This window comes from Chlamydotis macqueenii, chromosome Z (genome assembly GCF_036417535.1).
Source record: "Chlamydotis macqueenii isolate bChlMac1 chromosome Z, bChlMac1.mat, whole genome shotgun sequence".
Lineage (NCBI taxonomy): Eukaryota > Metazoa > Chordata > Aves > Otidiformes > Otididae > Chlamydotis > Chlamydotis macqueenii.
The window spans coordinates 15,063,724-15,207,902 of record NC_141593.1 but is presented as its reverse complement, the minus strand read 5'-3'; the positions used below and the strand labels follow the sequence as shown (position 1 = coordinate 15,207,902).

The 144,179-nt window shown below is 38.7% G+C and overlaps 1 protein-coding gene across 1 annotated transcript; it reads left to right on the top strand.

Moving 5' to 3' along the window:
• The first annotated feature begins 50,304 nt into the window (after window positions 1-50,304).
• Window positions 50,305-121,898, top strand: FGF10 (fibroblast growth factor 10). The gene is made up of 5 exons (XM_086770423.1): window positions 50,305-50,555; window positions 50,679-50,753; window positions 50,883-51,435; window positions 114,882-114,985; window positions 118,780-121,898. Exons 3-5 carry the CDS (start codon window positions 51,096-51,098, stop codon window positions 118,975-118,977), a joined length of 642 nt encoding a protein of 213 aa, XP_086626549.1. The 5' UTR covers window positions 50,305-50,555; window positions 50,679-50,753; window positions 50,883-51,095; the 3' UTR covers window positions 118,978-121,898.
• Window positions 121,899-144,179: the final 22,281 nt, after the last annotated feature.

Below are 144,179 nucleotides of genomic sequence, written 5' to 3'. Positions count from 1 at the left end.
GAAGTGGGGAACATCAATGCCATCTCCTCAGCTTTCTGTCTGAGCTACAGGTCATTGCCAGTCATCAGCTTCAGTGGTCACCCTGATGAAGAGGAGTCCCTCCACCTCTTTCTTCCATGAGCAAGCATCAGGTGAGCACTTGCAGCCCTTCTTTTCTCATCTGTCTTGACAAATATGCGATCCACGTATTTGGTGTCATCAGTGCAGACAAAGCTGTCGGCCTGATCTCAAAGACGACTTCAAATAGATACAAGTGGCAGTATGGTGTTTTTCATAAGAAGGCTGCTCTTGTGTGCTGAATGCTGGGTGTGGCAGGCTCTGCCGCTATTAGGTTATCCATGAGAAGGTTCTGAGGAATTGAAAATTAATATATAATGGTGGAGGCAAATCTTTTGCATCTGATCTGTTGTCTGATGTATTTTGTGTAACTTCTGTATGTGTCTACAAGAACTGAACATTAACACAATGGGAAATGAATATATTTTAATGTCATGGTTCCGTAATGTTATTTTTAATAAGAGGATTTTTTAAAAGTACAGTCATGTTTATAAAAATCTTACTGATTTGTGTTATAAAATATAATGTTATATGCATTTTACAAAAATATATAAGTTTTTAAATTATCATTATGAAATTATATGTAATATTAAATTGTTTTTTTGGTAATTATTTATTTAGAAGGTGAACAAATGTGTGCTATTTCACAGGTAGATATTTACAGGATGTCTTTCCAACATCACTAGGAATTTCTACTTATAATATAACCCTTCCCGGACAGGTTTGTACTAGGTAGAACTTCATTTTTCATTCTTTGCTACATTCATTCAGTGTCTCTAAAAACACATATATTAAAATATGTGTTGTTTAATATATTAAAATAACATCTGTTAAAATACACATACCTTAAAATATGAATTAATTATATTAATTTTTATTTAGAGCAGAAGTGGTTTTCCACAATTTCTAACCAAAAATCTGTCTAACTTTTAAAAAAAACACTTATAATATTCTGTGAATTGTTTTTCACCACACAGTTGTTTGGCTGCTAAGGAGTGGATAGTAACTTAGTATCTAGATAAATATCATGGTAACATTTTAAACAATTGTAATTGTATTTATTACAATGAATGTGTTAATTATTGATATGATTTTAATTATGAAACTGCAGCTTTAAACCATTTATGTGGCCTTTAAATCTTTCAGACAGATATTGCCAGCGGTTAGGATTTCACAATCACTTTGTTAACTATCTAATAATTTATTTCGCAGATAGATAATGCTGATTCAGGTTGCAGCACTATTGCTTTTGAGCACTGTGTTTGGAGGCAGACTTTCATATATGTTACTCCAGCAATAAAATTGTAATTAACTCTTTCCTATGCTGAGACACCTGCTGAATATTCAGATCTGTTCCTTTTTCTGTGGATCTAGAAGTTTGTTTCAGATATTGCTCCTTGGATATTATTCAAATAAATAAAGTCTAATCATATCGTGATATTTAAGGTAAACGAGCTGAGCAACCTGAATTTTTACCAGCTGCAGGCAGTTGCCTTTGGCTCAGAGAGGGATGTTCCAGAAAGGGGAAACACTTTCAGTCGTTGTTGGAATTTAAACTTCAGCTGGTGCAATTTAAATAGTCCTTGTTTCCCAAGCTGTGGCCCAAAGTGATGGTTTTGAACTGCTTCCAAACATAACATAGGTTTAAGACTTCCAATAGAAGAGGGGCATTTCTGAAGGGCATTTCTATGAGAGCTGGTTTGGAATTTTTTTTTTTTTTTTAGGTAGAAATTTGTATTTTCATTTTTAAAAATCACAGTTCTTAAGATTAAAACAGCCAATTCAGAATTTGAAAATTGTTTTGGAGAGGATATGGAAAATGCCAGGTGTAATGGTTTAGCCCGAATTACCACACACTCTCCAAAATTGTTTTGGAGAGGATATGGAAAATGCCAGGTGTGATGGTTTAGCCCGAATTACCACACAGTTTCTTGCTCACCCTCCCCAGTAGGATTGGGGAGAGAATTGGGAAGAAAGGAGAACTCGTGGGTTGAGATGACGACAATTTACTAAAATAACAAGGGAAGACTACAATAATAACAATATAAGGATATTAAAATATACAAAGTGAACAATATATGTTTTCTTACCACCCGATGTCCCAATGACCGATACAGCCCATCCCGAGCAGCGATCACGGAAACAAAACCAAGCAGCAAGCAAAGGAGCAAAAGGGAGCCAGCAAGGTAGAGGGAACGATGCCAGCAAAACAGGAGCAAAGATGGATGCCAGGAAGGCAGATACCCACCCTCGCCTGCCCCCACTTATATACTGAGCATGACGTTTATGGCATGGAATACTCTCTTTGGCCAGTTTGGATCAATTATGCTGTCTGTCTTTCTCCCAGCTTCCTGCATCTGCAAATTAGCGAGACTTGGAAAGCGGGACAGTGTCCTTGGTCTCATTCACAACAACTCATATCATCAGGGTGTTTATCAACATTTTTCACACACGAAATCCAAAACATACCAGCTACTGAGAGGAAAAATTAACTCCATCCCTGCCAAAACCAGGACACCAGGAAATAAAGACTTCCAGCACTCTGGAGAGCCTTGGAGGCTGCCAGCCTCAGAGCAAGGCACTCGAAGTCTGACATTCAGCCCCTTTACAACAGAGCTTCCTGGCCTTCCCTGCAGCCACTGAGCTGACATTTCCAGGCTCCCTGATTCTGCTCTAGGGTACTAAAATGAAAAATACAGATCGGTATTTATATTTAATTTTGTCCAAAAAAAAAAAATTCTGTTTCAGAGATAAGAATTTTTGAGTTTTTTTATGACTTGGGACAAAAACTTGACTGTTTCTCAATCCACTTTTAATTTTAATTAGCACTAAAAGGAATAATCCTGTCTTATTTCAATAAAAATGTTGAGTAACACTTGAATTTTATTCCTACTGCAACCATTGTCACAGGCCTGACTATAGTCCTAGGACATTATTTGATTCTGTGTTATGCTTGCTGAGCAAAAAAAAATATAAGCTTATGCTCTGCTGATACCTAGAGAAAGAGACAAAGACCTTTTTTTGTTAAAAAGAAACTGGAAGCCAAGTCTATGTACAACAAATACGTGTGGGATACTTGCTCTCAGAAAATTTTAGTCATGATTCATAAAACAACTGAAACCTTTATTGTATGAACATAAGGAACCTGGGAGAAAAATGGATGAAGAGCTGCTCGTCCAGGGTATGAAACCAGAGACAGCAGAAGTAACAAACAGCTACTGTCACTGAAGCATAGGTGTAGGATTTAGAGGAACAGACAAACATCAGGATAAAGGTGCCAGACTGAACACTAGTGATGACAGACACTGTGAATAAGAACTAATATAAGTAAAAGACAATCTAGGTGAGTCAAAAAATCAGTCTCTGATGAAGAATGATGGTGCAAGTTTATTTGGATTAGTGTTGGAAATATCTGTGAATCCTTTAGATTAGATTCAGATATAAACAAAGATCTTGGTAATTTTATTTGAGACAAGTACTACTGCAAATTTATGTCATTATGGGACACTATAAGATTGGATATTGAATCTATGAGTAACATAGGGCTAGTTAGCCCTGGATGGGGTAGCTTGCACCTGACAATCAAGTGAGTCCATGAGAGGTAAGTGTCTTTTAGATTTGTTTGGGCAAATAGTAAAAGCCATCATAAAACAGTTGGCCATGAAAAAAGAACAAGTGACCAGGAGTTGCTTCACTTTAAATGGAAGGACAAACAAAAGCAGATCTGCAATGCAGGCTCTCAGTTTCAGATGGGTGAACTAAGAAATTCTGAGAGCTGGTTAATTAAGTCAAATGGACTAAAAAGATATGGAACTATATAGAAAACCTGAAATGTTTTTAAAACAAAAATGCCAACAACATTCATGGTTTGCATTACAAATAGTTAGAACTATAAACTTAAAGAAAGTAGTGTTCACATATAATCCAGTGAATAAAGAGCTGCAAAAGGTTATCTGCTTCTGAGGAAGAGTAGGGGGGAAAGCTGTATCACTGAAATAAGCTCAAAACTCAACAGTTATAGAGATACAGCAAGAAATATCAAAAGTTTACAAGCTACTTTATAGAAGATGAATACAAATCATAGGAAGTTCTCTAACCACGTAAATGCAAAAGAAATTAAAGCAGAGGGGTAGAACTGCTATGACATAAGAAATAAAATAAATAAAACAAAATAAAATTTAATAATATAAAAATAAAAGTATATGTAACAGCTCCAAAGTCAGATATTTTCCCTTTGTTTCCAGTAAAAGTTTTGATGTTGAATACCAGAAAAAATGCACAACCAAAATGGGGGAATGAGAATGAAAAGATCACAAACCAGGTAGACTCAAAGAATTCATTGAGTTTTTTATCTTGTGTAATGGGAACAGAGTTATCCACCTCACAGAATTCTAAAATGGAGATAAAACAAATGTTGATATTCAAAAAGTTGTTGAGGTAGGATAGATGCCTTGTCCTTCAGGCATAAAAGCTCCTTCCAAAATACTCAGTACTTTGACCTATGTCCCTTCTCTGTGTGAGCAAATTTGATGTTCCTCAGAAGGAGTTCCCCGATCACTGAATTAATAGGTATTTAGGATAGTCCCAGTCCCTCATTTGCTCCTTCAGACTCAGTAAGTGGCTTTGGAATGAATTTAGTTGCCCTTTTGGGATACTTAGTGGAAGTTGTTGAGTGGCAAATATTTTGAACAATAAGTGGTGGTAAGTGTTAAAAAAACCTAGTCCTGAGTGCTTTCCGCTGTAACTTGACAATGTCTATGCAGTTGTGACCATGTTTTGATGTTTACATTGTGCTTATAAAGTTGAGATTAATATTGAAAAATCTCTGTGAGTCCTTTAGGTTAGGTGAGATGTACCTACAAAGTACACTTGTCCATCTACAAATATGTAATCTTTACATGACAATGGGCATTTGAAGGCACAGTTTTGATTGCTGTTGAGTGATACCGTGAAATGCAATTTGCGGGCTTCTAGTTCTAGATCAAAGATCCTGCAGCCATGAGTCACAAAGTGTTGTTACATTATAAAATCACGCAGTACTTCAGGTGCATTCAAAAAATATTGCTTAATTAACTTGTTAAGTATAGGTTTTACACCAAATGCTCTATTTTTCCAGAACTCACATAAAAACACAAGGCCAGCGTACATTTTGGCTCTGTGCTTTGGCTGATTTCACAGCAAGATTCTGTGCCTTTGTCTGATCTAGAACCTATCTATATTTCTAGGAACTGGACTGCAAAGGCCTAGTATGCCAAAAAGACAAATACACAATGATCAGAAGAAGTTATGATTTAAGCCAATATTAAAAAAAAAAAAAAAAAAACAACCCAAAAAACAAAAGCTAAATTCTGGGGAAAAAAAATCTTGATATATATGACTGTCAACTCTAAGATAGTACAGCCAAGCCTCACTTTTAAATTTTATCTAATTCAGAAACCTTGATGTCTTTTCAGGATACAGAGGTACCCCAATAGGTGTTTTTATTCTCTCTAGCTCTTTGCAGCCCGCCACAGCCAAGGAACATTTGAAGGGATCAAAAGTGCAGGTTATTGAATATCCAGACAAATTCATGACATTGGATAACAAAGTTGCCACAGTTATTAATTTCCAGTATTGCATTTACAGTTGAATTGGAAAAGCAGTTCAGTGTTATTCAACAGTGACTGGCAATTAAAACAGAAAATTTTATAGGTCTGTAATTTTTGGAAAATGAGTGAAATCAAAACTGAAATAATTAAAACCTTGTTGGAATTTTAATTTAAACTCAAAGTTTATTTTTGTCATATTTAAAATAACATCTGGTTCCTCAGGTAGTTCAGGGAATACTCATTGCAGAAAACAAAATGCTTTGCTACCTCAACTTAAAAAAAAATGATATGTTTAGTTTTCTACTTTCTAATATTTCAGTTTGTGTTATGTCTGGAACACAATGAGATGAATCAATGGAGAGAACATACTGTACCAGATGTTATTATGAACCAGCAGCAGAAGCAGAGCCAATGCCTAGTTTGTCAAAATTCACTAGAGCAGGAGGTTTCAGCAGTTCATTTAATCTAGTAGGGCGTATCAAGACACGCTTCAGCAAGAGCTACTTAAGAGTAGCAAAAGTTGTCCATTCTACTATTCTTCAGCCAAGTTAGTATTAACATCTGAAGATTTAATGTGAAGAAGTACTGCTGTCACCAGACAAGATGGCTTCACAAGTATCTCAGTGGCAATCGTACAGATATATATGGTTTTAGCCTCTAAGCTCATCATCAGTCTGGCCATTGATTACAGTAAAATGGTTTTAAGCCTCCAGCTTTTTCTTCCAGTTGGACTTGAGTCTCCCTGAAGTAGGTAAGAGCTTCTGCTTTATGCCAAAGAATAAGCCAGGTTCTGAACTCTCTTCTCATACCTGAAATCAAGTAGTTAGACTACAGTAAAGGAGATGTCAAGGACAGCAGGGAAAAATAGCTGCTGCAACAAGTCTGTAAAAACATGCCACTTCCACCACTTCCACATGTTTCTTCAGCCGATGCCAACAAATCCCTATCTCTCGTCTCCCACTCAAATGCTGTGGTACCTGTTATGAGAAACTCTGTTAGGAAGACAATTCAGAAGTGAGATTAGATTTGTTGCTGCTTCTTAAGGTATTTAAAATGGTAACTGGAAAATCTGAACTGTAAAAAGTTGAACTAGCTGCTGATTAGAGACTGACTGTTCTGTTCTGCTTATTATCCATGATCACAGCAAACAAATTCCTCTCTACGTTAATTCTGATGATGAGTTCTCCTGTGATTATGAAATCCAAGGAATGTTTTCACCACACAATTGTTAGACTTAATTTAGTGTAGCTCTTTTTTTTAAAAAAAAGGGCTCTCTTTTTCTTCAGCTAGCTGGGCACTAGTTGTTTCAAACGTACTTACACCCCTGCAAATCATCTTCTGCCATTTGTTGTTGTTGTTAGGAGCATCATGACCTCATAAATCAGTGGACTTTTCACATTTTCAGGATTATCTCTAGAAAATCTTTATAACCCTTAAGCTGACTCTCACAAGTGTTTACCACCCTTAAATGTTTTATGGGATAGTCTGCCTCCACACATTGAGATCTCCTGGCCAACCACTTCAAATGTACATTGGAGAAATCCCTGGTGCATTTGTTCTTAGTAGGACTTCAGTGTCTGTTACCTCCTGCCACCAGAGAATTTCCATGGTCTTTGAATCAACTTAAGGAGAAGTGAGAGTTTCTTAATGTGGCTGTGTGACAACACACTGGAGATGTCACAACGTTGTCTTGCAGGACTTAAGTTTTGTTCTCAGTTTGATGCCTTCTCTCTTCACAGTCTCACCCAGAGTCTTCTCAAAGTCTTAAAGCCTTTGATAATCTGCGGTTTATTTCATCATGTGGGCGTGCATCCTATAAATGGTGCTTCTTAATGAATGGCTTCATCCAGCGCAGACAGCAAATGCCTGATGGTGATGTTAGCTAGCATTAACAGAAGCTGGTTGATAAAGGATTTTTATCTTTTTTAAGTGAAGAGTAGAAACAAAGGTATCACAGCTCTTATGGACCTTACAGCTACTATTAACACTTTTTTTTTTTTTCCAAGAGAGTGTTAGGATCACCTGGATTATTGTTACGTGGAACTAATGGATCAGAAAAGAAGGACCCTAACACTGAGCTCATGAGAGAGAGTTTTTAGTAAAACAAGAAAGGTCTTCAGAGAGACAGAGGATTTCATTAAAGATCCTGGGCTGAGAAATCTTGCCGGGAATGGAGACTAGGTGAAGACAAATGTGCAATTATTTCCCGATTTTGGGGAAGAGTGTGGATAAATGAAAGGCAATTCGTAACATAGGAAGAAAGGTAAGACAAAGGAAGATAGTTAAATCAAGATGAAAAATTGCCCTCCTTAAATATTTATTACTTAGATTGATGAGATCCTTATTCCTGATGGACAACTTGCAGACTAACGAGCTTTTAATTGTCTTTGATGCAATTAAGGGTGATGGTCTTTTGCTAAATCCTGAGTTTCGGCCATAGTTTATGTAAGTTGTTCACATTACTCAACCTATAATGATGTACTTGGCTTCATTGTTTGTGGTCTGGTTCTCATTTGTCTGGCATTACATTCTAAGATTGCAATGACTCAGATTTCCTTTAGTTTTACAACAAAAAGCATCAGCAGGCATTGCATGAGGCATCCCAAATTTATTCAGTTGTTTGTGGTCTTCTTGTGCAGGCTTCTCAAGCAGGTGTATCCAGACACATACTTTTGCCTTCAGAGGATAAATAGGAACTCCCCGATGTAGTATCACTATAGTGACTCCTTTGCTACATAAAGACTGACTTATATTTGAAGTTCTTAATGCAATTTGAAAATTTTCAGTCCAGCATGTTCCTAAGAAATAATTTAATTGTAGTATTTTATTTTTAATAGAGATTGAGATCTATGCCTCTTTTCTTAGAACTTTTTTTTGTTTTTAAAGGCATGGAGGAGAAAGCTATACTCAAACTATACTATATATGAGAAAATAAAAATTGTACATAATCTACTTGGCAGTGCATCCAGCAAACCTTGCTTAACTTTTGTTCAGACAAAGCAGGGCTGAAGTTGGTAAGTCTTTTACCTAGAGCAGGAAGGCAGGAGTTGGCCACTGTGGTGTTACAGTATGTTTTTGCTTATTAAAAAAGAACTGGTATAAGTTTTAATTGGCTTTAAGTCAATTAGTATTTTTGCTGTAAGCAGTAAAAAGAGCTATCCAAATGTTCGTGCTGATAAAGTGAAATGGTTTCAAAAATTTTAATAGACTTTGGGATATGGCTTTTATGTGTATTCAGATAGCAGAAACAACACTGTAAACTTCAGCATGTGCTAACCAAAGCATGTACTCAGATTCCCTTGACAGTGTATACTTTAACTGTTTCTGCGTGCTCACAGCTTCATTGTCACTAGGTTCAGCTAGGATTATTAAAAATAAAATTATTACAATTAAACCACAGTCAAGTGTATACTATTGTCTTACTTCCACTTTGTCATCTATGTACACAACTAGAATACACTATGTCCAGGAACAAAAAGCCTAAAGAAAGAAAGGATGAACTGCAAGTGGGTACAGAGATTTTGGAAAAATAGAATTATCGTTTTTTTCTGATGGGCCAGAAAATAAGATAGGTTTCAGAGGGACCTTGCATTTAATTACTAGGCTCTAGATTTCTATGCATATTCCTTTGGGCCTATCACTCCAAAACAGTAGGTGGCAGGGAAGAGGGTGGAAGAGGACATTGAAAAAGTGTAGCAGAGACAGATGATTTTTGAGAGAAGAATGCATGTTCTTCTATTTCGATGGAGAATATTCTTCACAAGCTTTCAATAACCAGTAGGACCTAGCTAGATGGCTGAGCTCAAAGGCACCATATAATGTTTACAGAGGACTCATGAAGTTCAACAAGGCCAAGGGCAAGGTTCTGCACATGGGTCAGGGCAATCCCAAGCACAAATACAGGCTGGGTGGAGAATGGCTTGAGAGCAGCCCTGAGGAGAAGGACTTGGGAGTGATGGTGGACAAGAAGCTCAACATGAGGTGGCAATGTGCACTTGCAGCCCAGAAAGCCAACAACATCCTGGGCTGCATCAAAAGAAGCATGGCCAGCAAGTGGAGGGAGGTGATTCTGGCCCTCTGCTCTGCTCTGGTGAGACCCCACCTGGAGTATTGTGTCCAGCTCTGGAGCCCCCAACATAAGAGGGATGTGGACCTGTTGGAGGGAGTCCAGAGGAGCGCCACAGAGGTGATCAGAGGACTGGAGCACCTCTCCTATGAGGACAGGCTGAGAGAGTTAGGGTTGTTCAAACTACAGAAGAGAAGCCTCTGCAGAGACCTTATAGTGGCCTTCCAGTACCTAAAGTGGGCTTGTAAGAAAGACGGGGAGAAACTTTTTAGCAAGGCCTGTTGTGATAGTACAACAGGTACTGATTTTAAACTACAAGTAGGTACATTCAGACTGGATATAATGAAAAAATTTCTTACAATGAGGGTGTTGGAACACTGGCACAGGTTGCCCAGAGAGGTGGTAGATGTCCCGGCCCTGGAAACATTCAAGGCCAGGTTGGACGGGACTCTGAGCAACCTGATCTGGTTGGAGATGTCCCTGCTTCTTGCAGGGTGGTTGGACTAGATGACCTTTAAAGGTCCCTTCCAACCCAAACCATTCTATGACTCTGGATTTGATTGACACTGTGAGAAGCAACCCAGTGAAGCCTGAGAAGTTGCATTTTGGTGACAAACAGATTTTCTTTGCACTGGCAAAGGCTCAGTCATACAACACTTTTAGTTCTACACACAATTAAACTGGAGTATTTAATCATTCTCTGTTATGTTGAGCTGTAGTCTCTGAATTTAAAAAAAGAAAAAAAAAAAAAGCAAAAAAAAAAAGCATCCAAAAAAAAAAACCTAAAGAGAAGACCTTGAGATCCTGAGCTGCAGACTGCAGCATCTGGATGCGGAGCACCAAAATTTTGTGGTCAGGGTCTGCAACAGCTCATCCTCTGTGTATAAATGAAGGGACAAACTTATACAAAATACTCACCAGGAAGTTTTGAATAAATTCTATGTTGAAATAGCTCTATCTTTGTTATACATAGACAGATTTATCATTGACAACAGGAATTCCAAAACATCTGTAAGATGACCTAATGATCATTTTGTCAACAAAAAAAAAGAGACAGTCTTAGACATTTTCATGTTCTCTGATTATTGTAATGGTTTTAATAGAAGTTGTGTATTTCTTCAAGTATGAAAACATGTTCTATCTTCCTGCAATGGTCAACAAATTAATTAGGAAATTATAAGTCCTCCCAACCATGGAGAAAGCTTGTGTGTATGCCTGCAAGCTGTTGTTGGCTTGTCCTGTTCCTTTTTATTTTCTTTTCCCATGGTACCCTCAGCACTGACCCTTGAAAACCAGGCACAAAAAAACAATTCATCTTTCTTTTCTATGAAGAAATGGCCAAAAACAAAGATAGAAGACTGGACGGCGATTGCCCTAATTCATTTTGGCAGTTTACAATAGTGTCATGTAAAATTCAACTTGTTCCTGGAGTTTGACTGTATGTCATTATTGATGCATTTCCTGGGGTCCTAGCTCAAATTCACTGTATCAACACCCTAAGCAGCTCCAAGGATTCTAGATCTTTTTCTCCAGGGCACGCTGTTCCAAAACCAGTATTTCTTTTCTCAGAAATTACTTCACTGGCATACCAGAAGAAACGTTACATCCCTACAGATGAATTTATAAGATAGATGATCCTGAGATTTCAATAAAATGATGCTGATGATAGCCATCACCTTTCAAGCTGTTCAAGTATAGAAGACAATGGATCTGTAGGCAGTGGAAAGGCTTCCTCTTCCCTTTCCAAGGTCACTTCAGTCGGCTTCAGATTAGGCATCATGATTATTATTTTCCCATGAGGAAAATGAGGAAGGTCTGCATTCCTCATCCCATTATGCAATTCACCTTGACATGCTTTTTACATTTGAAACTGTCCCAAAAATGTAAAATATGATAGTATTGTTTCATAGATGTTTTATTTTCAGAACAGCATTAACAGGAACATTAGAATTTCAGGAAGAGCAATAAAAGTAAAAACACACATTACATAATGTAGTTTAAAGAACCTGCAAATAATTAGTTGGAACTGTAAATACACTCAGATGGACTGTAATCATTTTGAATCAGAAAGAGATCACTAGACTCAAATTTCATATGGGCAAAACTTTACTTTCCTAACTCAAATGAGTAGCCCCACAGGAGTCAGTGAACCAAGAGAGGAGTAATTTTGTTTATGCAGGGCTTACAGAGAAGAGAAATATCTCCTATTTGCGTATTGCATGCTCTTTCTTCTTAGGACAGACATGAAAGCTATCCTTCCAAAAGCAATTATTTAGAATCCCTTCTTAACCCATCTCATTCTTGAGCTGACTAATTTGCAGTAGCAGGGGCTAAGAATGGTGAAAATTGATCTTACACCATGGAATTTGAAAAAAAAAAACAGATTTAGTAATTAAGGATACTTTATGTCCCATTCCAACAACTTCAAGGGGATTTCCTATTATACAGAATTTTAACTAGTAGCAGCTTCTGGATATTTTTTAAAAATTATATATTTTTGCAAGTTTTCCCTTCCTCTGTAACACCAGATAAATACATGCAATTTTAAATACATCCTATAACTCTATGTCTTTACCAGCTAGTACCACAAAGAATCATTTGTAAGGTTAAAAGTTAGTAGAAAATCTGAGTCTAGTAAGGTCATTTAAAATAAATGGTCATCTTTACTTTATCCTTTATCAAATAATCAAAGTAATTATTGAAATTAAATCCTTATGAAAACTTATCTTATTAACTATACAAGACACAAGTGCCAATAAACACCAAAAATATAGAATGCCTCCAAAACAAAATAACATTCTCCATGTTGAAACTCCTTTACAGAATAATAAAAACTAGAAGGGATATAAAAATAATCTGCTGTCCTCTCTTCATGTTACATTCACTAATACAACTTGACCTGCTCTTCAAAGAGAAGGCAGTGCTGAGGCACTTGGTGAGGGGTGGCGCGGGGCGTGGTGCAAGTGGTTATTCTCATGAACAGATATCAGACTGCATCTCAGTCCTACAGCTTTTGAAGTGTTAGTGGAAGAGTCGAGGCCATCCTTACAGCACTTGCTCCTTGGCTGCAGGACTTTGACCACCCATTGCAGCACATTCATGCTTGAAAGACCCTCTTTAACAAGAGCATCTATTGTAGCACAGAGGAGATAGGGGACTGTATTATCCCTTAGCCCAGTCCAGCATGCTGACAAAAATGGCATACCCTGTTCACTTTGAGTGAAGCTTCAGGCACACAGAGAAGCCTCAGTGATGGTCTAAGCAGAAAAAAATAGAAATAAGAAAAAGAACACTGATGTGAATAAAATGTCTCCCTCTATCATGTGTCCTCCACACACAAAACCATCATAATCTAGAGACAAAGCAAAGAATAAAAATATTATCTTTGAAGATAACATACACGCATCAGAAAGAGAATGCAGAAGTAGCAAACACATAATTTTCCCAAATAAACGCACATCAAAAGTAGTCTTTTTCTGACAATATAGAGTTTGCAGTAGAAATACTAATACCCAAATATTCTGATACCTATAAGTTTTCAGGTCTTCTCTTTCCTCTGTATTTTTCTCAAGAGACAGAGATTCTTAATGATAAGAAGCAATGCATTATGAAAAATAAAACTAACTGAAGAGGTCTGCCTAAAATAAAGTGGTAGCACACAAAGCTGAGCAATCATAGGCATGAATGCTCATAAGGTAGTTCAACATTTAACATTTCCAAGGCTAAGATTGAATGCCTTAAAAAAAAAAAAGAAAAAGAAAACACACCAAAAGCTAATGTAGCATCAAAACCAGACTTGATTAAATTTGTTCACAAAGCTCTTGGAATGATTCTAGCAGGAATCCAAATCTCCAAGCTTTTGGCCCAGAAGAGAGAAAACCACTAAATCCATGCTCACTTTTGCAGCATTTTGCTTCTACAGTCTGATCAGGATTTAGCTTGTAGGATCCACACACAGTTGAGCAACATTTGATTATGATTATTTTATTTGATTTTCTGAAGTATTTGCACAATATTCTTGTTGCTTTGAAGATACCGCACTTCAAGCTGTTCAGCTTTTATGCAACAAAGCCAAACACAGTTTCTTTTTATGAAACACTGTAAATATAGAAAGCTGTAAATTAAGTTGCTTTGGAACAGAGAAAGCAATTTTAAGAAATGTCAAGTGATATATCTAGCTTTGAAATCACTCTCCACGGGAAGGAACAGGACTTTCCCTATGTTCCTGCCACAATAGGAAGCAAAAAGTCTAATTCAATTTCAGGCCAGAAAAAAAAGAAAATAACTATGTGTTTATACCATAACACATACTAGTAGGTAGAAGAGATATTTAGGAAAAGAAGTATTGCCCTTATGACCACAAAACTTAGGTCTTAGTATAAGTATTAGCAGTACACTACAAATTTTTAAAGCTGTGAATTAATAACTTTAATACTTCTTAGAATATATGCTTTAACTACTCCTTTACCTAAAATAATCACATACGAGTTTGTACTACTAGTTATACACTACAGTGTTTTTGGAACTATCTTAATAGCAATTAAATAATTATTCAGAAAAGCACATCTATTACAGTACTGATACAAATGGGTCTGTTAATGATGTGAGCTATTCTTGCTTTTAATATGCCTTTCATATACTTAACTATGCAGCCATTTCACTCTGAATAGACTTGAAAGATGTTTTTCTCTATGGGCTGGTGACTACTAAAACCTTACCATGAGCAAAGATTTTGGAGCAGAGGTTTCCAAACTGGTTTGCTAAGCAGAGCTTGAAGAGTTCCCCAAACCATAGTGATGGGCTGCCTGAATTGAACGCACTTCTACAGGAGCAGTTTCAGCTGATCCCTACTATGTCACTGCGGTGTGCTGCAGAGGTCATCTCTTGGCAGCCTGTGTGATTTGCAGGTTTTGCTGCAAGTATACAGCAACTGGAACCTGCTCTTCAGGTTCAGCACATGAGAGCAAGGCCAAGGAAAGGCAGCTTGCTTGGAGGAGGGAGTCGAGATGCTCTAAGTAGGCTTAACGGTAGAATAGCTTTGGCAAGGCAGCTGAGTCTGAATGGGGATGCACAATGAGAAGGCAGGAGCTTTGCAAGGGGGTCCTCACTTTAGAGGTTTGCAGGAGAAAGATGGCAAGAAGGGGAGAGAGATGTTAGACTTCCATTTCACACCTGTGTAAAATAGGAACAACCAGATTTTTCAAAAGCTATGTAGTAAAATAAAAAAATAGAAGGTCAATTTGGGGATATATGTCAAATGTTATTTGTTCAAAACAAGTTATAAGTTGGTCCTACAGCATTCTGGTCACGTGGGCAAACTGCTGAAAGGTATCAGCCCTAGAAAACCTGTAATCTTATTATTGCAACATATGCAAAGACATTTTTATTCTAAGTTTGGCATTACAGGTTATGTAAGTGTAGGTATTTGTATAGTGAATTAAGTATCTAAAAAATTCAATAGGAAATTTTGCACAGAAGTTGAAAGTGATTTCTGATAATGCAACTGTATAGGCCCTAATGTGTGCAATTCCACCATCTGCGTAGTGGAAAAGTTCCTATGGGTTTATACTCCCTTCCAGTTCTCACTGGTACTGTTCATTGTGCTTTTGATCCTTCTTAGATGCATTTTTGAGGCAATATGAAACAGCCAGTCATGCTTTGTAGATTAATAACATATATAAAATGTATACATAGGCCTCCATTAACACAGTGCTCAAAACAGTATTGGTGTTTTGAGAGCAAATCAGTGATAATAAAGCTGGAGCATTATACTGCTCTATCAGTATGTATAACCTCAGAAGCTATCTCCTAGTATGTGTATGAGTCCTGATGATAAATAGATCTACATAATCACACCGGAAACCTCTAACTGCTCTACTGTTACAACTCCATACCATAGCACATGCTTATTGAAATTGAATTATTGATTAGGACAAGTAAGCATCTTGCTAGCACAAGTGGATTTTAATCTCTTTCTATCCAATCTGAATAGAAAAAAAAGAAGACATACTATGAAAGATAACTGTAAAAAAAAAATGGTAGATTTTGATACCCAGACTTCTCATTACAGCCCATTTGCTACCACCCTTCCCTTTCATTTAAAGAAAAGTATCTCCAGAATTTTTTTTTTTTGGTCCAAACTCCTGAAATTCAAATAGCATGTCTCCTGACTCGGTTTTGTTAGTTTTCTGCTAAATATCTGCAAGAGTGCATTGCTTGTCCTTTGAGATTATGAGCAACTTTTAGCCAGATCTATCAGCTGCAGGGAGATCTGTCAAGTCCTGAGCAATTTCTCCTCCACAAGCCATCTCCTATTAGGCATAAAACTTGCTGGGATAGTTCCAAATTCCCTCTTCATCCCCCTGGGATGTTTCTTAAATCTCTGCACCAGGTTCTCAACAAAGGAACGAGCTCTTGTTTTTGGAATCAACAAGAATAAACTGTTTAGTTTCTTAATTACTGGGCTAGGCTCTCTCCAAAAGGGACTAAGTTTGGAATTCTTTTCGTAGCTACTTTTTCTAATCAAGAGCCAACCATTTTCTGCTCCCTGGATGGGCACATAATTCTTTTCATTTCTTTTGGGCTTCTACTGTCTTTACTTGCAGCTCAGAACTGCCTTATGTTCAGGAATACTGTGCTGAAGGCACAGATACAACAACACTGCGATGACAGCTACCTAGAGAGGACTCTGATAATTATCAGTGCTTTTTTGCTAAGGAACAGGAAATCAAAAGTGCAAAAATAAGCTCTGGAAAAGTAATGGATAATAGAACACTAGCAAAGACAATAAATGTTGTTTTTATATTCTAGCATTTATAGTCTTCACCAAGACTTTAAGTGTTTAATTTGCAGCCTCCAAACTCCACACCAATCAAGCTCAATTTATTCAAGTGCAAATCCCACAGCAACATTTAGCATTGCATAAAAGTAATTTCCCGTACAGAAGTTGCAAGTGACTATGATCAATTTGGAAATTTAAATACAATTTACTTCATAAAAATCCTTTCTTCACCAATTCAAATCCTTTTTGCTGGTCTTCTGTCAAAAGTCACTCAATTATTTGGTACTACAATGGCATTGCCCACTCATCCAAACTCTATACAAGTCTTCTGTACTTTCAAACTGGTGAATTACTTCCAGTCTTGAAGAAATTTACTAGCCCTTTCTAATGGTCAGTTTGGTAATTGGAGATGCAGGAGCATGGATGACTTTACTTTAAAGCTGCTTTCTGTTCTTATGTGTTAAAGTATGAACTGTAAATTGGCAACATGCACTCAGATAGCTTTAGGATCCTTCCAGTTCCTACCAAATAGCTCTCCTTTGTTCCATATAAACAATTGAAATAATCCAAGCACTTGAGAACATCTGCCATTCCAGAAAACTTGGGTTAGAACACTTACTGCTCACCTGCGAATACAAAGAGCGTTCCACAGTTAGTTTTTCCTCACTTTCATTATAGCCAGAAACAAAATCTATGACATATTCAGCTGCCAAAGTTTTATGCCGTCTACTGCAGGAAAAAGCTGTTAACTGTCTTGAACTACCTGTGCATTAGAGATCAGGGTCAGCATATGTCCTGCAGTATCTCTCATGCTTTTAAAATTATACCGTAAAGGATGTCTAATCAGCTTGTTATTTAGTTTGTTTTGTCTTTAGGTCATATACCATAAAATCCTACAGAGTGACTTTCTATCAATAACATGCTCTGTTTTAAGCTTGTTCTAGTAATGCACGAGATCAAATCTCCCATGTTTTCTGTTATTTTGGAAAATATGATAGCGTATGTTAAGAACTGTTACAATTGCTGCTTCCTGCTTTTTGGTTCTTTTCCAAGGCATCCTCTAGATCACTGATTCACAGCTCTTGTTCTTCTGCGATTAACTTTGCAGCATAAGCTGCAATGAACCCAGTATCCTTGGTCAGCTTCAGGATTCTCAACCATATGTCCCTGAGGAGTGCAGCTCTCCACTAAGGAGCTAAGATTTTCATTTCAAATGCCAGTGCATTCACTGACACAATCCAATGCTAGTTTTATGCTCTGGCATTTCTGCTTCATTTACTTTAGTTTGAGAAACCTTCACATGTAGAGCCGACCTTCTCCATATGTTGTCCCACCAACATTAAAGGATCCTTTTGCACGATGAAGCAGTATTCTGTATGTGTAATTGCTGCAGAAGTCACTCCTGACATGTTCACCACATCCTTCCTCCTCCACTCCATTTTTACTTTTATTCCTCATACATCCTACAAGCTACTCAGCTGCCAGCCAGGGGAGAAAAAAGAGTCAGTACATGTATTTTGCATGAACTTAGAGCTTCAAAAAGGCTACAACATCATGAAACAGTATCCCAAATGATAAGATTTATGGAAACCATTGATTAATTTAAAAGTAGACAGGACAGACAAATTGCCATTACATGAAAGCAACCACCAGATAAATCTAAAACTAAGTGCCTTAACTAGGTAATTTCACATCATTGCTTTTATTTGGTTAATCACATCTGAAACAATACCAGCCAAGAGTGGGAGGACAATAAAAAATCTAGGTTTCTTTCTTAAAACTTAAATTTTTGCTAATTTCTCTTCTAGAAAGATTTCATGCTTAGAGAAATCAGATTCCTAGAAAATGAAAGAAAAATCTTGTTCCAAGACTCCATTGGCGTACTGTTTTCAAAAAGATTTTGTCAAAAGAAAAAAAAGTGTCAAGCACTTGGTTTAGGTAGGCTAGAGGCAGTGAGAGTGTTTTCTGTCAAAAGACAGCATTTTGACCATCAGAAATTAAAACATTTCCAAAGCCCTAAGTGAGTTGCAGGAAGTCAAGGTTTTCTTCTTAGAAAATGAAATACTTTTGCAAAAACATCCTGGTTTTGAAAACTTAATTTTCTATGAAAAACAAATATGAACAAAACGACTTGATCACTTTTGGCTGGACACATGGTGACATGTAGTGAATCTATTTCTGAAGGTTTCTGACTTACTGTGTAGCTCACTTGATCATCAAAACTTCACAGATATCCATGAACTAATAAATCTAGGCAAAATTTTAAAATACATTCCTTTTAACAAAAATTTAAAAATATGTAGAAATAGAACCACAACAGTATTAAATTCTCAAACATGAAGAAAGCAAAACTTATTTCTGGACATTGCCCTGCAAGAGGAAAAACCTCAAATATTCTCTGAAGCAATTAGAAGGATCATACTTAAGAAAACTATACACGCATTCCGTTTAATGTATGAAGTCATCACTTACTCAGAAACAGAAGAAAAGTAATCTCATGTCAGAAAGTTTAATCTCTTCATTATTTGCTATTGTTCTGTTCTCTTCATTGAGGCACTAGCAAGATATTTTATCATACTTAATAGCTGCATTTTAAGTGCACCCAACACCACAACTGCAATTTAAGTTCTAGTGTGCTTGGTGCTGCACAAACTTTAACAAAAATACAGTTCCTTTCACAGTCCTACAGTTTCATTATTTGGATAAGATCCTAAGAATACAATTCCCATTTAATTCAATGGTAAGCACATAACTAAAACCCTGTGCAAGGCATTGAACATTTAGCACAGTATTCACTAAGTAGATCCAGATGATGGGCCAAATCCAGCTCTGATGTAGGTGGGCAAAATGCCATTGAAATCGTTTGTGTTGCAACACCAGAGCTGAATTTGACCTTATATTTTTTGAACATGATGCCAAATGACTGCAAAAACAATGTAGTTTTTACTCAAGTGCAAATGAATGCGGTGGTTTCATCCTAGCCCCTGGAGGACATGTATTCAGAGCACAAAAGCATCACACAGTTTGGCACAGCTTGTAACTGCTTTTCTGCAAAGATCCAGGACTAGAGTGTTCAGGGCGTTGCAGGTCATGAGTGAAGGAGGCGAAGCAGGATAGCTGCATGGACATGGCTGCACACTGCCTCTTGCTAACCTCTTGCCAGCACTCGTTTCCTCATTTTCATCATTCACTTTAATGTTTCAAGAACAAAACCAGCAATTTGAATTATTTTGAAGTCTCAATGGATGTGCATTGGTCCTCCCCAGGGTCTACTGAAAGGCAACTCTATAACTTTGTATTTATGCTGATAGAAGTACCAGCCAAATTTGTCTTAGTGTGGCTATTAACACTTGGCCTGTGTAATGTTTTACCTTCAAAGATGCCAAGGGTCCTTCTGAAGGCAATTTTATAGAAGGCAGTGATAAACAGGACCAGGATTTATAATACATGTACTTGTTATCCATTTGTATTTTCATATTTAGACTTTGGCTTCCAGAATTAGTAAACATAAGGAAATTTTATTAGCTTCTTTGAGAACTGTATTCACACTGTTCCTCTAGGAACCTTATTCAGGATATACATACAAGCCTTTAAGTTCTCCTTTGAGTCAGTGGCAACATCTTTAATTAGCAAAAATAAGCGCAAGACAGGTAACAATTGGGAAAAAAAAAACCCTGAAATCCAGATAGTTTGTACAAAAGCTGCCTGGATCATGAGATTCAGCAACTAGATAATGGGAATGCTGTCAAATAAGGCTCAAAGTTCTGACTTAAACTTGTGCCTTCTCACCACTTTATAGTGATGTTGAGTAAACTTAGCACCAACATCCCCTGACTGCTGCTTTTGCTATTTACCTTTTCTTTCTTGAGGGAAATATGAAAAAGCAGGAAGCTTTCCACAGAAAAAGAAAATAAAGGCCCAAATTATCATATCTGGGGAAAATTTCCTCATTTTGAATATAGGGGGGAGACTGGTGTCTAACAAGTACAATATTCAGTAGAGGAAGAAGACACAAGCTCTCTGGTTTTGCTGGTATTTCATAAGAACAACTTTTGTTCTGCTCTTTGTTCATCTCATTTGTACTCTTCCAAACTGCACTGTCACCAAAGAAACTTCCCTGAAAGAAATCACAAGGACAACACCCCAGGGCCACAAAATAGCTGAAGAAATACTCTGCAGCAGTACTTGTTCTGCTCTTACATAGAAAATGTGAAAGATAATTTATTCCTCACAACCTTCTCCTCCACTCTCTTAGTAGTTTTTATCATCAGTTTAATTCTTTCTTCCAGCATTCTCGATCTGCCCAAATGAGATATTCCAGAAGTGTTTGTTTTGCAGCTATGTTGATCCCACACTACCCCAACCTGCAGACCAAATCTGTAAAGCAAGCTAAAATACCGAAGTAAAGCCAAAGCAGGCGATACTAATGTGAAGTGAGCAGAAGAAACTCTTTGGTCATCTAGCTAGACTGTTAAGGACCAGTTATGAAAAACACAAATAGAAACTGAGGATTAATTAGCAACTTTCCCCAAAGTAGCGGAAATTAAAAGTCTAAATTCATTAACCCAGTTTTGACCATCTTGGCTTACTGCCCTTCAGGATTCTGATTTAGGATTTTTAATTTTCATTAGGAGTATATGCCATTCAATGTTTTCCAAGATATTCTAGAAGACAAGGGTTCATATCTCACAATTAATTTACACATCTTTCAAAGAACCTACTCAACCAACAGCACATAGTGTTATTATAGTTACATAAACTTACTTCATCTGGTTGCAATGACATCAGAATTAGATTCCTCAGAAGAACTTTAAAACTGCTGCTAAATAAACATTTTAGATTTATCTTCTGATAGGTGGTAGATATACTTTTTCTTGCCCTTTTCACTCCAACAGGTATCAGGAAATAGATATAGAAAACATCATGGAAAACAAGCAATATATTTCTCTGTGAGCCAAAAGCTAGACTTTTAAAATAAAGAGATATGCAACATAGTTCTTTTGAAAATGTACTTTACTACCTTCTTTTCCCCCCTAACTCACTTTTTTTTTACAGCTGGGATGTCTGGAAAACTGTAGTAAACTGGTTTCCAATTCCAGTAAGCCCCCCTAGGAAAGCAGCTTTCATTTCCAGGAGAAAATTTTTACTTAGTGGCTAAAAGACTTCCAAGTTCATGATCCAGAAGAGGCCAAGAGCACTTAAAAGTCAACAACATCATAAATTAGCTAAGTAAAACTAAATTACTGAAGTATCTGAGGTTGATTTTGCGGATATCAAATCAAAACTTAACTCAGACTTCCAAACCCTATTTAATTTTCTTATAGAAATTCTGTCTCAAAATCCAGTCTGTACCAAAATACTACATCCCACAAAATGCACCACTGAAACCTTGAAGAGGCTTTTGCATTACAAAGGCCAAACTTTTTTTTTTCCCCTTGACCATCTTTTTGCTAAATTAGACTTCAAATAGAGAGCTCTTCTGTGAGGAATTAAAAAACATGCACAAACTACCCCCACTTTAGATTGACTTTGACATTTCTTAAGGATGATAGAGCTAAGTCTAGCCAACTCTTAGGTGGAATACTTCCAAACCAGGATTCTGTGGCATGTAGGGCTGGTGGATAGGTCACATTCTTTCCTCCAGCCATACAAATCGATGTCCTAATATGGTGTTAGGTGGCACTATTCTGTGAACAGACTCTTTTTCAAATAAAATATTACTCTTCATCACTAAATACCACTGCACTGTTTGACAAAAGTGTAGTGTTAACCCATTCTTTGGCAAATCAGGGCATAAGCTACCTTAGTCCCACAGTCACTTCAACCAACCCGTTTTGGTTCAGTTCATGCATCAAACTTCATGTACTGCTACTGTTGGAGAGGATATAAGTTTTCATGTATAGTTTAAGGACATTTTTTCTTTCTAATTAGGGTCCCATTAAAGTTAAGGAAATCTTTGAAAACATTCAATGGAGTATTCATTTGTAAAAGCTCTGTGACATCCTAGGGTTTCTTATTACCTGTTCCATATTTCACAGATAAACAGAGTGTATACAGGCAAGCAGATGTGCTTTCCAAAAAATGTAAAGCAGCAATGAGGAGAAAAATAATCCCACCTCCTTATCATATGATCTTCCGAAATGACCTTTGTATCTTGGTGTTGCAGTCACTTAATGTAGTACCACTTCCAGATGCTGCTTCCGTCTGTAGTCACTTGTAATTCCTATGTCTCCCCAGAATGCAATTCCTATGTCTCCCGAGGGGTTACCAATCTCTTGTACTTAGCTCAACTTCTTACTATAGTCCAAGATTTTTAAAAATAGCAACACTGGGGACCTCTAATAAAAAAGAAACTATTTTACATTTATTTCTTGCCATCCATTCTTACTGGCAATTTGATGACATTCTGAAAATATTTGGCATTAGGCAAGCAATGTGATCTGGCTAATTAACAATGATGTTCTTAAATACTGCACATTATTGGAAAAATCCTCTAATAACAGACAACTAGTTTTCATGAGAGGAAAGCGATAGAACTTTGTGGACATTAAAGCTATATTTTCCCAAAGATTCCAGGTTCAGCTTGTTATAATAGGTTATCTGTTGAAGCTGCATTCCCAGGTTCAGACTGTCTCTATAAATAATATAACACACTACAAAGAAAGGTATCAGATTTATCATGAACATATTTCATGGAAAGGAGCTCCCTCTTTATTAACCATCAAATGAAACAAAGAAATAATTCAAAATTCGATAGGGTAGAGTGAGTTTTGCTTTGTTCTTCCCTGCCTGCTCCCCCTCCCTTCTTTCTAGCTTGGCTGTTTTCTTGTATATTCTATCCTATGGGAGAAAATTTTGCATTCCTCTTCCCTGGTTTCCAATTTGTCCATCTCACATGAAAGATAACAACAGGCCAGGTAGTAAAGGCAGAGTTTGCTATGTTTAAAACAGCAGAAGAGTTAGCAGTTGGTGTGGGAACAGAGCCATGCTACCCCTCCATAGCACGGCAACCTGCACGACTTCGCCTCCCTTTTAGAGGGGCAGGTTATGGCTGGGAGGAGGGGCAGCCCTCACGAGATAGACTTTCTCACTCCAGCCAATTTGCAGACATCAAACAGCTCCATGGGGTGGTTGTACTAACAGTATCCCATTTGTTGTCGTCTTAGGCTCTGGAGAAAACTTTTGCCTAACGCTGAGTTTACTTAGCTGCAGAAAGTTTGGTGAACTTCAGTTCATTCTGAGGCCTGTTAACAGCAGGAAAAGTCCAGCCTACAGCTACAGAGGATTCACTGCTTGATGACATTAATAAGATCCAGATCCAAGAGGTAGAGACAGCTGTAATCTTCCCTATCCTCTGCCCTGCAGGGTGAGTACGCGAAAGCTTTTCCTGCAATTTACAGTCTTCCCTCTCCCCACTCAAGTGCTCAGGGTGAGGAGAAAAAGGAAGAAATTAGTGGCCTAATTTTGCATTAGTAAGAATTTATAAACCTGTGCCAAGCGGATAAAGCTTAGAGAGACTGCTGTAAAGGTACTCCAGCCCCACGAATTTTTCAAACAAATACACTCATTAAGACCAGAGAAACAGAAGCTTTTTACAAATAGCAAAACCAGGAGAAGATAAACACACGCATAAGGAGGCTGACACAGGGGTTTCTTTGATAACGTCAAGATTCTGGAAATGCAAACCACAGCAAAGAAGGTGAGGATGTATTAAGCTCCGAACATACTTCATAAAAGTTATTTCTATTTCTACATTATGTATTACACTAAAAATGTGGTTTTCATGAACAGACACAGATATTACCACAATATTTAATGAAATGCCTTTGTATTTTTACATAATATCAGCATCACAGGTGAAAAATATAACAAAAGTGTCTGAAGGAGAAAAAGTAATGTGCCTCTTCCGCTTTTTTAGCTTTCTCTTTTAAAAAAATTCTCTCATTTCTAATGTGAGCAATTACAATAAGGGCAACAGTTTACTTAGTGTCAAGTATCATTTACATATGAGTTATATATGGAGCGACTGCATGCCACAAGTTATCCAGACTAAACAATTTACATTCTCTATTCAGCAAACAGAGAGGACCCTATTCTGAAAATCTGATCACTGGTGGTATTTCTTTGAGCGGAGGTTAGCAGGATTAAGTCCTAATCTGTGCACCTGACAACAAACCATCAAGGAAAATCCACACAGACAATAGAAGTTTATCCTAAAGTTTAACAGCGACACACACACATATCACATCCAAGAAAATACAAGAGCCCTTTTAAACTGTATTTGTTGTTGTCAGGAAATATATAGCTTTCATCTCGTTTAATGGAATATTTTGGTTTATTAAATCTAACTTGAACAGGTGAAACAGTAAGAAATAGTTCTATTAATAGCTTATCTTTTAAATTCAGATGACACTTCTATAATTAAAGGGAATATCAAGAAAAGGCGCGAAAGATAAAATGAACAAAGAGACTGAAAGATGTATTTGTTACTGTTTAGACCAGTAGCTTCCTGCAAAATGTTCCTTTGGTTATTGACAGACGAAAAACTATTTTCACTAGAGCCTTTCTAGTCATGGGTTGTTTTACCATCCTTCTAAACATGATTAATTATCTAGTTTCAAAATAACTTTCCTAGAATAAATAGATTTTACTGTTTAAAACTTAAGTTCAGAAGGAACCATTACGTCTACATCAGTATATTTTCTGCATGATTTTTGTCTCACTTCTGCAGTACTTGTATTTCCAAAATGTACATAACCTACAAGGAATTTTAGTAGCTATCTAATTCAAAGTTGCTATCCGTGTTCGGCCTTGACTTTAATCATCTGAATTGTGTGTCTGTGTCATGCCACAGAGTTGAGATCTCATTTAGGTGCTGTGTTGTTAACCTTGGTAAAAAAAAACCAACATTGCTTTCAGAATGAAAACAAAAAAAAAAAACGAAACGAATTTGAACATATAGAAAGTTCAAATGTTGCAGATGGTTCCTCTCAAAAGACTGATATCTGGATATAGCTTTATTGGAAATCTAAATATTTGTAAAATAATTTGGGCTTGTATTTAAAGGTCATCTAATTAAATAAATAAATAACATTAAATTAGTCACAAATGTTCTTAAAATATTGCTTTGTGCCATTTACTATTAGCCAGTAGAAAGTTGACTCATACTTCTCACATCTGACAAAGTGTTACTTTTCATTTTTAAGGCAATAAAAGGTTTTAAGCTATATCAGGCTACTAATATTTAAATGGGAATTGAGAATTGGCTTTGAGTCATATTTGGCACGATCTCCTACTTTTCCTCCCAACAATAAAAATTACTGCTGAATTTCCCATTAACTTTTATAGCAATGTTCTTTGGACACAACTGGACAAATTCTACACAGATTTACACTCTGGAATCCCAAGCAGAGCCAGTAGGGTTGCAAACTACAGCCCAGCAGCTATCTGCCAAAAGGTGACATGCTGTGATGTGTCTGTTTGCCATCAGGATACTGCTGTGGTAAAAACTAATATTACAGTTATCCCAAACACCTTTTCAAAGCCATTGCTCTTACTTTGAACATTTAGGCAGTGTTTACTTCAGAAAAACACTCATCTGAATGTATGGAGAGTTAATTTGATCCCTGCAATTTAGCACCTTTGTAATACGGCATTTGTAAAGGAACAGGTAACTAAGTGGTTTCAGAGGAAGGATTTTAATGAGACAGGAAGATGCCTTTAAAAAGAAAAAAAGAAAAAAAAAACGGTGGCATCTAATCTTTGTAGTGCTCACTATTCTTCTGTTGATTATGACAGAGGCTATTTCAGCTTTATTTAATATCTTCTTGATTTTTGCTACAGAAAGTGTGCTTACATACAATCCTGCACTGAAATGTTTCCCCATTTGTGAAATTAATTAACAAATATATACCAACAAAAGTGTTCCCCTAACTATAACAAGCCAACAAGCTATAGGAAGTTCTTAGCTGGATTCACCAACATTTTACAAAGCCCTAGCAGCTTATATCCTGACAGGATTATATACATCCTGATATCCTGACAGGATTATATGCATCAGTTTCAATTGCTGTAGAATTATTTTCACTTCAAAATGGTTTATGCCCAGTGTATGTGCAGTTTTAATTCACAATGCTAAAATCTACAGTCTACAACAGGTTTTGTTTTGATTTAAACTGGCTTCAGTCTGGAGGTCATTTTGTTAGTACAAAGCAGAATCAATGAATTCTCAATTGTACTTGATCTTGCTTTTTAATTCTGGGCATACCTCTGCTCCTGACAAAAATGAAATGACAAGGAAATACACCATACGCAGAAATAATTTTCTGTAGCATACACCAAATAGTACTATGTGGGTTCCAGTACTTGCTTGTGACGGGCTGCAGCAAAATTCCCATTGGTGCAAAACCACATTGTGTCGTATCCTCTTGACACAAGATGTAACAATATCCAGCAAGCTTAATGCTCTACATAATATATTTCAACATCAAAGCCACAATTATTTTTAGACATCTAATTCTCTAAGCCTTTCTGTATCATTGTAAGGAACTTTGGCCGTCACATTGGTACCCATCCCCCCCAAGTAAGCTGGAATAGTATTTGTCAAGAGCACTACAGAGCAGACTGAGAGATTATCATCAACCCCAACAGTCTACAGAATTCCTCCCACTTGTGACGTGCAGAAAGAGGCTGAGATTTTCAGTCTGATACAAACTTAACAGCCTTAAAATATTTGTAAAGTTGAATTTGAAAGCCATTGCAATGCACCTATTCAACACAAATTTAAATCCATGTAAGATAGCAAAATATGCCTGCCTATTAAGGTCACGTCCTTCTTTCAAGGACTTCCGTCCTTCCCTAATTAAAGGAAATTGCAAAACTCCTGCCCGTTTCACTGGGAGAAGAATCAGATCCTGTCAAATCTTTACCAGGGACTACACCCTGCTATGCATGTTTTTACATTAGAATCATCCATATTCAGAAGTAATTTTGCGATGGGAATTGACACGAAAAATGAGGCCCATAACACAGGATCCAGAGTAGACAGTCAGTACTGTTTTTTCAACTCCTAGCACTTGGCCATCATATTTAGTCCCAACAGGCTAGTTACAATCCATTTCATAGGCTTCAGGATGTAGGAAAGATCCAACAGTCAACAATATTTAGCTGAAAAAATAACAAACATGCAAGTGGAGCAGGGTGTCCTGCTTGCTTCATTAACAAGCCCTAAGCATACACATGCTCAGCTGAGTGTCACGCTCAGTCACACCATAGGACATCATAGTAACCAAAGCAGCTCTCACTGCAGTTGCTTGCTGTCGTTTTCAGACTGCACTGCTCCTTCTTCCAGTAAAAACAGTCAAATTGTGCGCTTGGGCACACCTTACAAAACACTAAAGTCTTAGTACACAACCAGTTCTAACACTTCCATAATTAGCTTGAGCTCTGGCTTGGAGGGGGTTGGGGAAGGAGCAGGAGGAGAGAAAAAGCTGTGTGTTAAATATTGTAAGACTTCCGCTGTTTTATAGGTAACATCAGAAAGAGAGAACTTCTGCATAAGGTTGTTCTCATGGTTTTCATTACCACATATAGTTAATCAAAAACACTTCAACCTCAGGCAACCAACACACTGCAAAGAGAATATTAAGAGGGTATAAAAGCATTCTACTCACTTGGAAACTAATTAACTTGGTTAAAAATGAAAAAGTTTTTGCAAGTACTGTAGTGTCAGGAAGGGCTTGTTGATACCTCAGATTTACTATGTGTGCACACAAATGAAAGCCAATTTTGCTTCTGTTGAAGGTAATGGCAAAAGTCCATCTCCAGGGCAGGCAGATCAGGCCTTTAGTATTAGACTTAGATCTTGAAATAAATAGAGTAGCTATATGGTGGCTCAAATTTTGAAATAAATAGGCTTTAGGTGCCTGATGCTAGTTTAAGGCAATTTAGGCACTTAATTACAAAATAATAGCCCTAAAAATCCTTCAACAACTTCCTCAACTTTGCAATATCCGTATTATTGTGAATATCTATTTCCAGTTTGGCACAGACTACACAGCTTCCTTCTTAAGTATTACACTGCTCCCTACTTAACTTACCACTTACCCATGGCTGAATATAGACCCAATGCTCTTGGGCCAAGACCCTTCCATTGAACTCCAATGGGGTCAACAATGGTAGTGCCCTATTCTGACGTTGTCACGTAGAATCTATCCATGGTCAAGGGATATCAAGTTACTGTAGTTAATGGAGTTTGGGACACAACTCACCTTCTCCTAGGATTTGCTCAGAATAATTATGGTATAGATTCCAGTCACTTTACCACCAACAGGACAAGTACCTCAGATGTTGATACTTAGAGACAGGTAAGAAGCACTCTGCATTTGGGGTCACTCTTCTTATTTCTCTTATCAAGTACTCATTCTCTGAGCACTTCTGCTGAACACCAGATGAAGGTGGATTTGCATAAAATACAGTAGCAATTCTTTTCATTTAGAAGATGCCTGGAAGAACTGCCTTCCCTTTTACACCAAGAGATGAGAGCACACATGCAGATTATGAAAGAACAGTTTTCTATCTGAGGACATTTGAATTCATGTCCCCAGATGTGCCAAAGCCCTCTGGGTATTGGCTAGTCTGATGACTATGTCAGATAAGGAATTGATGGTTTCAGACCCTCTTGATGAAGCTGTTCCACTAAACAAACAAAATCATGAAGGTAGAAGAAGACAGCAAGAAGGACCAAGACTTTTTGCAGCATGGTGTGCAAAACTCAACTCCTCAATAGACTCAAGAAGCAAGCAAATGCATCTTTTCTCTTCTGCAGGAAACCTACCTCTCAGCACAAGTCCACATTCCTACCTCTCATGAAAGATGGCAGTGCTTGAGTGTCCCACAAAGTTTCCAAATTGTGATTTCTCTCTGAAATCCTGAATAAAATACATAAATAATCCAAAAGCAGAGTAAAACCCACTTTTCTTCATTGTATTTCACCCAGACTAGGTAGGGTGACTCTAATCAGCTGGTTTGGATTCCATCTTGAGGTTTTTCTCTGTATAGAATTGATATTAATTCTAGGTTATTTTCCAGTCACCAGTTTCATAAGAAGAATGCAGCTTCCTTAAGATATGCTCAGCCTCTGCCAATTTAAATCCTGACCTTGCACTGAAAGCCTCCTGGCCAGACCCTGTATCTATTTGGGAAGCCAAAGAAATTCTCAGCAAGTGTCTTAATACGTTACAGGATTTTCTGAAGAAAGGAGGTCCTCATTTGAAATCGTCTTTTGCTGACATAGATTAAAGTTAGAATACGCAAAATGAATAAATATTTCTATTTAAAAAAAAAATCACATCAAATCCTACATTGGAGTATTTTTAGACATAGCCTCACAATGATTTAAATAGGATCTCAAAAATTTAGTACAGAATAGATCATGAGTCTTTAAAATTGTTACTGATGCCTATTCCATACTGGGATATTTTAAGAGTTATTCTGTTGCACTGATTAATAATAGATAGAGCACATTAGAGTGGTTTTATTTACTCAGCTTTCTCTCACATGAAACTAATCCACACATACATTATTGATAAATAATGCACACCTCTCCAGTTCACAGCATCTAAATTATGCAGAATTAGGAACAGCTGATGAACTAAAACACATAAGAGTTTATCCTAGTAAATATCACTGTATTTATTGCCAGCATACTTGGTGAACTGCAGTTCTACATAAAACCTGCAGTTTTCTAGATAGATGGAGTTTTTCTGTAGATGCCACAATGTTTAGCATTCAGATCAATACCACTACCATTACTCTTTTGCTCAGATAAAATGTATTAGAATTAACTTAAATATATACAGAAACATCACTTGAAAGCAATAATGTAGCCTTATAAAAACAAAAATAAAAAAATTGCAGCATTTTAGAGTATATTAACTTGCAAATGTTTCATTACTGTATTGCACTATAGTTCTTCCATCAATAATAAATAACCTTCTGCCAATGCTTACTCTTGCCTTGTTTTTACAAAGCAGTGCTTATTTTCATTTAGGAACTAAACACAACATTGTCAAGCAATGTCTCTCAACAGTCATGAAGTATTTAGCACAATATTCACCTGAGAGCATAATCTAGCACAGATTTTCAAAGCAATACTCTTAGGTTACATTTGCATTGGGTTTCTGAGAGGAAGTATGAGTTTTCCTATGCAGATACACAAGGCCAAATTCACCTCATCACTTCACTTAATTCGTGTCTGGAATGAATTTGAGCTATTCTCTATTCAACTGTGTTGAATTAGACTTTGCATCTTCAGTTTTATTTAGATGGAAGTAATTACCTGAGAAAAGCCCACAGAATATTCGTTGTTTAATATTGCAGTATTACAGAGAAATGTGCACAATTTTGCATAAAGTTCATTATACACTGTATATTCTGCCAGTTATGACTGGAGACCTTAGGTGAACAATGCAAAGGGCGAACAACATATATTGTGGTGTTTGGGGCTTTTTTGATCACTGGGGCAATACAAGCACAAGACGAAATCTTAAAACCCTAAAAGCGAGCCATTCTTCAAATACTGAAATCTAAATCCCATTTTATTATGCTGTCAATGAACTGCCGAGATTCTCCTTTGCTTGTTAACATGATAGCAGACAGATGAGAAGAAATAAAAAGTACTGGCCTGTGAAAGGCAAATCAAAAGGGGAGATTGAAGGGATTTCTCGTGTTACTCAGGTGAGTCTTTACGCCCCAGCCACTGACCCAGCCAGTGGTCAGAACGGTGCAGGTTCCGTTTGGTTGCTCCGAACGCTTAGACACGGTATCCAACTGTCTGCCCAAAAGGCTGAGAATTTGCAGTTTCTTTGTAAGCTTACTGCACAATAAACAAAAGAAGGGAATTTGATACTAACTAAACAGAGAATGAATAGTCAATAACATCGTATAAAGTTTTTCAAGTCACAAATCTTTATGTAGCAGGAACGACTTTGCATGTTACTGGAGTCTTTTAACGCAAAGATTGCCTTTTTTGTACCTCTTCTCATTTTTGAGGTGTAAAATGTATTTTTCTAAAATTAAACCCTCACCTGTTGACAGATAATGGTGAATGAGGAAAACAGAGAGCACTCTGGTTACAGAGATACTTAACTGTTCCACAGAACTGCAGAATAATTATTTTATTACTTTCAACAAGGGTAGCAGAATGTTTATTAAATAAATTACTCCAGTTTTTAAAATGTATATTTTTTCCATTGTTGGATCTCTATTTCTTAAATTTCAAAAAGCATTTAAAGTCATGAACAACATTTTAAACAAAAAAAAAATAAAATATGTAACAAGTTCCATGCTATCATAACTCAACAACTATTAAATGAGGTGGCATGTGAAGAAGAAACACAGAGGACAAAATGCAAACACAAGGACATTTGTACAACAATTTTAAGTGCAGTTAACTAAAGGTTATAGACCTAAACCTGCATACTTTTACACTGGAAACATTATTGTATGCATCATGGTGTATATTTCTCAGAATGCATTAGCTGTCAAGTTTAAGTAATACCTTACATGCCCTTTTCGTAACTTGCAGAATTAGCTTTATGAAACCCAGCTGTTCAAAATAAAGCCTGGACTAGCAGTGCCATCTAGCATCTTAAAAAAAAAAACCCAAAAACATCAAAATCCCTGTGCACTTACAGAATGGGTAGATTCACATTTATTAAGACTATCAATCTTTGTAATAGATCTATGCATCAAGACGTAACCCTCAAGTGAGCAACAGGATATGTTTTGATAATCAGTGTATTACCAAATATAACATCTGTACACATCACAAACCATCTGGACAATAAAAGTGTCAGATGAAACTCTTAAGCCTTTGAAAGAGCTGAACTGAGACCGGGAAGAAGAGGGCTGTATTTACTCATGCAATGTTGGGTTAAAATACACGGATGGCATAAAGCTGTGATAAAGATGGGAAGAAGGAACAGCAAGAGATTTTCTTCCTTAAGCAATATGGAATACGTAGAATGATTTAGAGGACCAAAGAAAATATTTTCTTATACCAGTAAAGAGAAACATCTGCTTTGCACAGCTTAATAAAGGAATTTGCTATTCTGAAATCTACTAGACTTCTGCTTTGCACAGGTATATATTGACATGTAACAATGCATATGAAATATATTCATTTGCTCCTCTCTATATGGAGTTAAAAGGCTTAAAATTTGCAAAAGTATAACAGCGAGCAAAATTTCACCCACTTTTATTGTTTGTTGAACAGAATGAATTGCTTGGCATTGCATAAGACAAAACATGAAAACAAATACTGCCTCTCAGAGCCTACAGTATAGAAGACAGGCTCTGAAATGACAGGATGTACTGGGAAGCCTTGAAACACAGTCATTAATTATTGTCATTGTTAGGAGTAAGCCTTTAGAAAGAACTTGAGTGCAAACAAGGATGGGAAGACACTGTAGCAGGAGTTCAGAGAAAGAGAAGCGAGATGAGTTGTTATTACAAGCTCAGCCACAGCAGCCCCTTGGCACAACAGTGTATAGAGACACTGTACCTTTGCCCCATAGCTGAGAATCATTTCTATATTGCATAAAAAGGAGGAATTAATTATAGCACAGGCATGATAATTAGATTATGAGTCTTTCAGTTTAAAGCCCCAGAAGAACTGTTACATTGTGAAAAGTTATTAATGCCTTGGCAACTTTCAAACAGATTTAATCTGCCACCATTTTCCCCTGTTCCTGTGTGTTTTTGTGTGGATGTTCCCTGAGAAAAGCTTCACTGATACAGAACTTAAAATTTAAGTAAATTTAAGATAGAGCTTGCAATATGCTAGATTATGCTGTTCATGAAGCAAAATTTTTCCCCTACTCCAGACAAGTTTTCTTGGGATAGAAACAAAAATAGAGTGCAAAGATTTAAAAAAAAACCTCTGAAGCAAAACTAACCTCACTGGGTCCAGATGCCCAATCACCCAGCTCAGATAATCAATGGGTCGCATCTATGAAACACTAATAGCAAGCTTTGTTTCCACAGAAACATGTACAAAACAAACCAATTAAGAGACAGTTCAATATAATGTTCTGCATCTGGCTTACATGTTAGAAATAAACTAAGTTATGTCAATGTAACTGTTTGGCAGCCACTGTAAAGTCACCTGTAGCTATCTCAAAATCATTGTTCTGTTAGCAGCTCCAGTAGAAAAGTGCTGTATGTAGTTATTTATTTCGACTATTTTCAGTTAGGAATAAGTGCCTTTTATTAGTCAAAAGTGTCACTTCGTTATTATCTACTTTTTACAACTGGTATTACATAAGGTTTTGTGAGCTTCAACTATGGCACAGCATTCAGCTGAGTTAGTTACAAACACTAAATATGTATTCATGATATGCTTGTTTTCCATGTCGAGACTTGGACTGTTCGATTGTTAATTTGTCAAAAGTACTTTTTTTACTAGAAAGAAATGCTACTCTGTAAGAACAGTTGTTTTTAAAATATAGCAGGTCTGCAGTACTTTCAAAAAGACCAGCAGGTTTTACATAGAGAAGTGGAAAAGCAAACTGTCAACACTACAGTCTGATAAAATGTTTTTACCTTTGTAAAATAATATACAAATGGTGGCAGCATGCCACGTGTTTTCCAGTACAATCACCCTAACTTTAGACCTACCAACAGAAAGGAACAACATGCACTTTGAAAGAGTCTAATGGAAATGTGGGAATGGAGACATGGCAGATGTTTTGCAGAGCTCCTTTCTCCCCTCAGTTGCTTGTTTCAAGCTTGCTAGAAAGGAAATGCTATGAGGTGGTAACCCAGAGAATGTTTTCTTTCCACACTCTTTTCAAGTTATGTAAGTTAGTATCTTCCATTTTTGGTGTGTTCTAATTAAGAAACTTTTCTTTTCCCTTCTCATTTTTTTTTCTGCTACGGTGGGCTGACATGATTGGGAATTCATCCCCACTGAGTAAGTCTCTGCTTATAGACCTAGGGAGACAAGGTACCTTATATACATTAGTATAGCTATTTACACAGATCGCATCAGTTTATTCAGAAGACTCATCACAGCCCTGCAGAGCTCAGGGCTTGATATGAGAGTGCTCCCATTTGTTAAACATCATTCCTTTAATGTTTAAATAGGAACATTTCCAAAGGAAATCAGCAGCAGAGAATAAAATATAGGTAGGGAAAACACATTCAAACTAGACACCCACTGGCACAAAACTGATTAGCCGCCTAAGGCCACTGAGACCATAGGCACAGGATGTTTTCCTAAATGGGGGAGGGGCTAGCTTGACCTTTTAATTTATAAAGGGAAACCACACACCCAGGTGTTGCAGCTCTGCTCACTAGGAGCAATTAGGACATAATCTGGGTTGTTTATTTTGTTGGATTCAGAGGTCCATGCTGAAAGATAAAAAAAGACTTACAGTCACTCAGTAAGCTCCATGCATGTGATGTTTTTCAACTGGCTTTTGTGTGCGTACTGTCTAGTTATTTGTTTGTTTGGAAAGAAAAAACAGTCTAAGTAATCCCACTTGGGCTACAAGAAGGCAAATTGCCTCTGCATGTTAAAGCTGAATTTTAAAGGAAAAGAAACCTGAAAGAAAATCTGTGCCTGTACAGTCAGGAGTGGCCATTCAGTTAAAGGTGTACTCTTAAAACTGATACAGCCAATCCTTTCTAGATGAATCCACTTTTACTGAATACTTTGTGACTTAAGGTATATTGTTATAAACAAATTTAGTAAAGAGATTGATTTAGTATATTTTAAACCAGTCACAGATTTCAGAGGCTAGAACAATTCTGATTGTTATCTATAGAGACGTAAAAAGGAAAACATATAGCCATGTATTACAACAGGTGCTTTAAGGGACTCTTCTGGGCAATAGTGACACCAATGTCACAGATAAAGTGACACAATTACCTCTGCCACTTTCCTAGAATGAAGGAGTCAAGCTTGCATGGCTCTTCTGGTACAAACTGTGCCACCATGGCAAAGAAGGTTGGGCAGTATTTTAAACAAGCAATAAAAAATGTTTCTCAGGCTGTCAGCACAGAACCAATAGTGAGAGAAATAGAATATGCTGCAGTGTTCCCAGCCTCTGGTATTATGAATCTCTCCAAAGATTCATAGGTGCTGTCCTAAAAGTGTTGCCCATTAGTGTGGTCTCAGATTTCTTTAAAACAGTCCCACATAGAAGATGTGCACAGTGGACCCTTTGGCTATGATACTGGTTCAAGAATAAATCTGACTGCAGCCGCTTAAGTAAATTGTTTGGTTTTTTTTTTTAATGGATATGGAATATAGTGCTTAAAGAATAATTGCTTATGTCACCCACCCAGGGAATGTAGGTCCCTCTGTGGGATAAGACCTATTGTTTATTATATGGATGTGCAACTTTTAGCATATTGTAATGTCCTGGACAATCTTCAAGCAAGAAAGAGATTATTCTCCTCTACTAAAGTGCTTGGTAGTTGATCTGTCATCAACTACCCACAAGAGAGACGGAGGGTAAAAATAGCCATTTTTCACAACAAATTCCTTTCCAAATCTTGTAGATTCCCTGTCAATGCCTTTTCTGTGGCTACTGTTCTTGCAGCTACAGGGGACCTTGGCCAACACGATGGCAGGCCAGCCATACAGTGGAAACTCTCTGAAATCTTGAGGTTGGCACAGACAGATGTCAAGACTTGCCAACAGAGTTACATTACTGCAACGACTAGCAACAGGCTGGGATATCGCAGTCTGGTTGCTACTTTTGCAAAGACTTTACACGACCTCAAATTAACATACTGTTAGCCTGATTCAGAGAACACTGACATTAACAGAAACCTTTTTCCAGCTAATGCGATAGACCTTTGGCTTAGGAATTATGAACAACCTTGTTTGTGTGAGTAGGTTTTCTTTCAGTATGTGAACTTAAATCATGAAGGTTACAACAGCGGCACCTTCCTGGGACACGTTGGGATATAGCAGCCAAAAGCATTAGAAAGGAATTAATACAAGGTGCTTTTTTTTTCTTGAAATATCGTGTTTATTTCTAATGTTTGCTGACATACAATCTTACATCAACAAGAAACTTAAAATAAAGACAGACTGGCTGTTTGCTCTTGTCTTCACTACTTAGAAATTTCCTCTCTAGTTTTCATGGGAAGAAAATAAATACAAGTCTAACATCTCAAACTTCCAGAACAACCTATAAGCCTAGACATGTCCATTTCTTTTCTTTCTTTTTTTTCCACAAAAATCAATCAAGTATGGTTTTCTTCCAAAGGAAATGGCGTATGAAAAAACTGGCACTGTAAGATCTGATTCATTGCAGTATCTTCTTCTTCCATTCCATTCTGACTAACACAAAGACCAATGTCAGCCTTCATTTTATATGACATTAGTATTTTCCACAGCTTTGATACTTTAAGACAAAATTTACAACAGAATGAGTTCTGCTATCTTTAGCTCCAATGAAGAAAAAAAAAACTACAGCATTCTATAAGACTCACAAAATTCATTTTTCTTTCATCAGAGCTAAAAGGTAATTTGCCATGGCACAAACATTAAAGAGAGAGAAAATCTATTTCTGAATGCATCTGTTGGTTATGAACACAAATTAAGCTGAGTTTTCGTTCATCTTAACTGATGGAAAAGTTTAAAATCTCAAAAATACAGTAAGAGCAGAAAATAAAATACAGAATTTTCAACACTTCATCCAGAAATAAATGTCCTAACACCAGTTGCTTCACTTTTATACAACTGGAACATGTTTTTGTTGTTTCAATTTTGATTTTTTGGGGGTAAGGCTATTGTACAGATTTGTGAATTTCTAGTCCAGAAGACAGTGGATGTCATACACAGAGCTTGTTCCTCCTTACAGTGTTGATTAGAATGCAGTGTTAGAGGCCTCTAGAAAGTTACTTTTAACCACAAGTTATTGCACTAGCTGCAGGAATTGTGTGGAAGATAAATATGAGAAAGAGAAGCTTTCTGTAGCATGTGTTAGAGTGCAAGATGGATCTGATAGCCATAATAACCCCTCCTGGCTCTAGTGTTTATGAAAAAAAAATACAATCTTTATCAATAACGGATGTAAATTGGATTCCATATTTTAAAGAAAGCCTATCATGTACAAAGCTACAAAGCTACAGAGCTGGTAGTAATTTAAAAAGAAAGACAAGATTTAATTGAGAAATAGAGAAGCAAATTCAATGGTTTATTTCTTAAAATTTTAAAATACATCAGATGAGCAAAATACCAAATGAACAAAGAAGCAAATGAACAAAGTCTTTTTTTTTGTCAGCTAGTTTACAATCCAAAGTAAGTGGATACTACATAGGAAGAAAGAATTTGTTATATAGATGGAGTAGCAGACTCGGATTCTGGAGATTTGACTCTTTCTTACCTCTGTTACTGGCCTCCTGAGTTGAGGTTTGTACCTCAGTTTCATAGTATGTAATGTGGATTTCCTTTGAAAAGCATTTTGAGATGTCTTGGTAGTGCTGTCATACTTAAATTGTACTGTTTTCACATCTTACTGTGATCTTACCCTTTTTGAAGGCAAAACATAGCCTGGGTATGTGGGATATAATTTATCCCACAGCACTAACCTTGGGCGCATAAAGTTAACTAAGGGCTATTTGCAGTAGTATGCAAAATGGGATTTAAGGCATCTAATCAACTGAACTTTTGAAAACCTTTGCTCAGAGATTGTTTAAAGTTAGTAGGGGCCTCAAGCTTCAACAAAGTTGCATTGGTACCTACAAATCAACTTCTAGTGTGTAAAAAAAGCACCTAAGCACCTAAAACTGGACAGGAGCAAGCAATTCTGCACACTAGTGCATAGCTTGTATCACAGTGTAAGCACATGTCTTGCTGGAATCCTGAAACTGAATCTACTTATTTCCATGAGGAATTCAATCCAGTGGGTGTTAACAATCATATCTGTGAGAAGCGAGACTTGAATTTCAGTGCCTGCTTGAACTACTGCTTTTTTATTTTGCATTAGGCAGTCATAAAATGCATAAAAATACTATGGAGCAGTGACTGGAACCTAGATCTTTATTTTAAGGGGAAAGATTTAACCACAGGTGGTGTTTTTCAAGACACAAGTGCATGGCATGCAAAGTGGAATAGCAACATTAGAATTGAGTAAGAAGAAGAAGAGAGATTATTTCATCTAACATGGCTCAAGCACTTTGTTGGACTGGAAACATGGCCCTACATCCTCTTCAGGCAGGAGGATTTGAACTGAAGAGTCCAATCACATTAGTAAAAACCCGTGGATGAAAAGCAATCACCACTTGTGCTTTCACCTCGGTTTCACAGTACTGATGCCTACTTCATTTGAACAAAGAAGATGTACCTGAAGTATCTATAAATTCAAAGAAGAAGGCAGCGTCTTCCTCTAGTACAGAAACAGCTCCTAGGCCTCCAACAGAGTGGTAACCAGGTCGGAATATGTTCTCCTGGTTATACAGACAACAAATGTAGATGCAATACGCTGTAGCTTCTTTTAGAGAAGCCAAGCATTTGATACTTAGGGACTGTGGTGATGAATGTGACAGTGCTGAAATCCTTTACTATGAAGAGATTCTCGTGGCAGTTATATGGCACAGAAACAGGAGGTTATTTGATGATGTGTCCAGACACCCAGCAAATTCTGGCGGTTCTTACAGTGTTTCAGTTCAGATTCCAACTTTGTTGTAACTCATACATTTTCTCATAAAAATATGTAGGAAGAATGTTTTAGATATCTTGCACTTGGCAGTAAGAAAGATGACATTTTGATAGTCATGTAAAGGCATAATGAGTAACCAGTCTGACATGAGTCAAACACTGTCCATGTCTAGTTCAGATCCTTAGTACCTTAGCCCACTTTCATACTTGCTACAGCTAATTTCAATAATGTTGTGAAAAGCTGTCGGTGGAAGGGGTGGGGAGCGAGGGTGTGTGTATGCACGCACAAGTCTGAAAGAGGTTGATTCAGTCAGGATTTGTGGCAGTATAAATTGCAACTTCCTGAGTTTTTATTATTGAATTATTAGTTCGAATGCTGACTATCCAAGGATATGATTCTTGGTATAGTTCCCCGTTTTTCACATCTTTTATCTATACAGGAAATACCACAAAATCTGTCTCAATAAAAGACACAAGCAAGTCTGCTTCAAATTGATGGAGTGTTTGCACAGAAAAATGTTTGACACCCTTTAAAACTGGCAGGAGCTCTATGAGTAAACAGGCTGCAGAATTTGGTCTCAGACCGTTTACACAACCTGGATTGTTAATGTAGCCATAAGTAAGAGTGACAAATAAACAGCATCATGACAGAAGAAGCCCTTCGACATCAGATGATAGTCTTTCACAACTTTTTTTCTCCCTTTCCATGAAGGCTGATAACACCACCAGCAAAAGATTCATTCCTCTAACTCAGCATAAGAGGAGTAAAAGGAACTTAGTCTACCTATTCTCTGCTACCAACATCCCCAGCTAAATACCTGAGTGCACCAAGCACATGCAGACATAGCTCCTATTTACCGTTGCTGTAGCAGACCAATGTCCAAGACTGTGGGACAAGGGTAGCTGAAGAGGTCCTCTTTTTCTCAGCTGTAAGGATGCATTCTTCAGACTAATTGGTTACAAATGTTCACTTAACAAGCAAAGTTATTCATATGTTACTGTAATGCAATAGTGAGTCTTGAAGACTTTAAATGTTGTTCACTTGTCTTTCTAAATCAAAATCACCCAGCAATTATTATGGAAAAAAAAAATGAAGTACTTTACTTAAAGCAAATGTCATTTTTAATCTAGGGGAAATTTGTGTCCCATAATTTAATGGATTGTTAGCATTCTTTTCTTTTTTTTTTTCTTTCCGTTTTTGTTTTTTTTTTTTTAGCAGAGAGCAAACCCTCTATGTGAATGCATAGCATAGCTAAAAAAGCCTAAGGATTAGAAAAAAAAAAAAAGTAGAAGTCTTTTGCTGCTGTGCTATTTATTTTTTCACTCAGATGTGATCAAATAGTCGTACTGTGTGACAGATGTCCAGTGCACTATGTAAAACAAACTGCTAAATCACTCCTCGTGGATGTGCACACATGACACAAATATACTACACTGGAAAAATATAGGAACAATGAAAAAAATCAGCATACACTGAATGAGCATTAATTACTGTCTTCCTTAGCGTACACTGGGAATTTCCAGGGAATTTCTAGAATTGCCGTGCGTTGATGTATTTTCTGCAATTTGGTCAGTGCAGGAAAACCTCATAGAATCTGTTGAAGTCAGCTGCCCACAATCAACTGAAATTTGAGTCCTGTTTATTCTCTAAGTTTTGCAGAATTAGTCGTAGATAGAGAGGATCCTCATAAAAAGAAATGGAAAATAAATTATTGTGAAAGGGTGAGAGAGTTTGCTCTGTTATTTCTTATGCTGTAGTTTCCTGGAGATGTCACTTAGTAATACAAGCATTTTGTTAAGCATCTAATCAAGACTTATCTGGTTTCTTTAAAATCATGAAAACTACAAGAAAAGAATCCATCAATCATCTAAATTGATCCCTGCATCAAGTCAGGTCTATCTAGAACAACTCAACAAATTTATTCCTAACTTACTTTTGAAACTCGCCATGAAAAAGACCATACAACATACGGGTTCCTTGTAATGCTCATCAAAAGCACCAAACATTGTGTCTGTAATAGTGACGTTCTCCTAAGAGGGTACATAACAGCTACTTTGCTACCATTCTTCCCTTTATGAAAATGTTAGTGTCTTTCAGACTTGAAAAACTACCACACAAAATAGTTTGTCTTCTCACAATCTTGATAACCTCACTCCTGATACTCAGATTTCTACAAGGATACCACACTTGAGGAACTTTTTATAAGCCAGCTGAAAGTCTGAATAGGAAAAACTTAATAAAGTTGCCCTAAAAGTACTTAAACACACACATAGCTTTGAACATATTGCTGTCATACTGAAACTTTTTGGAATATGCACGTCTTAAGCACACGCATAAGAAATTGTCTAGATGGGCAAAGAGCTCAAAGCTCTGTAGGGCCAAGCCCAGTTTTGTTTGAACATGTCCAATAGATTAGGGGGTCTTATTTATGGATTGTGTTTTCTGATTTTCTGTTTTCATGATGTCATGATTTGGTGAGTTGACTTGCAGTTATCTTCCTGACATTACCCTCAGTCATTATCTCTTCATAGTTACATCTTGCACATTTGCACCTTTTGTAGAGGACAATACTTCTTACACATTAGCTGGTGTTAATTGTTTTACTTTTGTCAGAAATCCAGGCTGGATATAGTCAGTGCTGCCAGGTTACTCCCTACCCCTAATTCTATTCAGTGCTCAGAAAGAAGATCTACATGTGTCACACATCAATCAAAAAACTGAGGAGACAGCATCCCACCCATCACTTCTCTGCAGATGCTCGATACCTGAAATAGGATAGGATGTCTTCAGGGTCCACAATACTGTGCATTTCTGAGTAAGTTTCCATTTTGGAGGATGTGTGGCTTCTCCCTATCTCCCATTTGAAGATACCAAGCAATTGCAAGAGAATGAAAGCATATTTCTTCTGAGGGCCACCAGGGAGCAACTTGTCCTGTGGAGCTGTGCATTAGCTCGCAGCCTTAGACTTTTGGAGAAGCACCTTTTACTGTGGAGAAAGAAAAAAAAAAAAAAAAAGAACTTTATTTCCTTCACCGTCCTCTCCTCAGAGAGATGACTTGTGGTGGCTTATCTGATCATGTGATTTGTTGACAAATTTGAATGCATGCCCGTAGGGAACCAGGATCAGTAAGACTGTTTGGTAATTAAATTGTATGGTCTGAGTTAATACATTACTTGTAAATGCTTTTCAAAATTTTTCTGACCAATCATCATTCAGTAGCCGTGAATTTAGCTAGCTGTCTCTCATGCCTAGATTTTTTTGTAGGGAGCATTTACCTGCCAGTTTACTAGCTAACTAACTAACCAAATAAATAATAGAATTGTTAATTAATTGAAGAGTTTTCTACCTTTTGGAGTATGCATGAAACAAGCACCAACAAGTGAAGCTGACCTGGAAAAGGCTGAAGCAAAGGTCACCACTGTTTTGTAAAATCACTTGTACAACAGACTCACAGAAGTTCAGAAGACATTAAAAGCACTAATGTTGAATGCCTCAGAAACTAAGCAAATATTTTTACTCCTGCATCATCTCTGGATGTTGTAGGTTGGCCTATCTATTCAGCCCTTACATATGATCTCCTCTGCTTAGACAGTATTAAGTAGTGCTTTTCCACAGACAACAGTCAACATTTGCCACAACTAAGTAACTTGTTCTTTGTTGTTTAGATTTCTATTGCTCAGATACAGAAAAAGGGTTCCAAGACAATATCCACTTCCCAATAATCATGTAAATAGGATAACTTGGTCATTCAGGGCTGGAAGAAATACCAGAGGCAAGGCAGCATCACAAGCAGAGTAGAAGACACAGAAATGGAGATGTTCTTACTTGTTTAGCTTTCTCCCTCTGTTCTTTGGGTGCAAGAGGCTCTTGTATGCTTTTGAAAACTGCTCAGAATGAGCTTACACCATATACACAGGCTTCTACTGCTTGTTACTATCAGTAATGTCTCTTGGTTTGGCAAATTCCAGTCTAGTTTAGGGAGTACATATCCAGGAGCTGCACTGAAAAACAAACAAACAAACAAACCTGCAGCAGATTTTTAATATTTAGAAATATACAAGGAAGGTATTTTACCATTATTGGCATGCAAAAAAAAACCTCAGTGTGTGTCATTTTCAAAGTTCCTTGCTTTCAACTGCATGTAGAATACATGAAATGTGACATTATGTTTACTGAATCTGGCATGTAGGAGCTAATCACTATCATCAGTAACTGGCAACATGGTTAAAATCTGCAACAATTTGGATCTGTGTGGCCAGTTGTTACTCATATGCTGTAAAGAAAAATAATCTCTTTAAGCCTCACAGAATGGATGACTGCTCTTCAGAGAGCTGCTTAAATCCTTAACATGCTGTAAACATTTTAAATAATGCTAAAAAGAAGGTACCATATTGTTATCCTTTGTCTCTGTGTTTTGATCTTAATAAAAAGCTAAAGAATCTGCTAATAAATATAGAAGTAATTAAGCTGCATTTTCAAAACCATAATCAGCAGGTGGAGAGTACCCTATAACAGATGAAAATTCTCTTTAAAAAGATCACAATTCAGCCAACTTCCAGCTCAAATCTGACTTTGAGGAACTCCTTCTTTGATACAGAGCCTGGCACAGCAGCAAAGCCTGGCTGTTCCTTCTGAAATCCAGGACTAAATAATAACAAGGGTGTATCTAGCCAGGCAATTATATCTGAGTTACGGTGTTCTTACTAATTACATTGAGGGTACGAGTATGCCCTAAGCTATGAAGTGCTTGGGAAAAAATCACATATACTTGAGCTGACTCCATGTTTTGTTTTCGTCTTCACGCTATCTTTGATGAGACATCTTTGTCACATATGTGTGGAAAGGTAAAGGTGATGTGCAACCCTGCACACCACTTCCGTGGAAACACAGGTGGAATGTACTGTATAAGAGGTACGGTGCTACATAGCTCCCGGATGATGCCAGGCATAGGAAGGCGGACAGGTGCCTAGCCTGGCTTGCAGCAGATCCACACAGCCCGCTCAGCAGGACACACGGGGAGCTGGCCCTTGCTTCCCAGCCCCGTCCTTCACTCCTCTGCTAGCACAAGGCTTGCTTCCATCACCCTTCCCCACGCTGAGAGGTGCTTGCTCACAGAAGTAATTCCAGTGACTGCTACAAATTAACTGACAAAGAAGAGGCAATGTGTGAGCTCCCCCTGCAATGTGTGAGCTATTAACTAGCTCAGAGGGAGCCCAGCTGGCTACCCTGGTTGCCTGTGGTGAGGCAAGCATGTTCAGCTGTTGGGCTGATGTTCCTAGCTGTCAGCTCTGTTTCAAATAGCTCCACAAGCAATGCCTAGAAGTGCCTTCTTCTCTCCCTTCCAGTAGCACTCAAGAAGGACAAAGCATAGCAGAGCTGTGGAGTTTTTGTTTGGCTGCGTTGCCTTTCTAAAAGGGATCTTGGTTGGATCCAGGAAGAGAACTGGACAGTTAGCACCTTGCAGCTACAAGCTCCTGTTTACAGAAAAGCTTGTATAAAGTTTTGGTTTTGTCTCAGTTAAATGCCACACAAAGACCTTTTCCAGTAAATTAATAGATACAATTCAAAGATCCAAATTATCTCCATTTCTGGAAAGTTTCCTCCAGGGAAAGGGAGCTTCAGTGTCACAAATAGGCAAACACCTTGTTTCAGCTGAAGATTTGGATCCTGGGAATGATTAGTGAAAATGTTTATAGTGTATCTTCAGAAGTAGTTGTTATAAACAGCTAGCATAACCAGTATGGGGAAAAAAAAAAAGAAAAAAAATTACCATCAGCATTATCCTTTACAAGGAAAACTCACAGGTGTATAGGTTTAAGTGGAAGGAGGGTATATCAGAGCACACAAAGTACTTTCTCAGACTCATGGTAGGTTTCCCCATGGAAAATGCAGGCTTGGATGAGATTGAGTGGGGAAAAAAAAGAAAGAATCTGCAAAGACCTGACTGACATTTGCCTCTTCCTGGCAGTTTCTGAGAGTTTTGTTCTCAATCGCTCGTATTTATAGGAGTATTTAAGTGGCCTGCATTCATGGTAGTTCTGTATGAAATAAGAAAGAAAAACAAATCCTCTGCGATTAAAGTAACTCCTCGAAAATATTGCCTTTTTAATTATGTTTGTGCCGGAGAGTATGCAGAACTGGCTGCCAGCAGACCGTTACTAAACACGGTCACTATCCAACCCACGCACATAGCTATTTATGGCACTGCAGCTCAGTGTCTGGGGGTCTGTAGTCTCCTCTAGCTGACCTCCATAGAATGCATTTTTTTTTTTACTTATTTCTTCTTCTTTTTTTAATAGCTGTATTTATCAAACAAAAATCATACAGATATTTTCAAATGTCATACATCTTTTTGTAAGTTCGTTGTCAGACATAGCGAAACTATAAACATATTCTAAGAGAATAGCCATAATTAGCATTTGAAGAAGAATAAACATTTTTCTTAATTGTTTGCTTGAACCACAGTACTCAAACAGTTTCGCCATCTATGAGAGAGAAAGACATACTACTAATGTAAGTAACGAGGTAAATCCTGCCTGGTCCCACTATTTATATGCCTGTTCACAAGAAGATGACCTGTGCCGTCCTAAGAGATGCCATATTTTGATTCTGTTTCTTAAAAAAAAAAAAAAAAAAGGCATAAAACAGGGTATATTCCAGCTAATCATTATTTATCACTAGCAGCAGTGCTAGCCCAGCCAACTCTTCATTCTTCTACCACATTTCACAGAGCAAGTACCATCTTACTTCTCCTGAGGACTAGCCTCAGCCTGGGCAGGGCCCTTGGCCATTCCCACTCACGTCTCTGTAGGCTGGGTGGAACCAGATCTGGCTGAACGACATTTCGGTTATCTCAGACTCATTTTGCACACGTCGATGTTACATTTAACCTAGAAATGTAAGTCATTTTGAAATTAAAAAGAAATGCTGAAACCAGCATTTTATTAACCTCTGCTAAACGCTGCTTGAGTTCTCCAGTTTTGGATACTTAGTCAGAAGGGAGTGTGCACAGAGGAGCCAAGGAGTATGCTCCACACACCACCAAATTCCACTACAGGCAGCTAGAACAGTATTCTGATTTCATATGTCTTATTCCAGCTTCATACACACAGATGAGTTACACCACCTTCAGTCTTGATCCTTGACAACTTAAGCACTTATTTTATACCTCATACATAAAATTAGAATAATATTCATATTTTGACACCTTTTAAATCACATTGAGGAACACAAAATGGTGAAAAATAGAGACAAATACAATGATGGTGATTTTGCAGATTTCTCAAAAGAAAACAACTGTATGATGACTTTTTTTCTCAAGCTTTAAGACATGCTTTGTTCAGATAAAAGCAATGGCCTTCAGTCTCTGTTATTGGTTGACATGAACTCCACAGTGTAAAAATTTCAGCAAGCAGGACTGCATCACAATTCAAACAGCTTGTCTCATTGCTGGTTGGTGATTGTGGACACTGTGGACACCACCTTTTCTTTATAACAAGATTGGTGTTTTACAACACTGCCAAGCTCTGCCATTCAGAAATGACACACAGACGGAGGCACCTGAGCAGTCACTGGGATTTGGCATTCCTCGTCTCATTTCTGGCAGAGCTGTCTCTTTGGCAGCGACATTCCTGGCCCGAATCTCTCTCAATGAAATCACTGGCAAATTTCCCAACACCTTCAATAAGAACAGAATTGGGTCCCAAGACCAGAAGATGCATGTGCATCTCTCATCATACTGAAAGCAGCAAATGGTCATGATTGCTATCTAGCAATCCAAACTGAGGAGATGGTGACATCTGAGAGTGAGTTGATTATATTAACACTCAAAGGCATAGACAGAACTTATTTACAATACCAGGAAAGATAACGCCTTGCCTAAGGGAAATCATACAATGCAAAATCTACTCCAACTACCTTAAAATATTCCTTCTCTGATTCGAGTCATCTACTTAACAAAGAAAAAAAAAACACAAACAAAAAAACCTCAAAACATCCCTCCTTGCTGATCAAAATACAAAAACATGACATAAGGTATTGCTACAAGTATCAAAAGATATTTTGTTTAGACTATTTTTCATTAAAATTTACCTGTGAAATTCATTTCCCTGAACATTCTTTGGAAAGAAAACAACCAGAAAAGAAAATTCTTTAAATATACTTTCTAATTTTTTCACATTTTTTACAAAGGGTTTTCTTTATTTCATTCTGGATGGGTCAACGTAATTCAACATTTATAAAACTGCAGAGCAGGAAACTTTTCACAGAATCTTACAGCAGTAAAAGGCAAAACAGAAACACTGTTTCAGAAGCAGCAGGTACCATTTCTGTCTAAGACCTGTACTGAAGGTAGCTGCTTTTCAAGCTTAGCAATGGAACAATTAATAAAGGAACCCATTAAGGTCTGATTGTTGCTGCTAAAAAGGAAGGTTGAATTTCAGTCCTTTGAAGTAACTGAGAATGATTCAGGCCTCATTACAGAGATATAATCTACATTCATACATTTATGTTAGTGATTCAAATCTATTGGGACAGATTGAATTCCGTTAAATAGTGCATCTTTCCTGTGGAACTTTTCTCAGGCTTTCTCAGGCTAACCCAAGAGGTGACCTGACAATACAAAGTAGTGGGGTATTTAGGGATTCAACTGTGCTATAAAAGAAAGGCTATACAGAACGTAGAAAAAAGACCGAGATATAATCTAAAAAGCTATGTCAGCTTTTCATTTGGACTCTGTTTTGTAAATGCCCTCCCTGTCATCACACAGGATAGAAAAGAACTCTATGTGTTGTAGTAGTTTTAAGTACTGCACTGAATATTGCACCTGCCAGAAGCAGATATAATATGAAATTCTGGATATGTGGGTTTTGTCCTTAACCATAAGATCTTACAACCAACATGCAGCCAGTCACAAGCTAGAAATAGGTCTAAGCAGAACTCTTATTGAATAAATTCAAGACAGTACCTATTTTTTTAATGAGTAGGGGTTGAATAGATCTGTTTGGCCCCCAAACTACTATTTTCTCCTGCCACGAGGGATCCTAAAAGGCTGATTCATTATATTTTCAAGCGTTTGACAGGAAAAAGAGGAAAAATGAAAGGTTGCTTCAAATGTATAATTTTAAGATATTATAATAATTATTTATGATTTCAGCTGCTGGAATCAAAAGAATGTCAGTTTTAGAAACAACATTTTGTACCTTTCATGACCTAGACTGCAAGCAAACATTGACATCAGCTTTGTAGACATGCATGTAAGCTGTCAGGCACTCATGAAAAGTAGGCTTTTGCTTTTCATTTTGGTTTTATTTCTTTTTTTTCATTAGTTGACACAAAAGGAATGCCTAAATCAGATTCACCAAAGATTTCTGAAATGCTTTGCACTTAGTGCAAATACAAGCAGAATAAATACTTTGAAGTACCATAAACAACATCATAAACCATATTGATTCTAACATTAAATGGTTTCATTTTTAAGGCTGTTTAAATGTCACCCCCAGAAGCTGAACACATAAATTTAGGAGGCGACTCTCTCCAGAATAAATACCATAATTGGAGAAAATAATTTCTAATTTCTGTTGCAAAGTTAACAATATATTTAACATCCTAATCTAATGAATCAGTCTAATTTTAGAACTATTTGTTCTTTTTTGCATTTTCTGTTGTTTAAATTAAGATTTACTCCAAATGCCAAATGTAATTGCATACGCGGTTTTCCATTGCATTCCTCTGATCTGTGTTATTAAACTGCCTCTATTTCAAAAAGTTTTGGGTCTGCGCTACTTACTGTGTTTCTGTACCGCTTCTCTTCTCTGGTACTCCATTCTCTTGGTGAATGTTCCACCTACTTGCATTCAAAAACAGTTATTTTACTATACTAAACATTGAACCAAAACTTAATGTCTTCCATGCTGCCCATATCATGTCAGTTCCTGATTCCTTATTCTGGTGTTAAAAGATAGTACATCCTATGGAACATGCCTGTTAATTACTGGGAAACTTGACAGTTCAGTGACCGACTAGAAATAAGAATCTGTCACAACATTCAGTATGTGAAATGACAAATCCGTTAGGAGGATGGAATCAAAGGAAAAACCAACAACACATGCCCCTCCAGGAAAAGAATAGCTTGAAAAATCACTTTAAAACAGCCTTAAAAATGGAAAAATTGTTTCTGAAAAAGGGAACTGCGTTAGTTTGGGTTTGTTTTTTGGTTTTGTTTTTTGGATTTGTTTTTTTAAGACAGCAAAACATTGAGACAAATTTTATGGGGAAACCTTTGCAATCCTAATAAAACCCCTTTTGCTTTGAAGTCAGATTCGTGATTCAGTAAATGACTCATGTTAGCAATTAGAAAATGGTCATTTAGGGCCCTGATTTCTTTTGAGACAAGGAGGGTGAGGGTGGGGAAAGAGACACAATAAATCTTGAGAGGCTTAAAAGGAAGAGCAGGCTAAAGTGTGAACTTTTTATTTCAGCAACGGAAGCGAGAAATCAGTGGTTCATTAAAGGAGGGAGAAGGACCTCCATGGAAGCTGGCAAAGAAGAAGGAAAAGGAGCTAATTATGTCTCTTCCCTTTTTACTCTCTCTGACCAGCACATAATCTGCTGGATTTGCCTGCAGTATATACTTCTTTCCAACCTCTCCACCCAACCCCTCCTCCATCGGGGGGGCGGGGGGGGAGATCGAGCAGGCAACAAGCTCCAGGTGGCTTTCTCAAGCACTTCACTGCCAAAAAAATAAAATAAAATCCTCCGCTAGAAAACAAGTTTCTTTTTCCTTTTTTTTTTGGGGGGGGTGGGGTGAAGGGGGAGGGAAGCCTCCCTAGAGGGGATTGGTTCAGCCTGGAAGACAGGGAAATTAGCACAGCACGAGTCTCCATGCCGTGCTGGTGGCCGGGGAGAAGAAGGCTTTAGGAGCAATTAGCAGCGAGCCGAAGGCGGCGGCGGCTGCCGCTGCAGCCCGGGAGGAAGCGAGGGCAGCTCCCGGGGCTCCCTCCGCAGCAGGCACCGCTCGCTGCCGCCGCAGAAGGGTTTCAGATGTCCCACCGCTGCTTGACCCTCGGCAAATGAGGGTTGACCACCAGAGGCACATCCCACCTCTGACTTGTAATCGCTGACATTTAGGCTGCAGCTTCCAACCTGTTTACAACCAAAGGGGGAGGGAAAGGAAGGGAAGGGGCAGAGAAGTTAGGATTTTTCCCTCCCTCTCTTTCTTTCTGGATTTTTTTTTTTAATACTGTTCTGGAGAATTCAAAGCAAAACAAAGAAACTGCCTCCTCTGGGGTTGTCAGTGAGAAAGGACGAGTTGTGCAACTGGTTTGGGATTTGCAAAAAGGCAAGGGGGTGGGGATCAGAAGAAGGTGCAAAGCCACAAAGTGTGAGTGCATGTGTGTGTGTGTGTGTGTAAAGGGGTATGTGTGAAAAATCCCTTCCAGCACCCCTTTCTGCTGGTTACTATTTATTTTTGTTGTTGTTCACTTTGCTGTCATCTATTTTTCAGACCTTTCTGCATCTAAGATGGTGAAGAAAGGAGTGAGGAAGAGAACAAAATAACTACTGGGAAGTCTCAAACCAGGTTGGGGAGTGTGTGTGTATGTGGAGGGGTGGGGTGGGGAAGAGAAAAAGGAAAGAGGATTAACCACAGCAACACCCCCCCCCAAAAAAAAAAAAAACAAACAACCCAACAGCTCTTTTTTTTTCTGAGGGAGGACTCGAAGGATTAAAAGGCAGCAACTTCTGAGGCGATTTGTCCCCTGAGTTATGGATGTTGGTGCACTTACTTCAGGCCAGATCAGAGCTCAGAGGGATCTAACCAGAAGCAGCAACCACCGGCTCTCCGCTTGCCTTTTACCAGGTTTTACCCTTCCAGTATGTTTCATTCGATAAGACATTTTCCAGCGCCCAGAGTTTCAGTACAATGTGCAAATGGATACTGACAAATGGTGCCTCAGCCTTTTCCCACCTGCCTTGTTGCTGCTTGCTGCTGCTCTTCTTGGTGTCTTCCGTGCCTGTCACCTGCCATGACCTCGGCCAGGACGTGCTGTCCCCGGAGGCCACCAACTCTTCTTCTTCATCATCCTCCTCCTCCTTCCCCTCGTCCTTCTCCTCTCCTTCCAGTGCGGGGAGACACGTGCGGAGCTACAATCACCTCCAAGGAGACGTGCGCAAGAGGAAGCTCTACTCGTACAACAAGTACTTTCTCAAGATCGAGAAGAACGGCAAGGTCAGCGGCACCAAGAAGGAGAACTGCCCCTTCAGTGAGTACCGTTCTGCCGCCGGGCAGCGGCCGCCGCAGCCCCCCGAGCCCCTGGGCCCGGGGCGCCCGAGCCCCCTCACCGGGGAGGGAAGGGGAAGGTGACGCCGCGGCGGGGAGGGGGCGCGGGGCTGGGCTGAGGTGGGATGGGGTGGGCTTCTCCGGGACGCCGCTCCCCGCCGGCCCGTCCCTGCACATCTCTCTCCGGTTACGTTCGTTTTGCAAATGGCTTCGCTGCGCACGGGCTGTTTCTCTGCTGGGCAGAGAGGGAATTAGAAAGATTTGTAAGGATGTGGCGCGGAGTTGCGGGGCGGGGGGGGGCATTGCGTCCCGAATCTGAAAATCATTATCCCCTGTCAGTACAGTGCCTCGACGAGAGCGCTGTATTGAAACAATGCATCGATTTCCCCCGTGCACACACAAGCTCCTCTCCCCCAGCCGCACCAGAGCTGAGCTGTCCGCTCCCCGCTCGCTCCTCCCCGGCCCTGGAACAGGCTTGGGGTTTTTGTGTGGTTTTGTTGTTGTTTTGTTTTGGGTTGTTTTTTTTTTTTCCCCCGGGGTCGCCCTTTTGCCGCGGGGGTGCCCAGCGAAGCGGCCGCGCTCCTTGCCGTGGCGCTGCACCGCTGCTCGCCCCGCCGCCAACATCTGGGGCTGGGATCGCGCGGACCTCACACGCACTTCATTCTCTCTCTTCTCTTTTTTTTTTTTTTTTTTTTTTTTTTTTTTAAATATTTCAAAGTAAAAGTCATAGGGCTGTTTCCATGGCTGTAGTTTCAAGCTTTGCTGTAGTACTAATTAGGCTTTTAGTAACAGCATGCTTCTGGTAATGTATTTCTGGCTGTCAGTGCTAGAAATGTAACCTTTATTCGGTTTTCCTGCCTGTGCAATCTCAAACTGAAGTAACTGTAGTAAATCACAATATATTGCGTTGTAACTCTTAAGTGACTGCATCCCACTCTAGTAGCATGCTGAGAAATTAAGCCCTGTTATGCAAGTGTTGGAGGAAATTCTCTGACTTGCTTCACTGCTGGAGAACCGCATTTTGGTTCTTGGGTTGTTTTACATAAATCCAGATAAAACTGGGGATAAATCTTCTGTTAAATTAAAACAACTCAAACGGACTCAAGTAGATCCCTTGTTAGCTAACGTGTAAAGTGCAGAGTACTCCAGCAGGTTGCCACGCCATATGATAGGCATTACTGTTAATTCAGCTGTATTTCTATTAAATACCCATAACATAGGCTTACAAACAGGGAGGAGAGGGCTGCTGTATCATATGTCACTGTTTCACTTGCTCCACCTTGCAACCTAATACTTTATCATGCGTTTAATGTTTGTGAAAGCTTTAGATGTCAAAGCAGCTGAATCTTGCCACCTCCCTTTCTACATTTCATAGAAAGGCAAACTCTTGAAAAACAGAGCTATGATGAAGGCTTTGCTTCGATTAATTTCCATGGAATCAAGTCCCAGCTCAGTATTAGATTAGTCTTGTTCCTGGAGGAGGACAGCATCATTCCTCTAAAATGGGGTTCTGAAAGCTTTGTGTGCATCTCTTGAGAACACCAGAAGTTCTGTGTAGAACATTGCTGCCAAAAAGGTTATAAACAGCCCAGTCTGACAACAGTGTGCTCAGAGAAGTAACTACTCATCTGAGCAGTCCCACTAGAACTGTTCAGTGACTGAAGTTGCACACACGCATAAGCATCTGCGAGAATTTTCCAAGAACAGGTAGAATACACTGAAATGTACATATACATCCATCTACTCCTTCAGTCTACATGCAAGAACAACCCCCAACAACTACAGGGTGTGATTCTTTTTTTCCTAATTTTCCAGTCAATGTGTCAGAAAGAGAATTGGCATTCTTGGTGATGTCATGGTTATTGTCACATCTGCAGAGTAGCTACTGAAGAAAGGAGAAACGTTATTTGTTTCATAAAAAAAGCAAAACAACGTCTTTATTTTACATACTTGTATCCTGTTCCTCAATTTTATGTGCAGTAAAGAAAGGACTCCCATTATCTTAAAACTTGCAACTTGCTAACCGCACTTCCATCACAAAGTCAGATCTAATGTACATCTTCAAATACAAAATTAGGATCTTGTAAGCAAAAGTCAAACAGTTGTGTATTCTTCTTTAACAGTCATTATAATTTGCAGTGTTAAATGGTGTTTTCTGTAAAAGTACATAATCTGAGACCATTTAAGAATTTATTTACTCTGCCTTTATTTCAAGGGTGTCTGGATAGCAAAATGTTGCAAATGGTTCATAAAATTTATGCTTTTCATAACCTCAGGTGTAGCTGTGCCATCATAATGCTGCTGTAATCCCCAGCTGGACTGATTCCATGCAAATATATGGTATCTTTAAGATAGTCTAAAATACTTAATCCCATGTGAATAGATTTCTGCCAACAAAGGGCTAGCCAGCCAGCCCACTAAATTGTAGCCTGTTCAACATTAAAGGCTATTTAATCTCTAATATAAGTTCCTCTCACAACACCATGCTTTCTTAAACAAGTGACTGTTGACACACAAGACTTGGAAATATTCTAATTTGGAGGCTTAATTTTTTTTTTCTCATATGCTCATGTTTAAACTCCGTTTGTGCTGCAGTAAAGCCTTATCTGTAGGGCTGTAAGACTGTGATACGTTGTGTAATTAGACAACAGTTTTCATGGCTGGCTGCAAATTAAGCCCTGTCAAGTAAGAGGAACAGTTGGAGAAAGTCAGAATAAACATTCAGAAAACAGAATTTGGTCTCCAGCCTTTAAATGGCTCAAGCAGAATTCATAGATTTGCTTTATAAATATTGTGTGGAGTGTGCTAAATCAAAGTTTACTCTGGCAGATGTTTTCCAACTTGATTGCTTGGAACTATTCCATCAGCTTTTCTGTACCTACAGGGTAATGGGAACTGAGGTGGCTTCTGACTGCTCTGTCAGGAGGCTGGGGAAACTAGCAGCATTTGGCACAGCTCGAAAGTGTCTGTCACTAGGTGGAAGTAGGACCCTTTTAAGGTTTTGTTTAATTATTCCATATGTCTGGAAGTTTGTCCTCGAAATGCAACTATAGCTCATCTCGCAGCACCACAGCTGTGAAGTCGCTTGCCCCTGTTTTTGATAGAGCCATTTGCATGCATGAATAAGGAGAGCTGTACTGCTTTCTGGTGACTTAAATACAAGTTGGGGGAAAAACGAAACAAAAAAAAAAAAGCCTCCAAACAGCAATAACAAAAGCCTTCACTATAACATGAAATCTGGGATGACCAAGAGAAGCTTAAGCCCTATATAAAAATTGAGAGAGAACTGTTTGTGTGCAGATTCTGACTTTACTTGCACCCAGAAACCTTTCTTGAAGACAGTGAAACTCTTTGTGTCTAATGGATGGCATGCACTGGGCTACATGATGTATGATAAGCTGGTTCACGAGAACTTGAACATACTTTCGAGTGTTACACTATTTACAATTGACTTTGAACGCAACTGTTAATAGTAGTATGAAGCACTCAGACTTCAAATTTACTGAACAGATCTTGATATCTGAAGAACAGTTGCACTATATGATGCTTAATTAGCAGCAGCTAACCTACAGCCTGTGGAGGGAGTTCTGCCTGAGCAAGGACTGCGGAATCAGGCCATTATGTAGGTACGTGTTTAGGGATGGGAGTCCGTGTCACTGAGCCCGGGCATCGGTGGGAATAGCTGCGGGAGCGATTCCTGCGGGCTTTGGACCAAGCAGTGCTATGCGAAACCTACGGTAGATGGCGGCACAGCCACTGCCTGCTGTCACCTCTGGGCGGGGAGGGGGGACAAGGAGGGGCTGGATCCCCGCTCTGTCAGCTCCTTCAGCTCCAGCAGGGCTGCGAGGGCTCACACCAGCCGAGAGGCTATTAATTGGCCTTCTGAGCATCCAGAGTGGACTAACCCGAACAGTGCAAAGGCACTGCAATTGCGGAGTAAGAGTGTTCACTGGAGGAGCCAGCGTGAAATAACTAGCTACTCACAAGCTACCCTGTTCCAGGCTTTTCCCCTGCACATGCAATTATTTTTTATACACAGCTTTAGGTTCTGCTGAAGTCCCTGATAGTCTTTAGTTTTGCTTTAGTTAGTACGGATCAGATTAGCAACATAGTGACTAACAGCAAGAAAGTTTTGAGCCTCATTTCTGAGGCCCGAAAGATCGTAAACAACCACTCTAATTGCTAGAAATGCTGCATGTTACCACTGAGGGTTTTAAGTGCGTGGATGTATACATACAGATTTGTAGTATATATTGGGTTATATACACCTATATAATGCTATATAAAAATTGCATTAAATGTGTTTTGATTAAGTATACTCAGTTTGATACTCAGTTTTTTAATTATACCTTAGGTGTAATAAAATCATAAAGCTTGATACGTACCTTAACCTCAGCTGTAAAGCTTAAACTAGATTAGAAGAGTTGGTATACGTTCTTTTGCTACTGAACCTTTTTTAAGGTAGGTGTTTTGGTTTATTGACTCCTCGTGAGCTGGTGTTTGCAAACTAATATAAGAACTTTTCTCTGTTTTTCGGAAGACTGATTTGCAGGTGTATGTGTTTTGTTGTTTTACTCTCCATAAAGATCTGATTTATTTTTTTACCAGTCAAAAAGACTTAAAATACAAAATAATACTGGTTTGGTGAAGTAATTTTAAACTTAGGTGGTTTGATGTGAAATGTACAAGTTCTTATGAAGATAATTTCTCACTTTAAGTCTTTTTTTTCCCCCTCCTATGCAGAACTCAGTTACATAATTTATAACCAGCAGTATACAACCTTAGGCACTTAGGATTTATGAATGTGGAAAGAATTGTACTAGTTAATGTCTACATGACACTCTCCTGTTACCCTTACTGCATTCCTGCCTTGTGGACCCTCCATGCAGATACTGTAGCCCTGTCATAAATCTGTTCAAAATATACAGTTGTAAGAAGTCATTTTGTCTTCATAAATCTAAGTTATAGCCACTTGGGGGGCGGGGGGGGGGGGAAGGAAAAAAAAAAAGATTTAGGGGCAATTGGAAGTTTGTTCTTCTTAAAACCTCAGAAGAAAGAAACGAAGGGGCATGCAGGCTCATAGATGCCGTGCTGCTGTTTTAATGGAAGGGCTCTCAGGTAGGAGCTTAGTCAAAGCTTCACTTGAAGATGGCGTTAGCTGAGTGAGCACTACAGAATGTGCTTACACTTCTGAAACATCTTGGATGCATTCACTTGTAGGATAAGATCCTCTGTTTTGAAATAAGGCATTTTAAACTGGCATTTTAAGATGACTTTCAGATGTCTTTGAGCTGTGTGTGTGAATAGGGGCCTTTTCACTTCAAATGGGAGTCAGATCAGATCCTGCAATAGGGGAGTTTTCATTTATTTGCAGAGCCTTTCATTTTGGAAAAGGAAAAACCCATCTGTGAGCAAATCTTGTTAACCTGTGTGTCTTAAGTTAAAAATAGCAGGCACATGTATGAACATAGGGCAACATCTCCTGTCACGGTGGATTCCTGACTTTTCCTCTGAGTACATGATATAATTGCACAAGGAAGGTTCTAAATAGGAAAAAAAAAATCTTTCTAAACAATACTGTATTTCTATTCTTAAACTTAATATTTGGGATGATAGAAATAGTGTCAGCAAAGCAGAGAAATTATTCCATCAGTTTGTGTTTTGTTATAACGCTCCCTTCCTGACCTGTTTTTGCTTGTTTGTTTGCTCAATTTTCTAAACAGCTTTCCGAATCAAGCTCTTACACTCCCGTCTTCCCCAAAATAGCACTAAGTTGAATTTTCAATTCGCACATTTTGAACAGTTGCTGCTATTGCTTGCAGTCACCGTAAGACACTGAACTACCTACCTTATCCTAATATTTTGGGGTTTATCATCTAATAATCTCTTTGCCACTTTGAACAGCACAAAGAGTTTGAATGATTACCAGCATTAACAACCAATGTCAGCTTAATGAGCCTGCATGGAAAAGTAACCTTTGCTTGCTTTGGGCTATGAAAACCAAATTATCAGATCAGAAATGGAGGATGCGTTCTGTTAATGTTAGCATACTTGCGTTTCTCGGGTGGTAGGCATACTAGTACCACTACGCTAACTGTATGTACTTATCAAACAGGTTCTCCTTCTTTTACTTCAACTACTTATTTTGATGCAGTATTTTTATATCTTGCAGCTTTTCATTGCTCAGATGCTTTGAAGGCAGAAATGGTATTTGCAACCATTAGTTCTGTTAACTAGAAAAATTCTTCCCTAGCTGTATTAATTGCTTCTGTTTAAGTGCTAATGTGTTGTAAAACATCTCTGCTAGTTACAACATAGTAGAAAGGAGACAGGAAACACTGTTATATGAAGTTTTGAAAAATCAGCCATGAAGAAAATTAAAGTCTTCAAGGGTAGAAGTGAGGAGGAAGTGGCTTGATCTTTAATCACTGAATAGATGTTAAAACTGAATTCATTAGCTGACTGGATTATTAAAACTGACTATGTTACTTCATGAGTACAGTGCATCAAATGAAAGGGAAACAAAATGGGTACAAGTGAGCTAGGTCACACGCTAAATAATGGCTTTAAAGGCACTCTTTGCTTTTAAATTAGGTCACTTGTGTTCTTTCTTTGAACATTCAGTTCTAATTGCAACAGTAAATCAGAGAATACACTCAAAGTAGATTCCCATGTAAGGTGGACAACTGGACAGTGCCTTTTTACTGCTACTAACACGTGCATCCAATTACTGGGTTGATATACTCACAATGTCAGCTGTAAAGCATTCCCCTATTTTATAGTTAGCCTAAAGAATTATTAGCCTGTCCCCTTTCACATCTACCTCTAAATAATCTGTCAGTAGTGTATATCTTCTACAGTTAAAGAGGAATTTTCACACGCATCAAAGCTGACTTTCAAGAAAAAGGAAATGTTGAAACCACACAAAAAAAGTTTCATTCCTTTTCTCCCTCCCCTCTTCCATAATTTCTTGTGTTGTGCAAGAGAGAAAAAGGCTACGGATAATAGAAACATGAATGCTCATGAATTTTATATTAAAAAAAAAGATGAGATCTTTCATAAACCTTGATTTAGTAAAACAATATGATGTCTACTCCTTTCATGGTGGAAAACATATGTGAAGGACAATAAACTTAGTTGGTTTTTTGCAGTTCCTGACTCCTCTTCCTACATGGGGATCAGAAGTGAAAATGTGGGGCCTGGTTTGCCCTTCCTTCTTCTGCCTCTGATATTAGAGGTTCAAACATTGCATAGAAATAAAGGAAATGTGAGTTTTCTTTCAGGTTCCTGATGCACATCTGTGCAGCTGTAGTCAGTGTGGTGGGGAGTTGGGGAGGGAACACTGAAGCATTTTGGAAACATTCAGGATGTTGTTTAATTGGAATTAAGGCATGGTGCTAAGTGGACGCTGAGTATAAATCAATGATATTGTGCCCGCAATAGAGGAAAGGGATGGGAAGTGTGACGAGTGCCAGAGCAACCCTAGAAAGGATGACAAGAAAGAAATAGGGGCAGCATATGTCATGAGTGGGAGAGAAGTGGGGAGAGTGGCTTACCCTTTTTGGCAGCTGTGAACCATCAGTGAAGTCGAATTGTCCTGTCTCATCTCACTGCATCATCAGTTTGCTCACAGCCTGAAACTATAAAGCCATTAAGGTACCTGCTGAATTTCTCTCAAAACATGTAATCAGCATGGGGATATATATACTCTTCCCACTCCCAATTTCTTAGAGTCTTCTCTGACTCTATTCTATAGATACTAGGTACTATTTGGTACATACTCTGGGATTCTTTTCTTCACATTAGCCTCTTCAAGAGGATTAATAAACTGCTTAATTCCTAATGTCAAAGTCTGGACTACTTGCAAGCAGAAAGGTGGGCAAACTTGCCCTTGGAAGTAATAAGATATTTACAGGAGCCACAAGCAAACCTGTGTTAAAGAAAAAAAAAAAGCTGAGTTTTTGCTTGGTTAGTTTTTCTTCAGTTTTTCACTATGCTAGTACTATCCACTATATTTGTTATGAGAAACACACATGAAGGACATCAAGATATCCTAAACTTCTAAGTGTTTTAATCTTTTGAGGTTGGAATAGGGTACTTTTATGACTGATATGTTTAGTGTTATCAAGTATGTCATATTTTGTAAGCTTATCTTTAAGATTTGAAGTAGTTGCATACTTACAAGTTCCTATATTCAGTAGCTGTTTGTTACTACAGTGAGCTCTAGAATAGGATAAGAGATGACTGTATTTAATACAAAGTGGCTTTTATAAGACTGCAGTCTTAGTGCCTTCTTTTCATACATTTTTCTGACATTTTAGGACATGCTAGAGCTCCTGGTGTTCACTGGAACAGTCTTTTCACTTTATCAGAACGAAGTTTGATCTCTGTGTATTTTCCAGATATTAATTTTTTCCCTATGGTTTCCCTGGAGGTAAACACAAAAATTGTAAACCATGTCAATCTGGAAGTACCTACCTTATCCACATGAAGTATCTCGGTACCTGTGGCACCTGTCCCTTGGAGGCAAGCAAGCTAATGAAAAACTCCCCCTGAACTGTAACCTTAGCTGACTTCACTGTGTCCTCCTTCCTTGTCTCAGGGGAAGGAAAGCAGTGCCCATGGTCTGATAACAGGACACCTCTCCTTTGTCAAACCAGTAGTGCTAGTGGCTGAAATACAGAAATTGTGTGCTCACCGAGGATTTGTAACTGCAAAACTAATGATAACATGAAAAGAAGCAGCAGAAAGAGTCTAGAGCTACCCATATGATCTGACCTGTGGCCACATTTTTGTTATCCCACCTCATGGTCTACGCCTGGTTTCTCAGCTGGCTCTTCAGATGCTGAAAAGATAACCTCTTCCTGTAAAAGATACCTGTGCTTTTTGTGATACCCTTACTGAGTAGCTGGGTCAGCAGTAGGTAATTTGGCCAAAGGACTGGGCTAAGGCACCACTGTATCTAAATACCTTGCTACAGGGCTTTGGACCAGGAAATCCATTTCTGCTGATGGCATACCTCACAGAACAGCTTCTCTGTCAAGGTTGCAACTAAATTGGTTGAAGAAAGAAAAGGTCCAACACCAGCTTTCTTAGTAGAAGAGTTCCTGGGGTTTTTTTTATTGACCATGTCTTAATGACCATGATTTTTTTTTAATAAAACAAGACTGAAATGCATAAAGGCTGGAATAATGATGTAGGATTGTGGAAAACTAAAGGCTCACATCCTTCATCGTGTGCTGTGAAGATACCCTGGGCATAAAGGGAGCTGCAGGACTCTTCTGAGTTTCTCCTGCTCCTCCTGCTGAAGGTCAAGCAACACAGATGAAGAAAACTGAACAATTTGACACAAGGATAGTCTGCGGGAGCTAAACTTTAAGTATAGGGAGTGCTATAAAGCATTAGGTGTAATGAAATATCAGGTACTATGCGTATTTGTTATCCATTGTATCCCAAAATTTATAAATGTATTTGACTCTAATTGCTCTTTGGCTCTTTGCTGCTTATAAAATGAGGACAGTAGTACTTCCTACATGAGCGAGGGTGTTATGAAAACAAATTATTTGTGAAACACACTGATAACACTGTGATGAGTGCCAGGGAAAAAAAAAAGCCCACCCAGAGAGTAATCATTCTGTTCTTACAGAAAGGTTTGGGTATAAGGAATAGCAAGGGTGGTTTTGTCCTCTTATAGAACAGGAAAGAATAGGCTACTTCTTAACTCTAGCAGACTTAGGTGTTTGTCTTTTAACCAGAAAAAACTTAAGATTCCCCAGAAAAAAAAAAAATAGCTTCTAACCAAAGTGTAGGCACAAATTTCATCTGTTCTTCTGTCAAGCTGGAGGTCTTAGATCTGGTTGTGCTGCATGAACATTACAGTCATGAGCAGTGTAAAAATTTATTTTGCTTTGAAGGTATGAACATTAGGGTGCCTCAGCTCAAGGATCTGTATAATTTCCATTATTAAACAGTTAAAATATAATTGTGATTTCACTCTCTTTACTGTCAGGCCTATCAGTCAAAGAAATTTGAGCATGATCTCCACATCATATTTATTGTATTTGACCCTATCGTATATTTTTGAGACTGCCTTAATTTCCCTGAAATGCTATCTATGCATTGGAGTTAAGTGACTGGAATTATTTGTTTGGTTTTTATTTCTTTTCCTACCTTTTTTCAATTATTGATACTTCCCCTTTAGTGTCACAGACATTATTGTTTCAGTTTAATTTATTACAGTTACTTTTACATGTCACAACTTCTGTTTGAAATGACAGCCATCCAAGTTAAACTCTTTTCAACTTCAGTGAAAACACATATAATAAGGCTGACACTTGGCTCATGTGGTATTAATCTGGTCTCTTGGTCATTTCTTCTGTGTCTCCTGCTGCAGTCTGCTCTCAAAAAGACGTATCTGCAGATGGGGAGTACATAAGATTAACTTCCGCCTCTCTGTGGCTTCTTGTCTCAGACCACACACCAAATAATTCCTCAAAGCATTATCCAGATTTGCTCAAAATTCACCATGCTTGCTTTATTCCTTCAGTTGTGCCACACATGCATTTGTGGACTGTGCTTGCAGCTGATCCTGCTTATGAAACAGGAAGCATTTTACAAAGATGAGGATTAGGAGGCAAACACTATTGTAAAATATCTTTAATAATTTTCCTGCGGAACTCTTCCCTTTTTGGTTTTGCTGATTTTGTAAATATACACAGTAGACCATAAAGGTCAGCAAGACGTAACCTTTTTGCTTTCAACTGTACTCAGGGCATAACAAAGACCAATGTTGCTTTTCAGTACAGACTGAATTACAGTAACTCCTGTGTCCAAAATGAAATTTTAAAGAAAGCAAACCACAGTGCTTATATTCAGGAAGACCTTTAGTGCTATCTGAACTATTAAATTCAGTAATGCTAAAAAAAAAAAAATTGCCAGGAGGTGTTAGCTGTCTTATCCAGGGACCTCCAAACCTTAATCACAGTTTAAAATCCTTAAACAGGAAGCTACAGATGTAGGGGGTATGAATACCTGTGATGACACACCAGTGAAGACTCCAGAAATATTTGTAATGATGAGCAGGAAAACCAGTACATAAAACCATCTAACCACTTTCTGTTACCTTGTCTTAATACAAGAATTCATAGCTGAGCTTACCAGACAAATATCATTAAGTCCATAATGGGGATGGGAACATAATTTTGCTGTTTGAGTAAACTTCAGTCTGACATTTTCTAATAGTCATATTGTTGTTTTGTCAACTCAATATTTTTAATGATAGTTCCAGAATCTTTCTGGTTTTCACAGTAGCCAGTGTTAAATATGTACATAAGTTTATCATTTATAGATGTGTTTTCTGTGTCAAGCTATGGAAGTTCTACATGTAAAACTCCTGCTGCACGCAGAGGCATGCAGATAATCATAGAATCATAGAATCGTAGAATGGTTAGGGTTGGAAGGGGCCTTCAAAGGTCATCTAGTCCAAACCCCCTGCAAGGAGCAGGGACATCCCCAACTAGATCAGGTCGCTCAGAGCCTCATCCAGCCTGGCCTTGAACGCTTCCAGAGATGGGGCCTCCACCACCTTTCTGGGCAACCTCTGCCAGTGTTCTATAACCCGCATAATAAAAAATTTTTTCCTAATTTCCAATCTAAATCTACCCCCCTCTATTTTAAAACCATTACCTCTCGTCCTATCGCAACAGGCCCTACTAAACAGCCTATCCCCATTTTTCTTGTAGGCCCCCTTGAGGTACTGGAAGACCGCTATCAGGTCTCCCCGGAGCCTCCTCTTCTCCAGGCTGAACAGCCCCAACTCTCTCAGCCTGTCCTCATAAGAGAGGTGCTCCAGCCCTTTTATCATCTTCATGGCCCTCCTCTGGACCTTCTCCAACTGGTCCATGTCCTTCTTGTGCTGGGGGCTCCAGAACTGGACACAGTACTCCAGGTGGGGTCTCACCAGGGCAGAGTAGAGGGGCAGAATCACCTCCCTTGACCTGCTGGCCACACTCCTCTTGATGCAGCCCAGGATGCGGTTGGCCTTCTGGGCTGCAAGGGCGCATTGCCTGCTCATGTTAAGCTTCTCATCCACCAGCACTCCCAAGTCCTTCTCCTCAGGGCTGCTCTCAATCCATTCCCCGCCCAGCCTGTATTTGTGCCTGGGATTTCCCTGACCCACATGCAGGACCTTGCACTTGGCCTGGTTGAACTTCATGAGGTTGGCACGGGCCCACCTCTCCAGCCTGTCAAGGTCCCTCTGGATGGCATCCCTCCCTTCCAGCATGTTGACGGCACCACACAGCTTGGTGTCATCGGCGAACTTGCTGAGGGTGCACTCTATCCCGCTGTCCATGTCGCCGACAAAGATGTTGAACAGGGCCGGGCCCAGCACGGACCACTGAGGGACACCACTTGTGACCGGTCTCCACATGGACATTGAGCCGTTGACCACCACTCTCTGAGTGCAGCCATCTAGCCAACTGTGGCCATCCAGCCAACTATGCAAGAGTAGGTTGCATGATGATGCAACTGCATAAGACGAAATTTCCAAAGAATCTCTAAGGACCCTTACTGAGGAGCATACTTAGATTTTTCAGGTTTAACCCTTGTGCAGCTATTGCTCTAAGAACCTCTGAGAGCTCACTGTATCGTGTTTATGATGTAAAATCTCTCATGATGCGAAATATCTTGAGAATAAGTAGAAATCTGTGTTATTATTGCAGTATTTGGACACACTAGATTAATGTCTTCAGGAGGACCATAGCATATACTTTACCTAGCAAAGGATGCCAGATGTTAGAGACTTCTAGATACCTAATAATAATTTCAGAGTTTGGTCAGTTAAAGAACTTATCTCATTCTTCTGTTCCAATAAATACCTTGCTAATGAATCCTGGTTAACACAACCTTGTAGCGGAGGTTTTTGCTATTGCTCTTTTTTTTTTTTTTTCCATTCCTTATCCAAATGGTAGATTTTTTTTTCTGAATTAGAAGGAGAGCTGATACTCACAAGTCATATGTCACAAGCCACTAAAAGTGTCAAAATCTTACAGCAGGCCCTTGGTGGCTTGTTAATCTCTCCTTTTTTACCCCTCTGTCCTTTTTTAAAGGAAGCAGACTAATTCACTTAAATATAATGAGAGCCATGCTTGCCATAGCCTACTTTTTGAACAGTGTCAGTCCAAGTAAGATCTGTCTTATTTCTTCACCTCGTTTTCTTGGCTCCAACAATTGAACACAAAATTGAAAATACAGGGTTTTATGGCAGAGCTATTTAATATGTCAAATGAGAAATGGAGGCTGCAATTTTCATAACAGAAAAATATACAAGTATTAATTTTTCTTTTCCGTTGTGCCCCCACTTCTAAATTATCGTTACCAACATGCAAAAATAAACCTCTGTGTTAAACAGGGAGACCAGATGTGTGTTTAACCTCTTGCCCTCATTTTTCTAATTGGCTTCCATTGGGAACAAAAAGTTAAAATATCTCTAAACAAAAATTACTGATACGGTAAGGTAAACTTTTCAACTGGATAAGAGCTCTTTAGAAAAAGACAGTATTACAGAGTCTTGTATTAGGCCAACAGAACATTTTACTGTAGTGATGCATCTATATTTGGAACAATAACTCCATATTTACTTTTGATAAGTAGTGGCAGAAAGATTGTTGAGTTGCAACAAAAACTAAAGTAACAAGTAGTTAAAATTCTAATGTGTTAAGGACAATCTAGAAGTAACTTGCTACAGATCTTAGGCTTGCTATTCACTGTTAGGCTTTTTCATCTCTACAGACATTAGCTAACCAAATCTTGAAATATGACTGCATTACTTTCCACTTCTTTAGAGACAGGGACTAAGGCAGAGACTTTAAGGACCAGGATTTTCTCCCTTTTATCTTTATTCAAGCTTATTCCACCATAAATCCCTGGACTGATGATTCTACTCTGTTCCACATTTTGTGTTCACAACACAAAGGATGATATTTGTGTTCTTAATAGAAATGGTAATTGAAAGGTAAAGCGTAATACTGTTTATTTTGTATAGCAGAGTATGTCTGCAACATGGATGTACATGCATGACTGATTAAATGACAACTTTAATGCTAATTAAAGATACAGAAAGCAGAAGAAAAGTCTACAGAAGTGATTGAAAAGAGACAATAGGCAATTCTGTCTAGAGACAGAGGTATTGGAAAGTGTCTTCTCTTGGTAAAAATACCTGTCAGCCAGTGGAGTCAGGAAAATTGGCAATGTAAAAAAAATGAGTTTTCCTTAATGAGAAAAGCTAGGAACTGCAGGTAACCCCTAAGCTATCCTTCAGAACAGTTGGGGAACTGAGTTGTTTTATCATGAAATACAAATGTTTTAAGTGCTGTTAACATATTCACCACAGATATCGGCTGGAGAGAGTCTGTCCTTTTGGAACTGCACAGTCTGAAAACAGGCAGATTTTGCATATGGATTCTAAATTAATAATTTTAATTGCTTTAATTGTTAAGCTTTTATAGACAAGTTAGTGTTCAAGACAGATTTAACTGAAGAAAAGCTATTCACCTAGGAACAAAAGAAAATTGCCTACAGAAAGGCAGGAGAAACAGATCTGACAGTAAAAAAATGAAGACACTATTGCAATCAGGGAATCACTACCAGAAGTGAGTGAGTAGAGAAGCCCTCCAGTAACTCTTTCTAATTCTTCTGCTGTTACTAAATCTCACCAACTCATGTTAGCATTCCATAACTTCCCCCCAGCAAAATCACACATCTTAGCTTTACCAGCTTAAATATGAGATTTCAGCTGACCTGGCTGATATTATCTAAAGTACATGTATACTGGCATGTTTGGAGAACAGCTAAGATCCATCTGGGGAAATCACATATGGCTGGTAATAGAGTTTTTTTTTTCCCCTTAGTCATGATTCATAACAGGGATGTAGGATATTTTAGAAGGAAAAGAAGTAAAGGGAGTGTTAAAAGGAGTCACATTTCGTATCAGCTCACCAAAATAATTTAGACTTTGAACAGAGAGGATGGAGTTTTGACCCTATACCTAAGTGTAGCAGTCCAGAATCTCAGTTATGCATTTGTCATATTTCTCTGAAATCGGCAACGTAAAGTAGCCAATTTATTCACACTGTGATTTCAATTTCTATCAAAAGTATAATTTCAACACGTTATAAAAGTAATAATGCCACCTTAAAACCTAGTCCAGGAGAAAATACCAGTTGATTTTGTGGGTTGTGCCAATCCTGGAAAAAGTTGCAGATGTTAGTGCTACAGAAGGCTGAAACAGCCAAAGGAAAAGGTCTGTTGTGAGATAAAGAGGAAAAGGAAATTTAAAAAGAATTCTTTGTGTTGCAAGCTGTAGTGGAGAGGCAGGAGCACTCTGAATTCACACAATAAGCTCCCTTAGAAACTCTGTCTTCTCCTTATCTGCATAAATTTCAAAGGGAAAACACTAATATTGGAACAATTCCTACCAGAGAGCTTCAGCAGCCGCTTTCTGTGTAACAGCAGTCTATGCATGATACCAACATCTTTAGTACACTTACAGAACACTTTCTCATCCACAAGATGGGCACTTCCAGAGGGCCTCTCCCATCTACAAACATTCTGTCTGTGGCCATTTGAGAGCCGTAGGTAGATGGGGAGCATTTTATGGCTCTTGGCCCAGAACAGGGAAGTTCTGCAAAGCCATGGAATATGTAACCAGTGAACTTATGATATCAGAAAGAAAAAAAAAAACCTCTACTCATCTTTCTCTGGATTCTTTTTTTTTTTTTGTATCAGTTTTTGGTGGACATAAGGCAGGCCTTATGTCCCAGGATCACGACTAGCATTGCTCTGTGGTTTACGATGACTGGGAAGCTCTGCTGCATGCACAGCCTCACTATGGGCATTTGTTACACTTGGTGGTGTGTGTCTGTTAATTAAAAATGTGTCAAGTCACAGGAAAGCAGGACCAAGGAAAGCCTCCTGGGAACCCTAATATAGCCCCTGTTCTCACCAATGCTTAGAATCATAGAATCATAGAATGGCTAGGGTTGGAAGGGACCTTCAAAGGTCATCTAGTCCAACCCCCCTGCAAGAAACAGGGACATCCCTGACTAGATCAGGTTGCTCAGAGACTCATCCAGCCTGGCCTTGAACGTTTCCAGGGATGGGGCCTCCACCACCTTTCTGGGCAACCTGTTCCAGTGTTCTATAACTCTCATCGTAAAAAATTTTTTCACTAGTTTGTTCATGAGTTTATCAAGTTCAATTAACACCAGGTAGGTTTGCTCACCATACTCCTTAGCTGAAGGCTGTTCCACAATCTCACTCCTCTAAGGGCTGCAAATAAGTCTTATTTTCAATCAAAACACCTTCATAATCTGTGCTACTATTGCTGCTCTTTTGCCCCAGTAATGTCCTTCACTGCCCCACAGCTTTTCTTCTTTAGAGTTCACCACCACAACGTATATGTAGGAGACAGTTATAGTCTCTCCTTTGTTTTGTTTTGTTTTGGTTTGTTTTGGTTTTTTTTCCTCTGCTAAGCTTAATAGGCCACGCTCATTGCTAAACAGAGAACAGTGTGCTGAGCACAGTCCACCATCTTCCTGCTGGTTCTGGACGTGAAGCAATATAGCTACATCCACATAGGCTGATAAGCGATGTGTCTTGGTGGAGCATACTAATTCCTGCGTGGCACTCTGGAAACAGCTATCTTGCTTTCCAACCCCAAGTTTAGTTGCTTTTCTGGGGCAGTTTAATTTGAAGTATGTCTTTTGGATCATCTGATTGGTTCTATGTAGAGTGGCCCTTTTTAAGATAATGCTTTCATGTGCTTGCCTTTGTAGAACTGCTTCTAGGTGCCTGGTCTTAAACCGGAACTGCGCACCGTGTCCCAAGCCTAAAACATAAAATCCATACAGGTCTCTGGCTTCTGCATTGAGGATGGGTGAAACAAAAAATTGTTGACAATTTTTTTTTTTCTGTATTGTGACAGATCTTTTCAATATAGTATTTCCTTAAACCTTTAGGTATGCCTTCACTTGTTCCTGCCATTCTAAGATAGATATATCAACCAAAGCTATTCTTAGCGCTCCCCTGATGCATCAAGATGTCACAGAAGTGTGGACTGTTGCAGTTGATATATGGGAATAATGGGCACCACATGACAATTTTTTTTTTCTGTTTTCCTTTTCTTTTACTGTCTGTACCTCTGGCTTTAATCAGTGATTTCTCTGTGAAATGTTGCAATTGGGCCTGAACAAACTCTTTCCTCTTCTCTGATATGGATCTGCGGATTATAGGTGAAACTATATTAAGAGGGTACAGAGGTTAATTATGCCTGAATGTTTCCAGTACTGTCCCCATCAGTTGACACTCTCAGCAGACTACACAAACAATCCGGGAGAAGCTATCATTAGCAAAGCAGGAGAGATGCACTTGCCCAGCCCCTGCACTATCTGCATTTTGAAGCCTTCACACATGGTTGTACATGCTGCATGAGTCATTTATGCATTCAAATAAGGTTTTTGGTCAGCTGTGTGTGATATTTCTTTCATGTATACAAGGAAAAAGCTTCCTATCTATCCTCTAAAAATGTAACACCTAAATAGTCCTTTCTAAAAGATTTTTTAAATTTAAAGTACTTAATTTTTCTTTTCTTAATAAAAGCTTGAAGTAATTTTGGTAGAACACCTGCATGTATTGTACTTGTCAAGAACTTCTGAAGTTCTGTTATCACATTTTGCTAGTTTAAAAATTTTTTTTTCTCTGGGGTCCTGTGAAAATTCCATATTGAGCCAGAAGCTAACTTTCACTGAGAAAATAGTAAAACTGATTAAACAGAAGTGTTATCAAGAGTGCGGTGTAAACATACTGGTAAATCATTCCTCTCTCCTTAATAGAATCCTTGTATGTGTTAGGTTAAAAAACAGAAAGCATAAGGTTTTCAAATAAATTAAGTCCTCGGGACAATCATGTATCTTTTAAGATTATTTTATTTCAAACCAAACTCCAGTGAAATCGGTTATCTCTTATACAAAACAAAGATTTGAAAGTGCAAGTACCTGCTTCCCTCTATCTCTTGTTATAACGTTTTCTTACATTCCAACACCATTTTCTTTACTCTTTTTGAAGAGAAGAGGCAGCTTTATGCTTTGGAGTGTGCAGGAACAAGTTGAGGAAGGGTTGGAAGGTCAGCCAGTGAGCTCAAAGCGTGGCAATTCACTTCTGTCTCACCTCATTCCTGCTTCTTCAGAGCAGCAGCACAATAATCTTTTAAATCTGTTTGATATGGCTCGTATGCTTGAAGCAACTTGGACACTGCTTGCATGGGAGCTGTCTTGAATTTGCCTATATGAGATCACAGTAAAAAAAATCATAGGACACTCAAGGAATTCTCCAGGTTGCTAGATTTAATTACCAGAATTTCTAAGGAATTCTTTTGTACCAAAAATAATTGAATCATCATTTTTTTTAAGTGGATTAGATACAAAAATATAATGTAAAACAGCCATTACATTGAGATACGATGTGGGACATTTTTAGCTGTCAAAATGTGCTTAGAAATGTATAACAAATGCCAGCGTGATACTGTGAATTGTGAAAAGGAAAAGAGCAAGTTCTGCTGTTTGCTGTTGCCAGTAAATGTCTACATTTGTTTAGACATTATTACTACAAAAGCCAAGATAAGATTGTGATTTGCCAAATGCTGCATTGTGCTGTCCAACTCGAGTTTTGAATTAAAATATACATATGCCAAATAATATGTTTATATAATTTAGTATGTTGTGTAATAAAAGAGTATTAGGTAGTCTAGTTAATTAAATTATTAAATTTTGGCAGAGTGGTGTTAAATTGAGTTTATATTTAATATTGGTTTTGGGGAGAGTGGGTGGAAGGAGAGTTGAAATCTACTTTATATGAATTGAAACAGGCTAATCTGTTGATATAAAAATGCCTGTAAATAGCAATTGCCTGCTACATGATGGTCGGTTTTTCTAAGATGACAACTTGGAAATAGTTTGCTTTAAAACAGAATAGTCTAAAGTGTAGCTTTCATTCCCTGTAAGCAAGGGTCTGTGTAGCCAACTTCCCTTTTGGACAGGTGAGATGTTGCTGGTCCCAGGAGAACCATGTACTGTGGAAAAGTTATTTTAACTCATAGTGCAAGTCAAAAAATAAGACTTAACTACTCAGGACTAGAAGCTAGCCAGGGGAATTAGCACACTTTATTATCTTCTGTCGAATGAAATCTTGGTTTTCAAAATGAGTATGACCTTTTCCATTTTCTGTAAATTAAAGTATGTGTACAATTTAAAGGACTTCATTCTTTATAACAAAACACTATTGTAGCCACTTGGATAATTTTCTTGAGGTTAAATATCACTTGGATGGAGGAGTTTGCAGGATCAACTTTGGTTTCTTTGCAAGTTGCCCAGGCACTTGAAGTTGGACAAAATCTGCGCACCCCAGCTTTTATGAGTTATGTTTTTTACTTTTCCATTATCAAGATGACCAGTAATATGTTTCATAAGTAGTTTTTTGATTAAGAGTGTGGCAAACAAGCTCTATTCGTGCCTTGTTTGGTTTGACATCCTTCCTGAACACTGACACTTAATTAGTCATTGTCCAATCTGAGGAATTTGAGTAGCTTGTTCGTTTTGTTTGTTTATTCCATCCGATCAGTAAGTAGAGTAGTGTAAGACATATCTTGAAACAAAACATGATGTGAAATGTCCATGTTGAAAAATTGCTCTTTATGGGTAACAGAAGTTAAACCATTGCACAATTCTTAAATTCATGTTGGTTGTGCAATGAGAGATCACACTCTTCAAAAGTACATGTCAGAAAAAGAGAGGGACAGATTGAAGGAATTTCTCTGAAGTTTGAAGGTGAAATGAAATGCTTTTCTAGGGAAAAAAAAAAAAGTCAAAATTTGAAATACATCTGTCTCAAAATCCACAACAGCAATTGTAAAAGTCTTGTGCTATCAACCTAGACCTACACTAAAGTTTCTTCCAAGCATTAGCTTTCTAGTTTGGGTTTCGCAGAATAAAAATTTAAAAAGAAAATTCAAATTCTAGAAAGATTTCACATAGACAAAAATACTAGCCTTGTTCCTTTTTGAGTGTTTTGTATAAACACTTGCCACAACTCCATCCTAAAATGTTCATTAAAGTCAACATCTGCTAAGCTTCACAATTTTTGGCTTTAGTGTGAATATTTCCAGTTGTTGCAAACTAGGTAATTGGGTTTTTCTCCCTTTCACTTAGCATATTTTGCTGTAGCAATAAGCAAAAAGGCAGGTAAAGATGTTTTAAAGTATTATTTTGTTTGGATCAATGCAAGCCAAATCTTGACAGCTTGTATTTGTATGAAATCTTTCCCCTCATATTTATTTTAAATCAAAAGAACTTTAAAACCTTTGATGCTGGAAGCTAAGCCTTTAGGTTTCCACTGATAGTGTCCAAATGTGCATACTTTTTTGCACATTTAAGCATTTATAGCTGCTTGAATAGTCCAGAAAGATATGCCAAATAATTTCACTCTGCTCACACACATTGCAACAAAATAGTTAGGAGTACATAAAAAGGTGAGACAAGTTCCAGAACAATAAGATAAAAGATGAGAGATCTGGTTATTTAAAATTATAAACAAAAATGTCATCACTGGCAAACATCTCATGAGCATTTTCTTAGTAGAAATATTTATATAGGACGACCAGGTCTGACTGCCCAGCTGTAGGAGAGTGTTAGGTGTCTTGTAGTGTTATGAGTATAGAGAAACCATAAGAATTCAAAGGAGTATGTGTATATGTGAGCGTGTATGTATGTACAAATAACATTAAATAACAGATGTTATCTTACTGCAAAATATTGGGTTTGTTGGTTCTTTTATATTAATTAATCATGTGGCTGCCTGGTTTTGTTCTCATGGCTGCAGTTGTTTTGCCTAGATACACACATGCATGAACATATATTGCAGGGGATTTGGAGGAAGGATTTACAGTAATTTGCAGAAGTTAGCCACATTAAATGAAAGCAAGGGCATTCCTTTTAGAAACCTGGCTTCAGCTAGTGTCTGCCTAACCACTGTCGAGTCTAATGAATAGCAATGGAGTCTGGTATTACGAAGTGCAGGGAATCATCAAAGGTAATAAAATTGAGATCAGACCAAAGCAGCATCTGGGAGTGAAGTTTTAAGTAGCAGACAGGAATGTGTACTAATTATTGCATTGTTAATATGTTGCATGTGTTGGTTGAGTAGAGATGGTGTGACTAAGGGCAGGCAGTAGCACAGCCAGTAGCCCTGGACTTTATCCATCACAGATTCTGTATTAAATCTCCAGCTGCTTTATAACTTTCCTAATACAACATATTCCCATGCAAAACCTGTCTGTCCAACTGAGCACACCACTTCTTTCAGATGTCACCAAATTTATGTAACAGCCTAGGACCATTTGGCTTCCTGCTAAACTGGATTGAAAGCTTAGAAGACACAGCTGGACAATGTTTCACTGCTACTAAAATATTTGCATTGTATACATCAGACACTCAAGTTCACTGATGTGCTTTGATGCCTTCTTTCCTATATATACAGGAGGAACATTTAGTTGAGATGATATTGCAGCATTGCCTTCAAACACAGCATTCCAAGGTGTTTTATATCCTTAGAGAAGACTGATCTCCAGTCTGTTCTTCCTTTTCATAGATCAGGACGCTTTGGAGTAATTATTGTTTTATTTTCTGTACAAAATGTGCCAAAGAAATATAGAGCGAGTACAATTCACCCGTCAAAAAACCCCTCTTTATCCTGAATTTTGCATGTTTATTATTTGAAGTATCAAAACTGTGAAATTAAATGTAATACTAATCAACCTGTTGAGCAGAATAATATTTAGCATTTGTACTTCAAATTTTCAAAGCTATAGCAACCTAAGCTAATTAATGCTCTGGGTGCACAGGAAGCAATAAAAGTCCTGTAGTGCTTTGAATGTGATGTAGCAAGTTAACATAATCAGCTTAACATGTCTGCATGAGAAACAGTCTTGAATATTAGCTGGAGTAACAGTGTGGTAAATTAAGCCATCATTTTCCTCTGTGAAGTCTTCCAAATTTTGGGCTTTTGCTATCAATGTATGTTTAAATGCAGAAAATTCACCTGTTATCACTACTGCCATTTGCATCATTCTCAATTTAAGTCCTGTTCTGCTCCCAGACTTTCTTGGGCTATCTGATATCAATGAAAAATCATAGGATTATGATAGATGTCAAGGGAATTTGCCTTTCATATCTCATAGCCTTGTGAAGCTCCTACGGAAAATTTTTATTTCTGATGTCAGTCTGAGTGTTGTCTTCATGTTGGGGAAATATTTTAATTGTTTATAAGTAATACGAAACTGGAATAGGAAATGGAATTTGTCTGTTAAGGGCATTTATAGGATGTGGTATTGAATACTTCATGGACAGTCTGCTAATGTAGTTGTCAATCCATGATGAAAAATTTTGGTTAGAGTTAGTGAAAAGTACAGAGGCACTGAAGGACCTCACACCACCAACTTTTGGACCTGGGAATGGAATCACGTTTTGTGATTGAATCAAGAGCACACATTAGGAATAGTCACATTTTATTGTGACCCCTGTCACAGGGCTATCAAGAAAGAAGGCAGCAGGGCACAAGCCACCATTATGGTGCTATGGATCTGCCCTATGATATTCAGGATTTTCTCACCCCAGTCTTAAACTATCCAACGACCAGATGTTATTACACTAAAGAATTCACATTTAAGAAGCGAAAAGGGAAGTATGTTGTAGCTCTTCTAGGCTTTGTCTATTCTCCTGTACATTATTTTTGCTAGGTTACCAGGACTTCAGTTAGGTTTTTCCTGTCCTCATTTTGTTCTCAGACTCTAGCAGTGAGAAACTATAATACTTATTTTTTTTTCCAGCTCTGTAGATTTTGAAATCTTGTCACTATCTGTTTTGCTTTGTAACATATTTTACTGTGGACACAAATACCCACCTCTCTGATTCCACTGGTAGCAGTGGCTTGGGCAGCCTCCTTAGTGCAGAATGGGAACACTTCTGAAATCTTGAAATGTTTCCTGGGTTAGAGAGATGGTTTCCCACCCAGCTCTCGCTAGCAGTCACATATTTATCCATGGAACCCCATATGGCTTTGTGGGTGGTAATGTGTAAAGGGCAGCTTTCCCACCACAGCAGTTTTCCTCAGTACAGATTTATTTCTTTTTCTCTACAGAGTTTTCAGTCTTAGTCACTGCTAAACTTAGACCTGGTGTTTGTAGGCCAGTATTAACTGTATGAGGAAACAGCCTATATTGAACCCTACAGCTCCTTGGATGCTTATTTGTTACTTTTTGTCTTTAAAATTGGATAATTATTTTGAAAGTTTCCTCATCCTGACTGGAGGCAGAATAGAATGTACAAAATTCTGGCACCAAGACTTTCATTACAGACTCCAGCCTGGAGGCAAATTGGTGACTCTCTGAGGGTTGAAAACCTCATCCATGCAGAAAGCAAAGAACCAACAAAAGCAGAGTCCTCTGGCTGACTCCCATGGATGAGAGCACTGCAGTGCTCTGTATACATAGCAGGGTGCAGACGGCAGTCAACTTTTGGTATATTTGTCAGCTCTGAAGTTAGCACTCCTTAGAAATTCATGGCACAAAGGTAGGAGAACAACAGGGTCACCTTGAAATTGATAACACCAGTTTGAAAATGTCTTCCATTGCATAAAAATTGACCAGAATCGGACTGAGTGTCACATATCTTGCTCTATTAACTTGTGAGCTGAATCCAGGAATTTGAGTTGTGTACCTGTCTTTTGTTATTAATATGCTCTAAGGGGCTGAGAAGTCTTTTGGTTCCAGTCCAGTAGATGAAGATCTTAGCTCAGTTAGAAGATACCTTTCTGGCAAATATCGCTTATTGTCTTACTTTGAGGAAATATTGTTATTATATTGTGGAGGAAAAGGGATGAATGAGGCATGGTTCATATATCCTTCCTTACTTGAGACCTAGAGTCCAAGAGGCATTTAAAGCACACTGTGGGCTTCCACTGCAGCCTGGTCAAAAGGCAAACATTGTGGCTGGAGACAGCAGGCAACCAGATCTCCTTTTCTTCCAAGGTGCATGGAGTACCATTATCCCACTCCCATCATACTCATGAGTCCTAAGCAAACTGTAGGCATCACTGTGTTAAGCAGTCGTCTTCATTTCATGGAACTCATTGGAGGTTTCATATCCACAGCCCAAAATTATTTTTAAAACAGTAGTTTCTAAGAATATTATGTTATGATCTCATAAAAAAAAAAAATTGTAAAAGCTATTAGCGGTGTAGGTGGGCATGCAGAAATCTCACAATGGCACGCCAATGTGTATCATCTGGATCAAGTCTGAATTTTTGTTTTTAATTTTAAGACTGCTTTCAAAGTATTCTTTTCCTTTAACTACTTAAAGTTACATTATCATCATCTCACCATGTTTTATTTCATAAGTGCTACTGCGTAGCATAATAAAAGTACAAACAAAACAGGAGGAAAGATTGGTTCAGTCTAAACTATGTATGGAAGTGCTAAACACTGCCATTCAGATGTTGCCATGCAGCTGTCTCTAATAGATACTGTTTAAGCAAAAAAAAAAAGGAAGTAAATAAGACCAGTAAATAAAGCAAATCAGTTAGTTGCAATTCATAATTCATTTAATTTTGGTTCACATCAGTAAGTTATCCTAGTATTTCTGACCATCAGAAAACCAAAGAATTAAAACTAAGTGCAAGTGTGTATGTAAGTAAGCACCTAGTGAACTCAACTTACTTTTTCCTAATAAAACAGCTAGTAAACTCATTTTATTTTCTGCTGCTACAATTGAAGCAAAGATTGCCTTAAATTGTGTATGTGTTGTTTGCAAGCTAAAGACATGAGATAGGTTCTCCTCTATAGTAATGTTATCTTGATTTAGTCTTCTCCTAAAAAGAAGTATGGAATATTTTTGAAAGTACACTTAAAAGATGTCAGGCTGTTCTTTCATTGTTTCTAGTTGTTTGGTGGTTTGAGGGTAATTTAGTTTATATTAAGAAGTTGGATTCTGGGTCCACAAGCACTGCTTTGTGCGGTACTGTATGAGGACTTAAGAAAGCATAGTCTAAGCACAAGTGGAGCCTTTCATTTGTATTTTTGGAAGCAGCAGAGAAAACAGGATGATGAGGAGAATATGTCAGGAACGATCATCAGACTGGAGATTTCAGGACTTGTTGTAATAATTGTAAGACCTTAACCTTGCAAAAGGAGGCATTTACTCCTGGTTTAGGAACAACAAAATATTTCCTTCTGTAGTTATAAAGTTAGTGTAAGAGAAGATTGAGCAGAACAACTGCAACATGCTCTGGAGTAAGCTGTGCCCCAGGCACATTTGGTGAGTTGGATGAAAGGGATAAGAGAATGGTGCTTCATGCAGAGTCAGAGAATTAGACTGAACTAAGGAACTGAGCACTGAAAGGCACTAGAAAGGGTGCTTGCCTCTCCATTTGCTTGAGTAACTTAGTGGCAGAATATTAGAAATCGCAACTTCGACTAGAAGGGAAACAGAAAGTTCAGCAGTTAATGCAAGTTAGTGCCTCTTCTTTAGAAGGAAAACTCTCAGAGTAAACCTTAAAAGAGAAGAATTTTTCTTTACTTCAAGCAACTTGCATAATTCTGGTTGACCTCTTTCTTTGGTGGAAAGTGCTAAAGAACTCTTGCTTAAATCTGAGGCAAAAGTTTTCTTTATAATGTAAATCAAAATTATCTTCCCATGACACTGTGCTTCAATCTCCTACCAGTGGTAGATACAGAGTAACAAAATAAAGAATCATAGAACAGCATCATAGAATAGTTTGGGTTGGAATGGACCTTTAAAGGCCACCTAGTCCAACCCCCATGCAAGGAGCAGGGATGTCTCCAGATCAAGTTGCTCAGGTTGATCAACCTGGCCTTGAATGTTTCCAGGGATGGGGCATCCACCGCCTCTCTGGGCAACCTGTGCCAGCGTTCCATCTCCCTTATTCTAAAAAAAAAGTCTTCCTTATATCTAGTCTAAATCTACCTCTTTCTAGCTTAAAGCAATTACCCCTTGTCCTGTGACAATAGGCCCTACTATACGGTCTGTCCCCATCTTTCATGTAAGCCCCTTTTAAGTACTGAAAGGCCTCAACAAAGTCTCCGCAGAGCCTTCTCTTCTCCAGGCTGAACAACCCCAGGTCTCTCAGCCTGTCCTCACAGGAGAGGTGCTCCAGCCCTCTCATCATCTTCGTGGCCTTCCTCTGGACTAGCTCCAACAGGTCCATGTCTTTTCTGTCCTGAGGACTCCAGAGCTGGATGCAGTACTCTCATGAGAGCAGAAGGTCAGAATCACCTCCCTCCACCTGCTGGTCACACTTCTTTTGATGAAGCCCAGGATGCAGTTGGCTTTCTGGGTGGCAAGCACACATTGCTGGATCATTTTGAGCTTCTCATCCACCAGCACTCCCAAGTCCTTATCCTTAGGGCTGCTCTCAGTCCATTCACTACCCCAGCTTGTATCTGCACTTGGGATTTCCCTGACCCACATGCAGGACCTTGCACTTGGCCTGATTTAACTTAATGAGGTTTTCAAAGGCCCACCTCTCCAGCCTGCACTTTCGCTAGTCTTCCTTTTATTAATTATGTACCTAAAGAAGCTTTTATTGTTGCCCCTGATATCCTTGGCTAGATTTAATTGTATCAGGGCTTTAGCTTTCCTAACCTGATCCCTGGCTGCCCAGGGAATTTCTCTATATTCCTCCTGGGACTGCCTGTCCTTACTTCCACCCCCTATAGGCTTCCTTTTGTGTTTGAGTTTGTCCAGGAGCAACTTGTCCTTGTGCAGGCCTCCTGGCGTTTTTGCCTGACTTCCTCTTTTTTGGGATGCACTACTCCTGAGCTTGGAGGAGGTGATCCTTGAACATTAACCAGTCTTCTTGAGCCTGTTTTCCTTCCAGAGTTTCATGCTGTGGTACTCTACCAAGCAGATCCCTGAAAAGGCCGAAGTGTGCTCCCCTGAAGCCCAGGGTAGAGAGTTTGCTGTGCACCCTCCTTGCTGCCCTAAGGATCTCAAACTCCACCTCACGGTCACTGCAGCCAAGGCTGCCCTTGAGCTTCACATTCCCCACCGGCCCCTCATTGTCAGTGAGAACAAGGCCCAGCATAGTGTCTCTCCTTGTTAGCTCATATACTGCTTTTGTTTTTCATTTTGTTTTTCCTAAGTTGGCAAAAGTTAGTTTTCTGACAAAGATAGTGTCAGTATCATGTCCTTAGTGGATTTTATGCATCTGTTCATTGTAATAAACCATAGTAAGAAAGTAATAGCTGAAATTGTGGGACCCGGTGGTGTTCTCCTGTGAACCAGCAGTAGTTTTACTATTGACTTCTTTTAGAGTAGGGACTAGTATTTCACTAGAGTGTAAACCACTGATTCCTGAAGAAGAATGGCACTTCTGAAGGAACCCTTGAACTACCTTACACAGCCTTCAAGTGTCAAGAGTGTCATGAAGATTTTATCTCATATAAAATAATCAATTAAAACATACCACTCTAGACAGAAGTCACTGACAGAGGCATTCCCTAGGGTCTTCTTGATGCATAGCAGATCTTAGTGGAGAAGATACTTAATTAGCAGCAAGAAAAACCTTCACTTTTTGTCTTAGAGTGGCATTTTATTTTATGCAGTTATAGCAATAGCATAGCAGTGTGCAAACTGACAATTTGAGACAGATTCTTGGGTGCCTTAGCTCCAGCCTTATTTATCTCTGTTGAAATTGCTGAGGTCTTTTTTGTGCTTTTAAGGAGCCTCTTAATTTAGTGTCACAGAGAAATAAGGAAGAAAAACATTTTCTGGGCATTAGTTCTTTGTGAACTACTAGCAATGTTCAGCGGGTGACAAAAGCTCTGGTCATCCCCACTTGAAAGTCACTAAATCTCTGAAATTCCAGAAACCAAAAACTTCATTAGGCTGTTATGTACCACCAGTGCCTTTAAATATGATCCCACTCAGAAAGTCCAAACAACCTCATATCCAATAAACTAATTAAAAGGTTTTATATACTACCCAAATAATAGTAATAAACAGAGTAAGACCTCATTGAGGTATAAAAGAAGGTACTCTATAGATTCCAGGTAAGCAGCTTTGATATCAAGTAGCTGAAGCTTTGATCATTTTATTTTACCAAGTTACATAAGTTTTCGTTAGTGTTTGTGAGTTGGAAAGGCTTGACAGTACTTTTGCTATTTTGTTTTTGGTATTCAAACATTTCCCTTTAAGAGCTCAAATAGGAAATGCCCCCTTGCATATGTTTGCTGTGAGTTGTTGATAATATGATTGCAATTATTGTTTTTTGAAGAAAAATATGTTCTTCATTGGAGATTGACAAAAAACAACTGTTGACTGTATCTGACACAGACATAGCTGATCATCAACAAACATTATACATAATTTTGGTATGTTTTATTTTACAGATATCTTTTGTGTTGTGTGTATATTTTCAGATTGTGATAAAGTAAAATTTATTCTGATCGAGAGTTGAGTTTGAGTTGCAAGGAAATGGACTTCACTGAGATAAGTGCCATTAAAGGGTCCAGACTGAAGTTCATGAAGTGTTTCCGTTGACTGCAGTGAACTTTAAATCTGGTCCCTAATGAATGTCAAATTAAAGATAGCCCATTTTCTTCGATTACTTAAACATACTGTCCTGCACTTTTGGTTTGCAACTGGAGGATAACAACAACTTGTTTCAACACAAGAATTTCAGTTCTCCTGTTGTAAATCATTATTTTATATGAGAGAGGTTGGTCCCTACATTGTTAAAATGTAGTGTTAAAAAGCAGATACTTCTTTATGATGTGAGGAGAAGAAAAATCTTTCAGCCATACAGTTGAATTTTATTTTGTTTTATTTTTAAGCCTCTTGTCTTCAAGAGATACTCTTTACCTTAATTCTTAAATAGGAGTTTTAAAATCAGGTTTAAATGCAGCTCCAGATAAATCAACTTCTAACATGGCTATCTCGGCAGAATATTTGTTTTAAGTAGAGCTAAGAATTAAAATGTGTTTTAACTTAGATAAAAAGTTTTAAAAGCCCAGAGATTGTTATATTACTGTTTCTCAGAGTACCCCAGAAGATTCCCATTCTACATTTCCAAGCTTTTATGATCCATAAAAATTATTGTATGCTTGGGATGGATGACAAGGTATCAAATTCCTTGCTTTGTCTTAGAAACAAGCATGCGCCCTCCTGAAAAATGATCCTGGATAGCAATTTCAACATGACTTTGAACTCATCCTTGACAGTATCTTATTCTGAACACAGTTTTGTCTCAAAGGGCCCTACTGGACACATGTCTGCCCTCAAAGATTTAGGTCTCTGACATCTGGAGGTGATCTCACTTTGATAGCTCTCTCTCATCTCCCACCAATCTTCCCTCAAACAATTTCCAACTCATTTTTCTCATTCTGGCATTATTATGCCCAAAATTAATCTTTGCAGTATTTTTATCTGCACAAAGCAATGGTAACAGTACAAAGCTATGAGTCATTAAACAAAGTCTGTCTATGAATTCTGAAAACTGTTACCTTCAGAAAGCTTTGTTTGGCTTCTGATAGCCATGTTAGTTTTTATTGACCATTTACTCCAGCTTTTGCAAATGCCATTGCCATTTATTTTCTGTTCCTTCTCACCTTTCTCACACTTTCAGAAACTCTGTAAAAACCATTATACCATCCTTTCCAGACTCAGTTTCCAATTCGTATATCACAACACACCCAGAAAATGGTTGCTAATTGACCTCGCCACACTGTCACAATGTTAAACTGTGGTCACAGTTTGCCACATCTTGTCAATACTTTTTTTATGGTGGAAACTCTTGGAATCAGGGTCATTTGAAGGATGAATGTGAATACGGAACTCTGCAAAATAGAGAAGTAGATCCTGCATGAGAACTCCAAGCACCATTGCAGCTAAGCAGAAATACTTTTTGTGCATTTATATACAAACATAGTTGAAACTTTCCATGTTAGGAAAACTCTTATTATTGTAAAGAAGCAAGGCACATGCTTTAGATGGTTTGGGAGGACCAGGTAGAGATATGTTTATGGACAAAGATATTGTATAATTCACTCCTATGCACAAAGCCTTGTGTATATTAAGTTCAACTTAAACGTATTTACAAAAGGGATAATTTTGTCTTGTTTTTCTATTACTATATTCATAGAATGGTTAGGGTTGGAAGGGACCTTCAAAGGTCATCTAGTCCAACCCTCCTGCAAGGAGCAGGGACATCCCTGACTAGATCAGGTTGCTCAGAACCTCATCCAGCCTGGCCTTGAGCATTTCCAGGGATGGGGCTTCCACCACCTCTCTGGGCAACCTCTGCCAGTGTTCTATAACTCACATTGTAAAAAATTTTTTCCTAATTTCCAATCTAAATCTACTCCCCACTATTTTAAAACCATTACTCCTTGTCCTATCGCAACAGGCCCTACTAAACAGCCTCTCCCCATCTTTCTTGCAGGCCCCCTTGAGGTACTGGAAGACCACTATCAGGTCTCCCCGGAGCCTCCTCTTCTCCAGGCTGAACAGCCCCAACTCTCTCAGCCTGTCCTCATAAGAGAGGTGCTCCAGCCCTCTGATCATCTTCGTGGCCCTCCTCTGGACCCTCTCCAACTGGTCCATGTCCTTCTTGTGTTGGGGGCTTCAGAACTGGACACAGTACTCCAGGTGGGGTCTCACCAGGGCAGAGTAGAGGGGCAGAATCACCTCCCTTGACCTGCTGGCCACACTCCTCTTGATGCAGCCCAGGATGCGGTTGGCCTTCTGGGCCGCAAGGGCGCATTGCCGGCTCATGTTAAGCTTCTCGTCCACCAGCACTCCCAAGTCCTTCTCCTCAGGGCTGCAATATTCATCCCCTATGTGCATGTACATTCAGCCTTCCAATTGCATGAAGATAGTAAGGTTGTAATTTTATTTCCTGTCGATAAACAAGGACAGACTGTGATTCTTTACAGTGCCCTCCTGCTTGTTTAGGACATAGACCTTTTTTTTCCGCAGGATGGATTTGAACATTTTCTTTGGGAAAAGACCAATTGGTGAGCTGTTTTTCAAAAGACATAGGGTCTTAAAGGCAGGTTTTAGCAAAAATAAAGTGGTATCTTGAGACTTCTGTCCTATTGTAGCTGGCCACAGCAGTCTATTACATATTCTTTACTGAGCAGCATCAAAAAAGGAAATGGGATGCTTTGCTACTTGTTATTATCAGGAAAAAAATTTCAGCAATTGTGCGATCTACTGCTGGCTCACAAGAAGGAAGACTGCTCCTAGTGATTCTTATTGCCCTTAGATTCTTCTGCTCATTGCATTCAAATTTTTCATTTTGACTCATCCACACAACTGAAAATGAGATAATCTGAAAATCATAGGATGTATTTATTCTCTTCTTCAACACTCACTTTAAATGCATTCAAATAGATACAAAATGGCATGAAATTTAACACAGATTTTCCAGAAAGGCATAATGTCAGAGAAATATGGCTTTCTTTGATGATTGTTTTTTTTTTTTCTGGAGAAGGAAAATAAATGAGATTTCATCTATCTTACTGGACTTCTGAAGAGTTGATACATTTTCAGTGCTTTCAGTAGTCACTTGGACAGCAAAGAAAATTAAATTAGGTGGAGAAATCTTGAAAACATAAAGCAGTAGTCATACATAGGATGTATTTTATGAGATTGGTGAGTGGACAGGTGGGACCAAATTTGATGCTTTAAAGAGCAAGACCTACCATATGGGCTAGTAACAAGAATATATACTATAAGCAACTATTGATTAATCTGAAAGCAGGACTTCAGCATACAGCTTCATCACAGAATGAATAAGAATTTCTAGTGTGATGCAGCCATGACAAATATAAACTCGAGCCTCTAATGTCCTGCAATAGAGAGTTCCATTAAAGGTAGAGTAATTGTGGTTCCATTTTGGTACTGTTAAGAGCTCATCTGAAATAAAATGCACTATTCTTGTCGAGAAAAAAATTAATATGGGAGCTGAGGCAGACATTAATCTGTGGATAGCTCTGCAATGAAGAGGTATAGTTTACCAGGGAAACGAAAAAAAAACTTACTTGTTTAACCAGGCAAAAGAAAGGCTGAAAGAGGATGTAAGACTTCTCTGTTAATATATCTAAGCCAGAAGATAAAAAGGAAAACTCTACAGATATGGAAAGAGACAAGATGACTGTTTACACTAAAAGTAACTAATGATAAAACAGAAAAAGGGTAAAAACTGACCCTTTAAAAGTTTTGCTGGAATTTATATTTTTTAACTGTACTATGCAGGAGATTTTTGAAATCCACTTTCAACAAGAACCTAAGCAGGAATTAAGGTTTATCAGTTTGTTAAATGACTATATGATGGGGTTGCTTCACATAACAAGTAACTTAGCTTTACTACCTCAGTTCCTGCTACTATGATTTAAAGCATCCAGGAGTAATATTTTAATTTTAAAATAATTATTTTGCATTTGTGGTTTTGGTAATTTTGTTGGTTCTCACTGCTTGGTACAGTTTAACATTCTCTTTGCTTACTAAAAAGTATCTGCAGATTTGTATCTGCATAGTTACATGGCTTAATGAACAGTTATTCAGATTTGTAATTTTTCCTTTTTGGTTTTGCTAGAAAATGGTGGACGATAAGTTAGTTATTTACAAGATAATTATTTACATATGGCTTTTGTCAAGCCACATTTGGAAAGAAATTAGCATGTAACTAAAAAAATTAAACCCAACAATTTAACATTGTTTTGTTAGTTAAATTACATTAAATGACATTATGTTGGAAACATAAAGAGTAATTTGTCAAAATATGCTTTGCATTTAGTATGAAACAATATATTAAGGAAAAGAAGTATATGCAGTTAGTGTACTAAACTGTCTGTTTCTTGTTACTATTTCATAGAATCATAGAATGGTTTGGGTTGGAAGGGACCTTAAAGATCAGCTAGTCCAACCCCCCTGCAAGGAACAGGGACATCTCCAACGAGATCAGGTTGTTCAAAGCACAGTCCAACCTGGCCTTGAACACTTCCAGGGATGGGGCATCCACAGCTTCTCTGGGCAACCTGTTCCAGGGTCTCACCACCCTCATAGTAAAGAATTTCTTCCTTATATCTAATCTAAATCTACCCTCTTCCAGTTTAAAGCCATTACCCCTTGTTCTATTATTACATGCCCTTGTCAAAAGTTCCTCTCAAGTTTTCTTGTAGGCTCCCTTTTAGGTACTGGGAAGGCTGCTATGAGGTGTCCCCAAAGCCTTCTTTTCTCCAGACTGGACAACCCCAACTCCCTCAGCCTGTCCTCACAGAAGAGGTGCTGCAGCTCTCCGATCATCTTTGTGGCACTCTTCTGGACTCTCTCCAACAGGTCCATGCCCTTCTTATGTTGGGGGCTCCAGAGCTGGATGCAGTACTGCAGGTGGGGTCTCACGACAGCAGAGTAGAGGGGCAGAATCACCTCCCTCCACCTGCTGGCCACACTTCTTTTAATGCAGCCCAGATGCATTGCTGGCTCACGTTGGGCTTCTCATCCACTGGCACTGCCAATCCATTCTCCACCCAGCCCATATTTGTGCCTGGGATTTCCCTGACTCTCATGCAGGACCTTGCACTTGGCCTGATTGAACTTCCTGAGGTTGGCATGGGCCCGCCTCTCCAGCCTGTCAAGGTCCCTCTGGATGGCATCCCTTCCCTCCAGTGTGTGGACTGTACCACACAGCTTGGTGTCATTGGCAAACTTGCTAAGGGTGCAATCATAGAACTCATCTTCTGATGCCATATTTTTAATCATTGATTTTTCTTCCTATTACAAATTTCACTGCATTTCAGAATCCAACTCACTTCCTAACTTTGAATGGATGGCTTACTGACATGAATAAATTGAATAAATCACAATGAAAAACTTATTTTCTGTGCTAAAACTCTGATGCAAAGTGTTTCATCCATGTCCTTTACTATTCAAGTGTTTGACACCTGGGTTCATTAGCAAGTGTACTACTACATTTAATATCATGATTTTAGAATCAGTCTTAATATGTTTTAATACAGCTGAACTATCTCATTAAATAATACTTATTAAAAGAAAATAAAGCAGGTAAGTAAACATCATTTTAAAAGTAAGTAACATGTTAACATTGATTCTTTCTTAATTAAAACAAATCTAATGCTACAGATTTGTATTTTTCCAGTTACAGGAAAGAGAGACATGGTGGACAGTTTAATAATGAGTAGTGCTGTACCATTGCCTCTAATAATTACTTAAGCAGCTTCCATGATTCAAAACCATCATGGTTTAACCACAGCAGACAGCTAAGCTCCCCACAGCCGCTTGCTCACTCCCCTGCCCAGTGGGATGGGGGAGAAAATCAGAAGGGTAAAAGTGACAAAACTCACGGCTTGAGATAAAGACTGTTTAATATATTTAAAAAAAAAAAAAGAAAAAAAAAACAATAATGAGGAAAAGAAGCAAAACAAGTAACTAAAAAAAAAAACCCCAAAGCAATTGCTCACCTCCAACTGATGCCCAGCCAATCCTTGACCAATGGCAGCCCTGGCCAAACACCCTCCCCAACCCAGTTTTACTGCTGAGCCTGACACCATATGGTATGGAATATCCCTTTGGTCAGCTGGGGTCAGCTGTCCCAGCTGTGTCCCCTCCCAAATTCTTGTCCACCCCCAGTCTATTCACTGGATGGGCAGTCTGAGAAGCAGAAAAGGCCTCGATACTGTGTAAGCACTGTGCTGCAGTAACTGAAACATCCTGTGCTATCATCAACACTGCTTTCGTCATATATCCAAAACACAGCACCATACAAGCTATGAAGAAATTTAACTCTATGCCAGCCAAAACTAGTACAAAATACAATGTTGTATTAAGAATTTTGTACACCCTACTACAATCAAAGTAATATCTGTTTATGTATCCAAGAGCAAAATTCTCAATCAGTATATAACGAGGAAGAATAATATTATAAAATGATAGGAAGATGCAGAGTTTAAAGAAATTCAAAATTGCTTTTAGTGGAAGCAGATTTAGCCCGAGAATGAACTGTTCGGATTTAAGCCAATCTTAAATGTCACTGTGCATTTATCTTATTTGCCCACTCTGCTGGCACAAATTGAAAATTACTGCAATAAACAAGGAAAAATAATGTTGCCATGGAAGTTGTGTGATGAACTGCAAATGTTCTTGTATACTATAATACCTACTAACTCTGCAATGTTCACTAAACTCTGGCTTTTATTATTCATTATGTTTTCAGGGACCTGAACCTTTTTTCAAGCAGTAGATTGTTTCCAGTGTTGGCAAGACTTCCAGTTTGCAAAGTGAAAGTATTTTATGTGGAGAAGTCAGAGAGTAAAATTGAGATTTAACTATAGCTGACACATCTCTACTAAAGCTGCTGTCACCACTGTATTTGCCAGCCCTTTTCATGGCTCACAGGAAGAAAAACTATTAACTCCAGCCATTTTGTGCACCCATTTTCAGACACTGCATTTCATAATTACATTTCACAATTCCTTTTCAGTAAAGCCAGCCAAATGTTTCTTTGCAATCTCTTCCTTATTAATGAAGTGTCCCTGTACAGACAAATTTTTGATGATGCATTTGTGATGTATTTGCGATTATTCTGTGAGCACGCTGTGTGAATACACAGTGTGCTGAGGCACACACTGCAACGTAGTCCATCAATTTCAATTTTCATTATTTATTCTCTTTTATGTCACTTGACAATGTTTCTGCTTACTTACAATATATTTACAACGTACTGAAAAATCATGTATTGGGACATCTGGCAGACAATTTCTGTGGTGTGAAGAGATGCAAACATCTGCATTTATGAGCTTAATATTCATCAACTACATTATTATTAGTAGATATTATTATATTTAGGGATATATCAGGGTAAACATACATGTTATCTGATGTCACCAAAAACAAATTGTGTTTTTTATAATGTTTGCTAAAAGTTGGCTAAACACAGCTGAGCTGAAAAGATACCCCTAATTAGTGAAAAGCTTGGAATACTTTCTGAAAGAAATCCTTCTCTAGTTCTAGCTGTTGTTTCTTTTGTTTGCCCTGCCTCCAGATGGGAAATAGCTTAGGTGAGGTCTATCCATTAGACAACATTGACATCTGTCTTGTGGGTGGAAATATGAGAAGGGAAGATGAATGGTGTCTCACCCCTGTGCTGAAATACATCAAATTTTAAGAAGCAAATTCACCCTGTGCCCTTGGATTACATGAAGTATTTACCAGAGCTCACTATATTTTTGCCTACCCGTAAAATCCTCTAACTTTTATTTTTCTACATAATTTTCTGTATCAGAAATACTCATTACCAACTAGTGCACTTTATACATGTTCGATATTATTTGAGAGTATAAATAATTTGATAGTTATGAAGTCATTTGGCTTCTTATTGGAAATATACCAGGAAATTTACATCCAGTTAGAAGTACCTCAGAGTTTAGGAATACATTTTGAAATTATATGTGAAATACTCAATGTATATAAGTCTTCATAAACACTATTTCAGTAGCTAATATTTCTATGATTGGATCTATATTTGTACGTCAGAAATGTAATAAAGTACATGTATACACAGTGATACATATGTTCAGAATATATGCAAAAACCTTTTTTTACATGCGGCTTAACATTGCAAACAAGATGACTGTAGATACTTGCAGTTGCATAGACAAAGACATGACATCTATCAGTTCAGTTTTGTTGCTGAACTTTTTTTTCTGAGGTCTTTTAAGTAGAAGGACGTGTAAAACTGTTCACAGCAACTTAGCCTTTACAACCAGATGCCACTTTATAGGTACTGTCTGAAGACAGCGTAAGATAGGAACAAAAGTGGAAACATTACTGGTCAACTGGATCAGTGGCCCACAAAAATACAGCATCTAATCATAGAATCATAGAATAGTTTGGGTTGAAAGGGACCTTTAAAGCTTATCTTGTCCAACCCCCCTGCAAGGAGCGGGGACATCTCCAACAAGATCAGGTTGCTCAGAGCCCCGTCCAACCTGTCCTTAAATGTTTCCAGGGATGGGGCATCAACCATGTCTCTGGGCAACCTGTGCCAGTGTTCTACCACCCTCATTGTAAAAAATTTTTTCCTTATGTCCAGTCTGAATCTGCCTCTCTGTATTTTAAAACAGCTACCCCTTGTCCTATCACAACAAGCTCTACTAAAAAGTTTCTCCCTGTCTTTCCTATAAGCCCCCTTTAGGTACTGGAAGGCCACGATAAGGTCTCTGCAGAGCCTTCTCTTCTCCAGGCTGACAGCTTCAGCTCTCTCAGCCTGTCCTCATAGGAGAGGTGCTCCAGCCCTCTGATCATCTTCGTGGCCCTCGTCTGGACTCACTCCAACAGGTCCATGTTCTTCTTATGTTGGGGGCTCCAGAGCTGGATGCAGTACTCCAGGTGGGGTCTCACCAGAGCAGAGCAGAGGGGCAGAATCACCTCCCTCCAGTTGCTGGCCACACTCCTTTTGATGCAGCTCAGGATGCAGTTGGCTTTCTGGGCTGCAAGCGCACATTGCCGGCTCATGTTGAGCTTCTCATCCACCATCACTCCCAAGTCCTTCTCCTAAGGGCTGCTTTCAATCCCTTCTCCACCCAGCCTGTATTTGTGCTTAGGATTACCCTGACCCATGTTCAGGACCTTGCACTTGGCCTGATTGAACTTCATGAGTTTGCACAGGCCCAATGCAAGAGAATGACTAAGTGCGGGGAATCACAATTAGTCAAACAAAAGGGTGACGTTTATTCTGAAGACGAAACAATGTATTTCTTTGCCATGCTATTTAAGAGCTGTTCAAACTACCTTTAAACTAGCTAGCCTGAGTATCAGCATCAGTCAGGCCACTGGGCTGAATCGCACTGCAGAACTAGTACATTGTATGCTGAGTACTTGGAAATCCACAGTGCTAATCCCATTACGCTAAACGCTGTTCAAGTACAAAACAGGAGACTGTTCCTCTGAAAAATGTGATGGCATTAAACATATTATTTGCTTGGTTTTTATTTTTTTATCAGATGCAGTGTAATACCTCTAAAAGTGGTATTCAAATCAAACGATTTAAATAAATCAGTGCAGGCTCAAACCCAACATGACAGTTTGCAACACAGGCAGGGCTACTCTCTCAGATGCTGAGATGTTTTAAGAACCTGACAAATCAAATTTCCCTTTAAAAAATTATCTATACCGCCTCAATTGCTTCAAAATCTTTGTAATTTTGTTTTAATTGTTCTGGTAAGTGATGTTACCCAAGTTTCTCTAGTCACAAACACTAATGAATTCCAAAGATTTCAAAAGAGCTGTTTTCAGTTTACACTGTGACATTTTCATTTCTCTCTGTCAGGCAAACTCCTACCTCCAGCACCTACACATGCGATTATCCATGTTGTTTCTGCACATCATACATATCTATTACTTAGAATGTTATTGTCACAGATGTTCAAAAAACTGTATTTGAAACCAATGCTTCTTTGAAGGAAATTAATGCCAAGTTACTTTAGTTTAAGTGTAAGTCAGTAGTCACAATTTTGGCCTTGCATATCTAGAAGTAGTTGTAGATGTGCTGCTTTGTTTACAATACTGATTCATCCTGTGGTTTCAGGCAAAGGAACAGAGGGAGGATTGAGGAGAATCTTAAGGAGAAAAGGTGTCAGAATTAGGCACACTTTCTATTTGTCTCAAAGCAGCAAACATTTTAAATATTGATATTAAAATTAAAGCATATACAGACTAAATAAATCTAATAAGTTATTGATTAATTTAGTTCCCTTCCCAATATGTACACTTGGGGAAGACTGTGAAAATGCCTTGCCTCTTGGATTTTGCAAATCATGTTCTCTCTATCTGACTCCACCTCCTTTTGTGGGGTGATATTCTACAGTGACTTCAAATTTTTGCATCTATTTCTACCTTTCCTAGAGTGTTACCTAGATTTAGTAGTTCCTTCATACATGAGCTATGTGTGTCACTTTTGTGAGGAGCAATGATATTAAAATCTGGATGTCAGTAAAATATTTATTTTTATCTTGAACTAAATTTTTGTGTGCTTCTGGCTTTCCGCTTTCTTCTGGGTAAAATTTTTTGTTACATTTCATTCATAGAACTGGATTTTTCACAATAAGGCCTACAGCCGGTACATACTCTGTATACTCCTGACATCCCCAGGCACCTATAGTTTATTTCCACCACCCTCATTTCTTTTTCCTGTGGTAGATAAATGCTCACCAACTAACAAAAAATATTAGCTCAGATATTATAGCATTTCTTATAGATGCTAGAACTATACGTGGCAGTTCAAAGCTGCTGGGAAGCTTTTGTTACAGTTCAGCCTTTTTATAATATGTTTTCTTTGAACTTGCACTGCAGTGGGGAAGATGAGGAAAAGGCTTTACTGGTATTTGAAACACATCAAAGGCTTAAGAAACTAAACATGCTAGACAGATGCTTTTGTTAACGTGTGCTGTATCTCATTTCACCATCTTTAACAGGACATACAGCTTCATGATTTGACAGAACTACTATCATGCTGCTTATTGATATGAAAATTTGGCATAGTAGGAAACAGTTGTTTATGGAGGAAAATACCATTTTTACAAGAATTCTAACCTAAAAATACAACTTTGAAGAAAAATTAAAAAATAAATAACTAGATAATAAATTGCTAATCTACAGCAATTCTTAGAGTTGTTAATTGTATGGAAAGATCCATAGCATTTATTCTAACAGCTTATATATCGCAGCCTATTACATTTCCTACAGTTAACATTGCAAAGACAATACTAACTTCGACTTTGAGCGTGACTATTATCTGTCTAATCGTATATCCCAGATAGGCATTACTTTTGGCTTAGACACATCATAGAATCATAGGATGGTTTGGGTCGGAAGGGAGTTTTAAAGCTCATCTTGTCCAACACCCCTGCAAGGAGCGGGGACATCTCCAACAAGATCAGGTTGCTCAGAGCCTCATCAAACCTGGCCTTGAATGTTTCCAGGGATGGGGCATCAACCACGTCTCTGGGCAACCTGTGCCAGTGTCTCACCACCCTCAGTGTGAAAAATTTTTTCCTTATGTCCAGTCTGAATCTGCCTCCCCCTATTTCGAAACCATTGCCCCTTGTCCTATCACAACAGGCCCTGCTAAAAAGTTTCTCCTTATCTTGCTTATAAACCCCCTTTAGGTGGTGGAAGGCCTCAATAAGGTCTCTGCAGAGCCTTCTCTTCTCCAGGCTGAACAGCCCTAGCTCTCTCAGCCTGTCCTCATAGGAGAGGTGCTCCAGTCCTCTGATCATCTCTGTGGCCCTCCTCTGGACTCACTCCAACAGGTCCACATCCTTCTTATGTTGGGGGCACCAGAGCTGGATGCAGTACTGCAGGTGGGGTCTCACCAGAGCAAAGTAGAGGGGCAGAATCACCTCCCTCCAGTTGCTGGCCACACTTCTTTTGATGCAGCGCAGGATGCAGTTGGCTTTCTGGGCTGCAAGTGCACATTGTCAGCTCATGTTGAGCTTCTCATCCACCGGCACTCCCAAGTCCTTCTCCTCAGGGCTGCTCTCAATCCATTCCCCGCCCAGCCTGTGTTTGTGCTTGGGATTGCCTTGACCTATGTGCAAGACCTTGCACTTGGCCTGATTGAACTTCATGAGATTTGCACAGGACCACTTCTCCAGCCTGTCAAGGTCCCACTGGAAGGCATTCCTTCTTTCCAGCGTGTTGACTGCACCACACAGCTTGGTGTCATTGGCAAACTTCCTGAGGCGCACTCAATCCCACTGTCCATATCACCAACAAAGATGTTAAACAGGGCCAGTCATCAATATATAACCTTCATTTTTTTCTTTAATGGCTGGTACTAAAGCCTAACCAAAATTTTTCATTAAAATGTTGTTGTTTCATTTTTAATGAATTTTCCTGGCTTCAGCTTCTACAATTTGATCTCTGCTGAATCTCCAAGTATTTTACATTTAGGCAGTCATTGTTGGTTTGTTTTTCTTTTTAAATAAGCAGAAACATCAACACAGAAATAATCCTAGAAGTGAGCAAAGTTTGCCAGTATGATTGCAACAGCAGGTCCTTCCTAACACAGGTCCAACTTTGGACTTGAGTTCTGCAGTTTAAGTTGGAGTCAGTAAGAGAAAGGGAGTTTGTACCTCCTCGTTCCCACATGTGGGTAGTCCCAGCTGCTCTTCCTATTGAACTCCTATATTAGCAGTTTCTGTTATTTTTTCTTGAAGTAAAAAAAATAATGACGGTGATTATAATCTAATAATTTTTCTAATGAATATTAACTAATTGGCTAATGAATGCTGTCCTCTACTGCATTGACTGTAGGGTATGCCTATGTTCTGGTTTTGTTTAGTGAGGGGGGGCCTAAGGTGGTAGCTTCTGTAGGAAACTGCTAGAAGTCGCTCTCCTTTGTTCAGTGGACTCGGCCAGGCCTAGGGCGGACCCACTGCTGGCCAAGGCCAAGCCAATTGGTAGCAGAATGTCCCGTATTTAAGAAGGGGAAAACAGGAAAAAAAGAAGAGAGAAGATGTGAAACAGCTGAGTGGGGGCAGAGAGGGGGAGGTGCGAGCCTTGTGGGCCTTGCAGGCCTCACCTGCCTCCTGCCGGGCAGCTGACTGGGCCCAACTCGGCCCAGCCTGGCTGCAAGAAGTGGAGAGGAGATGAGAAGTGAATAAGATGTAAAAAGGATCCTGAGAGGCGTCTGCCAGCCTGTTGTGAGGAATGGCTGCAGATGCCAAGGTCAGCGAAGAAGGAGAGGGAGGAGTAATGCAGCTCCTGGCCAAGATTCCCCTGCAGCCTGTGGTGACGACCATGGTGAAGCAGGTTGTCCCCCTGCAGCCCATGGAGGCCCACGGAGGGGCAGAGCTTCACCTGCAGCCTGGGGAGGACCCCAGGCCAGAGCAGGTGGAGGTCTGAAGGCGGCTGTGGCCCGTGGAGGGCCCGCTGGGGCAGCTGTTCTGGAGGGACTGCACCCCGTGGAAGAAATAACCCACGCTGCGGCAGTTTCACGAAGGACTGTGGCCCATGGGAGGGACCCCACGCTGGAGCAGGGGAGGAATGTGAGGAGTTCTTCCCCTGACGATGAAGCAGCGGCATGAAACAACGCGTGATGAACTGACCGCGACCCCCATTCCCTTTTCCCCACTGTGCCGCTCAGGAGGGGAAGGTAGTAGAGATAATGTTAAGCCTGGGAAGAGGGAGGGGTGGGGGGAGGTTATCTTGTTCCCTGTCTCATTCTCCTGCTAGTTTTAGAAATAAATGAGTAGTTCTCCCCAAGTCGAGTCTGTTTTGCCCATGACGGTAACTTTAAGGATTTCTCCCTGTCCTTATCTCAAACCTTGAGCCGTTTTTCTTATATAATCTCCCCCTATTCTCTTGGAGGGTGGAGGGAGTGAGAGAAAGACTACATAGTCTCGTCCTGATTGGGGCTGAACCATGACAGCCTAGGTCCAGCCTTTTTACCGTTAAAGACAATTCTTCCAAAGTTCAAGCAGTAGTGAGGCCTGTTACAATAGGAAGAGCTGAGTCCTATCCCCAATTCTGCTTTGTAACCACAAATTTGTTACAGTACTTTACACATACTGCTTTCCATTTGTAGACCTCATTGAAAATACCCATCTCTAAATATTCCCAGCTTTCTCCCTCATTCAAAATATGATATACCACTGGGGTTTTGTTATCTCATAGAAAATGAAAATGGGCATGGACTAAGACTGTCAGTTTTGGTTTATTCCTTTATAGTTAAAGTAGCAGCCTTTAATCATTACCAGCAATATTAGTGCCACAACAGTGTTTACGTCTCAAATATGCTTCTAATTTTCCCAGTCAAAGGCAAATTGTTGGTGATATCTTAATGTTTTTTTAGGTAGCTAATGCCAAAATGCAAGGTTGTGATCTTGATCTGAATATTTCCCAGATGTGTGGTAAGGTGAAAGGTGGAACAGCTAACAGAACTTGACTTCCTATCCGTGTTAGTCTAAGTTAAGTGAATTCTAAGTCAGGCGTAATTAGAGAATGAGAGCCCCAGAAGCCTTCACCTTCACAACAGTTTGAGATGAAAGCTTAGCGCTTGGGTGGATGTAACATAATCCACATGTTGGAAGAGAAATCAGAATCAGCTGTGACTGTCTTCTTGCATATGTTTTACAGTGCCTCATTAGCCACCTTCTTGTCAAAAGTCAGTGATCTTCTCTGAGCTTAATGATTCTAATTCATTTACAGTGGAATCAGGACCAGATTCTGAACCTGATGCCATTTCTACCCCAGTGAGGTTTCAGTTTGCATATGGCAGATCCAGTTTTGGAAGTGATATTTGATAGAGATGGATTCTAAGGATCATCAGTCATGGAAGTCACTTAACTCTTCTCCAGGACAGCCACATCAGAGATAACATAGACAGCAAAAAGAAGACATAGAACAACTTTAAACTTTTAATTTGGCTGCTGAGGTTCTGGCCAGATGACCTCCAAAAGCCTTTTCCAACCTAAATTATTATATGAATTGAAAAGGCATCTAGAAATGTTTTCTGTATCCCACAACACTGGAATTAAGCTGGGAATCAGAAACTGATATTTAAATCACTTAAGATAATTAGGAAAGTTTGCTCTTATTAAATATTGTAGCCTGAATAGATAAAACATGGAAATAGAACTATCTATTCAGTTCTATTTCAGGCTTGGCTATTGTTCTGCTAGGTCGCTGTTGCAAAGCTACCAGTCTCCTGAATCGATGGTGTTTACTGGCTTCTCAAACTGATCTTACTGTCTCTGATACCTTACGACCCTGGAATGGACGTCACACTCTTTCCAGGGATTGTAATATGTATACTCATACATGAAGGGGAAATGGCATTGAGGGGTATATCTGTTAAGAGTAAATAGGTAATAGCCTGTTTTTAATGTATATGATTAAAAATATTTTATAAGGGCAGAGTGGGAAGACATTATAGAATCATCCTATAACAAATCCACAAGTGATTTGCTTTAGCCTACTTGTTACTAAGAGGTAACAGGTTTCTTGAAGAAGTTAGGTTTATGTATCCATGCTAGTGGTCTTCTAATAACTTTTGCATCTGCTGTAAATTTTCATTCAGGTTTGCTAATGGATAGCTTTGCGTTTTCATGTAAACAAAGATATATCTCTTACAAGATAATAGGCAAGCAGCAAGAGAAGTGACAAATTACTGGTTCTATGCTAAGAAAAATGGTAGATTTAATCATCCACAGGCCACAGATCTGCAAGAATGTTTTCTGTTAGTTGTCACAGTTGTGTATATTTTGTCAGAAGCAGCACAGAAATAAGGAATTGCTGAAGTATCAGCTGATGATAACAGTATATTTCAAGACACTACTGATCACTGGCTCTACATGTTATACTAACTAAGAAGAAGAGATAGGACTTCATAAATTAGAGTATACTGCTTGTTAAAATCTTTCTATTTCTGAGCCCTGGACTTACGAAGTTTTTAAGTAAATAATGGTGAACCAGCTGAGAACTGTGCCAGTCTAGTCACTTACCGATTCGTCTGACATCTCCTGTTGAAATTGAATTCAAGGCTCTGGCATAAACTTAGGTCAGCCTATGGAAACTTCCAGTCTTCCTGACTGCGGACAGTCTGCCTTGATTCAGGAATGTGGCCACAGATTTCCCTCTTATGTGCCCCACAGCACTGGAATCGTTACACTGGAAATCAGAGATTTATATTCAAAAAGTTAAGATCAATTAGAAAGGTCTGTGTGATTGCTAAGGTCAGTGGGCACTGGGTATTGTCAGCTGACATATGCTGACAATGTGGTACTGACAGCTTGGAGATCCTTCAGGCAACGTGCTAGAACTCCCTGCACTAGAACTGTTCCACTTGATACTAGAGAACTGAGAAGGTAGTTTGCCAACAGAGATTTCATTATTTCTGTCTTACTGAAGATTTTACAGAGCACTAGCTGTTGCTCAGTATGTACATGAAACATATGGGACACGGAAATTAAAAATCACCTGCAAATAGTGTCAGTAATATATTTATTTTACTCTACTGTCATAACAAAGGAAATATTTGCAATATAGTTTCTATCCTCATACAAAAATGTCTTCAATATTTCCTACCCGAGACTGGTTTATTATCTTCTGCTTTCTCTGAGTGCTTTCATTTTTTCATAGGCAACTGACAATGTGACTGGTGGGACTGCGTGGGGTCAGGCAGTCAAACTGCTTTGCAGTTGCATGGAAGTGAATTATGATTGTGCAGATGCGTGACAATAGATTTAGCAGTCTCTTGTAATTGTTGATTACTGTGTTAGTTTATACACAGCAAGGAGCTCCCAGACCATCGTCTTGGTGCACACAGATTTCAAACCAGCAAAATAAATAAAGTAAATAAATAGACTGACAGTTTAAAGGCAGCCACTGTGATTCTTAGTCGTGTGTTTCAACTTACTCTTTTTCTTTCAAGTTGTTTTCTTAGTGTCTACTACAAGGATAGAGGAGGAGATTACAGTGTGGCCTTAAGGGGAAAAAGAGGCACCAGGAAAATGATGAATAGAAAGAAAATAATTCACTAGAGATGGGCAGAGGGCATTAAGAATCAAATTTTCAGAACTGATTCTGTTATCTTCATGCTTTGCTTTGCTTTGTCGAATACTCGGTATCTACGAGCCTGATCTGTGAAAGGAGTTCCACAAATTTGTAAGTCTTGTAGAATCTACATTTGGGAGTCCAAATGACACTGAATCTCAAGTTCTGTAGGATTTACCAGTACGCAAGCAAGCTCATTGGTTTTGGTTTTGTTTTATTTTTAAGTAGAAGTCCCTTCATGACGGCCTAGTACTGTTGTCATAATTATCCTTTTTATTACAAAAATAAGTAGGTGTCTCATTTTTAAACATGCTGACTACAGTGTTCGAATGGTTTCTAATAAAACAAAAAGGATTTATACACTTTGCATTTCATCAGATATCAGTTTGGATCAATAAGCACAAACCTGCAAATGAAGAGCATGAGGATGAGGGACACACAGTTCATAATATAGAGGCAAGATTTCCAAAGTTTATACATAATCTGTAAAGACAATGCACTGTGAAACAAATTATGATCTTGAAGTTTTTGTGAATGAAGTCTAAATGGTCACACTCCTACTGTTGCCTAGAACTACCACATATTTGAACTGACCTCTTCTGCTGCCTAGGCCTTTTAATGATTCTTTGCATTTCTTCTGGGATTCCAATGAATTGATCAGAAATATCATATAGTAGTTCTGATTGGTTTCTGTGTAACCAGAATCCCTGAAAATTTCAGGACATCAGTTGCACACCATACACACTGTAAGTCTGTACACTTCCGGAAGTGGTTGACTTCCTATGTAAATACTGTACAGAATACTGCTCTGTAGCATAGTAAGTCCAACATTTTCAGAAACATTTGATTGATTTCTTCTGTGGAAATGCAGCTTTACAGGCTTGGAAGAAATCTCAAGAGATCATGTGGTGCATCCTCTTGTCCTACAATGTATATATGGATGATACCTGTTATCAACTCTGCTGGACACTTTTATCAACTACTCTTAAAGACTGCACAAACTCCAAAGCACCTTTAATGAACACAGCAAGTTTTTACCACCATTATTAAAATCTTACTATTCTCAATATCCTCTCTTACTCTTCTGTGCTGTTGAGCCAATTATTTCTGTTGCCTCTTGCATGGAATATTCCTCTCCTCTTTACAGATATTTTTTAAGTATTTGAAAGTTACTGTTACGATTTCTCTTCCCAAACTCCCTCTTCTTAAGATAAATAGGGTGAACTTATTTAACTTTCCATTGCAAATCATATTTTCTAGACCTATGGCCATGCTGGTTGCCCTCTTTAGACATATCTTGAAAAGAATATAGAGTCCAGATGAAGCCTTCCAAGTGCTGGATGATGTGGGAAGACTTTCTTTTGTATTTCACACACTATATTCATGTTTAGATGTGTTAGGAAGATGTTTGCTTTTCGTGTTGTTCACTCAAGCCCAGGCTGTGGACCACTAGCCACTTAGACAGTTTTCTGCAAAATGGGTATCTCATTTTTCTTCATCTTGTATTGGTGTTTCCTCAATCCTTCATTCCATTTTGGCAGTGAATGACTGAGAATGATTCTCTAAATACAGTTTTCAACCTGTTTTTCATCCTACTCAAAATACAGTTTTATATTAAATTAATGTGTTTATGATAACGTAATATGACAGTATCAAAAACCTAACTACATAGCTTTTTTCATTATATGATCTGTTACATTGCCAAAAAAAATAAATTTGATTTAAAAGAATTTACTCTTGACAAATCTTCGTCGGCTGTTTCTCTTCTTTCTTCCATGTCTCTATATGATGGGATGGTATATGTAAGAATTAAAAGGCAACGCCACTGCTTCAGACTACAAGTCAGTTGATTTCCTGTCTCTGACATTAGTCGTAGCAGACCTGAAGAGGAAAAGAACAAGCAGATAGTGATAACTGCCTATTATACTTTCCTAGTGTCCATCAGTATGCAATTCAGATACTAATGATGGTACCTATTTACTTGACCTAGGAATGTATTTTTTTGAATTAATTGTTCTGATTGCTTTTCAGTTCCTGTAAATAGACATCCCACCAATGACTGCTGTAATCTATCTTCTTTTGTTTTAAACATCTGGTCAATAATTTCATTTGAGTTTCAGTGCAGAGTTGTTCCTTCTTCACTTTCTCAAGGTTGTCTACAATTTTACAGATTCCCCTTCCTCAAGCCATTTCCGCTCCACCCTGTGAAGCCCTAGGATTTAGTTATTCCTCAAACAATAGTTAATCCTTACTTCTGGTCATGCATGTTACCCTTTCCTGAAGCTTTTCCAGTTCTACTGCATCTTTTATGAGATGAGAGACTAGGGTAGTGTGCTTGTTCAAAATGTGCGCACAGGTGGATTTAAACGTTGTTGCTATATTTTCCATTTCCTAAACATTCCCTACTCTTGTTCTGTACATTCCTAATCTTCATTTTGCTACCAGTTATAGGACTAAGAAGTAACAGCTGAGCCATAAGCCATTCTGTAACACATTCTGTATGTATAAACATAATATTACTTTCCCTGTGTGCACCACTTTTTACAGCATTCACCTACACTGAATTTTATCTGGTATTTTATTGCCTTGTCAGCTTGGATCCTGAGATTCTTCTGCAATTACTCCCAATTCCTTCAGATTTATTACTCTGAATAGTTTAGTGTAATCAGCAGGGTTTGTCATGGCATCACTGTGGATCATTAATGAATATGTTGAACAGAGACAATGCCAGGACTTTGCTGATTACTTTCCTGAGAAAACTGATTATTTTTATTCCCTATTTTTAACCCATTACTTATTTATTTATTGTTACCTATACCTCAGCTACATAACATGTGTATAGAAAAGTTGATGCTTCCTGGAATATAGTTGTGGAGTTGGTTCGTGCACAAGCAATAAGACATTGTACATACAGAGTTTTGTATTTATTGTCTGTGCCCAGGCTGTACAAGCAGCATTTGCACCATTGCTCAGACATTGCTCAGAAATATTTTTCTCCACATGCAAAATCCTGGCAGCTCTGTTGTTCAGCTGCTCATCTCCATAGCTGTCTAAGACCAGATCTACACGGTCAAGTAACTTAGCTCACCAGGTAGCTTTTGGATCCAGCATTCCTGACCCTTCATATTACACGTTAGTTCATGCGTAGCTTTTTTTGACATGAACTATTTCTTCCTGAGATGAACCTCCACAAAATTCTCACAATGGTTCACTGCAGGGACTACTCCTAAGAGGGAATATGGTCCCGAGCCAGGCTTGGTTCCGTTGGCACTCTCATGCCAAGCCCTGCAAGAGGATGTCTACATGATCTTGGTATCAGACTATACAAACAGTGAACTGGTGGGCTGCCACAGTCTTCACATTATGTCAGACCCTCAGAACAGAAAAACCTCAGATATGTCTGAGGGCTTTGGGTAAAGTTTCTCTCTTTCCTCTCTGAGGGAAACTGAACCAAACACTCTCAGGGCTGCACCAGACCACCCTAGAAGGTGCAAATAAGATTGTCAGCCAGTTTTCACCAAATGGCCTACAGGCCAGGTGCTCTTTGCAATGTTAGACACTAGTGTAAGCAAAGGTATCTCTAAGCCTGACATAAAAGTATATAGAGAAGATGAGAGGATCTTTGCCTGCCCTCTACACATCCCCTGACAAGGATTCTGCTGGGATCACAGCAGAAATCACGCTCACTGTCAGTTCAGTGGTTGAGGTTGGTTGGCTGATGGGACTTTGTACTGTTAGACTCCAGTGAGAGAGAACTCCAATTTAAATAGAATGTTGAGTAGAAAAGCTGGAAAGAATGTGTCAAAACTTCTGAATTGTATTGTCTGTTAACTGTCCTGAGCATAGTTTTGTGAGTATTTGTGCAAGAGACTTACGTAGTTCAAGGAAAGGGAAAACCAAAAAGATTTCAGTAACCCAGGCCAGGGAATCAGAATTTGTATAAAAGGACAAGGCACGAGGCACAAGCATGTGCAATTAGATCACATAATCCTGTGTGCAAAAGATGCTCATTAGCTGCTATCTGGGGTTGTCAGCAGGGAAGATGGGAAACAATATAGAAGGAGACTTGAAGATAATTAAAGCAGAAGAGTGTGAAGTGATTGCGCTCTGCAGATCAGCCTTTTATGTTTCTGTGCAAGATTGATGATTTTGTCATCCTAGTTTTTGATGAGGTGTTGAATGAATGTTTAAGAAGACGGCATTTATCACTGCTCATCAGAGTTTAAAAAGAACTGTTTGTACTAGAAGGCTGAAGATACCGGGTCCAGCCAGGTTAGGAGACAGTCAAGTATTAAAGATGAAAACACTGTGAAAGACATATATCAGGTGCTTGCACTATAGCAGGCAATAGTTTACATCTGTGTGCAAGAGTATAGACTTTGTTACCTGCTTTAGTGTTTCAGCATACCTTTGATGATTAAAGAACTGTACAGAATAAGTAAGACAAAGTACAAATCTAGCATTGAAAAATGAGAAGCTGATCACACAACATTATAATAAGAATAATACAGTTATTGAATGGTGTGGTTTTGATTTATTATAATTTAGGATTAATTAAGTACACAGAATTATTTGTGTCAGAGAAAGCAAAAAAAATGAATGGACAAAGTAATAAAATGGTGATTATAGGTCACTGAGTTCTTTTCAGCTACTAACCTTAACATCTTCTCATAAGTAACAACTTGCAATCAATTTTTTTTTATTTACTCCAAGACTATCCAATAACAATTGTTATAATAATTGTGTCTTTCAATAAATATTTTGTATGAAACTGTTTAGACAGTAGTTTGTTTGCAAAGTACCCGCCGGTACTCTTCTACCAGTGAGCTACTCACAATCTGTGACTGGTCATCTTAAACCACATACAGTATTGACCCAAACTATGTAAATGTTAGGGTCAGAGACCTGCCTTTTATTTGGTCACATCCAGGTCAGTTAAGAAAAGAATTTGTGGAGGAAAAAAAGCTACAAGGGACAAACAGTTAGAAATTTTAAGATATACTGAAATACTCTTTGCAGTCATTTTCTAAATACTGATCACCCATACCAAGCAGCTGCTGGACTCTACACTTCTCAGACGTTCATTCTGTTCCCATAGTTATTATAAAGTTTCCTTAAAAAAAGCTATTATTGTGACTGAACAATATTAGGAATATTTGTGGCATTGTAGAAGAGAACTGCTGAAAGTGTTGATGAGTAACTGCCACGAAAGATAATTATGTGGAAAAGAGTGATCATTACAGCTGTCCAAGGGGTAGTCTTGCATTATAAACATGTGGATCCCATATTTTAAAATACCATGGATTCCTTTTTCCTGTGTAAGGCAAAGACAGCCGTAAACCATTAGAACCAACAACTAATTGATATGGTGAATTTGTGTGTTTGGCAACTGCAGGGAAAACACTAAAACATCCTGGTTTTTTTTCAGAGAAACATAGCAGTAGCAGGATACTGCTAGGAACTGTACCTGGTCATGGTCCCTTAAAGAAGAGCCTGTAGAACTTTGTGATTTTTTCTGTTTTACCCCATTACTAGGTTATTATGCCCATGCAGATTTAGGAAAGAATTCCACCTGCCACAGGGAGTGCAATGTACGTTGCCATGCTTTGTGGTACAGTTATGTAGTGAGTTTCCTTCTGTCTCCTACCTTCCACAAGAAGACAAGTTTTGAGACTGGTAAATAAGAGACCATATTTTTCCAGTCCTTCTGTCTTGCACAATGGGAAGTCAAGTTGAGATCTGTCATAAGAACAAACGAAGCCCAAAATTAAACATAGCTGTTGAAAGAAACTGTTTTTTCATTTTGATGTGCAGCTGAGCAACCTTAGCTAGAACAAGAGCTATAGTATGTGTCAGACAGTCTCAGTAGGAGGCAACAAACCTGTCATTTGGATAAACATTGTTGACAGACAAATAGCAGAGGCCATCTGCAGCACATTGAGTTCCGTAAGTCTCACAACTTCCATACAACCTCTCACAGGGATACCTTTTTTCATCTGTTTGTACATACTCTGATCACTTTAGCACTCAGGCTCACTTCCATCTGCTCATACTTGTGAGTGCCTAAGTAGCGTTTGGCTCTATTTAATTATAATTTGTGCCCCATTTGCCCTAGAAGCTCCTGACTGAGTAGCAGCTGACTGCCTGAGCAGTGAAGATCTGCCTTTCCTGAGACTGCAGGTGATGGACAGCTACTCCTTTTGACGGTCACTATGCATTTTGACTATTTCTTCTGCAGTGCCACTGCCTATGTATTATCCCTTCCTTGTGTATTAGGATGGACAATAAATGGAACAGCCTTAACTCCATCCAGTTTCTTCCAATTCACGATTGGAAGAAGAATGAGGTGCAGGAGGTGACTGTAATGATCATAAACATGAAAGATAACTCAAGATTCCACCCACATTGAAATATGCAGTTCCAGACATCCCTCAGAAAATTTACTGAGCTGTACTAGTCTCTTATAAGCTTTCCATTCTCCTGTGTATTTCTGTGGAGACCTAGAAATTTAAGATTTGGCAGAAATCCTGAGTGCCTGGTCCTGTCTACTAAATGCAAACATATATGGACTGCCAAGTTTCGATTAGGATTTGGATTGGGATCCGAGTTTCCTTATAAACACATGAAGTAATCTTTCTGCTTAGTTCAGTACCCATCAGGCCTTAGTTAGAACATCGATCCAGTCTTGGGCACCTCATTTTAAAAAATTAGCCAACTGGAAACAGACCAGAAAGAGAGCAATAGGAGGTCTAGAAAACATATACTACTAGGAATTACTGCAAAAACTTGGATTGTTTAGTCCTGAGGGTTTTAGGTTGATTTGTTTTCTATTGAGAGTTATTTCCAAGCCAGATCATTCCAGTGATTTTGTTTACAGTGCTGCTTCTCAAACAGTTATATTTGCAGGGTTAGTGAACTACAGAACAGAGGCAGGAAAAAGCATCTAGGGGAGGGGAAGACTGAAACTCCTTAAGCATCTTTGTCCAGAGATCTGACACATCAGATAACTACAACCCTGCATCTAACTATATACTAGGTGGGCATGTTTTGTTTTCCTTTTTTTTTCTCTTGGCATATGAATTGCTACCATTCCTCAGTCAGTATAAGTCATCAGTTACAACTCATCCATCCCAGAAATGCATCAGATAATGAATTCTGACTCTGTATCTAATCTACAAGTCATCAAATCTGGCAATATTGGGGTCAAGCATGCTGAGATGTTCAGACCCTTATACTTTCCATCAACATTCATGCAGCTGGCTGTACATCTTCCTGTCTTGGCTCAAAACAAGAGCTCAAGAAATCTGAGCTCTGATTAACAGAGCTATGCAAAGTTAGCTATACCTGTAGCCATCCCATCTCCACAGCACGAATTAAGTCCATGTGAAGGAAGCAAATGTGTTTATCTTCCCTCATGCAAGAAAGTTCTAGCACTTTGGCTAAATCTGATGACATGCTTGCATGTTAGTCATGAAAGTGATGGACAAGGTGTCCTTGAGGGCAGATCTGAACTCATCTTAGCTGACAGCATAGGTGTGTCCTCAAAGTCACTTCCTGCATTTCCTTTGCTTAGGTTTAACCCCTCTAACTTTGGACATTTAACAGAAGGAGTGGTAGTGTTTAGAACTGTTGTTAGAAGTTGCCTCCCTTCACAGACAAAAGTGAAAAATGTAAGCTAACTGTGCATCTGAATTAATTGTTTCTGTTAGAGGTCAGGATGTATACCTGCTAAACTGATTCTGGCCATTCTTGTAGCTAAACTTAAATTCCTCTTCTAACCAGCAGCTCTCACTATTGCACCACTAATGAGGTTCTCTTCTACCCTACTGCTACCACCCTTCCATTTACTTGGTCTACAGAGGAGCATTGGTTAAGTAGTCCTTACTCAGCTCTGAATTAAGTAGATAAGAAAGGAAGAAGTGGTTTGTTTTCCTTTAATCTCCTTGTCGGTCTGAGAAAGGACTCTAATAATTAATCTTTTACATGGTCTTTATACACCATGGAGATTTCACATCTTATGCTGATATCGTGCTATGCAGGAAGGCTCAGATATCCTCTTTCCACAGCCTTTGCGAAGTTTGGATACATACCTCAGGCTTATCCAAATGCATTAAATGTGGGAATTGGACTGGAAAGCTCATGGGACATTCACATTTTGGTGATAGTTGATCCAAATATGACATATTAGCAGCTTGGTTTTTTAGGCTTTCAGTACTCTTACTTCTGATTTAGAGCAGGAAGGGTAGAGGTCTCAGAAAATGTTAAATGATAATAAAAAGCACCAAACTAATTTTAAATTCAAATAAAGTTTTAATTTTAAGTCAAAGCTCAGGTTATGGTTCAGGATGGTTATAATTTGAGATTTCTGCCCACAACTCTTGCATCATGTGTTGTGATATTTGTATCTTAAGCTACCTTCCAAAGACAACTGCAAAGTCAAAATGCTCTTGCAGCCCAGAATGACAATTGTATCCTGAGCTGCATCAAAAGAAGTGTGGCCAACAGGTTGAGGGAGGTGATTCTGCCCCTCCACTCTGCTCTGGTGAGACCTCTCCTCGAGTACTGCATCCAGCTCTGGAGCCCTGCAACATAAGAAGGACATGGACCAGTTGGAGAGGGTCCAGAGGAGGACCATGAAGATGATCAGAGCGCTGGAGCACCTCTCCTATGAGGACAGGCTGAGGGAGTTGGGGCTGTTCAGCCTGGAGAAGAGAAGGCTGTGTAGAGACTTTGATGCAGTCTTTCAACACTTAAAGGGGGCTGATAGAAAGATGAGGAGAAACTCTTTAACAGGGCCTGTTGTAATAGGACAAAGGGTAATGGTTTTAAAATAGAAGGAGGTAGATTTACATTAGATATAAGGAAGAAATTTTTTAGAATGAGAGTGGTGAGACATTGGCACAGGTTTCCCAGAGAGTGGTAGATGCCCAATCCCTCGCAACATTCAAGGCCAGGAGGGATGGAGCTCTGAGCAACCTGATTTAGCTGGAGATGTCCGTGCTCCTTGCAGGGGAGTTGGACTAGATGACCTTTAAAGGTTCCTTCCAACACAAACTATTCTATGATTCTTTAATTCTGTAATTACATTTTAGTGGAACTACTTTGCTTCATTGAAAACGCTTCCAAAGGCAAGTCTTGCTTAGCCCCTCCTCAGTTTCTTAGGTTGTTTTGTCTTCTACTCCATCTTCTTAATCTTTCTGTTGTCAATAATTCTTTTGCAAAACAAATAAAAGCTAGGAATAATGGAATAACTTCTCATTGGGAGATATTTTCAACTTGCTTTGTATAGGTTTAAATGGTGAAATGGAGTGGAAATAGAGTCCATGGCCTCATATTCCTTAGCATTTTACTCTTTCACAACCACATCTAAGCAGTCTTCTCATGTCTTCAAACCACTCTTGTTCAAGCCAGCTACTAAGAGCAGCTTTTTGAATTATCAAATCTTTAACATTATACCTTATCACCAACTTTGTTTCATAGAATCATAGAATCATAGAATAGTTAGAGTTGGAAGGGACCTTCAACGGTCATCTAGTCCAACCCCCCTGCAAGAAGCAGGGACATCCCTGACTAGATCAGGTTGCTCAGAGCCTCATCCAGCCTGGCCTTGAACGATTCCAGGGATGGGACATCCACCACCTCTCTGGGCAACCTGTTCCAGTGCTCTACAACTCTCATTGTAAAAAATTTTTTTCTCATATCTAATCTAAACCTACCTCCTTCTAATTTAAACCCATTACCCCTTGTTCTATCACAACAGGCCCTACTGAACAGCTTCTCCCCATCTTTCCTGTAGGCCCCCTTGAGGTATTGGAAGACCGCTATCAGGTCTCCCCGGAGCCTCCTCTTCTCCAGGCTGAACAGCCCCAACTCTCTCAGCCTGTCCTCATAGGAGAGGTGCTCCAGCCCTTTTATCATCTTCGTGGCCCTCCTCTGGACCCTTTCCAACTGGTCCATGTCCTTCTTGTGTTGGGGACTCCAGAACTGGACGCAGTACTCCAGGTGGGGTCTCACCAGGTCAAAGTAGAGGGGGAGAATCACCTCCCTTGACCTGCTGGCCACGCTCCTCTTGATGCAGCCCAGGATGCGGTTGGCCTTCTGGGCCGCAAGGGCGCATTGCCCACTCATGTTGAACCTCTCGTCTACCAACACTCCCAGGTCTTTCTCCTCAGGGCTGCTCTCGATCCAATCCCCACCCAGCCTGTATTTGTGCTTGGGATTGCCATGACCCAGATGCAGGACCTTGCACTTGGCCTGCTTGAACTTCATGAGGTTGGCACGGGCCCACCTCTCCAGCCTGTCCAGGTCCCTCTGGATGGCATCCCTCCCTTCCAGCGAGTCGACGGCACCACACAGCTTGGTGTCATCGGCGAACTTGCTGAGGGTGCACTCTATCCCACTGTCCATGTCGCCGACAAAGATGATGAACAGGGCCGGGCCCAACACGGACCCCTGAGGGACGCCACTGGTGACCGGTTTGACCCAAGCCAATGCCAGTCAAAGGTACCCTTTCAGAGAAGCTCCCCCAAGGGTGCACAAACCAAAGCTCTGAAACATCAGTTTAGTGGAATGTTACCAAGTTCTGCTCTCTCCAGTTACCCATCAAGAGTAGCAGCTGCCTTCACAGGCCCAGCAGCTTCTTGCCACCATTTGGGAAACTAGAAACTTTCAGAAGTTCTCAGTCATCATCACATTCCATCCAGCTGAAATCACTCTTCATCTGCAATACTTCTGCAGAAAGAAGAAAAGGCAAAGGAGGAAGAGACTGCCTCTGGGTTGCTACATGTATGGGATAAATTCTGAAAGGGAGGTGAGGGGAAGAAGCAAGGTGGTCCTGTTCCTCTACATTAAGAGGACTGCAACTAGAGTTGCAGACATTTAAAGTGTATTTTAAGAACTTACTACACAAATGACACAGCTACAGAGAATTTGTCACTGCCTCACACTACAAAGAATTTGAATTTGGTCCCAGAATCAAGTGGTTCTTTTTGCAGGGTATGTTTGGATCCATTGCAGTACTGCCTTGATAATATATCTGATATTGTGTCAAGTTGTCTTTCCTAACAAATTGCTTGACATAATTTCACTCAAGTTCTAGGATATTTTGTAAATCTTTTGCTTCATATTATCAGCATTTTTATAAAAACATAGGACATTTGGAATTAGTGTAATTATGTAAGTGCAATTTTTCACTTGTATTTTTTACAGTCCCCCTGTGCAAAGTAAGACAGCCAGTCAGCTTTCTGTTGCCTTGTCATTTATATAATGATCATTTTTATGAACTATAAAAATACAATTTATTCAAGTTAAATACATTTGGTTTCTATTGGGAATCTGTTTCTAGCCTTTGGGACCTGTAAAGAAAGAACATGCATAGCTACAGGGCACATCTCAAGTTGATATTTAAAATATTTCTAACTATAATGAGTTGGAGATGGTTTGGGTATTGAAAACTACGCTTTTACAGTGGATGTGGTCAAAGGGGATTAGTTGTAATTGTTGAAGTTTACACAGTTATGGCTGTAAGATAATAGTGTGCTATCTGTTTTAAAACCATACTGGAGGCCACTGCATTTTTTAAAAATTATTTTCTTTTCCTTGCCAAGTTCCTAAAAAGCATGGAACAAGGAGTGTGTAACTACTAACAAGAATTTCCCCCCAAGAATATTAATTTTTGTATTGCTTATTACCAAGCCTAATTACAAGTCACATTATATCATGGAAATTATTTACTTTACACAGTTTCCAGGACTGCAATTTTTCAGGCATGGAAATGCCCGAGCCCAGGCAATGGTATAAAATCAGACACAAGAAACATACAGAGAAGTATGTTGAAATACCTTTTTTGTTTCAGTCTTCACAGAAAAACCTGAGCTCCAAAGAGAAGCTAATGTTGGCTGGAATAGAAAAAGTACAAACTGAAAATGAGTTGGATGTTTATCTGTTTTTTACTTGATAAAATTTACTCCCTCTTCTGAGTAGATTGGCCAGGCCTCTAGAGAGTCATTCTGAAAACCTGAGGAGACAAAACAACTCCCTGGCTAACCGAGGAAGTAGTAAATATAATACTTGTCTTTAAAAAGGTAAAAAAACAAAGACCTAGAGACAAGTCAGCATATCCTGAGAAACAATATGGGAAAAGTAATTTTTAAATATATGTTTGTAAACACCTAAGAAATTATGATCCAAAAAGAATTAATCAAAGAGAAGTAATACCAAACCGACCTAATTTTCAGCTGTGATGAGATAAAGATCTTAATGTATGGGAGACAAGCAGGAGATACCATAAGTTTGTGAAGGATTTGTGAAACTAGTATCTCTAATATTCTCTTACCCAAGATCAGCAAGCAAAATCTAATTGAAAGTCTTACAGCACAGAAAGCCATACTCAGGAATTAGCAGTTTTTACTGCCAATCTGAAGAGGCATCAAGTTCCACAAGAGTCTCTTCAAGGTTTCTCCTAATCAAAAATTCATTAATAGCTTGAATGAAAGAATAGAAAATATGGTTATAAAACTTGCATGCAATATGAAACTTGGAATTGTTGCAAGTATTTTGGAGGACTGAAATAAGAACTCGAAAAAACATTGACAAATTAAAGACATTATAACATAAACAAGAGGTCGCTGAACTGGGGCATGTGTGAAGTATGACATTTAATTAGGAGTAATCAAGTTTGTAACTAAGGAATGATGAGTGATTGCTTACATTTCTTCCAAATATCCACGGGTGGTGGATTACAAATCGAACATGAATTATTATTGTCATATTACTGTTAACAAAAAAGGAAGTATACATAAAAGTATGACTATGCATATATCCTGTACAGGAAATATGAAATGTTTCTTCATGTATCAACACCAGTAAGATTTCAGTAAGAGTATTATTGCAATGCTCTGGACACAAGCAACAGGAGTGTCCAAAGATCTAGGAAACCTGAAAGCTTTAGGGAAAGCATTGAAAAATTTGGCTTGTTTAGAGAGCAAAAGGTGGTAGGTAGATAGATAGATGTGATAATAATTCCTAAATATGTAAAAGGTTTCTGCAAAGAAAAAAAAATAATCTCCTTTTCATGTTAGTTTACAGGTTAAACAGGAATTAATGGGCTCAAATTACAACTAGACCATTTAATTTGGATATTGGAAAAACTTTCTAATGTAGACAGTGGAATAGGTTACCCGGGAGGTCATAGAATCTCATTTTTTGAAGGTGAACAATCATCTGTCAAGAATAGCTTTCCTAACTAAGGCCAGTGGTCTGGCATCCTTTCAGCCGTATTGTCTATGACTATACATAGGCTCTTCCCTTCAAGCCTGCAACACTTGAAAAATATGAAACTTTACAGAGTTAATCTTGAGATCTCACGGAAATTATATTTTTAATAACAATAGACAGAAATGCAATCACAGCCTGTGACACTACTACATAAAACTTGAGGAAAATACAAAATTTTTTTGTGCCCTCAAAGTAAGTTAAGTTAGATGATGAAAACATTACAGTTTTAAGCTTCATACTCTATGTCTCCATTTCTTTTTTTATATGTTCCCATTGAATTGAATAATGACTCAGGAATAATCATGAAAATATGTATTTTCACCCTCACCCCAAAGGCTTTGAGTTAAATCTAGTCTGTTTCAACATTCTGAAAAGTCCTTATGACTTCTGCTTGTAGACCCATGTCAGGTGAATTGCTGTTCTCATGCTCACCTTTGAAATTTGTGTCTACATCACTGACACCTATAAAAAGAATCCTATTGCCTACAGGAGTTTTCTATCAAACTCATGAGAGAATCTCCTCCTGGGAAAATCTGAATTATTTGCAATCTAGACAAAAGTTATTTCTGTGCTTGTAACTAGCATGTAACTCTAGTGAGGTCTCCAGGGTGTACAGAGAGTAGTAGGGTAGATAAGTACCAAATTAGATCCCTATCACCCAAGGGGTATTAGATCAGGAATATTAAATTGATTTGAAAGAAAAGCAGCCATTAAAATGTCCCCTTCTCCCTCCAAAATACTGCAGAGGTTAGAATATGCAAATTTGTCACTGAAAATTAAAGATTTTTCAACTTCCAAATACAGAAAACACACTCAGTGAGAATAAAGACCATTGGTGATGAGATCAAACTGATAATAGTTCCAAAGAATTCACTTGCATTTGGCTCCAGTTAAATAGGGTAACCAGGTATAACGAAGCTAGTTGCTGTGAATATAAATGTAGTAAACTACATTTATAATGTAGTAACTTTTCGCCTCATGACCTCCTTTCAGCTGCCCCACTGGTGATGTAATGGATGCGAGATTGCAAACAAACCTTACCAGAAAAAAATACTATATTTTCATGAATTATATGAATATTTCTGTTACTTTCACTTAGGTATTGTACTGAAGAGCAGTGTATATCCACCATTCAAGTACAAAACACCTAAAATGGGTTAATTGAGTGCAAGTTTCTTATTTAAGCAGTGTTTTCCTTCAGCTGCAAATATAATAATCAAATGAAATGGTTTAATATGGTGTTATTGTTACAAGGATAATACAACAAAATATAACTGAGCTGAATCCATTTCAACACAAAAATTTAAAATGGCTCATTACGCCAATATCTTTTTTTTTTTGTTACTGCTTTGTTAGACATGGACCCAACCTGTTTTTACTGGTGCTACAATTTGAGTTACAGCAATTCATTTCTGTAGAAATCATTAACTAAATTCTTCTCATCACTTTTTGGCATGGAAAATAGCAAAAAAACCCACCAAACTTATCACTCATGTAAAAAGAAGTGAATGTTGTAGCAGTGTTCACACCACATTCTTACCCTCTAGTAGCTTTTCAACCACATCACTTAAGGCACTCCACTTAAGTCTGTTAGATTTTGAGCACAAATACTTAGGAGATGTCCCACGGGAGAGAAATATTAAAGACTGCTGCTCTGTATTAATGTTCTCTCAGGAAATCAAGAGAGCAACTTTGGCTTTTCTTTGCTGTGAAAATAAGCAACATTTTAAGAGTAATACAAGAATAATAGGCCTTGGGTGGTATGGACTCACTGATCTGCTTGTATCAATGGCATGACACTGGTATATATGAGCTGACTGTCAAGGTTTAATTAGGGAGCCCTCACAACTTTTCTTGAGATTAGAGAATATAATTCTCTTCATTTTACATATGGAAAATGATACATGGCTCCTTTGCAACAGTAGACAAGCTAGCCTTAAAAGTAGGTCATGGGTCTTAACTGACTCTTCCCTCACACTTTCTGAATTTTCCTATATTGCAGAGTCCCTCTAAGTTACAGCTGCTCTTATTTCCACCTAAGCACCTTGTGCTAATTCTCAAGCTAACATATAGATAAGTAACAAATGGAAGCTGTGTTTGGAGTTTTCTTTTAAATAACTTCCCATATCTCTTCTGTTTGGCAGTAGTCAGGCAGCTCCGGATACCAGAGGGGCCTTTACTGCTACTGAGTTGGATACTACCAATGATGCAGAGAGCTGATTTCGGGGACTGTTGTTTTTACCCACTAGCAGACTCGCAGTGCCATATATAACTGTGCATTCACTCTGTTTGTTCAAGTCCGGGTTTCAAGCCTGAGAGGCGATTAATGTAGAATTGTTCTCGTACGGCTGTAAGAAGCTCAGTGGATATCCAGATCTTTCACAGCATAGGTGAAATTTTCTTAGTTTATTTGTGCAACTCCATCCTTAGCACTGCTGATTTATATTTACATGACATTTACACTGCTGATTTCTTCCTAGAGTGGAAGACTTGAACAGGTTTTTTTAAATAATTCATTATCATTTCTGTCTATCAAGATTTATATTTGCATTTTGGTATCAATATTTAAACAAAATAATTTTCCACTTTCAGCTCATTTCAGCTTTGGACAAGAAATTAAAAAAAAATATTATTTCTGGTTTAATATGGTGCATTTTCTGAAGGGCTTTACTAGATCCTAGACCTGCTGTTGTTTATCTTGCATTTCTCACTGAAATCTTTTTCATATGCAAGGACTATGGACCTTGTAGCTGTGAACAATCTAACACTTCTTGCTAAGCTAACACAAAATGTCTGGTAATTGCATTGGAATTTATATACCTTCATATCAAAATTTATGTTGTTTATGTAAGTATAGAATTTTGTAGATATTTAAAAATGCATCCAGGAAAAGCTGCCTCTCCTTTCTTGACAATAAAAGGAGGTCTTTCATGTTAAATTGCCTAGCTTGATGCTCTCTCTCTTCTTCACACGCATAAACTATATCATCAGTTTACTTCCCAATAAAAATCAGCTATTACTTTTTGAGGCTTGATTCACAGCCACTGCCCAGGTAACATCAAAGTTTCTACTTCTAGTCACAAAATAACTTGCGTACACCAGTTCAATGGCCATACAGAATGGCTTTTACATCATAGTTAAAGCAGCCAATAAAAAATAAAATATACAGTGAAAGAACCTCCTCCTCACCTCCTCCACATACTGAAGTCCACATGGTTCCACAGTCCGAACAGACTGCATTCTGTTTCCAGGGTCAGAAAATCAGCATTTCCAGAAAAAGCACTGAATAACAAATTACATTGTTGGTTTCAGTTCATGTGTGCTTACCATGAGGAATTTTTAAGTAAATGAAAAAACATACCGAATTTCCAGTACCACCCTGCTCAGACAAAAAGCAAAGAACATATTTAGGAGGAAATTATTGCAGATTTTTTTTTTTTTAGTAGGTAGCAGCTCATCAATGTTCTTCCAACTGATCTATTCATCACATTATTTGTTGGCTTGATCTAGGATGTTCTTGACAATTTCTCAACACTTTTTCCCCTCCTGTAATTTCCCCATTAGTGACCACTGACTTAGATGAGCTATTGTTCTGACTACTTTAATATGTACTTTAGTATCAGGGGAAATGTTGGAGCCAGGCTTACTACTTGGATAAATCATTTACAAGTTATCTAGTTGGAGACATATTTATTCTGTATTAAGACATGATGCCCAAACAACATATCCATCCAGTTACTCTAATAATAGCTGAAAAGGACTCTCTAAAGTCACTATATAAGTTGTAGTAACTTCTACTACTCCCAAATCAGTATACTCTTGGGCAGAAAAAATAGAGATGAAGAGTTCTCTCTCCCGTTATTGGCCCCTTGAGCCATGTAGTATCTCAGAGCTTGTTTTAAAAGAAAAAAAAAAATTGTATTTATTACATATAGAGCAAAATGTTTCTGATATCTGAAAGACAAAGATAATGTGGCTGTTAGAGTTAGTCTTACTATATCCCAAAATGTCAACACATTTGCCAAAAGTGAATTTATCAGCTCAGCACAGCCAAGGGATTTAGTTTATCTAAATGTCCTAAGAGGAATAAATAGTTTACCACTGGTTTGGAAGATTGGGGTAAATCTAACATTCTATTGACATATGCTATAGATTTAATTTAATGCCGTGGCTCTGATGTCTCTTCTGATAAATTTTAGTAGAATTTATGCTAAGAAGAATGGAGCTGTTTCAGTATTTATGAGGGTTAAAATGCAGAGTTAGTAAAAGAAACATGTTAATTGAAATAATGTTTGTGCATATTCTTGTAATGGTTTAGAGAATAACTTTAGTAAAGTTTGTTGATCGATTCTGAATATTAGAAGTTTAGTATTTTTCACGTTTACTGTCTCTTCTATAGAGAGAAAATCCTTTAATGAAATTATTAAATAGCTCAATTTTTATTTTTTAGGCATATTGGAGATAACATCCGTAGAAATTGGAGTTGTGGCAGTTAAGTCCATTAAGAGCAACTATTATTTAGCCATGAACAAGAAAGGAAAAGTCTACGGCTCTGTAAGTATTTTTTTACCTTCTGAATGGATTGCAGTAGTCAGCGTGGTTCCCTCTCTTACCTACTGAAAACCCCACTTGCCTGTGTATTACTACTAATTCGAGCTGAAATGAGCTGTTCATCAAAATTTCTTCCTCTGGTAAACCAGCAGCCCCCTTCTCCATAAGCTGTCTATTGTTTGTTAAGCTCATAGAATACTAAAGCAGCTCTTGGGATTTATCGTGCTTACTGCTTCAGTCAGATTTCTTATTAAGTGGCCAATGGAGAGGGTCCTACAGAATGTAATCTTTAAGGCTGTTTTTCCCTGTTGTTCTGCAATACAGTTACATTCAGCAGTAACTTGGGGCGGGGCTAAAGTGAACCTGAAATCTTGGAATCTTAAGGTGATGGAGCAAATTATCCAACTATGACTTCCAAAGAGAATATTTTTAGAGTAGTCAGCTTTAAATCAGCAGATAGATAAGCTTTGACTGAGCAGAATTTGGGTATCAGTGGAAAATTGTCCATATATAATCTATTTGTATTTGTGAAAGTTTGGGGTTACTGATACTTTTGGGGGGGGTGGGAAGTCAACAAAACCAAGTAGCTATCCAAATATTTTTAATAGGAAGCAACATGATCTATAAATCTGACTGCTAAACTCAAGCATAACCTCACATACATCCATATGATCACACAAACACCAGATTGTTCTGATATTACATCTGATTTGGTTTATAACTTTGCAACATTTTCCAAGTTCCAGTAAGTTTGAGCTCGTATCAATGTAAATTTATTCAAGTCATCTGCAAAGCTTATAAGCCATTCTTCAGATTGCTCAGTATTCAGAACAACTATACGCTTAAAAAGAGCAGGTCACAGAAAGGTACTGGGGCTGGGTTTATCCTCAGGCAATGCAGCTCAGCCTCCTACCTGTGCTGAAAATAATGAAGTAATGCCAGTCTCAACTGAGACTCAAGGGGCTTGAAGTCATTTGACCCTCGTTTTTAAGGAAGCATTTCTATGGAGTGGGTTTAGTTCATACAAACTGTGTAAACTGTCCTCCCTCATCTGCACTGTGGCTAGTGTCTCCTGGTTCAAAAGGTTACTTTTGACTTTCTAAACTCCTAGCAGTGTTGAAGAATCACATTAAGGAAATACTAGAACAGAGAAATGTTTCTTAAACTTCTTTAAATGTGGATTTTAATTTCTAGAATTACATTGGTCAGAAATACAGGGAAAGCAGTGTTCAGTCCTGCACCATTGAGAGGTATAAGGGTGTACTGAGTTGCTGACAAAGTTACCATTTGTAAGTTAAGCTAAAGTAATTGATCATGGGTATGCTTCGGTACATATGTGAAGGTGTGAGAATAAATCACTATCTTCAATCTACACTTCTCAGTTTACAGCATTTAATGTAGTAATTTTTGATAGTCCATCCCAAAGCCCGAGATATGTTTTCCTAGCCAAGTTGTTAGCTGCTGCTGGTGTAGTGAGAGTCCATCCCAACCCTATATGCACACAAAAGAAGTTAAAGCAGCTTTCATGTACCATAGGTGGAAACTGCTGCCATAAGATTCAGTAATTCATAGTGTATTAGAAATACTGTTGACAGGAGGATACGGATGTGGAAAGCCTTTTTTTTTTTAATTCCAGCTGAGATAATTTTTCAATATTCACATCATAAAATCACAACATAATGGCTTATCAAAACCTATTCCATAATACTTCAGAGATTTCAAGAATGCTTCTGTTATTATTTTTCCCATCCTTCCAAGACTTGCAGTTAGGCTCATATTACTACAGTATGGCAGCTTGCAGATGGATGTGAAAAACAGAACCAATAAAAATTGTAAAAACACTTTTAAGCATGTGCACAATAGACATTGGTGCAGGGCTATGCTGAAATTTGTTTGAAATGAGCAAAGCAGTCTTGGGCTAACACTCAGACCCCTGCCAATAAGACTTCTTAACCACATCACAGTATAATCTGTTCTCTCTGTTTTATCTAAGAATAGGGGTAGAAGTTTGGATTCAAGTACAATTCTGCATCTGGGTAAACAAGACTGTTTCTATGTTTATCAAGTATTTTTCCATTTCACTAACTGGTTAGAATGAAGGAGCAAAAGAAGACTCGCTATTTGGTTTCTTTAACAAAATAAGCTGCTGGCAGATAGGAGAAGTTACTGCCATTAAAACTGTGATTGATGGCCACCTACCTTCTTAATACCTTGATGCCAGAGGTGGCATATTACAGCAAATAAATATTAAATTATCTATATGTAGCTTTGTGAATATAGGTAGCATCAAGAGTCATTTTGTAGAGAGCCTTCTCTTGATAGTGTCTTCCTCAACAGTCGTCGTTCAACTACTAATTCCAAAGTCAAAGAGCATTTGGGGAGCCAAATGGAGTTTGAATACTTGCCCTTCTGTTAGGAAAACATAAGAATGTATTCTGCAGTCTTAGCAGTAACTAAGTAAAACATTAATTATAGACCCAAAAATGGTTACTGTATCAAAGTACTGACCATTAAGTAGTTTAAATATTTTCATTTAAATTAACAGGAATTGATTTTTTTTAAAAAATATTTTGGTATTCTTTTTTATTAATATAGATACCTTCTATATCTTTACTAGCTGAATATAAAAGATAAAATATCTCTGAAATTCTTATCTGTTTCATGAAAATTGTTTCATTATTCAGACCTATTTCTTGTCTTGTTTGTAGACACATTAAAAATACCACATGTAGTTAGTATGTCATACTCTGAGATTCTGATATGCTTCTGCCTGAGCTGTGAAATAACATCTTATTTTCTGAAGTGCAGAAACAACAAAATTTTAATTTTTGCTTGCAATTTAAGTATGTTATAAATGTGTCACTTTCAAAAGCCTTCTAAATGGAATACAAGTAACTTGATAAAGCTGGAGTGTGTTTATATGTACGAATTACTTCTTTACGAAAACAAAACATTCCTTTCCTCATTAGAGAGAAGCAGATCTTTGTAAAAGTCCATTTAACATTATAGAAAATAATAGTCTCCCACTACATACTTCCACATGCTTGCATTTTTTATTCTTTCTAACAAACTGACAACTGGTTCTCTTTTAAAAATAGAAAACATTAATCCCTAGTATCATACACAAAATTGTTTTCAAGTTTTTTTAGTCAATAAGATACAGGATCATACCTGATTCTTTTTTAGGCTAAGCCTCTCTTCAGGTTAGCAAAGTAAACGGGCCTCACAGCCATTGTAACAGCAGCATAACAGTGATTTGTGCCCATCCAAAAAAGGCCTTTTTCCTGGCCGATGTGGAGTAAAGGATCTCACTTCAACTAAGAAGTAGGCCTATTCCATGCATATTTCTTTAACATATGGTATCAATAATCTGGTTCACGATATTTAAGGGTTGTATTTGTTAGAACTGAAATATGATGAATGATTCCAGGATTGCTACCTCATACTTTGAGTTTATGACTCAGAATTTGATTTAATATTGTTGCTGTATTCCAACATAGAGAAGTATGATTTCAGCTGTGAGTGAATTATATAATTTCACCACCTTAGTTATGCACTGAATAATTTATTATGCCTTTTGTTGGTTTCACTTTTTGCAGTCTAACTGATGTTGCTTTAAATCCTGTGGACACAGTGAAACTTTTCTTTAAGTACACTGTAGAATCCTAAAAGAGTGTCACATACAGAACACTTAAACCTTCCAAAACATTTCTAGAAACTATTTGCCTTCAGTATGCTGCAATTCTAAAAGATTATGTTTATTCTGAATTTGTGTATTTGTTTTCTTCTTTTAACAGAAGGAGTTCAATAGTGATTGTAAATTGAAGGAGAGAATAGAAGAAAATGGATATAACACATATGCATCGTTAAATTGGAAGCACAATGGAAGGCAAATGTTTGTGGCCCTGAATGGAAGGGGAGCCACAAAGAGAGGACAGAAAACAAGAAGGAAAAACACTTCAGCTCACTTTCTTCCAATGGTAGTAATGTCATAGACGAAGGAACTCTTTTATTGATGCAGTTGAACCAAAGGCTCTTATGTCAAGAATATTTGGTAATCCTCTTGAAGATTAAATGCAAAGAAATAGTGCAGACATCTGTTTGTTTGAAAAGGGAGCAGGGAAAGCCTTTGAAGGTTTTGTACTCATTGCTGGCACATGAAATACTTTTATTTAGTTTAGTGTCATATCTTATAATCAAGATACAAGCTGGATCAAATGGGATGGAAGTTAGTGCCAGTGTGAACAATTTTTTTTGTCTCTGCAACAGAAGTTAAGGGACATGAGACAATCTGTTGAATGATCTTCATGGGGAAAGTTATTTATGGAATACTAACTCATATCAAAGAGCTTAATTGCTCATTCAAGCCTAATGATCCAATAAACAGTTAGACACGCAAGAATTTACTGGAAGCACTTGGGTCATATGCACAAATAATGACATTTCTAGAGAAGCCTTGTGGAAGAATGCATAGGATTAAGTAAATGGGGATAATTATAAGCAAAATATAAATGCATAGGATAAGCAAAGTAGTGTGAAACTGTTCTAACAAAACAAATAGTATGGTTTGCTTGTATGTTCTAACTTCCTTTCTTTTTATTTCTCTCTAAGTTATTTATTTAATAGGATGTGAAATATCTTTTTGGTTTGAAATGTTTTCCTCATTTGCTTCTTTGTTATTTTCCCTTTTTCTCAGTACTTCACACAGAGGTTAATAGGTTAAAATGTCAAAACCTCAGAAGTACTCTGGTATTAGACAAGTCTTTAAAGTCAGAATTTAATGTGTATAATCCATTTTTTTTCCTAAACTGTCTTGCACTTAAGCAAAAAGACCAGACAAGCAGTGCTTGGATTTATGGTATTGAGTGTCTTTATGTTGGGGAATTTTTTTTACTTATCAGCACTCAAGAAAAAACTTCAAGAAATACTTTGTTCAAAGGGTCTTTCTGCTATTTTGAAACTGAGAAAAGGGGCCACATCTGTACTTGGGTGTCAGTGCATCTGTGTGTGTGTATTCATCTGACTTCGATTTCAATTTGGAACTAAGATTAATGCTTTGCAATCAGTGAGATATTCTGCAGCAAGCATTGGGCTAGAACGTAGATGTGGACAGCCCTGTTAAAGTCACTGAGATTGCAAATGTTAAAATTAAATGGTGTGTAATTCCCAAGTGTAAAATTTGGCCTCTGAAAGGTAAGTAAGAAAGCAACACAGTCCTGCACTCCTTATTCAGTTAATATGCCCATTCAGCACATTTGTCCTTGTTATTAGCTTGTAGAATCACAGGCATATAGTGGGAGTGATACTTACATAAGGACTGAGGGACAGGAGATCCAAAATCATGCTCGTGCATTTATCAGAGATTATTACTTACATGTATATTATATATGAGAGCCAACCAAAAAGCTGTGCTGGTATCCAGCTTTAGCATGCCTTTCATATCCATCATAGTAACTGAAGGGTCAAAATACATAATATCCAGCACATTTTTACAAAGTGTTACTAGTCCCATGGCTTAACTTGAGCAAATGCATTATAACAAAGTTAAGCATAATATGAAGTCTGTTCAATTAAAGGTACATAAGGTTTGTTTTATGTTTTGCTTTACTCTGTAATTTTAGAGAGCTCTGGATAGCTCACCAATGTAACCATATTGAGATTCATTTTGTTAGAGCAGATAAATAGAAAACAGTACATAAAACAATTTGTACCACTGTCTTCACATTGTATTCCACTAAACAAATAAATAAGCCTTTGCAGTGTCTTTAGTAAGAAACAAAAGTAGTATAATATTATTTTGTTCTAAATACTTTAAGTGATAACTATGAGATTATATTGATGCTGCAGTTCTATCTTCAATATTTCTTGTTGTTAAAAAAGTTGGGTTTATTTTTATTGTTTGGAAACTGTATTTTGGTACAAAGGAGAGCCTTGCTTAATGTGTCTTTTTGAGAATGTTTAACCTCTATAAAGGCTGGTGTTGTTGGAATCTTCTATAACTTATTTAAGTCAGTTTAACCAGCACTTCAATCTTAATCTTTTATTTAAATATTAGCTGGGGGTTTTCTTAAAAAAAAAAAAAGCAAAAAATAATAGCTTTCCCATAAAATACAAAATGTTCAGATAGTATTCCTGTCTTTAAATAAAGTCAACTGCTTTAAAAACAGGAATTCATTGAGACACAAAGCTTTAGCTGATAGCTGGCATTGTATCTCTTGGAACTTTATCTCCAGCTTTCTTCTTCACAAATGAGATTTTTCTGGAAAGGGAAATAAGAATTTCAAATTTTAAATGTAATTGCAGGTCACAGCAAAACTTAACCACCATGATAAAAGCAAATTTCTGTTGTTTGAAATTTGTAATTGATAATTAAAAATGACAAGACATAATGGACCACCCACAGTGAACATGTAAGCCTGGACAAATGCAGTATTGGATGACCACTTAAAGAACATTTAGGGTACAAAATAGATTCTCTTTTGACAGAATTGCTTAGATGACTTGGTCAGGGGAGGAATTATGCATACATATTTTCACAGTACTCAAAACACCATGCTGCTCAGAGGCCAAAACTGGGAAATAACACTTTTCCAGAGTGATTCAGGAGCCACTTGTGACATGAATACTGGTTTCTGAAAATATAAAAACCTTGAGGGGATCAATTATTATTGTGTGTTTGTTATACTGTTATGCTCACTGTAGTGGGAGCAAACTGCAGATACTCTATTTAGAGTATCACAGATGCTCAACCACAAACTCTGTTTTCTGTCACTCTCAATGTAATAGACTCCTGAGCAAAAGCAAAACAGGAGGAGAGATTTATAATAGAAAAGGGAAACAAAAATCACTGAGCAACAATGTATAGTATGTTATATTTAAATAAAAATAATAAAATGTGGCGAATAGAGAACAAGAATATTGTCCGTGTTTGTTTTCTTAACCTGAAATGATACTGTACAATAAAAATAAAAAGGGAAAAGATCCATGTTGTACTACAGGATGTGGCTTGGTGCTGTATATCCCCAAAACAAAACAAAAGAAAAATCACTTGAACATTTCTAAGTTTCTTTAATTTTTTGTATATGTGAGTCAGCTATCTCCACACTAATAACAACAAAATGCTTTAGATTCTTCCTGTAACTATTCAAATCCACCTAGTTTATACAGTGGAAAAAGCAATGAATTTAAAGCAAGTACATCTAAAGAAAAAAAAAATGAAGGGATTTAGGAAGAACATGTACTCACATTTTTCAAAGTAGACTTTAAATATGGAAAAATAGTTACATTTTATGTAAGACTTCATTCAAGATATTTCAGGTTATAAAATTCACTAAAGGTTAGTAAGCTTTAGGAACACAAGAATGCTAGTGTACAAGCACAACTTTGTAACTCATGCCACTGCTGAAACTGGTTGTCTATATTCAGACAATCAATCAGTCATAACTGCTTTAAGGAATGATTTTGAAACTAAGGTATGAAGACAGCCCCTCTTTTGAAGTATCAAGTATCATTATTTACTCTGTTAAGTTAGATTGTGGGGCAGAATTCATCCTCCTAATTTCCTATTAAATTGAAGAAAGAGAAGTGCAACACGTAACACAAACATTTTTTGCTGCAGCTAGTGAATGCATAATTACTGATGGTGTTTTTCAGAAAAAAGCTCATTAACTGCAACAACTTCAGCACAACTGCAAATAACACATGCGAAAAGAAGTTGTTTCCCATCACATTGTAAGCAAGAAACAGAATATGAAACATTTATTTGTTTTGGACCTATCAGATTATGATTTATAGTTATGCTTACCTGCTCAAACATTTGAACCTCATGTTTAAATATATGGAAGCTTTCTCAGAGTTTTGGGATTTCCTCTGAAGCAGAGTGAATCTCAGATACCCAAAAGATGTCTTTTCACTCACTAATCCCAGGGAAAAAAAAAAAAAAAAGTAGTATCTCCTTTGCCACCCCAACAATATAAAGAATTTGCACTCCTGAAATTCCTCACCAGGACCTTTAGTGATGCCACTGTATACAATTTCATGAGTGCAAAGTACTAACTCATGCGATTGAATAAATGGATATGCTGGTGAAGACATCAGAAATACGTCCTATCAGAACATTGCTCAAATATGAGGCTATGAGAATCATAATATCTGAAAAAAAAAACAAAAACTACAGAAAGTACCCCACTGTACAGCTCTGTGCAAAACAGAATCATGCTATTACAGGTTCTTTATTACTACCAAAATGTAAAGTGTGCATGTCTTTGGTGTAACCATTCACCCAAGCTCCATATGTACTATTTCACCATCCAAACTATTCTATGGCTTGCTTTAAATTATGTTATGTGATTTTTTTAAATTATGAAATTATTTTACTAATTGTTAAATGAAATTTTAACCCTTTAATTTGCTAACAGTCTTCACAGAAGTTTGGGGAAAGGCCAAACACTGGTCTACATCTGAATCTGCACTTTTTTCCTAGCTATATAAGTAGCTGAAAAACAGATTACCTTCAATGTTGTACATGCAGGAACTTACTTTATTCAGTGAGGTGTATCTGAGTGTGATGAAAAAGGAATCTCTCCAATTCATTTATTTTCATGATGCCCAACTACTTGTACACTTGCATTAGAAATACTCTTGAAGTCTTACTTCCCCATGTTTCCAAAACATACATTACAAAATTGTATGAGCATTTTAGCTTTCTCTTTTATCTTCTCGCCCCCCCCCCCCCCCCCCCCCAAGAAGTTGAGATAGCACTCAGAAAAGGAACTTCCTTATCAGGACCCTATATATGCAATTTAACACTCTTTCCAAATCGTATTTAAACAATCTATTTAGGACAAACAAAATGTTTTTGGTCTTGGATGCTAGCTTGGTCTTCTAGCATCCATTTTAGTAGGCTTCAAACACAATTAACTCATTGTAAAAAATACTTATATTCAATTGTAGAAAGACTAGTTCAGGAACAGCAGAATCTTCAAAAAAAAAAACAAACAATAAACACCTTCTAGATGTTAGAGTCAATAGGCTGGGACCTTTCAAGCAATATTTCTAACAAATCACAATAAAAAATGAGGGTATTGGTTGTAAATACAAATCACAGCATAAGTATTCACAAGAGGTATTTTAAGTTTTAAAATTTTCCCTAAATATGTGAGCTCAAAAACCACATTCTTCATTTAATCTTTTTCAAAAATACAGTTTTCTGTTTACTTTTATACTGCCAACTATGTGCAGTATACTTCTTGTCCAGTTATGATAATTTCCTAGGATTTTTTTCCATCGTACACCACTACATGTAAAAATGTAGTGATGCCCTCAAACAACAAGATTTATAAATCATTCACTGAGGGAGCTTGCATGACTGGTGTCTGCAGTACACTGTCATCCATGGCACAAACATAAAACTCTCATTTCTGGTTCAATGTAGAACATGACACAGGAATCCAGTGATACTGTAGTGTTTTGGTAACCCTTGGCTCCCCTGAAACTAGCCATATACTTACTAGTAAACATAAAAATTAGGTTCAGAAGTTAAATATGCATTGTTAGCTTGGCTGTTATAACAACCACCACGCCCAAGATACGTTACAAATGAAAGTGTATTTTTCTCCTTCTTTCTCTTTCCATGGCTCACTCAAGGAAAAGGAAACAAAAGGATATGATATGCTATTTTTATATTTACAGTCTTCATTCTTTTTCTTAATTGGTAGCCAACAGATGACCTATGCTGGTCTTTGACTGGATCTTATTTCAGTGATGAAATAGAATAGAGATATCAGTGATCTAGTAAAAAAATGGTCAGCCTCTTTCTCTTCCTTATGGTCAGTCAGCTTGACTTATTCACTGCTACTGATATAGCATACAGTTTATGCTCACTTAAATATAGATTAAGCTAAAAGATTCCAGCTTTAGAAGAAGAGATATGGCTCTGCTTATCCTATTAAATGAGTACTGTATCCTTTGCCTGACAGAGACGGATAAGATTTAATTCATTAATTTTTTAAACTTATTGCTTCTTAAATGTTCTGAGGTGAACGACACAGTGTGAGAGAAAAGTCTTGCTGATAGCCATAATTACTACATTTTCAGGGTAGTTGAGAGGTGCAGTGTGAAGGTGCAGTGTCAGGACAGTTAAAATACCTCAATACAAAATCCTGGCGCAAGATTTAGCTTATATTCATACTGAAAGTCACCATCAAGTTATAAATGAATGCCTGAGCCTCCAGATTGAGGAAGATGTTTATCCAGAAGCAATGGGAAGCCCTTTGCTCCCCTGACTAGTGCCCTAACCATTCTCCACATCAAAATTAACAATAAACTTTACTCTGATTATGTATACAGATGCAGAATATGAGGCAAGTTCTACTCAGAGTCAGAAAGTAGCAGCAACCAAGTTTAAGCTACCTGCAGCAATCATGTTTCTTCCTCTGCACTCTTGACTGAGTTCTGACACAAATACAATTTTTCCTCATTGCACTTGAAATGCAATATAGCACGAGATTTCTAACACCATGTGCTATCTTTACCAAGTAATAAGGATGAAAGTTCACTTGTGAAAAAAAAAATCAAGTGAAAACTGACAAGTGGCACCTTGCAAACACAAGCATTACTGAAAATTGCCTGTGACACACAGGACCAGATTTAAGAGCAGACTACTCCTCAGCACTTCTGTGACAGGTATTCTGCTTGGAGTTAAGCGTTACATGTGTCAGGTTTTCCCCAAACTTGTCATTTATTTTGCCATAAACGACTTCTGTGAGCTTCACACAGTTGTCTGAGCTTGTCCACTTAGAACTATTAATGCAAGACACCAGTTTTTGGCCCAGCAAGTACTTGAGCTTCTTAGTGCTGGATTTTGGAAATGTACTTTAAGAAAGTACTACTAAATTGCTCCATTCTTCTGCTTGTCCCTCTTAGAATCATAGAATCATAGAATGGTTAGGGTTGGAAGGGACCTTCAAAGGTCATCTAGTCCAACTCCCCTGCAAGGAGCAGGGACATCCCTGACTAGGTCAGGTTGCTCAGAACCTCATCCAGCCTGGCCTTGAACGCTTCCAGAGATGGGGCCTCCACCACCTTTCTGGGCAGCCTGTTCCAGTGTTCTATAACTCGCATCGTAAAAAATTTTTTCCTAATATCTAATCTAAATCTACCCCCCTCTATTTTAAAACCATTACCTCTCGTCCTATCGCAACAGGCCCTACTAAACAGCCTTTCCCCATTTTTCTTGTAGGCCCCCTTGAGGTACTGGAAGACCACTATCAGGTCTCCCCGGAGCCTCCTCTTCTCCAGGCTGAACAGCCCCAACTCTCTCAGCCTGTCCTCATAAGAGAGGTGCTCCAGCCCTTTTATCATCTTCGTGGCCCTCCTCTGGACCTTCTCCAACTGGTCCATGTCCTTCTTGTGTTGGGGGCTCCAGAACTGGACACAGTACTCCAGGTGGGGTCTCACCAGGGCAGAGTAGAGGGGGAGAATCACCTCCCTCGACCTGCTGGCCACACTTCTCTTGTATGCTCACTGTTGGAGGCAGAACATTTTAGAGGGTAGTTTTTTGTCTGGCACAATATGGCTGTTCTCACACTTTAATGACATGTCAATAATTCTGTTTTGTCTTCTAGATTTCCAAAAAATGCCTACTTAGCCACATGTAATATCTGTGTACAAGAAAATCGAGATACTGTGGCACTACATAAGAAATACTTACAACATTTCTGCCCCAAATGTTTATAGTAGACTACCAAATCAAACTGCAATGAAAGAGGTATCCAGTAACAAATTCTGCAAAATAATCCTAGATTGATAGTTCTAGACACTAAGCTCTTCTCAAAAGCCACAATGCTTGTGACCATCACATAACAGCATTTCCGTATCACCCTGTACATTTAGCTTCATCTGACTTTGAGGTAGAAATGCTACTACTGAGGAAGCTGTTCTATTTCCAGAACCATTAGATTACATTAGCTCTTCAAATATGTTGAGACTAGTCAAAACTGATTGTGTTGATTTTTTGATACACCTCCAGTGGGGCTATTCTGTTATGCTGACAAATAAAATATCCCTATTTTCACCACAGATAGTTTAAGAACAAATTATTAAATCCAAGAAAGAAATTTAAGTTTAAATATTTAGAAACACCTTGTTAACCCTAAGGGCTCTGAAGTAAACTGATTAGGACAATTGAACAACTTTCTTTCTGAGATTTAATCATGTAAGAGCTATCAGGAATGGTTTACTTTGTTGATTCTGCCACAGACAGGAGGACAGGACTACAGCAATATTTTCTGTGATTCTGTGAACCATGAACTGAACCTATATGAAACATTAGGTAGTCAGCTGCAGTCATAACATTCAGTTTTTACCAGTAGGCTCAAACTCAAGCCAGAAACATGTAGGCATCCTATAAAAAAGTACCCAGAGCCATCCAGTTCCCCCCACCACCACAATTGCTTTACATGAGTGCATTGCAGTGCTGGACAGGAAAGAACTTTAAGTAGCTAAAACCTTTCTAACTAAAAGAAATCAGAGTGACTAAAAGCAGACCAAGTGTAAGTTATTTCAACAGAGCACAAACTCCTCCAGGAAACATCAGCAAGATGGTATTTGCTCCCTTTTTACTAATCATTACAGAGAGATGCAATCTGAGTCTGACTCAAACTTCCATTGCACACTGATTGCAGGAAATAAGACTGACCCAGGCAGTTAAAATATGCAAAGGTCAGTATCCACCTCCTTTTGACATTTAGTAACTTGTACAAAAAGTAACAGATAATTTTCATAGATAATTGCGGTATTTTTCAGTGGTCCTTGCAAGAATAATGCCACAGTGAATAAACCTCTCTATTAACCCACTCCTACTCAAAATGTGCTACGTCTTAAGATCGGTTGATTTATGGATACTGTCCAAGAACCTTTACTTATTTCAGCTGTAACTAACAGCACTATAAATTAACTAGTAAATCAATTTGTTCTATTTAATGCACGTTTTTGATCTGATGGCAGCTTAATAATTTGTAGTGCTCATTTTATGTTTATTTTCTTTTGTTCATTTTTAAAGTAAGTGTAGTGGTTGATCAAATGACAGACTGACCCTGCATTATTTAAAGCCCTCTGCTTAGACTGGGGACAGGTCAGCCACTCACAATTTCTTCTCACCCTGCATCGCCATTTTGTACAAACCCTGAAAAGAAGGGCTGTTCTAGGGAACATGAAAAATACACAATGTTAATGACTATTCTGTTACTGCTTAGACTCTGTAAACACGGCAAGGATTCAGCATAACTAAAATAGAGGGAGAAGAGGGTAAAATTATTCTTCCAGTTAATTGCAGGACTAACAAGATATAGATACATCATAAAATACATAGTACGCTACACATCCTAAATTCCAGTTTCTTAAATTAATTCTATGTTAATGTATACAATGTGGCCTTGCACCTCAAAGTCATTAAGGTAGGTATTCTCATTTCTCTGTATATTCAGAAGCAATTGTTAGCAATTGTTAGCAATTGTTAGCTAGTGCTGTTATCAAAACTCCATTGTGCCAAACAGCAAATGTAAGAGAAGTCAGATTACTACTCCCAGTATGACTACAACTCTCTTGTCTGAGATGGTGAAATACGACAGAGAACAGGAAATAGATGAGAGTATTATCATTAAAGTACCACTATGCATACCTCTAATTGGTCCTTACTGAAGAGGTGGAATTCAAGGAGTGATTTATGAGAAAATAAAGTAAAAATGATACTGATTTTCATTTGGAGGATTCTTTTTTTCCTCAGTCTAGTGGAAGGAACGTGAACAAAACTCCTGCATACGTTCTGAAGGCAAAGGCAACAATTGCAACTAGTATCATTAAATCAGTAAATCATATAAGGCATTTCAGGGAAAGTCTCTATGGAGCCCTCTTCTTTAACTGTAGTCAAAGACAGAAAGCCAACAAAAGGGTGCCAAACCCTGTAATACAAGAAAGATTGTAGCATCTGTGTCCTTAATACTCACAATGAGGGGACTCATCACAGCTGGCATCCAAGCCAAATAGCAATAGAACATAATCTTTAAAGTATGTGATCATGATGGTCTTCTCAGAATAAGGCACATCTTTCTCACTTAATACGTTCAGGAAGGAATTAGAAGTAAATTGTTATTTTACTGTTTGAAGTACAGTCTGTAAACAGATCTTCATTGTTTTAATTTAGATAACAAAGTTACTGAGAAAAACACAGTTACAATGCAAATACAGTTGTGCTTTGGAAGAAAATACTACATGTATTTCAGAGGAGCAGATCAACCTTGCCAATGCACTGTAATGAGCAACATAAATGCTCAATGCTCTTTAGAAACGGCATGATCAGCTGTGTCAATGAAGAGCTGCAGGAAGGGGAGAGTGGATAGATCTAGAGCCACACACTTGACTTTTATTGAAAATGTTTTACCACCAGCTACTTCTTTAAAGAAAAAATTAGCTCAGAGCTGTATTACCTGAGAATAAAGGGGATAATATCAGCAAAATCAGACCCCTGTTCTTTACTTAGAAGGTACGGCCTAAGTGCAGTAAGGTGATATTATGCATAGTGGATCACTGCAAAAAACTGCTGGGCAAGGGCAAATGCCATATCACTAAAGCAACAGAAAAATTTAAATGTGGGTAGAGCAGGAAGCACAGCAGTGGGGGAAAAAAAAAAAAAAGGAGTATTGGGAAGAATGAGTTAAATCAACTTTGCAGAACCTCAAATAAAAGGTTCAGTTTAAGTTTTGGACAGTGCTTGAGCCTGAGGGAGAAGTTCAAATTTTCTTCAAATTCAGTCCTAGAAGCCAGTTGCTATTTGGTTCTAATTATTAAATTAAATGTGATTTTTGTTTGTTTCAATCCCTCCCAGATTTTCTGTCTTGTAAACATTTTACTGGTAACATTATTGTGTTTTGTGTAAATATAGAGAATTTTCTTAACTTGAGCCAGATCACATTTAAAACAAGCACCGTGTAACAAGGACGGCCTTAATTAAACAGAGGACAGCTGGCAGTACTATTGCAATACATAGAAATCTTGTGCTGTTTCCTGTCTTTTTTTATTGAGCATGAAATCTACAACAGATTTCTTGCCACCTAGGTAGAACTGAACAAGACACACTCTCGCTCTTATTGTTCCTGGAAATGCATATAGCTGGTACTGTATGGAGCCATAGCATTGACTCTGGGACTATGTGGCAGTTGAGGTTCACCCAGGCGTATGACATGGAGCCCATGCCAACCCAGGCGCTTCTACAGGGATCATTAAGACGGTTAAACCAGACCTCAATCATTGAACATTCTTTAGAAAATCCATCGGGGAGAAGTTCTTCAGTTTGGCAGCTGTTCTCAGTTGTCACACAACATCAGACTTCAGTCTGGCAGAATGGTAATGTAAAGCAAGAATGGAAGTTGTTTACACAGTGGAAAAATGGCAAGTAAAGCTGATACAGAGAGTATTTTATGTGACGCTGCTCTAAATGTTTTATATGACTCTCCTCTAAGTGTTGCTTCCTACAGAGAGCAATATAAGCAAGGGGAGACACAAGATCAGAAAAAATTAAGGAAGTCAAGACACAACAGGAAAAAAGTTGAAGTAAAAAATGCAGGAAACTGGCTGCACAGTGGGTTGGCAGACCAGGGTTGATGCAATTATGTGTACTTTAACACACTGTCTGCAGTGACCAAGAGACATCAGTACAAGAAACAATCTAATCATTCGCTGTAAACACTTGGCATTGTTTAATGAACCACTACTTTCACACTCCCATGACTGTTGTCCTTTTGACCATGAGTAATTATTTGACCAATGGTTTTATACACATATTCAGATATGGAATTTTTCAGTAATTGCTTTTACAGACAAGAAAATTATCTTTTTCATCTTTCTCTCATGTACCCAACAAGCATGAAACTAGAAGGGAATATTTCTTCATCTTCACAATTTTCTCTATTGTAGCTATATTAGCTCAATTAGCTTGTAACTGACTACAGCCTATTTTTTGTTTGACTATAGCGTCTCCTCTTAAAAATGATCTTATCTTGACAGGAGTATCTGAAGACAGAGTGAGTCCAGTTTTGTCCCATGTATGCACTTCATTTAAAATTTGTGTTTGTCTGTCTTTAATGTGAATCTTAATTTCAATTCTGCCTTGTTCCACTGAAGTTAAAAGGCAGTGACAGCCAGTATTTTACTCTCTGTGAAAAGTCACTCTCAACATTTCTGAACAGACAGAATTCTTCCAGTAGCTCAGCATAAGGCATATTCCTCCACCACCTGTAACATTTAAGACTCCTTCTTGTGTGGCAGCATCTATAGTGTCTACAATACCCTACCACACAGAAATAAAACAAAACTTTCCCTACTTAGAAGTCGGAGGGTGAGACTATTTCACCTTTTGCCACCGACTGCTTTTTTATGAACTTAGTTTGTACCAATATCAGAATCATAAAATCATAGAAGAGTTTGGGTTGGAAGGGATCTTTAAAGGTCATCTAGTCCAACCCCTCTTCAAGAAGCAGGGACGTCTCCAACCAGATCAGGTTGCTCTGAGCCCTGTCCAACCTGGCCTTGAACATCACGAGGGATAGGGCATCTACCACCTATCTGGGCAACCTGTGCCAGTGTTCCACCTCCCTCATTCTAAAAAATTATTTCCTTATATTTAGTCTAAATCCACCTCCGCCAAGTTTAAAACCATTACCCCTTGTCCTATTACAACAGGCCCTGCTAAAAACTTTCTCTCCATCTTTCTTACTAGCCCCCTTTGGGTACTGGAAGACCACTATAAGGTCTCCCTGGAGCCTTCTCTTCTCCAGGCTGAACAGCCCCAACTCTCTCAGCCTGACCTCCTAGGAGAGGTGCTCCAGTCCTCTGATCATCTTCATGGCCCTCCTCTGGACTGCCTCCAACAGATCCATGTCCTTCTTATGTTGGAGGCTCCAGAGCTGGAAGCAGTACTGTAGGTGGGGTCTCACCAGGGCAGAGTAGAGGGGGAGAATCAGCTCCCTCGACCTGCAGGCCATGCTTCTTTCGATGTAGCCCAGGATGCAGTTGGCTTTCTCAGTAGCAAGCGCACATTGCTGGTGCATGTTGAGCTTCTCATCCACCAGCACTCCCAAGTCCTTCTCCTCAGGGCTGCTCTCAATCCATTCACTGCCCAGCCTGTGTTTGTGCTTGGGATTGCCCTGACCCATGTGCAGGATCTTGCACTTGGCTTTATTGAACTTCATGAGGTTTGCATGGGCCCACCTCTGCAGCCTGTCAGAGACGCTCTGGATGGCATCCCTTCCGTTCAGCATGTCAACTGCACCACACAGCTTGGTGTCATTGGCAAACTTGCTGAGAGTGCACTCAATTTGACTGTCCATGCCTCTGACAAAGATGTTGAACAGGGCCAGGCCCAATACTGACCCCTGAGGAACACCACTTGTTACCTGTCTCCACTTGGACAGTGAGCCATTGACCACAACTCTTTGAGTGTGACCATTCAACCAATTCCTTATCCACCAGCTGGTTCATCTGTCAAATCTATGTCTTTCCACTTTAGAGACAAGGATGTCATCTGCGAAAGTGTCAAATACTTTGCACAAGCCCAGGTAGATTACGTCGGTTGCTCTTCCCTGTCGTGGTTTTGTTAGTGAGGGGGGGCCTAAGGTGGTAGCTTCTGTAGGAAACTGCTAGAAGTAGCTCCCCTTTGTTCAGTGGACTTGGCCGGTCCTAGGGCGGACCTGCTGCTGGCCAAGGCCGAGTCGATTGGTATCAGAATGTCCCATGATAACGCCTCTGCGATAACGTATTTAAGAAGGGGAAAACAGAAAAAAAAAAAGAGAGAAGAGAAGATGTGAAGAAGCTGAGTGGGGGCAGAGGTGCAGAGGGGGAGGCGCAGGCCTCATGGGCCTTGCAGGCCTCACCCTCTGGCCTCTCGCCAGGCAGCCGACTGGGCCCGACTCGGTCCGGCCTGGCTGCAAGAAGTGGAGAGGAGATGAGAAGTGAATAAGATGTAAAAAAGATCCTGAGAGACATCTGCCAGCCTGTTGTGAGAAATGGCTGCAGACGCCAAGGTCAGTGAAGAAGGAGGGGGAGGAATAATGCGGCTCCTGGCCAAGATTCCCCTGCAGCCTGTGGTGACGACCATGGTGGAGCAGGCTGTCCCCCTGCAGCCCATGGAGGTCCATGGAGAAGCAGAGATCCACTTGGAGCCCGTGAAGGACCCCACATCAGGGGAGGTGGATGCCTGAAGGCGGCTGTGGCCCGTGGAGGGCCCGCTGGGACAGCTGTTCTAGAGGGACTGCACCCGTGGAAGAGATGACCCACGCCGGAGCAGTTCCACGAAGGACTGTGGCATAGGGGTGGGACCCCACAATGGAGCAGGGAAGGAATGTGAGGAGTTCTTCCCCCAACCATGAAGCAGCGGCGTGAAACAACATATGATGAACTGACCGCAACCCCCATTCCCTCTTCCCCCCTGTGCTGCTCAGGGAGGGGAAGGTAGTAGAGATAATGTTAAGCTTGGGAAGAGGGAGGGGTGAAGGGAGGTTATCTTGTTCTCTGTCTCATTATCCTGCTGTTTGTAGTAATAAAGAATAGTTTTCCCCAAGTCGAGTCTGTTTTGCCCGTGACGGTAACTTTAAGGATTTCTCCCTGTCCTTATCTCAAACCTTGAGCCGTTTTTCTTATATTTTCTCTCCCTGTTCCCTCGGAGGGTGGGGGGAGTGAGAGAGAGACTGCGTAGTCTGGTCCCGATCGGGGCTGAACTACGACATCCCTTATTCCACCAATGCTGTAACCCTGTTGTAGAAGACCACCAAATTTGTCAGGCATGATTTTCCTTAGTGAAGCTGTGTTGGCTGTGACAAATTACCTCCTTTTTTCCCGTGTGCCTCAGTACAGTTTTGAGGAGCATCTGCTCCATGACCTTGCCAGGCACAGAGGTGAGACTGACTGGCCTGTAGTTCCGTGGGTCTTCCTTATCTCTCTTTTTAAAAATGGGGCTTATGTTTCCCCTTTTCCAGTCACTGGGAACCTCACCAGACTGCCACAGCTTCTCAAATACGATGGACAGCAGCTTGGCAACTTCATCTGCCAGTTCCCTCAGTACCTATAGATGCATCTCATCAAGTCCCATGGACTTCTGCACCCTCAGGTTCCTTACATGGTCTCGAACCTGCTCTTCTCCTACAGTGGGTGGTTCTTCATTCTCCCTGTCCCTGCCTTTGCCATCTGCAGCTTGGGTGATGTGGCTAGAGTCCTTGCCAGTGAAGACACAGGAAAAGAATTGGTTGAGTACCTCAGACTTCTACATCTCCCAGGTAACCAGGTCTCCTGTTTCCTTCCAGAGAGGGCCCTTCTCCTGGTCCTCCTTTTATCTCCAACGTACCTAAAGAAGCTTTTACTGTCGCCCTTGATATCCCTGGACAGACTGAATTCTGTTAGTGTTTTAGCCTTCCTTACCTGATCCCTGGCCACTCAGACAACATCTCTGTAATCTTCCCAGCCTACCTGTCCTTGCTTCCACCCTCTGCAGACTTCCTTTTTGTTTTTCAATTGGTCCAGGAGCTCCTTGTTCATCCATGCAGGCCTCCTGGCTTTTTTGCCTGACTTCCTCTTTGTTGGGATGCATCACTCCGGAGCTTGGAGGAGGTGATCCTTGAATATTAACCAACTTTCTTGGGTCTCTCTTACCTCCAGGGCTTTATCTTGTGGTACTCTACCAAGCAGATCCCTGAAGAGGCCAAAGTCTGCTCTCCTGAAGTCCAGGGTAGAGATCCTCTCATGCACCCTCTCTGCTGCCCTAAGGATCTTGAACTCCACCATTTTGTGGTCACTGCGGCCAAAGCTGCCCTTGAGCTTCACATTCCCCACTGGCCCCTCCTTGTTGGTGGGAACAAGGTCCAGCATAACACTTCTCTTCATTTGCTCCTCTGGCACTTGCAGGAGGAAGTTATCATCAACACATTCCAGGTACCTTCTGGATTGCTTGTGCCCTGCTGTGTTATCCCTTCAACAGATATTGGGGTGGTTGAAGTCCCCATGAGGATAAGGGCTTATGAACGTGAGGCTGTTCCTATCTGCCTATAGAGGGCTTCATCTGCTTGGTCTTCCTGGTCAAATGACCTGTACCAGACCTCCACTAGAATGTCACCTGTTCCTGCCCTCCCCTTAATCCTGACCCATAAGCTCTCTCTCCTCATCCATCCCCTGGCACAGCTTCATGTACTCCAGATGGTCACTGACACAGCATGCGACACCCCCTCCTCATCTCCCCCGCCTGTCCTTCCTAAAGAGCCTGTACCCCTCCTTTCCAACACTCCAGTCAGAAGAGACATCCCACCACATCTCCATGATGCCAATAAGATCATAGCCCTGTAAGTGTGCACATGTCTCTAACTCCTCTTGTTTATTCCCCTTGCTACGTGTGTTTGCATAGAGGCATTTAAGTTGGTCTCCCAAAGAAGACGGCTTCCTAGCTGGAGCGGCTAGAATTCCTTTGTGCTGCACTTCAGAGGCTCTCCTGCTTACCTGTGATCCTTCCCCAGGTTCTGGGCATCTGTTGCTGGCACTGGCATCAAGCTGATAGGTAGTGGGATGGGTTGAGGTTCCACTCTCTCAGCAACATTAGTTTAAAGTCCTGTTCACCAACTTGTCAAGGTTGAAGATGCTCTTCTTCTCTGTCAGGTGGACCCCTATCAGCCCCAGATTTCTCAAAGCAAGTCCCATGCTCTAAGTAGTCAAACACCTGGCTGTGGCACCAGTCCTGTAACCATTTGTTGATTTGTTGGATTTGACCAGCCTTTTCAAGCCCCTTCCCTTTGACCAGGAGAACTAACAAAAACACTACCTGTGCTCCAGACTCCTTTACCACTGCTCCCAGGGCTCTATAATCCTTCTTGACAGTCTTCTGGCTGCTCCCAGCTATATCACTGATGTCAGCGTGAAACAGCAGCAGCGGATAATAGTCTGTGGGCTGTAAGAGGCTTGATAGTCTTTTGGTGACATATGTAAACAGTTTATGTTTATGTCCAGGTCATTGATTAAAATCCTGAATAACATCAAGTGTAATACGCTAATTTCTCATGTCTAAACCCTCTGTTCAGTTGTTTTTCTGATTGCTACTTTTTGCCAACTGGTATGTAATTCAACATGTGTTTTACTGCTGTTTCATAATGTTGATTTTTGTAGCTGCACTATGATATGATGGTAAATGGAAAGTTCATAAAACATAGTTTTACACAGTTACTACAGTTACTTTTATCTATCAAACTTGTTATCTTATTAAAGAAAATCTAATTTACTTAATAAGGTATAAATTTCCTTTAAGGACTATTAGCTATTACTGTGCTTTCATTCCCTGGTTCACAAATCCTGTAGCAGGGATTATAGAATGCTGGCTGGCTTTTATACCTCTGAGTTATCTCACATGCTTTTCTGATGAGAATTACAATTTTGTGTACTACATATAAGGCATCTGATTTAATTAAATAATTTTGAATGTTCTCTGTGCAGATAGTTCATGAAGAATCCAAAGCATTAATAAAAACAAACCTATCATCAATATGTCTAATTTGGTTCACATCTCCATTTCCACTGAATCTGCAAATAGCCTGAAAATTATTAACCTAATCATTAAGACAATGGCTTGCTGTAGGAACTCAATAAATAAAAAAATTAATGCTGGTTTTATTGCTTATGAATCATTAATAATGAGTCATATATGAAATTTGGCATCTTATGCAGTAAAACAACCAAGTAATGAATTACTGAATCTCTCTAAAAATTTACCATTAATTTTCTATTTGCCTAGTACTTACTACTTTTATCAGTGAGCTGGAGATACAAAACTGATAATTTTCTATTCCAGACCTTTTGTCTAAGGTATAATCCATTACCTAGACCATCCCTGACAGAAGTTCATCCAACAGTTTCAACATATCTATTTATGGAAATTCTACTGTTTCTTCAAGTAGCCTGCCTAGGTGTTGAATTGGCCTTTGGATGTTAAAGCTTTTGTCAATATCCAATATAAATGGTCCTTGCTGCTAACTAATCTAACTAATATATGTTCTGTCTTTTGCAGGGATGAAAACACTTGATCACCATCTTCTTTTCAATAACCTTTTACGCATTTGAAGCCTGTTATCATATCCCTTCTTCATTCTTCTCCTTTCCATACTAAACAAATGAAATTCTTTCATACTTGCTTTGGAGGTCATGTTTTCTAAACTGCTTATCATCCATTTTATTTATGGTAAGTTATCTCCAATTTCTGTGTCTTTCAGAAAAAGCACCCCCCCCCCAAACTGCTCACCAATACCAGGTAACATGAAATAAACACATCATAAATCTCTCAAGTGACATGCTTTTAATAATTTTGCCTCTTTTATAAATGAACATTCACTTGCATCTGTGTCCCTAACTTGTTTCCTGCGTTTGACAGTCCAGTCCTTGCCCATTTCCTAAATGCATTCATTCGGTCAATGCATGATAGGTAAGACGGTTTTCGACCATCTGTGACCTCACTTTATATTAGTTTCACTGAGACCATTTGTCCCTAGCTTACTTGATCACAGAACAGAGGACTGCATAAAAAGCATCCAGTCAGTGCAGATAAATATTAACCCAGTGTCGTGGTTTTGTTTAGTGAGGGGGGGCCTAGCTGAACTACGACACCCAGACTCAGATAATTCCCATCCAGAGCCAAAAATCCTATAAATGAAGAATCTCCTCTCTCTGCTCTCCAACCTTACTCTCTACAGATTCCTGTCTACTCCTGCCCTAGCAATTTAGTTAACAGGTTTGCTTCTTAAGATACAGAAAGTAAGAGTCAAGCTAAACTGTTTAGTTTTTCATATAAACCTTATATAGGCAAGTTAGTTTACTCTAACATGTAACATCTGTAATGTATTTACTTTACTGTAACACTCGCCAAGCCTGAGTGTCTAACAGACAGCTAACAGCATCTATAATAATCTAAAGCAATCCTACACATCCCAGGTATCATGTTTTAAATAACTGGAAATAACTAGTTAGCCTGTCTGTTGTAACAGGCCATTTCCTGAACATTACCCCTGATATTATATAATACAGAAAAATTAGTAACATCTATCATGGTTATGAGCAGCTAACTAATTGAGGTCAGCACCAGAAAGCCTTTTGGGTTTTTGCTTCTCTGTCTTAGGACAGGAGTAATCAGTATGCAGAACATCCAAAAAATGCACCCTATATAGCTTGTGAGCATGCCCATGGTTGTTTTTATGTCTAATAAGAAAAAGCAAACCACAGGGCTCAGAACACCAGCAATAACTCCATATTGATCTGATGAAAGAAACAGAAATTTCAAGATGAAATAAAACAACACAAGAGCAAAGAAATAGCCATACTTGGTCAGACAAAAACTCCTCCTTTTTGCAAAAACAGGTACATCATACCACACAGGTACTGTGCATCAATTAAACTACATTATTCATAGGTTTTTAATAAAGGCACAATTTTCCTTCTACAATATTCATGTTATTCTCCTCCCCTCTCACTGTATTTTCTTTGTAACTACTAGTCCTACCTGCTGGTATAGTTGTATTAATTTGCCTTGCATGGTTGCTCTTTCATACGGCATATACAGGACAACTAGGTCCAGTCAGTATGGTCCTACTTGACTAACCTGATCTCCTTCTATGACAAGGTGACTCAGTGGATGAGAGAAAGGCTGTGCATGTCGCTTACCTGGACTTTAGTAAAGCCTTTGACACTGTGGAGAAACCGGCTGCTCATGACTTGGATGACTGTACTCTTCGCTAGGTAAAAATCTGGCTGGGTGGCCAGGCCCAAAGAGTGGTGGCGAATGGAGGTAAGTCCAGTTGGTGGCTAGTCGCAAGTGTTGTTCCCAAGGGCTTAGTATTGAGGCTAGTTCTATTTAATGTCTTTATTAATAATCTGGATGAGGGGATCAAGTGGACCCTCAGTAAGCTGGCAGATGACACAATATTGGGCAGGGGTGTAGATCTGCTTGAGAATAGCAAGGCTCTACAGAGGGATCTGGACAGGCTGGATCAATGGGCCGAAGTCAATTGTATGAGATTCAACAAGGCTGAGTGCTGGGTCCTGCACTTGGGTGACAACAACCACGTGCAATGCTAGACACTTGGGGAAGAGCAGCTGGAAAGCTGCCTGGCAGAAAAGCACCTGGGAGTGTCAGTCAACAGCTGGCTGAATATAAGTTGATAGTGTGCCCAGGTGGCCAAGAAGGCAAATAGCATCCTGGCTTTTATCAGAAACGGTATGGCCAACAGGACAAGGGAAGTGATGGTCCCTTTGTGTTCTACACTGGTGAGGCCGCACCTTGAATATTGTGTTTGGTTTTGGGCCCCTCACTGCAAGAAAGGCACTGAGGTGCTGGAGCACATCCAAAGAGGAGCAATGAAGCTGGTGAAAGGTCTAGAGAGCAAGTGTCCTGAGAAACAGCTGAGGGAACTGAGGTTGTTTAGTATGGAGGAAAGGAGGCAGAGGGGAGACCTTATCATTGTCTACAACTACCTGAAAGGAGGTTGTAGTGAGGGGGGTGTTGGTCTCTTTTCCCAAGTAACAAGTGACAGGACGAGAGGAAATGGCGTCAAGTTGCATCAGGGGAGGTTTAGATTGGATGTTAGGAAAAATGTCTTCACTGAAAGGGTTGTCAAGCACTTGAACAGGCTGCCCCTGGAAATGGTTGAGTCACCATCCATGAAGGTATTTAAAAGACATGTAGCTGTGGCACTTAGGGGCATGGTTTAGCAGTGGACCTGTCAGTGTTAGGTTTATGGTTGGACTCTTCTTAAAGGTATTTTCTAACCTAAATGATTCAATGATTCTATTATTCCAGAGGCTTTTTATAGAAAATTAGTGTCACATTTCAGGATACTTATCTGGAACTCAAGAGAGGAGACAAATGCACAGAGTTTACATCATTGCCTGCCAGAAAAAAAAAAAAAAAAAAGTTTTGTTTCAGAACAGGTTTTTCTGCTAATTTTTTTAACAAAATGCATCTTACCTTTGATTAGACTTAGTAGACAAGAAGCCAAATGTCAGAAGTGAAAAAGAACATTGTTCAGACAACATTCCTTACTAAGAACGTGCCTTTTTTAAAAGACACTACAGCAACTTACTCTGAGCAACTCTAGTACCACTATACTTTGAAGACAGGATTTCAATGTTGTCAAGAAGTTTGAATTTCATTCTGTGATTCTCCCTGTAATGATATTGAGCCAATGATTTGAGCCAATTTACAGTGACTATTATCCCTACATCAACCTGCTCTTAATGTAAAGAACGTCCTGGAACCAAGGAGCACAACCTAGGACTCTTTCTATCCCTGAATACATCCTCATCCTTGAAATGCGTACAAGTTTCCTCTTGCTTCCTGCCTCTACAGACACCCTGATTTGGTGCCTTGGCTCTACAGTAGCAATCCTTATGGTGCAAAGTTGGACAATGGCGACCTCCTGCACACCTTCTAAACAAATGGTTACTTTCTTAGGAGCCAGAGGGTGGTAAGTAGCACTGGATTATTACATGAAAGGTGACTAGGGGACCTATTTTCTTCCCTAGCTGTGTTTTAAAATAAAAAGCAAATGCAAAATCAATCACATTTGAGGTATAAAGCCTTTAGCCAAACTGTTACTCTATCTATACAGGACTGGTTCTGCACTGTGAACCCCACTCTTACACACACATTGAAAGTAGAGGAGGTGTATGCATGGCCAGGAGACCAATGGGGTCCAGGACACCTCTTCTTTGAGTCAGCTTGGGCTCCACCACACTTGGCCATTGATGTGCAGGCCATCAAGAATTTCAGTGCCCCTGAAATCCTTCCCCTTAATTTTTAGGTAACTTCTATCCTTCACTCAGGTTTTGAACTCTACTTGCAAGGCCAAGTACCAAGAAACTGCCTTGTTTACCCATTCTCCAGAACCAGTGACTATGTAGTTACTACATAAGTTTTATAAGTAATGTATTACTCAGCTTTCTTTTCCTTCAGCTTTGATCCCATACACTTCTACACCTCTGCCCTGTAGTGTCAATCCCCCACATCCAGAGTCAGAGCATCATTTTGAGTCCACATTATTAATGGACACAAACAAAAGAAACACTGTTTCTGAAAATTTCTTTTTCATTTTCTGTTGTTTAGTGATAGATTATTCTTTTTTACTCTGAAAAGATACTCGGGAGATTCAGTTAACTTACTGAATCTACTGAATAAAAGCAGCAAGTCAGCAGCTGCAAACTCTTTAACTTTTTGTAAAATTTAGGCAGCCTCCAATTTTGCACGATGTTTTTTAGAAAACATTGTAAATATATCTGCTAACATTTCCACTGCAGACATAGATTTTTTTTTCTATGCCACTTCACTGTTCCAGTAAAAAAAAAAAAAAAAAAAAAAAGGTTAAGATACTTATGATATAGGGGGTCAGGAGGGACTGGTTATGAGGCAGATCTTTGAAACATACTGGATTTTGTTTGGGTGATAAAATGAGCAGTATGAAGATTAGCTTATCCTCATGACTAGAAATCTACAGAGGCTCCGATACTGTAGTGCATGCTAAGAGCAGGTTGCTGAATACAAACTGTGCCTTACTGAAACCTACTTGATGCCAAAACTAAGATGCCGAGGCTGGTACCCTGATGTGATTTAAATGTATGTCGTTAATTACAAAATTACTAGTTAGTTTTGCAATTATTTAATACCAAACTTAGGGCCTCAAACACACATGTTTTTCAACTGATTCTCAGTGTGTTCTTAGAGTCATATGAGCACTGAAGCATTAAGGAACTTCAGATGAGGAAAGAAGGTTAAATAATACAAAACTTCTATTTTATTTAGCTTTGACAGAATGAAATTCTCCTTCCAGCCTAAGCTGGGGAGAACAGGAGAAAACTCATATTAAATGTATTATTACAGCCTTACACTACACTTCTGAAGGGCAACTGCTGAGTGCTAGATCCTCACATCACCTCAAACTAAAAGCTATCCCTCTTTGAAATGCTTGCTGTAGAAGGCAGGAAATCTGTTTGCAATCTTAACCACAGACCAAACTTTTCAAAAGATGTCTCCAGTGTCTAAGCATAAAGATAATCTTGTGAGCAAGGCACTGAAATGGAATTCTGACCTCAAATCTCAGCTGCCAGAGTGGCTATATCTAACCTTGGCAAGACACGCAGAACCAGATATAAATAAAAATGCCTAAAATAAAGATTCAAAAGTACGTCTGTAGCAGATGATAGATGGCTGCATCAAAATTTGTAATCTGACATCCTTCATTTGGTTGCTGCTTAAAATCCATAGGCACTTCTCTCTTTTTGGTCAGGATTCCCTACACTGTATGTGTTATATCTTTCATTGCGATCCAATATCTCAGTTTCAGTCTCCCTCCTAAGCATATTTTTCTTCTCTATGAGGTACTCATGGGAGCTGAGGATTCAGGCAGCTGATCTTACATTAGCAAAACCAAATCAACAAAAAAATATGGCTGTTCTCTTCCACAGCATAGTGACTGGTAGAGCTGTTTTCCTTATCTATCTCTCAGAACAGTGTTCTCAGGACTCTGGTAAGTATGACCTTTTTAAGGATTCATCCACCCTTGTGGGATAAACACCCTCTCTATGTCCATCACATTGCAGTTGCAATTACTAAGAAAACAACTAAATACTTTTAATTTAACTGGTAAACGAAAAGAGTAACAACTGGTTGTAAATTTCTGCTTCTGGTACTTCATAGTTGTTAGCTGACCTGGCTAGTATAAAAATTCTACAATTTCATTGACTCACCTGTGGTCCATTTGGTGAGTAACTTTCTGCGTAGACTAAACTACAGGTTAGATCATCTGCCAAGGATATAGAAAATCTATGTTCAAGTCTGTTCTGTTTTATTGCCCTGCACATAAAAAAAAAAAAAAAAAAAAAAAAGACATTTCTTAACAGAATCAAATGCTGAATTGTGAAGACTTCTCTTGAAACTCCAGACTAGGCACAGTTCTGTCTCAGAAGTTTAAGTCTTTCCTATTAACTTGTTCTTTCCGTATTGCAGCCTTTTCCTCCTGACACAGACAGAATCATGTGTGGCAGGGATGTTTTCAGGGCTCCCAAGAATAAATTCCAAAGTTACCTCTACACAGGCTAACGCTAAGCTCTGCAGAAATTTTTCTTAGCCTGAAATGTATGTCCTGGGAAGTCAGCTGTCTCCCCATTAGCTAGAAGAGAAGCCCAGGTATCCAGCTTGGACTAGATACTGACTTCCATAAGGCTAAATGCAGACCGCACCATCTTAAGACTTTAATCTCTTCAGGAAAAGTACTGTCTTTTTATGTGCCACTTTCTTCCACAAAATGTCCATAATCTTGATAGGAGCTTCTGTGGCAACAAATAGCAACTAAAGTGTTGTTATTATAAAGTATGACTTCTCTTCATTTCTCCACTACTTTAAGCAATGCATTTTAATAGCAAAAAGCTCCTAATGGACATTTTCTACACTTTGCCCGCTACAGAAAGAAAGTAGCTGCTCATTTTTTATTTCTTTGGTCCAACTGGGCCACTGGCATGGCGTCCTCAGATCAATATGAGATTAGCTTAACTAAACACAGGCATATTCACGAATCTCATACCAAAGCTCTGAAGTGCACCTCCTCCATTCTGACTCCAAGGAGGTCTGTATGGGGTTTATAAGCTCTTGTGTTTTACAAGCCTTTCGTCAAATGCTGTGTTTGATACAGTTGTTCAGTGCTTAGGAACAATACAATGTTCATCCCAATTCAAAATACCACGACATTAAACATTTTCAGCCGAACATAACGTCTAGAGAATGTTCCACATGTTTGGCCCACAGAGAAGAGGTTATAACACTACTGCAATTACATCCTCTACAGATGGCACATGCTGTACGGATTACATTGTTGCTTGTTCGTTCCTGTGGACTTGGTTTGAATTGTTTGTAAAACATTGGAACCATAAATCAATTCTTCTCCTCCTCAAAGAAAAGAAAAAATATTTCAAAGGGAATTTTGTGCAATATAGCAAGGATTAGGGAGGCTACGGTAACCTTTCACTTTGTATTGAGGAGAGGAGGCCTTCTGAAGGAGAGGAGACCTTCTGAATAAAACAAAGAAGAGGAAGCCACCTGAATAAAACAACATTTTTCTCCTGACCTCAAAAAGAAAATCTC

What these genes read in the sequence shown, in the direction of transcription:
- FGF10 (XM_086770423.1), top strand. Translation starts at nt 51,096, where the DNA reads ATGTGCAAATGGATACTGACAAATGGTGCCTCAGCCTTTTCCCACCTG. An exon ending in GAAGGAGAACTGCCCCTTCA is followed by an intron (nt 51,436 to 114,881) that starts GTGAGTACCGTT and finishes TTTATTTTTTAG; the next exon opens with GCATATTGGAGATAACATCC. An exon ending in AAGGAAAAGTCTACGGCTCT is followed by an intron (nt 114,986 to 118,779) that starts GTAAGTATTTTT and finishes TTCTTTTAACAG; the next exon opens with AAGGAGTTCAATAGTGATTG.